Here is a 144,179-nt window from a genome sequence, read left to right as displayed (position 1 = left end):
AACATAAACTTTATGAAAATATGGAGTTAAGAAGGTAGTCACCAGTAAAAAAAAAAAAAAAAAAGAGTGAAAGCATGAATTTTCTTGTAGTAATTTTGTATGTTCCAGACAATTTTGACCCTTTTGTCACTTAGTCATTTTCAAAGTTATTGCTTATCTGAACCAGTAAACAAGGCTTACATAAGCAAACCTGACAATCAACCAAATTTTTATAGATTGGAAAACTTGAGATGGGTGTATCTCTTCATGAATACAGTAACAGCCTTCTGAACCCAACTGGATCATGTGTAAAGATACCTGCATTGCTTCTCTATCTTTCTTGTTGTTTAGATTCATTCTTTTATTTACCTCTAGTTTTCAAAACCAGAAATGTCTGCTTTTTCGAAATTAAAAATCTGAACCTAGGCTTGTGTCATCTCTCTTTTCATAAGGTGTTTGAATATTCAGGTTGGGTTGGCTGCTTCTTCATCTTTCATGGTTTAGCTCTTGTTATTAGATGTAGTTTGTGAAGAGTGTAAAATCAAATAACTCTAGTTTTGTGTGTTTCCAGGGGGCCTAGTGTTTTGAAATTAAGGAAGTCACATGTGCCAGTCCAGTAGTACAATTCTGCTCCAAAACATACTTGGGTCCAGTGTTCATGGTCACTCAGTTTGATATGCCCCTAAAAAGTTAGATATTTTTTAAAGAATTTCTCTTTTCCATAGAAAGGGAAATCCGGTGCTTCTGAAATCATTAGGAGACTGCAGTGACTGTTGGACTTTAGGCTTATTCTTCCGAGAAGAGTAGAACAATCCCAAAAGTTAATGGTAGTAGGGGCCTGGTTTCCACTAGGGAAAAGAATTGTAGCACTGATGCCCTTGTTGATTCAGGCCAGCTGGCTTTCCCTGCAGCAATAGCAGCACTGTTCACTCATTCTGAGCTGCTGGTCCACCAGGACTCCCAGGTCCCTTTCACAGAGCTTCTCTCCAGACAGGTAGATCCCAGCTTGCACTGTGCTCCTGGATTGTGTTTTCACAGGTGCAAGACCTTACACTTGTCCTTGTTGAACTTCGTAAGGTTCTTGTTAGCCCACTCTTCCCACTTATTCAGGTCTTCCTGCAGGGTGGCTCTTCCTTTCAAAATGTCTACTTCCCTATTCAGTTTGGTACCATCAGCAAATTTCATCAAGGTACACTTGATCCCATCATCAAGATAATTTATGAAGATATTAAAGAGCAATGTGCTAAATATCAGTCCCTGGGGGCCCCAACTTTAAATACAGGATGATGTAGAATGTAGATACAGATGTCGCTATAGATACAGATGTATACACACACATGAAAGAGAAAATAACTATCCCTTAAAAGGGTTTAAACTGGTGCCTATGCCTCTTTTAAAATTACATTTTAAATGTGGCAAACTGTATTTCAGCAAGAGTTGTTGCTGTGAAGGGAGAAGGCAGCAAGCACTGTGATACTTAGTGGGGAAAGGCCTGTTTAAATCTGGGGTGATATCTGAAGCACAGAATCATAAGCACAAAGGAAGTGTCATGCATAGTTCTGGTATTTGGATAAAAGCTACAGTTCTGGATCTAATCAGTTAAGCACAAGGTCTGACTTAATAGATGCGTGTGTATGAGTAACTGTTTGCCATCTTAGGCTATAACAACCAGCAGAGCTTATAATGAACCACGACTTGTAGAAATACACCATAGTAAATCATGCAGATCATATATTAGAAACTTTAAGATGCAGCAATACAGTTTGTTAGGCATACTGCAGGCTTTTATTCCATGTCTCAAAGTTAAATAGTATATGCCTGAGGGATGATTGGGGATGAGACGTCAGTGGAGTTAGACTGATTTACACCTGCTAAGAATCTGATATGGTGAATTATTTCCAATCACTCCTTGAGCAGTAACTATGTATTTTTATTTTTCTAAAATATTTTCCTCCAATTGCCTCTGTTGACCTAAGGTTGCTGACATTAAATATTTGAGAGCAATTTTGCCACAGGTAGGACCAGTTTCAGTGACAGCTGAAGTTTTCCCATAAACTTGTGTGGATTATGCAATTTAAGTGGACAGAATTCAATCTCAGCTGCCTGTCATGTTGATCATAATCACAGCTACTTTTTAGAGAGTATTTTTGAAGTCTTTGCACATATGATCTCTGCAACTCAGAGTGTTTGCATACCATGCAGCATCTGGCTCAGTTTTTAGAGAATCTTAACAGATGCAGTCAGGAACAATGTACAACTCCCTGAAGTCTAAAAATAATTATATTTCATTAATCTCTTACACTATAATCACTATCCCAAAAAAATGTAACAATCATATAGCATTAGAAATTACTCTGAAAAATCAGAGGAAATGCCCACAGCATGTAGCCACTAAATCTTTTCTTTAACAAAGAAGAATTAGAGATAGAGAATACTAAAGAAAATACTTACTTAAGATACTTACTTAAAGAAATATATGGAAATCTTTGCATCAAGGTAGTTTTAACTTAAATCGTATCATGAAGACTTTGAATATCAAATCAACCCTTCATATAAAAGATGTAAATGGCATATTTACTTAAACTATTACTAGTATAAGGCCTGCACAATTTTATGTTAAGGAACTTAAAAAATTGCTTCTATTTTCTTCATATCGAAAAGAAAGAAAACTGTGTTTCATTTATGTCTGGAATATAGATACACCATTGTATCAGAGGAGATGGAAGTGTTGGGCTCATACTTCTAGTTCTTCCACAGAAGTATCATTGACTGAAGTGAACGTTTTGCCTGAATAGAAAGTCAGAGAGAGAAGGATAAAATGCCTAATGAAACAGACTGATCACAGTAATTTTAAAATAATTAAAATGTCCCACAACTGTAAGGAACTCCAAGTACAAATCATGTGTACTCTTTCAGATCCATGCAGTAGATCTGAAGTTAAAACCCATCCTCAAGGTGATTGCTGAAAAGAAGAAATAATTAGGTGCTGAAAAGAAAAAAATAATTAGGCACTGAAAAATCTTCAGCCATTCATCAGTAAAAACACGTTTTGAGATCTTATTTTGTTGTAGAGAGAATCATAAAGCTACCATTTGTCTAGGTTTTCTCTTTCTTCTGTCCAAGTTTTCATTGGCAGGAAGAGAGGAGTATGGGTGTCTTTTGGGATTCCCAGGGTTCCAGCAGGACTCTTGGTTACAGCCTTTCGAACTAGTAACCACTACTATAGTAACCACTACTGAGATACACTCATTGGACTAGTAACCACTAAGTATGGGTTTTTTATTCAGGACATGTGTACTGAGATGGAAAATGAACAAATAAAGAACAACATTAGGTGTGACTCTTCAAGTCAATACAAAGGCTGACAGTTTCAAGCCAAGCATGAAACAGGTGTCTAAAGTGGTGTGCCATTGAGGAAGGATATAGTAATTCCAGCATACACATATAGGTAATTAAAGTGAGACCAGGCTCTGTGGACAGCGTATATGACAGCATTAAGCACGTCTCTCCTATTGCTTCAGACTTGTATGTCAAGGAAAAAGGAAATGAAATTTTTTTAGGCAGCTTACTCAAACCAGAATGATCTTTGAAATCTGAGGTCTCCATATATTACCAGGAAAGATGTCTCTAGATTTCCCTTGCAACACACAATAAAAAGTTCTAAAAATAAAATAATAAAAACCCCACCCCCAAACTCAGGAATTAGATCTCTGTCTAATGACTTAGAGATTCTAAAGGTAAATGATTTTCAGGTATGCTCACTTTTATGAAACACAGATCAACTAATTAACAGCTAAATAACATGTGACTTGAGTGATCTATCACATATAATTATGTGCAAATAACAACCTTACATTTGAGATAATCCATAGGCAGTAATTTATTTGGCCAAGTGTCAGTGAACAGTGATGAATAACAAGCAAATTGTGTAAGATTATTATTGGTTTGTGGTTCAGCTCTAATAGGAAAAATGACATTTGGTGCATCCAATTCTGCTAAAAGCCTTCTTGGGAAAAGATGACAATGTTTCAATTCTCATTTTCAGCAATTGATTTCTGTATTGCAAATAAGGCATAGATAGCAAGTGAAGAACATGCTCCTTATAACATGAGCAACTCTAGCTGTGCATACAATAAAACTTTCTTTGGTGACAGCATGAATCCAAAAATGCCAGATGTATATTTTTATATTTGCTTTTCTTGTCCATTTCACGTAGTTCTAATTTTCATCTCCTAAAAGCTTTGTTTTCATGAGTGAGGTACTCTGGAGAACACTCCAAATTATCTGACATCCTTTAAGTAGTGTCTTTCTGAAATTTCAGAAATTTAGAACTAAAATCATAGAATATGAGAGGTGTATGGTAACATAAATTATTTGTTAAAATTGTTTAATTATTGTGGGTACTGAATACAACATTTAGCCAATAACTAGTAATTTTTTTTGTCTTTTTTTCCATATTACACAAGCCTACCCTTTCATCTTTTGAATTGCAGTTCAGCTCTTCTTCAGACATCCTTGGCTTATAGTTTAATTGCATGACAAATCTTTGCTTAATCATTTTTATAATTTTGTGTTAGAGAAATAGCAGATGGTAGGGATATTTATCTGGTCCTTTTGTGGACCCTGTTCCAGGATGACCTGCCAAGATTGAGGGTGTTCTGATATCCATGTAGAATCATGTTTTCTTCATATAGGCACAGCTTTCAATGCTAGAAGTGTCAACTTCAACCCCAGAGAAATGGTATTTCTCTTATCTTTTTGTGAAAGAGGGGTGCTACACTCTGTTGCATCTCAGTTATCAGGATAGAACATGAAGGCGATTTACTGATTTTTATACGCTAGTGTAAATTTTGTGCAGATAAATTTTTAAGCTGAATGAATTTGGGAAAATTCCTCTGAAAGAAAAAGGCCCACTTCTGCTACTTAGTGGTTTTTTTGTCAAACCTTTTATCTGTTACTAAAACAGTCCTCAGTTTCAGGATCTACTTTCAATGCAGATTAGGAAGTTCTTGATGTGAAAGTACAGCATAAAATAAAAAAAAATAAGCAGGTTTTCACTTTATTATTTTCTATGATGTATGTTTTCCACTTCACTGCAAATTTATGTTTTTCCCTACTCACTGAAATACGTTGCAATTCTCTCATTCTCACAGCAAATAGCATAAAACAGCAACACCAAGAAGGCAAGGCATTTTGGATTTTTTTGTCAACCACAACAATAAGTAACATGAATATGAGAAATATGAAAGGACATGGTATCTTAATTCTGTACCTAGGCTTAGTCTCTTAGCTTTTGCGCTATCAAACTACAGAAGCAGGGGAGAAAGGAAAATGAACTTGTATCTTCTGTTTGTACAGTACAATAATTTTTTCATCTGTTGTCATGCAGAGTATATTTGAAGCAACAGAAACAAAGCTAGGCACTTACTGAATTAAGTTTGATTTCTAAACTTCAGCAAAACCAGATCCATCTGGAGGACATAATGCCCAAATATTCTTGCTTCTTTTAGTCTTCCTGAAAGTGATTAAAGCAAGAGAAATTTTGCTGTGGGGCATGTGGAAAAATAAAGCTTGCTCACTGCTAGGATTTTAGATTCTGGAGCTAATTTCATCTTCACTGGAGTTTCTGTAAAATGAATTTGGCAATATTTTAACCATCTCACAGGGTAATGAGGGGACAAATATATTCTCAGCAGCTAAAAGGAGCTATTCCTACTTGGATAAATCTTTCTGGCCTGCTCAAAACAGTGGCTTGACTTCATCTAGTTCCTCATGCTCAAATAAGCATAGCTTATGTTTCCAGTGATGTGGTAGAACAAAGGCTTCTATCTTGCAAACACTTCTTTCATGATGAGAGAACATTAAATGCTATATAAGGCACTAAGGAAGGTACAGGCAGAACAGCAGTTCAGCCTGGACAAAGCAGGGGAAATTGTGAAGCACCCAAAGTCAAAACTCATATTTGAGTATAGCAATACTTATGCAACAGAGTTTGCTGTTTTCAGAGAATACAACATATTTTCCCCTCTTCTTTAGAAAGTTTTAATTGAAAAAAATGAAGAGAATTCTATTTCCAGCTTTGGTGACATTTTCTTAGAGAAAAGAGTAGAAGGGAAGGAATGTCCTTTTTTTGGATTAGTTTTACTGATACTTCTCATTTCCTATTAGCATTTTTTTTGTTCCTACTGTCTTCTGACTTACCTTAAACTATACCCTGAGAGAATCTAAATTGTGCTGCCCTACAGTGTGCATAGCTGAGTGCTTCTTGAAAAGATCGACGAAAAGCCATTCCACTTTTCCACAAAGCCTGGGGATTTGGAAGACTAAGCATTTTTATTCCTATACACCTTGGGAGAGGGATAAAATTTTGTGAAGGAGCCTGGATGTATCAGAGAGACTTTAATTACATGAAACAACAATACATCTGAATGGTTTGTTACAGAATAAATACTTTCTCTAGATTTTAGTTTTCATTTTATATTCTCAGGAACATAAACTCAAAAGAACCTAGGAGCTGAAAAATGTACAAAATCCAGCTGCGTATCTTATTTTAGTTGACTTACCAAAATCACAAGAATATTTTAATTATAAAATCTATTTCATGTGAGCAGATAAATTCAAGATACTTCTTTCCTCTTTATTTTTTCCCACATATACTTGTTTATAGTCTTGGTTTCATGCAGCTGCAGAGCTCTTTCACAATCCAACAGCCACGCTTTGCACAAGACCTTTCCATAGAGATGCTGGTAACCAGAAGCTTGACGTAAACAAAGTCCAAACAGGAAAGAGCTTTGCAAGGGGCTCCATTTACATACATGCTTGCATCCTGACAGGTAAAGGAAGACTTCTGGGAAGGGTTAGGGCATTTCAGAAAAACCATTATGTTTATTACTAATATTACTTCATTTCTTATGACTTGAAAAATTCTGTTATGCTATATTCCCACATATAACAGCAATTAGTTTCTAGTTAATTGTATACAGTGGGATTTTCTAACTTTGTTTCAACACATCTATAGCTCTTGTGAACCTTTTGGAGATGCAGCCTAATATACCTTGAGTACTTTTGAAAATCTTGTGTGGTTAATTTAATATACTCTTGTCTATGTTTCTACTTACTAGCAAAACTTTTTTATAGCATGCAAACATAATATTTTGAAAAGTTTTACCAAGCATATCTGAAGGATTATTCTCTTATAAAATAAAATGTAATCAATACTCTTTTTACTGGTCTTGGATAAGACCAGTAACATTACATAAAAATACTTAATATAAAAATACTGAGAATTTTTCTTAATCAGTACCAAATTCATTTCTTGCTGACTATGGGAAAAAGAAGGCTTTAAATCCTTTAGATACTACTGAACAGAGGAAGTGCTTATAAATTAAAGTTATATATGAAGTCAATGAAGAACAGAGAGGCAATTATATGTAAGTGGTAAAGTCAACTGATTTCTGAAGGACACAATGAAATGTGTGGGAGAATGGGGCAGAGGAAGAAGTTCAGTATCTCTGGTATATAATATTTTTTCTGATGTGTTCAGAGGTTGTGTCAGAATTGTTGTTAGATACAACTATGGTTGCTATCAACAGAAATTAAGATGAAGTTACACGGTCTGAAGAAACAGGAACAGTTTTCTAACACAATTGTCTGGGCATGTCACACACACTCAAGTTAGAAATGGAACTAGGTGGAAGTAGTTAGAGATAAAGGCTTCAGCACCAGTACCTCTAAAATATGTGGAGACATCAGCTTTCATGAATATATGGAATAAATCTAAAACTGTGCAAGCCATTTTGGTTTTGAACTACAATAAAAGAACACAACTCCTTTATCCAAGAGATGTTCCCAGTTGCCTACACTGGTCCATTTCCTCTCTGAAGACAAGATATTATATAAGCAATAGTTTGAGGTATGTGCATTATTACACTGGTTTGGATTATCTACATGATAACTTTCTACCCTATATGAAAAATGTCCAGGTGACATCTGCTGTAAGTATGACTCCAGTACTGAATAGGAAACAGATACAGACAAAAATACCCCAGAAAATGTTGAGGCTGACACAGTATTTCCTCCATTATTGCTAGCAATTTTTTCTTACCTTAAATACAATACAGTAGAATAAGGTGGAAAAAGGAATGAAGGACACATAGGAATGTATTTCATCTGCAGATGAATTTTTATCTAGTCAGTAATGCTTGGCTTACTCACAGAAGAAAACCTTTAATAAAATGTTTAGTTTCTTGCTTGCTATAACAATTGTTTTATTATGTTAATGAACAGTTTTGCAATAACGAAACACTAATGAGAATGACCAGCATGAACATTTTTGTGAAGTTACTTAAGTATTTATAAAAACATAAAACTGCATAGCTACTGTATTAAATTAAATTATCACCATTTATGATAAATAGAACATATATTATGTAGTAATGTGATTTTAAGTTGTTTAAACAACTCACATAAATGATAGAGGCAAGACCCTAGAGCTTTTCCCATTGAATTTGAAAGAGACATGACTGTTGTTGAAAAAAACTCAATTTAGTAAATCAGTATCTGTGACATACATGTTGAAAAGAATGTGTCACATGGAAAAGCTATAGAAAATCTATCTCAGTCACAAGCAGAAATTACTGTATCTGTGCAGAAATTTTCTGTCCGAATCCTTTTCTGTTGCGAAATGCAGTTTTAGTTCGCTCAGACTGATTGAAATTTTTAATGTTCATTATTCTTTTCACTGGGGAAATAAAAAGGAAAGATGAGGTTCCTTGGATTTGTGAATGCTTGCCCAGTCACACAGCAGAGCCACTGCGAGCCAGAACTGCCTCAAAGACCTTGACCCTGGGAGAGGCCCGTCCCCCTGTGCCCTGGGGACTTCGGTCACTGCAGAGCTGCTGCCTTTCAGAGAGGGAGGGCTGGAAACCTCAGAGCTGGGTGACCTGCTGAGACAAAGGCCCACTCGATGAGGGCACCTCATCCTGAGATCTTTGCTCCACAGATTCCTGACAGTCCCTTTTAATCACCGTGCCAGCGAGCCGAATGGTTTAATAAGGCCTTTGATGGCTTTTCCTGACCATCCAACTTAGAAATCAATAAATTATGGAAAAATAATTCACCAGGCACACACCTCCTCAGGTCCAACCCCATGCAGAATTCTGAGCCAGTGGTTGGAGTACTATGTGTGAAAGTTTGGATGGATGTGGATATGTTGCATGTTGGAACAAGCGTTGTGCTCTCTTGAGTTGTGGGGCAAGGTCATGGCTGTTGTTTGTCTACAGGGACTCTGTGGGTGTCACGGAACAGAAGTCTTAGAACAGAAATCACCATGTACCTTCTGTAGACATTTTGTTTAGTAGACAAATTGGAGATTTTGTGCCACTGAGTGATGTGGTTCTGTTCCTCCTGCTGCTGCTTTCTTAATGCCCCACGACAGATTGAAATAACCTGACATTCATAAATTCAACTGAATGAACCTTCAAATGTCTTATTTTCATGTTCAAAGTTTCAGAGAGTTCAACTGCATAATATATTTATTCAGTATTAACAAGAGTATCTGTTAAAAAGAGAATTAAATAATTGATTAGTATTAAAATATTAAGAAAATGTAAAGCTTGGGCAACCCAGGAAAGAAATCATAATGCTGACATTATGATTGCTTTTGTTCTGAGCCAGAATTTTGCAACTCTGCTACCAATTTCTAATCTTTGGGTTTTTTTCCTATAATATACGAGCAGAAACAGATGTTTTCCGCTACCAACATCTGATCTATGTGTAAAGAATTAGGAACATTATATAATGTCGAAACAATGAGTGATATTTAACCATGCAGACTCCTGTTAACCCCAAACAGAATTACAGTGGTAAGCATCTGCATATTGTCCTCAAACGCTACAGTAACATATTATGACAGCCAAGTCTCCATAAATGATATAAAAGTACTTAAAGAAACAACAAAGCTAATTTAGATAATTCCAAACAAAGGCAAGTTTTAGTTTCCAGCAGTGTTAGAACCATGAAATAGTTTTGATTTGCATGATTCAATAACAATTTCAGGTATCAATGACACATTTTAAACTTAACCTTGAGTCCTCTTCTTAACTTCTGCAGCACGTTCAGGTTCTTTCAGTCATGCAGGCCTGCCCCAGGGTAGGCTTAAATGGCCACTTCTGTTTAAGAGGATCACTGTCTGATATACTATTCTTGTTGTTCCTAGTCTGTTTCCCTTCTTGACTTGGATCAAAGAAATTGGAAAGTCGTGAAGTCAGCATTTTACTTCAAGTTTCCTTACCTACGCTGGCTGGAATGCCCAAGGGGAAAAGGCATTTAGCATTGATAGCTATGTTATTGCTGTCTCAGTTCTGATCTTCTTGGCCATCAAGTTAGAATAAATTGTGACATGGACAGAGCCTGTGTAAATCAGCCTCAGGGTTATGACAGAGCAGAGCCATGCTACAGCTCTTATCCCTGCACAATGAGGTTTTAAGTAAAGTTCCCCTGGATCTAGCATCCTAAATAAATATCAGATCTGATGCTCTTACTTACACACATAAAGTGGCAATGGTTTGTTTTATATGGCCTTTGTGAAAGCTCATTTTTGCGCATCCAAGTATTTGCCCCAAGTTCCCTATAGTTTATGTAGTCAATATCATTACCAACAAGAGAAAATTCCCTAGAGCAGCCAAGTTGCTTGAATTGAAAAGAATGCTGGAAATTACTTTTCTAACCCGGCATTTTCCCAAGTCATCACCATAAATCTGCCAAATACATTCCAGACTAGTATTTTATGACAGAGTATTCCCCTTGTTATACCCAATGGGAAAGACTGTAATCGTGTCTTCTTTGCATTAACCAAAGGAGCATACTGAAGAATGTTAATTTAGAAAAGATGAACATGATACAACATTTCATATTAATTTTCAGTTTTAAGAGTACTCATGTAACAAAACAATCATGAAGAGCTGGATACATTGGTGAGGCCAGTCTTGTTAGCAGATGCAACACTGTTAATAAGTGATTTGTTATCAAAAGTTGCATGTCAGTCAATGAACTAAGTTAATTTTTAGTATGCATTAATTAAAAAAAATTTCTACTGTAAATGTTATAGCCTGCTGCTTTTGAAGAATCTTAATTATTTCATTTGTTGGAAGAACAGAAATCATAAAATCTGGAACTCCTGTAACTTTCAGGAAAATGTGTGGCAAAGAAGGAAGACTCTGTGAAAGTGTCTCCAAAGTCACCTGGATTGTGCTCTCAGGTGACACCCTGAGCAGTTATGCCAGAGACCCGAAGGGCAGGCACACTGCTAGCCCAACCTTGTAAATCACAGTGTGCCTAAGCTGGAAATGTTGGATCCATGTTTGCAGGGACAGGCTGTGCTCATGCCTTCAATAGTCTTGTGATCTGCTGAAACTCTTTTAACTTAAAAAAGAATGGGCTTCATTCTGCTGTTTGGAGCAATATCAGAGGAGTGAGATGAGTAGAACAACTATAAATAAAAACAGGCAAGGATTAGAAAATACATTACTGTGACCTTTGCTTTCAAAAGTGAAATTAAACGATCCAGGCATACTGAAAGTTGAAGTAGGGCTTTGTTGTGTGCCCTATGATGAAATTCAGAGTCCACTGATCTCTTGAGAATACGAGATGCTTGTGTCTAAGGATGATCCTGGATTCCCTACCTGCCCTTACTACTCACCAGGTAGGGCTGGGTATATAATCTCTGAAGAAGGAGAAGAAAAACCATGGGCCAGATAATGTACATGTGTTTGATACCTGATTTGCTATAAAGAAAATGATGCTACTTGCTTTTTCAGGGCTTGTGGAAAAGCCATCAACGAGGCACCACTCTGTGAGGAGATGTGAACAAATTCCTGTCACTGGAGAATATTATTTAAGAAAAGCAACATGAAGAACAGAGTAAGGTGATTTTATTTCATAAAGCTCTTGTCTAATAATTGCCTAGATATTGTCACTGATGACAGGAAGCAGATTTAACCACTCTTAGCTGATCCATAAGGGCATGTGGCTGCCTCTTCTTGTCTCCCTAGGGCTGACCCCCCATGCCCTCTGGGGCTAGTGCCCTGCTTCTTCAATATGTCACAGAAGGGATATTAGACTAATGGTTTTCATTGTTTTTCCTGGAAGAGAGGCAAGTTATGTTATGAGGGTAAGCTTTCCCTTGTCAAGGAAAAATAGTGCGAAATCTCCTTCAGGGTAAAGCTTTGATCATTATTCTTCCTCTTTTGGAGTTATTTTGATGCCTTTTGTGTCCTTGCAGAGGACAGGCAAGGCTATAATAGTCAGTTATAAACTCCTTTACATTGAGTAAATGTATTTTTTCCTATATGCTAAAAAAATTAATGACATCACCTCTTAATCATAGTTAATTGCCCACCCTATTATAGTTCAGCTGTTCTTGGACATTAAAGAAAAATCTGTCAGACATACTCTACTATTTTTATGGTGTCAACATTCTTTGCTACAGTTCATTTCCCTATGAAGTTAGCTTCAGTTGTTTTGAATTCATTTAGAGGAATGGCTTTTCTCAGTCTTCTACCCACCCACAGATTCATGCAAAAACTAGAAAAACTTAGTATATGATGTACTAGGAGATTGTGAACAGCAGGCTACATTCCTCCTTGTGATGCAAGGGAACAATAGTTGGGGGTCTATACTAACTGGGTTATTAGTAAGTACCTTCCCAATTGAGATTCCAATTTGTCTGTGTAAATATGGTTTACAAACTATCAGCAACTCTTTTTTGCTCTTTTCTGGGTTAGTTTTAGTGATAACCTCAGTTATGATTTTTAATTTTCTCATTTACAAATCTGCATAAGTGAGGTTGTCATAGTCAACTCAGTTTCCATGAGACAGTTTTAAATACAGTGCAATATCACGGCAATGCCTATCGCTGTCCTCAACTCCACACTCTTTCAAATGTACTGTTTCAGACAGCTCTCTGACACTTCACAGGTGTACTTAAAGGTGTCATAAGCTTAACCCTAAACTCAAGAGAAACTGAGCCTAAACCCATGAATTGGCCTGTAGCTAAGCAGAGCCACACATAAATCCCTAAGCAACGTGTTAAGTTAGAGATCTCTTGTTTATCCATTTCATGCTTTCTTTAACATTTAATGCTCCAATTAATTTTTCTCCATATTAATCCACATGTCCTTTTTGATTCCCTTGGATTATTTTTCTGGATTTATTCTTTCTTGAATTTTTTTTTTAATCTGTGAAGTATAAGATATTTTTTCATCCATGAACAGTAAGATCTCCACAGAATTATAACTGTCATAGTTATTTCATCCCCATAAGACTAGAGGAAAAAAAAATTGCCATTAGACACCTCTAATGGTTGTAGCATTATTTTTCTACCATATATTTCTTTATTTGCTAGACTATAGCAAATAGTTATTATGTAGCAATTCTAATAACAATTTTCAGCTTGTATTAAAATTTGTTGAACACCTTTAGCAGTACACAGAACATTACGACTAGCATATGCTATCCCATAATATTTCTTTTTGTACTCTGCCCATGGAAAAATTTGCATACTGTAAACATTCATTTATTAAATGTTAGTGAATGTTAGATGTGCGATGACATATTTCTTTCTAGCTCAGGGCCAAAGGCTAGTGCCCTATTTGCAAGATATTATTTATTTCACCTAGTGAGTTCCTAAGCCATGATCCATTTAAGCCAAATTGATATTATTTTAAAATGTTTTTCCATATCTATTAAAAATAAAGGATACAAAGGAAACTTTCAATTTTTGGAAGTGTGCAAGTGTTGATGCAATAGAATTCATGCCCTTAGAATAATTTTTTCATAGGTCATATATGTACAATTTAAGCAATTACAGGAACAATATTTACCATGAATTCAAAAGTTCTTAAATTTTTTATTCTGCATTAATGGTGCAAGGATATGTCTTTTTCTAAGTTTTACATTGCATATACAATGCACACCAGAGGCTTAAAGACATAAGATTAATATGAAAGGGTTTACTTCTTAAATGTAGCAGCAACCTTCATAGCTTCATGTCCTTTATTTGGTATTTTTGTATTACCAGAAGGAACTTGAGCAAATTCTAGTGCACGTTCAACCAGTCTTGCTTAATTCTACCTATAACATGTACAAAAATATAAGTGTAATCAAAAGATCGACCATGACATTTTTCAGCTTTAGGAAACTGATTTTTCAAAATATCTTTTTTTATTTAAAAATGAGATGACAAATTCATGTCACAAGTTTCTGGTCAGCAGTTTGATCTTACAAAGCATTTCATGACAAAACAAACGAGGCAAAAATCAAGTGGCGTGAACTTACACAGGCTGCAGTTACTGAGGGAAGGATTTGTGGGAGAATGAAAGGTACCGCATAGGAAACATCCTCGCTGATCAGATAGAAAGGCTTACCATATTACTCTAGTGTGTAATAAATGAAAACCCCACACATTTGACAAAACAAAGGTAAGCAGAAGGAAAATGTGTCCTAGGAGAGCGTGAGTGAGCCCAGACCCAGAGGCTATTCTAGATCTGTTAGCACAACTGCCTTTAGACCTCACCATGCAGCCAGATGTTGCTGCTAGAGCCTTCCCAAGCTTGACATCTGGGTCCTGGCATGCCCCGGGAACGGCCTGGGGTGCTACCCCCCTCACAAGGGTAGGTGCACAAACATAAAGGCTGGGTGAACTGCTTCTTTTCTCAGCTGAAAAAATCTAATTTACTTCACACTGCAGATCCTGTAGACCACAAATGTGAAATATTTGAGTAAAAGTGCCACAGATGAAATATTTCTCACTAAATACAACATTGTGTACATCTATTAAATATGATTTCCCTTTGTTCTATTGATAGAAGCTTTTTTTTTTCTCCCCAGGACTTCAGGCTCTGAGTAGTAGGTTTTTTTCTTTATTTCTAGTAATTTGTAGTGGCATTCGTGAGGTTTAAAAATTATGTAAGTTTTCAGGTTGAATCTTATGAGGCTCTCACAGCCTTTGCATGTGAGATATTTATCACTGTATGCACTATTCGTTCCTAGACAGATAGGATTTCACCCACACAATAGGGATACTGAGCAGTAACTGTAAGCCAGATCTTCAGCTGGCACAAGCTGCACTATGCTTAATCAACTTCAGTGTGAAGCTATGCCAGTTTGTACCAGCTGGGCATCTAGCCCTTTGTCTGCCCCCACATAAAAACTGTGTTTATCTGCTTTTATTGGAGCTTTACATTTTCCATGCGACCATAAGTAACATTTTCATTTTAGAGCCAAAACAGACTTTTTATTTCATTTTCCATTTCTGCTCCACCTCCATCCATCTTGAGAATTAAGTGCACACAGGGGAGGGTAACTAAACTGCTTAGGAACATCTGGGATGCATAGAGTCTCTGTTTCAATCTCCAGAGAGAGTAACCCATTTGCACAGCATGTCTGATGAACATAGAGCCATTACTGGAATCAGTGGCTACTTCACAGATTTAATGGGATATCCAAATCTTGCTGTGCTCACTTCCCTTTAACTTCAGCCCACCTTCAGTAGCTACTATCTGAGCCCAAAAAGGTCAGTGATGGACAGATGCTATATGAGGAAAACAGGCTTGATCTCTGTGGCAAGGTCCCGAAATAGCTGTGTGCTTTTAAGTTTCTGCATCTCCCTACTTTGGTCTGGGTGAGACTGCTACAAAGTCAAGTCTGCTTGTGCAAACCTGAATACATGAGCAATCATGTATCCACCACTGCTATTGATTCCAACTTCACTAAGTGCTCACCACATGAGTAAGGCTTGAACATAATAGGCTTCTGATAGTGTTCCAAGTTTGGGGGGATATATGAAGGTTAATTGAAGCTACAGACTTGGCAACTTGCCTCAGATGGCTGTGTGCCATGGTGTTTGGGGATTTTAGCTGTTATATGTATAAGTAATTGCTCTTTACCAAATGCTTTAGGGAGAAGAAAAATCACCAAATCTAACAATTTAGTGTATACAATTCTCTATGCAAAAAGCTAGAGCAAACCCAAACCTTCAATATATGTAAGGTATGCCTTGGCACTGGGACTGTTATCTAGCACTAAATACCATGTTCCTGCTTCTGAAAACATTTATCAGCAAATTGTTGACTGAGTAGATTTAATCTTGCTGCACAACAAAGGTATTTATGAGAAGAGCCAGGCTCATGTTGCATACCTGGAGACCTGGCACAAAAAAAGGCAGCAGACAGGCTGAGTCTTTTTAAGCCATTACTTTTCCCATCTGTCTGTCCTTCCCTAGCACTGAGGGTGACCGGCCCTGCACCACCTTAGCAGAACAAAATGTGTGCTTGTGCACCAGCCATTCTAGGGGAGGGTTTGATATCCAAAGACTAAGCAGATCAGAGACACTGAGTTAGGCGCTAACGAGTCAAGCTAAAATAGTGAATTATGAATTGTGAACTGTGAACTGAAGGAGCTGGGAAATGTTCATTTCTTCCATCTCTGCTATGCAGGGCATAACCTCCAGCAAAGGAATCAGATGGACAGTCAGAAAAACAGTGTTTAAGTGACTGATACTAAATCCAACAGAGTACATTTGTTAGGACCCTTAATGAATACTGCCAAAGAGGGAAAGTTTATGTTCACGTGGTAGGCTTTAGACTTAAGTAACTAAGGCAGTAGACCTTCTCTAGCCACTGCCTTGAAGCAGAGGGGCAAAATGGATTTTTTGACTAGGTTATTGTTGCTCGTGATTAAGCAGTTGAAATACTTTCAGTCAAAACCTGATCATCTGATAATATATATCAAGAATATGTTGAATGAAAGTATTCTTGTTACTGCAGTTGGAGATAAAAAAGAATCTGGTTTTGGACATAAAAAAGGGAGTTTTTGAGTTGAAACTTCGGAGTAAATACTAATTCAACATATTTCCAGGATTTAGGAATACCCTTTGGACTCTGGCATCAGTAGAACGCTATAAAATCAACTTCTGTCTCTTTCTGAGGATGGCAGCATTAGCTCAGCTGTGCCAGTCTGACTGCAGCAGTCAGCAGAAGTTGTGTATGCAGCCACAGAACTACAACAGAGTCTGATCATCATCCTGATGAAATTACACTGATCTAATTTGCACGCTGTGAAGACATTTGGCACTGGCTGGATCTGAGCCGTGACATCTTCATTGGAACTAAAAGTACACTAAGAAGTGACATTACATTTCATACTCTTTTGTGCCAGACTGGGGCATTTCTTCCTCTTTAAAGGCATTATTTCAAGAACATTTAATTTGGCTTTGATATGTCTGCCATTTTGCTATGCAGGAATGTACTGAGCCAGAAAAGCTCAGCTGTAATAAAGTTTGGCACCATCAGCCCACCATATACCTGCACCATCCTGTGCAATTTAATTGGCATTCAGTGGGTTGATAAATGGATTGGCTTAATGAGACAATATACGTGACATATGCAGGACTCTCCTGAGGAATAAGATTCATTTTTGCACTTCACACATCAACATGCTACAGATACCAATGCAGTCACCTCCAGCAGCTGTGCTATAACCAATGACATGCCTTCCACTGTGTTGACCAATATCTCTGCTATCTCTCAAACTAGCTTTACATAATTTTCCACTTAAGTGTTTTCCTTTCTTAATTTTTTTAATTATCTTTCTGATTGCAAAAATAAAGCAAGATACTGTAACTGCCTTTTAAAGTTTCTCTATGGTATAATATTGACTTTTTTTTTCTGGTATAAATCAACAGCCTATCTTCATAGCTTTCTGAGCATTTGCCTCCATGTTTAGAAGAAAGTTTTAGTTGTAGTTTGAGTATAGTATAAATAAAAATACTCAGCAAATATCAATGTTATGTAGTTTTAAATGACTGTGAGTAAGCATGACCCATTCTCCTCAAAGGCTAATTTGCAAGGATGAATTAAATTTATATTGGAGCCATCTATGGATCAAGTGTGGAGATGAGGATTCAATTTTGCCTTAGTGAAGAATGGAAAAAAGAATATCTGTAACATCAAGGATTTGGTTCAGTGTTTAAAAATCAGTAGTTTTATGGTAGATCTTGGAATTCTGCCTCTCACATGTAACTATGAATGTAATCAATGTTCTTTGATATTTTTTGCAGTCCTGTCTGTTGGGGTTATAGATCATTTAAGCAATCCAGAGAGCTAATCTGTCTTGCATGGACAAGAGAGATAGGCATCCAGCTTTCTGGTATTTTACAAAGACTTGGAAAACAGAGACAGAAAACATTAGCCCACTTACACAAGACACACAACAGACAGTTTCTTAGCTTAAAAGCATGCATATCTTCCCCTTATTCTAGAAAAAAGTTCAATATAATCAAATCCTCAGTCATCATTGCCATCAGGATAACAAAGATAAAATGCAAATAGTTTTACTGGTCTTTCTGCTCTGGTACAATTCTGAAGGCCAGATTGAGATGTTTTAAGTGAATAGGTTGTTTATCAAAATGTAGAAAGGAGTCACTACCAAAGAGCTGGAAAAATTTGTCAAAATCATGTTGGCAATTCTCTGTATCCATGAGGAAAACTGAGAGCCATAGCACTCTTCGCCTGTCTTGCCCCTGAGAAACTGGGTAAGGATTTTCAAAGGAACCTTAGGGAACGAGGAGCCAAACTCCTGCTGAACGTACATGCATATCAATATGTTAAATTCCTTATTTCGGTTGGAAACAAAGGCTAGTCCACATACCCAAGAATGTATAGAATACTGTATGGGAACTGTATGGAATACACACTATGGGAATGGCCCCTGCTTCAACTTGGAAAAGAAAATTTGGCAGAGGCAAAGAGGTGAGTGAGGCTGCAGCTGCTGCTGCTGAGCTGTGCTCTGGGCCGTCACAGTACCTGCCGCTGGCTTCTTGTCCATGAGGTGGAAGAAACCCACGTGTCACTGCCTCGGATTTCAACTGGGTGCCAGTTTGATGCTTGCAATTCTGCTCTAAGGAAAGCCTCATACATGCAAATAAGCCCAAGGAAACTAAAAAATGAAACGGTGTGTGACAGTTTCTAATTACTGCGTAAAAACAACATATGGAAACTTCATTGTCCATTTCATCCCTCAACATGTACTATCAAGTTAGATTTCTTTTGCTCAATCATTCTCTCTAGAGCATTTGGAGCTATTTCACTTGCATTATATGAAGAAAAACAGCACTTGATATGAGCAGTGTGATGGTTTTACTTTCTCTGTCCAGGCTCATTAATCTCATGGAGGGTTTAAAAACCTCAGCAACCTTACTGGGTTGGCAGAAATTGTGGTTTTCCAAAAAAGGAATAATTTCAAAATTTTTTTCAGAAATATTCCATTCATTGTAATGAATCATATTTGAAAGAGTATAAACATTGAGAAACAGGAGAATAACTTAGTATTTAAACATAGCCATGGTAGATGTTAACAAGTAGAGAAGTAGAGAACATCACTTATTGATTTGTGTTGACGGAGTGAATTATTGTAGATCAGTGAAGGAATCTTAAGTAAGACTTTTTGTTATGTACAATTGAGTAGCAGGATGTATTCTTCCAAGCTTTTAAGTGTTTCCTCCAGGATTTCTAAGTGAAATATTTGTAATGGAAGCATAAGAGAAAATTTAAAAGATATGGTTGGGTCAAAGAAACAAAGCATACTCTGAAGTTCCATTTACTATGAGCAAAAGTCTTGCAGCCTTCCCTATCAAGCCCTGTGGCCACAGAAGCAGAGTCAGTTAATGAATCAGAAAAAAGCTGGTTACCAGATGTCCTTACTTATTAACACACACATCGCATTCTGTAATGGCATTCACTAAACAATCTGTGTGGAGCAGACTCTGCTCTGTTTAAAGTCCTTTTTTCAAAAAAAGACACTTCTAACTTTTCTTCCTCTGTGATTGATTTCAGGATAGCTGTTGTTTAAGATGCTGCCAGGCATTTTGTCTAATTGAAATTTCTCCAACTTTCTGAAGGTTCCTGAGGTACCTAGCAAAAAACAAAACTGTTTTTAGCATTATTCTTTTACCCTTTCTTCTAAAATGATAATGAAATAAGATAAAATAAATTAAAAAAATATTAACTTAAAAGCAAAGCAGGAGAGAAACCAATTCTCTTTGATTGGTTTCCACTGCTGCTAATTTTAATGCCACCCATTGTTCAGCTCTGCAGTCTAATTTTATGTTAATATCCTGAAAGTTGTCAAATCTTGGCAAAACCTATGCATAAATTACACAGAAAGTAGCTCACAGGAGGGGGAAAGTAATGACTGTCATGGTTAGCCAAACCCATTAATAGTCTGACAAGCAATAACCCAAGAGCTCTGGTCAACTGCTGCAGACATCTGTGAAACTTTTGCAATTAATTTTTTTTGGAGGAGGTATCAGCTGTGAAATAGCATATAAGTGACTGATTATTATCAGCTCTGCTGGTGAGAGCAGAACTGATCAACTCCAAACATTCATCCTTCTACTACAGACTTACCGTTTTATGAATATAAAAGTTTTATTTTCCTAAATTTTTTGAGGCATGCTAATCTCCAGAAAGGGAAAAGGAGGGGTAGTTATACATGAGTAGCAGTTTACTTATACATAATCTTTCACATCAGCAGTTTCTAAAGAACTTTTCATAGGTCATTAGCGTTATCTCTGTCTATAAAGTGGAGAAACTGAGGCAGAGTTAATGTCTGTGTGTTCATGCACACGACAGAAGATGAGAGAAGCTGAGAAATAAACAGACAGATTTCCCCGAAGTCAGATATTAAGCCACAGATACCTCTGCCATGTCAGGCAGTGTTCTATGGTGACCTATTTAAAAGCTGGAAAGATCACACTGTGCTGAAGACAATGACCTATTTGGTCAATTTTTTATCAAATACATTCCCCTGAATTCTTGTTTTCAGACTGAAAGGTCAGCTGAGATCTGTTCTATGATTCTTCATGAATCCAACATTTTCAGTGGAACTAAGTCTTTGGGGGAAAGTGCTTTATAATTGGGTTGACCTGGTAGAGGTCTGTTGCATAAAAGTGCAGGCCTGTTAAAATTGAAAATGCAAGTATTTTAGTTTCTGCATTAATACCTAACATGACTGACACACTCCCAAGTAGCGCCTGGATCTGAAAAGAAGAGTGAATTTGCCCCGTTGCATTATTGTGCCTGTTTTTTTCTCCTTCTGTTTATACAGTCTAAAATCCTGATAAGCATTTGTCACTGGTAAACTGTATTTTCTTCTTTAGCAGGATACCATTCCTGGAAGCTTTGAGTGAATTAAATGCTATATACTCCCTTAAAAGCTTTTTCTTGTGTAAGAAAATTCTATTTTCCTCTAAGTAGATGGTCTGAAATATTGTCACTGAATTTCTCATTGTCACTACAGTACAAAATAATCCAGTAGATGCTAAAACCAAAAGCAAAACGTCTAGAAGTCCTCAGGCATCATGATTTATATAGAATGCTGTACCCCTAAAGAAAATAATTGCTCTCACCAGTATTAATGAACAGATAATTAACATGATAAATACATAGGGTATATAAAAGTGCAGCAATATCTTAGTTTTGACTATGGTACAGACCTTGTGTGCTACTGTAACACAACCATTACATTCCAGATCTTTCATTCTCATACTTAGCTTTTTTCATTCTCTATCTTGAATTGTGCTAAAGTTTAGTGGACAAAACAGAATAAGCAGACATTTTAGGATGTATTCTGAAAAAATCCAAATGTTATTCAAAGAATAGGATTTTTTAAACCAAACTTACCTTGGAAAACACAAGAAAAAGGGACATGCTAAATGTAGCACATAAACTGATGCCCACAGTCTGGAAAACAAGTTTGCTACTGCCTTGGGACACATAATTTTTAGAAATAATGGACCATTTGGCAGTTCTGCACATGTCACCAAGCATGCTTGGAAACACCATGGGCTTTGCTTTATTAATATACATGATTTGAAATAAATTCCCTCTGAAATGCTAGAGAAATCCTCAAAACAACTAATTCATGTGACCTTTCTTTGTTTAAGACAGCCTTAACGCTCAGGCTGTACTGTACTCTTGAAAAAGATAGATATTAACCAGTCTACTGTTTTTCATCCCCAAACTCTGGCGGAAAGCAGTTCTTTGGGATACATTGCAGTGCGTAGATGGGAAACTAGAAGTGGGGATTTACTTGGGGTGTTGCATCATTCCAGTAAGAAGAAAGATAAAAGGAAAACAAATCTTTGATCTTGATTCTGTAGCCACTTCAAACCGAGTTCAGCAGACCTTCCCACCTCAATGAGGCTGTTTCTAAGAGGATAGCACACACTGCCTTTTTTAGAAGGGTCCTTGAAAAGAATCTGACCAGCAGCAGTGGCAGTGGAGAGTTCAGACACTTTCCACAGTGCTGCAGTCAATGCAGTCCTGGGAGTCCTAAAGGTGAATGTAATGGGTACAGGCAAAAGAATTACTTCGGTGCCAGAAAACTCTGCTTTCTAATTCCAGCCATATCCATGGCGCAGTAAAGCGGATGAGAGGCCATACCCCTTCTCACACATAATTTCTAGGAGCTTTAGCCCTGTGGAGTCCTGTCATTCCATGAGTACAATCTCTGCAATTGTACTCGACCCTGCACAGAGACTGAATGCCTGAAGGTGCCCTTCTGCCCTTGTGTATCGCTGCAGACATGGACACAATTTAGCTTTTAGTTCCCCGACTGAGCTGATCCATGTAATTCAAAAGCATCTTTTCTCTTGGCCATGAGTTATTTGGAGGAGAAGGATTTGAAGAGCCCCCTTTTTTGCCCTTTGGCATGTAAAATTCAATAGAATGTTTAGATTGGACAAGGACCTGCTCAGAATGAATGCACTTTTTTGAGAAATTTATTAATAAGTTAAACCTATGCAGTTTTTTTTTCAGTTAATTTGTATGTAACTACAAAGCAAGAAAATGAAGAAATGAGATAAAAATAAACTAGCACGGACAAGGTCAGAAGGAATATCAGGTTTTCCTGGCATTAAGATGAGAGAAGGGGATATTATATTTTAAAAATTTGATTATTTAAATAGTTATTGTTTTCCCACTTTCCACATTTCTTCCCTTTCATGAAGAGAAAGTCAAAATTTTGACTTTCTTTTTTGATTCATACTGATTATTTCTACATCAGTAAATTAAACTTTCTTATGACTGTTCTTTGGCATATGGTGCAGACTGGCCCATATACATGCCATGAAACTGTCTCACTGTCCAAGGGGTGTTTGTGTTCATGCTACCTATGGGGAAAAGTCCCTGTGAATTGTTTGGAACTGCTGTAGCCAGGAAAAGCCAGGAGTGTGTCAGGGACTCTTCTAACAATTTAACAGTGTAGACAATCAAATTCCAGTGCCTGGAAGCATTTCCCTGGCTCTTTTAAATCTACTAGTCTAGACACAGCTACTGTGGTCAAAATCTGCTTCCCCTATTCACATAAATAGCTCCGGTGAAGTCAGCTGTGAGATTGGCTGTAAAACAAGAATTCTGTTTTGCAAATGATTTCGAGCATTTGGCCGTCATTCTACATTGGGGAAAAAGAAAACAACCCACAACCTTGAGCTTTCAAATTTTTAAAATTAAACAACATAACTGAGAACTATCCAAATAACCAAGTGGCCAATATGTTCATCTAGAATGTAGGGGCTCATGTTGAAATCTCTATCTTCTCTAAGTGAGAAAGCCCTGTCTTATTCCTGATGAGTTTGGGAATCCAACATATCAGGAATTCAGTACATCATCAATCCTGGCTCTCCAAATTATTTTCTTTCTTAAGCTTACCCTGAAGCTGAGGAAATTCCAATATTGAAATATTTTTACTACGGAAAAAGTGTTTTGTTAAAGATATCCTGGTAATTTACAGGATGTGATTCCAGAAGTTCAGAAAAGAGAAAAAAACAAACAGACAAACAAAAACCAAAAAAAACAAACAAAAAAAAAATGCACAAAACAATCCCCACTGCCAATCAGCTCAACTTAGTGGTAGCTAAGACACTTGCCTAAGTGATGTCTCATTCCAGAGCTCACAGGAGTTCAGGTGGGTCAGGAATTTTCTCAAACAAAAGTTTTGTCTTTTGTAACTAAATTAACTTGTATATGAATTTTGTGAAATAAAAATATGCAACAATATACGAACAGTATTATTTTAGAAAAATACTGTGGAGAATTTAATATTCTTGTCAAGTATAAAATGTTGAGCCCTTGTTTTGAAAATATTTTCATTTGACTTTCATCTCATAGAATAAAATTAGAAAATAAGTATACTATATATATTCATATGAAAAATCTAAACTAAGCAAAACATTTTGTGTCTTGGGTTTGAATATGTTATTTTGATTCTTGCTTGAAAAATCAGTATTTTTAGTTTACACCTTTTATCTCCAAATGAAAAACACAACCTATCCCAGCTTTAATAAAGTCCTTTTTAACTGTAGTATAGAGTTTGTGTATAAAGCTAATTTTCTGGAAAAATAATGAGTGAAAGAATATTTGTTATAATTCTCTGGAAGATATTTTTAGTTTAATTCAGCTCTTGTTGGACATGCATTTTCATTATGGTTTTCCATGTGTAATTTCAGATTCATATTTATTTACTTCAATTGTTTTCTATATCATCTCTCTATAGAAAGAAGAGATATGCCACAACCATAAGATTTTGAAAAAAAGACAATATTTAATTGAAGAAATACCTATAAATAGAATATTATTTGCTTCAAATTAGTTTAAACAGCACATCCTGGACACAACTGACCACACATTGACACTAATTGGAGACATTTTGACACAGAGGCTGTTGGACTCATGCAAAAGCCTCGTAGATGCAAACCACATACAATTAATACATAGTCACATATTAAATTCTGTTTGATCAATGACATTAGCCTTATCTTTTTGGATCTTTTGGGATTTTACAGTATTAACTGTAAGCTAATGCACATCCCCCTGCACCTTGCACCAAGCTGTTGCTGATCACACTGCTAAAGCAGTCAGAATATGACCTGTACAGCCCTACTGGTACTGAGGTATGTGCTGGGGCTGCATTCAGCAAAGACTTGCAGAGGGGCTGTGCATGACAGCTCACTCTCCATAGGCATGGGACTCCTCACCCCAGGGTAAAAGAAGGCAGTATGTCTACTAAATTTACTGGTTAGTTGAAGGACTTACAGCATGTGATGGAGGAAAAACAAGGTGAATCCCTTGAGCAGAGAGGACAGAAAAGGGACTGCTGTGTTTCAAGCTATTCAGTTGTCTGATTCACAGAGAAGAGGGGAAGGGGATCTTGCTCATCAGCATGATTGTGTGATATTCATTCCCCAGATAAAGAGCTGGCTGATGGGCACCCACAAATCCCCCCCCTTAATGCACAGGTCAGCTGATTCTCCAGAGCCCTTCTAGATTCAGTCATTTTATTGACACCTGCATCCAAAGAGAAAGGATGATGGCTGGATATGAAAGACTTGGAGAGCAACAACTCTCCAAGGGCTCCCCACAGCAACCCCCAGCACTAGAGAGGGTCAGGATGTTACAGTAGCCACACAGAGGCTGCCTCTTTGCAGACAGCTGGGGACAGAGCCAAAACCAAATCTAAAAGGAGAAATATCAGCAGCTTTTTCTACTTCGAGTCCTTTCCTTATGCATATGATTTTAAACTCATGTCCTTATTCTATAATATGATCCTGCTGTATTTCACATCATTCTATGCAAAGTTATGAATAATTCAGAGAAAAATACCCACTGAACCCTATGATGTTTGTCACTGGCAGCAGTGTAGACTAAATTCACGAGTTCTGACTTTCTTAACTCTAATGATCTCAGTTAACAAAATACATTAAACAAACTGGTAATCCATTTACATTCTAGTACAGGACTTTCAGAATAAAAATGCAGGTTGGATTGAAAAAATGTCAATCATCTTTGGAGAAGGCTTAAAGGCTTATGTTTTCTTTATTATTTTGTATAAAAATACTGAGAAATCCAAATAATACTGTGAAATGGAAATACTTTGGAAGGAAGTATCCATCATTAAAAACAAAACAGAAAAGCTGAAATATCAAGGTTACCTACATTACAGCTAGAATGAATGCACAGTGTCTTAACACAACAGTACCCTAACCTTTTGACTTTCTTATTTCACAAATGAAGATGTATTATAACTTCTGGAACTAGTATATTGATTGATCCATAGTCACCATCTGTAGGAATAACTGTATAAGTATCAGAACTATTTTTACATTTTCAAAATACAGCTGTGAGGTATATTTTAATATTTAAAATATTTGAGATCAGGTGCTCTCAAGTACCCAGCCTCAGTCTACTACAATTTAGTAATGTTTGATTGAACTTACACCACAACGATTGAAAACAGAATTAGATTGTTTTACTACACAATTATATACTTTTCCCTGAAACTTATGAATGACAAGCAAATCTAACTAAGGTCTATTTCAGGCTTTATTACTAAACAGTAGCTGCCTTGCTTGCTTTTAATCTTTCACTACAATTCTCATTTATTTCTTATATATATATATCTGTATTAATTATTGTTTCATTCATTAGATCAAAATGAATAATTTTTATCCTCAAGGTCACTAAAGGCATATTCAAATTTGGTGTTTGTGTTTTGGGTTCAACTGTAGGTTTTGGAATGTCTGAGAAGGATTATGTCTCTACAAGCTTGTTTATCAACAATTTTCAGACTGATATGTTTTTAATTATTAAAATTTAAAAGGGCCATGATTCAATACATATTTTATGGTATATGTGTTTCCAAGTAAAATATTATGATTTGGGGATGTGGATCTCAAGAACTTCAATCTGAAGTTAATCTTTGTAAATCAGGCTAGAATGGATTAAAATGCAAGAGAGGAAAAACCTTACTACAGGTTAATGAAATGGACTGAATCTAATCCAAAAGAAACTAAGTGATTATAAATTGAAGATTACTGCAGAATAAGTCCTCTGTAATCCTTCTATAGTTGACATTGGATGTGTGACTTTCTAAAGGCAGGTCTATTAGAGTTTAATTCCTTCGGCAATTTTTTTTTATTATTTTTTAGAGCACTGAATTGTCTTATATAACTAGTTCACTGCAGTTTTTATAGGATTTAAAAAATCCTTTTCCACTTTGGGTATAACTCATATAGAGAAATCTGCATCTTGATTATTTTTAAGAAGAGGATTGAATGTTTTTTAATTTTTTTATTTTTAAAAGTAAGAAATTTCTTTTCTGACATCTCTCCCCACATTTCTTACCTAAGCAAGTTAAAAGCATAAGTTATTAGAATGGAATCTTTTACATGTCTGGTTTCGATTCCAAAAACTCCCACCAGGTTGGGTGGGTTGGATGGGGTGCTGTTGGCCATGTTTGCAGCAGGACACACCACTGGCACATGCTCAGGTTGCTTCCTTTCAGGTCCCAGAGCTTCTTCCACAGACTTGCTCTCAAACCTGCTGAATTGCAGTAAATCTGATCCTTCACTCATACAAATTTCAGGGAAAATAAATAATGGATTTATTAATGGTATTCTCATTGAATGTTATTGGATGAAGAGAAACTTTTAATAATTCAAGAAAAATTGGCATTCATTAAAGAAGAAGATAAAGAGTAACAGTGGTTTTGTACGACACTAGACCAGCAGTGCCATATCTCATTCTTAACATATCAGTACAATTCAACTGATTGCATTGAAGCTAAAGTCAGAGTGGTTAACAGCCAAAAATATCTTTCAACTATAATCGTGTATTTTAAAAAAATCATGTAAATTAATGTAAATTGTTGTACTAACAGAAAAGTTAGCAACATAATTATTAGACAAAAATTTTTACTTTTGATATTAATGCACACACAAACAATGGAGAATTTAGAAAATTTCAACTGAGAAGAAACTTTAATGAATTAATGAATTCTCATTCTAGTTAAGACGTAGAATCACAACAAAGCATGTTGTGATCAAACATGTGACTAAGACTGAGATACTGATTTTGTCCTTATTTCTTTGACGGTCTGTAATATTCCAGGCAAGATCCTTGAGTATTTTATTGTCTAGCTTCTCCAACTAATAGTTAAGATTATGGTGCTTCATTATTTTTGCAAGCTGCTTTGTGATAGATCATATGTGTACATATAAAATGTGTCACATTTGTCTTTATTACTTTTAATTTCTGTTGCAGTACATGGTATTTTTAGCAAAGAGGTGGTTTTCTTATGAAGGTTAGATTTTAATCCACATAGAGCATTGCCTATGATCTGGACAGCATCAATTTCAACATAACATTGTTGGCACCATGTGTTAGTAGAAACGCAATTTGACCTGCACCAGCATACGTCAGCCTAAATATTTGTTTTCTCAACCATTTGGAGAATTTGCAGAATGTATCCTTCTGGATGTCCAGAAACTTTATGCCCCATGCTCCAGAAATTCTGTAGCTATTCTGAAAATGCAGGGAGGAAAAAAAAAGACACTGTTATAAAGGTAAGTTAAACTGCTCCTTTCTTTCATCTAAGTGAAGATTTTATAAACAAGGAATGCAGAATGGATTTATAAATAAGGATTTATAAACAAGGAATACATATTATAATAAAAAGTAATCCAGAGTCCACTAATATCCATGACACTCATAAGAGGAAACATTTCCTTGCTTAATCCAGTGAAATTTCTAAAACTGATGGCTCTTTCCAGACTGCTTAATGTAGACCAGTCCTCCACAGCAATCAAACGGGCTTTGTATCATCAGAATAAGTATTTCTTCCTGGTCTTAAGGTGTTGGGATTAGTCTGAAGGGCAGTCAGTAGGAATTTAATCCCCCCCCAGTATTCTCTATGTGGATTCTCAATGCAAAGACATAACTAACTTCCTGTACATCAGTAAGCTCATTGACACAATAAAGCAACAACACATTAAGCACTTTAAATCTCCAGGGCAACAGACGTGGTGATGGATGGCTCATACACAACTAGTTAGCCCCTGAGTAATCAAGGGAAATAAACTTTAAAGTGATAGTGGCTATATTCTACATTAGAAACTCTCACACCTGCAATTGACTTAATGACACTTAAGTTCAAGACATAATGATTTCTTGAAAGTAATCTGTATCACCCCAGAGTTTCAGTGTGTCACCCCTGATAACTGTCCCCAGTACATTGCATTGGTTAGTCATGGCCAGAAACCACACCACACCGAGTGCCTGGAGAAGAATGTTCTGCAGCAACATTAGCTTTGTTGTGTTTTATAGATCCCTCTCCCTCAGCAGCAGTACTGCTGTGGCATCCGTGGTCGTCTTAAGGCACAGAACAAAATTTTTTCGTCTGCATGACCAAAGTGAATGGGTATTACCGTACTACTTAGTTATCATGTGTCCTCCTTTACATCTTTCAATATTTTAAAAATGCCCCTGACATGATGTTCCTTCATTTGATATAATTTATTGCAATCTCTTGTGTATTTTGTGTGCTTTTACTCTGTTTTACGAAGTATAAGAACAAATCTCCTTGCCTCAAGTTTATACCAACATGACCCAAGAGAAGGCTTGTCCTATTTTATTGGTAATCCCTGTTATTTCTTTAGAAGCCCGAATCCCAAAGCTGCTGCACTGGAAGGGCAGAAAAGATGATTCCATCTGATCACATCATATACCCGATCTCTATTTAACCTACTACTTTATCCCAAGAACCGTAGGTTTGAAGAATTCTTTGAAATGGGTCAATCCATTTTGCACACTTATGTTTTCTGTTGTCACTCTACAGTCATCAACAACCTTAAGTAACCCTGAGCAAATTCCAGGAACTAGATTTTTTTTTCTCTGTTTTTCCTCTCTATCTTTTTTTTTAATTTTTAATTTTTTTTTATTTATGCAATTACCCCAAATATTTAACTTCTTCTCTTGAAGTATTTCTTAAATGATACTTCCTTGCACACAGAGAGGCACAAAAATATATATTTATGCACTGCCAAGGCACTATTGGGACTGAGTAAAATCATAAACGAGGTAACATCTACAGATTAAAACTGCTCTTAAGAATTACGGTCAAAAAAAAGGAACTGTTCCTCCTTTAGAAAAAGGCTATGAACTGTATTAATTGTTTGGGATGAATTTAACATAACTCAGAGGGTTGTGAAATGCATGGAAGCTCACTCTTTACCTACCAAGGATAATCTTAAAAGAATTGATAAAATGCCTCCATAACACTTTTTGCTGCATCAAGCATGGTATTTGAATCCTCCATCGTTTACAGACATGCTTGGCTACTCAGGACATAAAAGGTTTTTCTTGTTGTAGAGTCAGTGAGCAGTAGTTTACAAAACACAGGAAACCTACCTAATATTTTGTGTCTCAGAGTAGAAGATCATCCATGATCTGAGTTTTAAAAGAGAAGACAAATTAAGGGATATCAAGCTGTAGTGCTGAATTCCTGAGATGGATCTGACTTAATTTAGGCTGTACAGTTATGAATGCAAAGAAATTTTCAGTTTCCTGAACTTTTACGCTGTTTTTCTCAGTGAAAAAAAATGAAAATATAAGTTATATGACAAGAAATAAGAGTTCTGGTTAAGGCACTGTTTTAAAAATATCCAGAAAAACAATGAGTTTTGAAGATACATAAACCTTTATGAAAGTAAACGTGAATCTACAGTCCTCAGAAGTCCAGACATTTTTGTTTCTAATATATCTCATGACCTTGCCCACACAACATTTTTACATGCACTATCATTAATCATTAGCACTATTAGAGATACAGCACAATATAATTAAATTAATCTCAATTTACTAAAATATTAACATACAAACAGTTACCAAGTTTGTTAAATCACAATGCTATGACAAATTGACTAAAACTCATGATCAGTATAACAAACAACGTAACTGAAGTTTAAACATATTTCTATGCATTTCTTTTTTGGAAAAAATAGAACAGGTTATTGACTTTACTATGGTGACATTTTATTTTGTGATTAATTTTAAAATAACATTGTAAAAACTATAAACTCATTTTAATTTGACAAGCGTTTGGTAATTAATTTTCAAACAATGCTATGGGAATCTGAGAAGCACTCTTCATTTGACATGTATTTTATAATTTATTTTAAAACAATGCTGCACAAATCTGCAAAGGCATTATTCATTTGAGAGTTCATTAATTATGCAAATGAGTTGCAATTAACAAATCTGTTCTGAGGATGGCATTTGCATAATAATGAACTTCATGTTTGTGACATTATTTAATAAGATACCTTTGTGCATTTTTAAACAAAACACCCTTGTGAATACTTCAGTTAAAAATGGACAACAAGTCAGTAACATTAAAAGCCAAAATACTACCAAGAGCAGTATCACTAAAATAATTCAAATTGCCTAAGCTCTCAGTAATAAAAAGGGATATAAAAGCTGATTCTTTTATTAACCTCTCCCTTCCAAAACATAGACTTTCTTTTTCATTTATGGTGTTTTCAAATTGGTGCTTAAGAAATGACATTGGGAAAGAACCGGTATTTATCAAGACAGCTGGAAATAAACAAATGAATGCAAACCCCTATTTAGCATTGCTGCTCTGTGACATAGATTGAATCCATGACTATGCGATGATGGGTTTTATTACAATCTTATATGCAGCATGTGAGCCAAAACTCTAGTGATGATCTTTTGCTGGTTGTATGCTTAACAAATGGCAGCAGCATCAAAACCATACTTTGGGCTAAACATTCTTGCTAAAAGAGAAGGTTTAGTAAAGCCCTTTTGTTTCCACTAGTGCAGCAGTGAGTTGCAGCTCATTGCAGCCAGAGATCTGTTCCCACACATCCCATGCAGAGCTTAGGGCAGCAAAGTTTTTAGGGCAATGGAGACCTGCGTGGTAACTGGAGGCAAGATTGTCAGCATGAAGAAAAGGGACTTCAGTCAATCATGAAGCCTTTGTGGCACCTATTTTTGTGTTTAGCCCAAGACAGTGTTGCTTGGCAACGCTCTGGCAGAGTCTTGGTCCTCTGATGGGAGACGAGAGGCAATGAATCAGTGACGCGACTGATAAATTCACAGTGGCACCTTTGAGGTGCATTGCCTGCAAGCTCAGAAGGCTGGAAATCCTTAGATAGGGCTTCCAACCTTCCCTAGTGCCAGTGACTCTTCTCTGCCATTTCTTATACTTATTATTCTGCCGTCTGTGACTGGTGAGGAATTATTGTGGTGCAGAGCAGTGTGTGAATTCTCCAGGACTCAGTCAAGTGCTTTGAAATGCATGTGACAGCAGCTTTCATCTGAGAAAGTAAGTTAAATATTCAATAAAAGCAGGCAAAACCAGGATAAAGAGATACAGAAAAAGATGAAAAAAAAACCTGCAGAAAGTTGCATCTCCAAACTCGTCAGTGCTTGGAGAAAAATAACTTAATTAGCTATTTTTGACAGAAAAGTTAAAAGTAATGAACAGGAGGGGGAAAAGGAGAGTGTATAAGAAACTTTTTTATGAAAAGATTTGACTGATGTTATGTTCTTATTTATAGTTACACTCAGGGAAGTCCAAGATAATGATTTTATTAACATTAACATTTATAGTAGTGCCAAGGAATTTCAGCTGAGAATGACACTACTTGTGACAGACAATATATGGGAACTTCCCATCTGGGAGAACTTACAGTTGAATAGGCAAGGTAGAGAGACAACTTGGGCAGGAGGGGATAAAGCAGACAAAATAACTGCATTTTGAGATGTCACATCAAACCCACAACACTTCTGTTCATACCTTTAAAAAGCTCAAAGAGATGAGGTTTTATTAGGAGACAAAGAGGAATGGAGAAGGGAGACAAGAGAAAGAGGATGTGACTAGAAGGGTGAGGCAGAATAAAGTGATGATATTAAAGGGTTTCAAAAAAGGGACCACATATACTTGATAAGTGTGCAAAAGTCATTCTTCTTGGCAACATCAAAGGTACCTGCTGCAGCTGTTCCTTCTCAGCTCCATCTAGGTGGCCATTAGCTGATGCCAACAGCAAGTTCTGTGGTTTTTAGTTTTATTTCTGTTACCCAGAGGCCCAATGGCTAAGCTTTGGCATCTACAAAAGACCTCTGTACTAACATTTTCATTTCAGGGGGGAATGAGAGGAAGGATCTTACATCTCAGCCCCTTTTATCAGAGTGTTGCAGTAATTCCTTCAAGGATACTTCAAGGTATCCTCAACTAGTATGGGAAGAGAGAGCATATTGGCTCTTCTGTGTGAACAACTGAACAGAGGTTACCCCTTAGTACAAAGTTAGCAGGGGAAGAACTTCAGGTGGGATTTCCACTTTTTACTGGGACAATAAGTGGAGCAAGTATAAGGGTATTATTATATTAAGTGAACCATCTTTGGACATTTTAACACATTCACAGATGTCTTGGTTCATAAAACAGTTGGGAAGCCTTTGCTGTACTATGCAAATTTGAGATACTATTTCTACTATTAAATAATAACTAAGGATCCTCTCCTTTCTATTTTGAAATATCATTAACAGGGTAGCAACTGTTGTTCATATAATTTTGCCACACAGAGTGAAACCCCAGTCTTACATGTATATTCTTTTATTTGTATTGATCATCTATAAAATATTGCCCTCAGAAAATGTTTATATTTCTTTTTATCTTAGTTGCTTTTATGAATTCAACTTTTGCAGTTAACTCAGTCTACATCTATATAACTAGAACTCAGTAGAGATGTTCTTGATATGTGACACTTCTATTTTTGTTTTACCAAAGTAAAATTTTAGTGCTTTGAAAAAGAAATAGAATATAATCCAAGTTCAGTCCAAAATGCATGTTTATCATTAAAATGCTATTGCACCATTGGATCCAGTAGTGAGGTTTTGATATTTGCCCTAGAACAGAGTAAAACTGGAAGTGATTTCCAGATTTCTGTAATTGTTGATAAATGTGATTCTTCTTTCCACATAGAGAACATATTTCTTAAAATTAATTTGTAGACAGAAGGAAATAACATGCAATCAGATCATGTAAACATTCATTATTTCATGTAAAATAATTAATAGCTCAGCAATTGCTGTAGGAAAATAATGTATTAGCGCTAGTCAGTTCTTGTTCAATTTTCCTTTATATGAGTCAAACACTGGGTATGACCAGAAGCACTTGGGACAAATTGTACTTCCTAAAGTCTCTCCAGGTGAAAGCATGACAGGAGTAGCCAACTGATACAATATTGAACTGGAGATTAAAAGGAACTGCTATATCTCAAAATCCCAAACCAGTGAAGTTAATCTTTTGCTCTTATTTCATAACATTTATTATATCCATCTTATATGTCTCTATTGAAACTTTATTGTCAATTCTCAGTGTTTTGGGAGCTTCATTAACCTTGCAAACAGGTGCTTTTGTAACAGCCACTAATGTGAAAATCTGCAGCAAGAGACTAATGGTCTGAATACACACTGTTCTGGAGGTGCTTAGTTCTGGTATTCCTAAATAGGTACTCAGCAGCAGGTGTGCACAACATTTTTGGTGTTTCCTTATTGCCCACGATGGAGACTACTGAGAACTATGTTAGCACTGAATATTAATACAGATGGGCATAGCCTGTGCTACAAGAAAAAATGATCCACTCTTGTAAATTATGCAACATTGTTACTAGTAGATCTACTAGTAGTAGATCTACACAGTAGATTACTGTGATAACACCACAGTGGAAACACAGGTTTCAAGGAAGCTGCTGTGGAAACAAAGGCCATGGTTTCTGTAAGCTCCTGGGGGAAAGGAACTGAAAGGTTAAAGCTGAGGCTCTATAATGAGTTGACCATTTGACTGTAGCCTCTGGCGTATTTCTGCTGTGTCTCACTCCCAGTTATTGACCCTTCTGTTGTTAGATAGTGGAATCTCCTAGTTTTTCTATATTTAATAGCACTGCCAAGACCAGCCAGGTGTTTAGCACCAGAAAGTACTGTGAACTGGTTTTGTTTACTAGCTAGCAGTGTCCTAAATCTGAGGAAGTGATGCTTATAAAATATAAGATACAAATAACTGATTTTCACCTTCTACAGATAAAGAGACCCTTTTCACCGATTTATGCTATCCTTTCATTTGTGCTGAGACCGAAGGACAAATTCCCCTAGAATAATTGGATTTTATTTTGTACTCTCTTCCTCCTATGTATTGGCAATGTAATTAACATTTTCAAGGATTTGAAAGCAATAGATAAACATTTGGAAAGGCTTTGTTTTTCTCTTATGTACTCCTGAGCTCCTAGGTATTTCAAATACTTGCTACTGTGAAGTGAATGTATACCAGAGACTACAATGAATCTTACTGGTGAGTACATATAAGATCCCCTTGAAAACTAAATGTTGGATGAAGCAAACAATCCTGGTTACATTCCATTTTGACCTTTTAATAATTTCTAAATGCTGACTTGCTGTAGCACCAGGAGGTGCTATTTTTGACCAAACTGTATATAACCATGAGCTGAATAATTGACAAGGGAAGAAACAAACAGCGTGCTGTGTTTTTGTGAAAGGACGAACAGAGACTGAACCCAGGAGGGATAGGCCCAGCAGCAGCAGTGGTCTTGTTGGCAAGACAGTTTTCCTGCATTATTTTGTAAATTTCTCTACCATCCATTCACAAGTAGCCTCTGAGCCAATGGAAAATTCCTACAAACATGAAGGTTCAGAGTGAGGTATTGCTTGATTGAAATGATATCCTTGCTCCAGTTTACTCTCTGGCTATAATGTTCTCCAGTATTTACACAAGTTTCTGTTAAGTTAAAGCTCTCTCTTTTAGTTTTTTTACCAGATTTTTTTCTACTTGCTTGACCATCACACTGTGTTTTGTCCAACACATCATAAGTATAAGAGAGATTCTTCATGCACAGGTTGAGTTTCACTCTGCAGCGTTGCATAAATGATCCTCTGTGCCATATAGTGACTGTTTTAACTGGATCCTGCCAGAGCTTCTTTGTGGAGCAAAGGAGGTAGCAGAAGGAAATACCCCTTTCTTTTATACTCTCACAGTCTGTTCTTCTCAATCCAGATCTGTAATTATATAGGCTTGGCTGTGGGCAATAGTTAAATGGGAAAAGTACATTCTTTGGTCTTTCTAGTACGTGCATTCTTTATGTTGGGTAATTTCAAGTGCAAAAACTTGTCATCAGACTTGTTCATTTACAGAGTGTGTTATTTCCTTCTGGGATTTCAGTCACTATCTTCACATCTCTAGTGGTGTCAGTGCCATTGTTTTTATCACTCACATAGTACTTATCTTGCTTAAGTATTAGCTTTTATATAAAATATAAAATATATTAAACCTTCTTTTCCTTCTCTTTTCCATCTCTAATTATTCTTTCCTAATGTGACCATTTCCAGCCACATTCTCCTTTCTGCTTAGGATCATTGCACCCATGTAAACATTGAGAGATTGTTTGAAACCTGTCTTATCCAATCAGACAGTGTTCTTAGAGACTGTATAAATGTGTGTTTTGATTACAGTGAATTAAGCTGACCTATAAAATATCTCTTGCTGTTCATTCCCCCAGTTACATACTTGTTTGTCTCGTCAGGGTGTGCAAAGCTTTTGAAGAAAGACAGGACAACAAATTTTCTAGGTCAGAACAGGTGCTCTGAAGACATCATATGTCTGGTTTTTTATTTGCAAACATGAGAAAACACAGTGAGTAAGGAAAACCCTGTGTAATAGATTCATATAAGTTGGCTATGTTTAGCCTTCAACTTGAATACTGTTCTATTTGGCTAGTACTAAAAACCAGATAAAAGATAAGGAGACCTAACTACAACTGAAATTAAAGCACCTTTCTACATTTTATAAATGCCACACATTGAAACGCCAGAAGGAGGAGGGCTTTTAATCTTGTTTCCATTCTTTATTAAGATGCTTTGTGTAATTAGTTGCATTTCTATTGGAATAAATGGCAATTTGGAATTCATCCAAATTGAAAACCTAAATGAAAAAGGAGCATTAGTGGTGGATTGCATGCTAAAAGAGGCAAACTTCTCTAGGGCAGATCTGTTCATGCAACTTGGCCCTGCTTAAATAAAATCTATAGAATCCATGTGGAATTTAAGAGAGAATGTAGCACATAGGATGGATGGGAATGCAAAAGAAAACAGATTTTCAGCCAGAAGGGCAATTCACTTATAGTTTAATGAAAACTCCCTCAAACCAGACAGAATTATGTATGCCATGTAGAAAGTTTGTTTCGAAATAAAAAAAAAAAGGAAGCCTCAAAATAAATGCAAAAATATGACTGTGTATTTTACATTATTGAATTGAGTGTGATTCAACAGTGACTGATACTAGGACTTAGTTGCCAAATGAAATTATGGTGTATTCAGGTGACAGCATTATAAAAGTACTCTTGATGCTGCTGTAGGGTATAGTGTGTTACTGGTTCCAATTATAAATTCCACTTTGCAGCTGGTTTTTTGGCCCTTTTAAAGTATTTGAAAGGCATAAAATTTTCACCTATTTATTCAAGCAGTTATGAATTATAAATATTTTTCCTCCTGTCTTTTTTTTTTTTTTTACAGCTAAAGGTTTGAAGACACTAATCTGTGATGTACTCTCAGTGCTTTGGGGGAAAATGGGAAATGACTAACTTAGTTTTGTTTGGGGAAGTTGTTATTGATAATGCACATTACCTGTCTGGGGATAAATATTTCATAAAGAGTTTTAGTGCAGAGATTTGTGTGCATGAACAACAACCACACAGGACATGATGGACTGGAATGCCTCTGAAAGGGCTGTCACAGTCTATTGTGTCAATCTAAGAGCTGGAGTGTGCTTGAATAAAATTAAAAAGTCTCTGTGTTTGTTCTGGTGACATTTTGATTGTAGTATGAATAAGCCAGCTAAGGAAAGCAGAGATCATAGAGTCTTGATACTTGATCAGAAATACCTTACTGGTTGGTACTGGTTTTTGTAACGTCCACATAAACCATGAAATGCTTGCTCGACTTTCAATTACTAATATTCTCCTTAAAACTAAGGTAACTGGGCTTTTAAAATGTGACCCATGATGGTTTATATGATAGATGCAAGAGGTATCTAATTGCATATGGATTTAATAGTTCAAATATTTGTATTATAGCTAAAGACAAAATGAGATGAAATAGTGAAAGTGATTTAAATTTCTCTTTATAGGGAGAGGTGGGGGAAACATTTTCTCTGCTGTTAGAAGCCTGAATTATTTCTATGGATGCCTTATTTTGCTTTCTTCACTGTTTTAAGGAAGCACTTTTCCTGTGTTTGGCAGCAACAGTAAAGATGCTTTACAGCTCCACAGTTTCTTTTCAAGTTGATTGATCTAATAAGAGTTTTCTATCATTAAATTCTATAGGCAGACTACAGATCCCTCTTCTACTCATGCACCAGGTTTGAAAAGTTTCCTTCCTTCTAACACATACATGAAGGAATCAGCTACAATTTGCCTGAAAATTGAGTCAAGTTACAAATTTACAGGGTCTTCTAGAAAATGTTTTTGGAGGCTCATTGTTCAAGTACTCCACTTAATTTTACTTCTTGGAAAAAGGACATAAGGTCTACAGTGCTCTGTGATCTATACTAATAAGTTAATTTATTTCTAGTAATAAAATGGATATTAATGCATTTTTCTGGGTGACTGTTAAATGTCACTTACAAAAAATAAGCCAGTGAGGCAGGCAACTTTATGCTCTGCTCCTTGAGATTTCAAGATGCAGTTACTTTTACCAAAAGTTATAGCCAGCATTGGATTCTGGACCTAACTCTGCATTCTCTATCTTGTGATCAGCACTTCCTCGCTGCAAACAATAAAACCAGTGAACCTTGAAGACCCTTTTACTATATATCTTTGTAAAAAAGATGGCATTGCCACTATTTCCCTGTCAATATGCTGCTTTCTCAAAAAACTTTTCTTAGTACAAATGCATCACATTCATTTCAAAATGAATTATAGTCCGTACTCTCATATAAGCTTAAATTTAGGCTAAACGTGAGGAAAACCCAAACCTACAGTATTATCTGTGTCTATGATACATCAGGCTAAGTGTCATAGCTAACCATCAGCAATACAAATTGGAAGGCCTTCTTTAATGCATGAAAGGCCAGAGAGCAAAGCTTGGAAGTTCACAGAAGGCCAAATAACAGATGAACACTTACCCATCTTTTACTGCCTAGAGAAAAATCAAGTACTTTTTTAGAGAAAAATCAAGCACTTTATCTTACACTTTCCTCAGTCTGTAGCATGACTAAAATACCACAGAATAAGTGACAGCAAAAAAATATTCTAAGATATTCTTGAAGATAAGTTTGTCCTGCCCAATTACAGTAGAATATGTATAGATAATTAGATCAGTATTCTGATCACTGAACCCCAAGCTTTAATTAGAGGAGCTAGGAGATGCTTCATAAGGTCTTTTGTTCACCCTAAAGAAGATGATTAAACAGAAGAGACAATGACAAAATAAGTAATGCAACCTCTGATTATAAAATATTGTGGTCATTTCAACATGAAGTATCCTATGGGAAAATGTGTATGACTTAGTCTGTACCAGTGATTGGAAGAGGTGGGGAAATTCAGTTTTGGAGGATATATGAATGGAGAGTGCATCAGACCTTTGCATCAAAATATGAAGGCATCAATACATGAACACTACATTTTTGTTTCTTGTGACTGTGTTTGTAGCTGCCAAAATTATGTTACTGAAAGTTTCTCCTGTTACATTTCAGAAGTCATCTTTCTAGGACTATCACAAAGTACAGCTGTTTTTTCCTGGTTGGCGTTACGCTTTTTCACATTTCATGTCTGTTCTTCTGGGGCATGTGTTTAGATTAAGTAATACTGAAGGATTTATTTACCAATGATTTTGATCACAGACATTTTCCACAAACATGAACTGAGACAGAAATGCTTTCTATCCTTTTAAAAATGTAGTACTCTAACAACTCTAGGCCTGCTTATCTTTGGAGTCTGAAAATGTTGAATTTTCATTTTGTCAAAGGCATCTGTAAGACAAAATTGGCTAAAAACATGTTCTGTGTTACAGCAGAGTGAAGCCATGAATCACATGGTAACACATTAGAGTCACTAGTATCAAAGGAGCCCATGGGGAATAGAGGAAAAGGTAGTTAAGCAATTAATGAAGATATTTAAAATCCTAATATGGCAGAGACAGCTTTGAAGGCAGCAAGGGATTAATATTTATTTAATAGATCATCAGATTCTGTGCCAAAAAAGAAATATAACAGAAGTCACCCCACTCTGGATGCAAATATGCACAATTTGAAGAATATTTTGTGGCAAAAGTGACATCAGCACATCACACTTCATAATAGCTGGGAAAAATATCTTGCCTTAAAGAGAATATTACCTTTGCTGCTTTTGACTATTTTGACTGAAAGTAACTGCAATGATCCAAGCTCTGTCACAACACATTGAATGCAGTCTTCAAAGGGAAAGAAACATATTGGTACTTAGCAGAGGTGGCACAGGTTAGTTGTATGATTGACAGCAGATAAATGTAACTGCTCTGCAATATTTTAAGAGGTGGTTTGATGTGACTATCACCTGTATGTAAGAATGGAACTTTCCAGTTTCCAGAATTGCTGTTCAAATTGGATAGGCCAAATTTTATTTCTCAGCAAAGGTCAAATTTCTGTGTTTATTATAACTGTTTTCAGAAGCAGTTTATGACTGACTGTGCCTGGCATAGTCTCTGAGATGCAGTGTGTTAGGAGTGTGAAAGGTTGCTGTAAAGTTCCATTATTTCTTTTTGCAGAAAATCTGAAATTCATAAAGAGCTCCTCTTCCTTAGTGGTATTCCTTTGTGTTTCCAGAACACTGATATATTATTGTCTTTCCCAGTTAAACTTTTAATGTGGCTGCTGAGGAGGACCATGAACAAAACTACTATTAATGTATTTATTTCTTCAGACACAGTTGGTGGGGTTGTCTTATGTACCCTGCTCCAGGGAATAATAAAGTTGTGTCTAAAAGCTGGCTTGTCTTAAATTAGTTCAAATAGAAGAGAACTAACAGGTGACAACTGTTCTCTTGGTCAAAGTTCAGGGAGTTTCACATGCAGAGGTACAAAGCTGGAAAAAATACAGACAGTATTTACACTGCTATCAGATATCCACACATGGAGAAGATTGAGGGCAGCAGTACAGAGAGGCTGAATCTATCCCACAGGTGGCATTATTTATTTTATTCTTTTTCCATTAAAATTATACAAGTGTAATACAGAATTCATCTAAAAACATTAGGAGAGCTATTCTCTACAGTTGCTGTTGGTATCACAGAGGACTGAATTGAAATCAGTAGCAAATAAGAATGGAAGGCTGATAGTCAACAGTTCTCACTGGACATCAATCTTTGCAATAAAGAAAAGGCAAATGTGGTTTTTTTTTAAACTTCTGCTTAGTATCTAACAGGTTTTTTACTCTAGTTGATTTCTTTCAGACCTTCACTCTATTATACCCATTGCTTAAATCCCAAGCAGCCTTTGTTTTTGACGTCTTGATTTAAGGAGAATTTCTCAAAAAACAGTTAATGATGACACGTTTTATAAACTGACCTACTGCTGTGCATTACTGACAAAGTAGCTTTGTATGTATCATTCTATTTTAAGTGACAGTCTAAAATATATTGATAAAGTTAATGCATTTATAACAAGGTGAATTTAGCAACTACCACCATATATCCCTTCTAGAATCATATGCTAATGAAAAAGATGCTCTAATAATTAGGGCCTAAGACTGCTGAATACAACACCTTCCAATTAGCACTCCCCAGCTTGAATACTACCATTAACATTAAACAACAAAACCAAAAATGGGTATCAATTCACATAATAGAAACTAATTGATGAAGTTGGAGGGTGTGATTATTTGTGATTACTTTACAGTCATGCACAAAACGTAGGAGAACCCCAGTCAGTAGTTAATCTCTAGCTACCTCTTTGAAGATAATGAAATTGGCTTCCTACTGATGATTATTCATTAACAATTAATTCTTTCTTGGTGATCTGCTTCATTTTCAGCTTCTCACCACAAACATGCAATGGAATAATTACAAGTGGAAATGAAAAAGCAATTAGTGGTAGATAATGCCAACATCTGATTAAAAAACAGTAGAAGAGATTAGCCATTCGGTAACTGCAACTTTGCTGCCTTCAACAGGGAGATGTGAGTTACTCGGCAATATGACAGTTCAAGCTGCGTTTCCCTTTTATTGCTGCCTTACATCATGGTCTGCCACATTAAATGCTTTCTTTTATTGTCGGGGGCATTGACTTGTTGTAAGTAATTTCTAAAGACTAAGTATGATTTGAGATGATTTGTCATTCTTCACGTTGAGACTCTCTGTCAAGAAAGAAGGAAAAGAGTACTTAAGCCAAGTTGTTTATTGTAGTTACCAGCAAATGTAATGGATTTTTTTATTTGAGGGAGAATGATTGAAGGTTTGCTTAAGTGAAGTGTGTGGAGACAAAGATCCTGGAATTTAGGCTCCCCTCCTCTAGACAGTATTTTCTCTTAATCTAGAGACCACAATAACTATTTTATGTTGTAGCAAATGATAGTTGTGTTTACTGTCACAAGCTTAGCATGTTTTTGAAACATGTATTGTGACGCTGCTGGGTCTGCAGATCACCACCACAGAAATTGATAAATGTATACTATGATCTTTCAAAATTGTGAATGATTTACATCACGCGGTACCTACAATCCCATAATTACCAAACACTTGCTCAGCAAGAAATCCAACTAAACAAATAAATGCTTTGTAATAAATCTACAAAGTCTATGTGGGATCTGACACCCGAACGTAGACCTCCCCCTGCATACACTAACCACAGGAACTGAAAGGCAGAGTCTCAGCCCCGTCTGGAATACCAGGCTGCGTTCTCACATTGCAAAACCTTCAGCACGGCAAGTTCCCATTTCCCAAACAGAGACTGTGTGACTACTCCGGACTAAGTTTACAAAGAGCTGTTTTTCAAATGCTGATTAAGGAAATGACTTGCTATGACCTGATAATTTTTCAGTTCTGCTTTAGATGACAGAATTCACAAACAAGTGAATAAACAGAGCTGGCAGATGGGCACAACAATGTGTCAATGGCAGGGACCTCATTAACCCCTTGATCAGAAAATGATCAATAACATGGAACTACAGATTATTTTGGTTTTCAGTGTAGAGTTAACACAGTAGTCAGTGTTGTCATGGGCATATGGTCCACTGACTATTTTTCAAAACAACGAATTAGCAGAATATTAGTAGTTAATGTTGCTTACTTAGTTTGAGAGGCTGACTGTTTTGTTTTCAAAAAGTTGTTTCAAAAGGTTGAATGTTTTGATTGTCTATTGACTATAGACATTCAAAAATTTCTGTCAGAGGAACTAAAAATCACATCAAAATGCATGGCAAAGAGTGTATTTCATGATGTTTAAAGTTTTTATTTTTTACATTTTATTCCAAAAATGCATGATGCAGATGTGCTGAAATATTTGTCACAAACTCATGATTTGCAGTCTGAAAGCTCCTTCTCTTTCCTAAGGACAGTTAGAATGTGGTAAGAGGCCTTTCAGCCACTGCTACCATAGCAGGTTCTGCATTGTCTCTCATTTTGTAATTTTCCCTGCTTTTTTTAAAAAGTCAAGGCAAAATCTTTGAAAAGACATGCCTTCTGTCTTGACTTCCTCTCTGTCCCTTATTTATTTACTTTGCTTGCTCCCTGTAGAAGCTTTACTTTTACCATATCATTAGTTCTCACAAATTTTTCTCCATCTAACTTTTTCAGTTTTCTCCTCTGCTGTCTTATCCCTGCTCTTTTCATCATTGTTTCCTCTAGCAAGTGAAAGAATACTTTTATTTCACCTATTCTTGGTAAACCACTTATTTACAAAACGTTTATCCTCCTTTTCTACATCTCTAGGTTATAGTGTGAACTTTTCACATGCATTGCCTTATAATCTCTTGGGGACAATGGTTCTGAATTATTACAAAATTGCTCAGATTTTTTGAGGTACCTCTCCCAATCAGATCAGAGACAACATCCTATTATGGAGCTAATTTCTTGTCCTACACCTATTCCTGTGGAAAGTGGGCATCAGCATGAAAAACTTTCACAGCACTGAGCTTTTCTCTTTATCTGTCAGCAGCCACAATAACACAATCCTATCAGTTACACAGACTTTCATCTGTCTCTATTACCCATGTATATTTAGAGTGTTAAATATGTGAGATGAGTTAGAAAGAAGCAGCAACATATTTCCCTGCAAAACAGAAGTGTTTTCAGTCCAGAGAAAGCTTCCATTTTGCCTTCTGTTGATTCTAACAGCAAATACCGACCTGCAAAACCCACAGTGAAGTACTCTACCCACATGTTTGGTTGGAGTATGAACTAATCAGACTAATCAGCCAAATGTCTCATGAGAGTAACTAAGGGTGTTTCTGTGCTTCTCCTACTTGGTAAACTTCTCATTTTGAGAAGACTTTCCCAGTATAGCTGAAAGAGATTGACAAATTCCATGTAAAATGTCAGGGGAATCCTGGTGGCATTGCACTGATGTGTGAACATCTTTTTTAGCTCAACCTCCATTCAGTTATAGATGAATGTTTTGCACTAAGTTTATAAATGTAGGGGGGTTTTTGTAAGAAAAAAATAATTTATTTAGATTTCTTTTTTGCGTGAGATTTTTTTCTCAGTTGACTTACCTCTTGAAACAAGGTTCTTCACCCAGTGTTCAGAGACATATCAATCACATTCAGATGCAAAAAAAGAGAAAGAAATTAATAGAAGTTACAATGTTTGTTCCAGCTAGTTTTGATGGGCTGAATTTGTGTCCTAAGTACTAGAATTTTGTTATTGACACTGGAAAAGTACTTTCAGGCCAAAAGTTTCTTCCTCAGGAGATCTTGAATGTTTTGTATTTTTATTTAAGATTTCAAATATAACATTTTCACCACAGAAGTAAAGCATTAAGCTAAAAATATGCTGCAGTGGTGATGTTTCATTTGCAATTGCCAATAAGTCCTGAAGTACTAGATTACATTTGTTGATGCATTACCACATGTTGTATTGATTTCTCCTTCATTTGGTAATTAGCAATTCAAACTTGTATTAATGTAGAACATTTATGTTGTAATCCTATGGTACTCAAGGTACTAGGTAGTTTAATGAATTAATTAAAAATAATCTTAGTAGTTGGTAAAAACTCATTCACAGGCCTTTTCAAGTTTTGTGAGCTGAGTGCATGACCCTGCATAGTCCCTTGGCATCAGCAGAACCAGTAACATGGTGTTTGCAGTACCTGTATTGCAAGGCAGTATCAGATTCACTATGAGAATTCACTTTTCCTATACTAGCCTACCACCATAAATCTACTTTTTCTTTATAGTACCAAACACATGTAGGGATAATCCTAAGCATGGATAATCCTCCATACCACATGTGACTGGACATTTGATTGATCTGATCATCACCATACGAGTTTTATGGGTTGGGCTGCTGATCACTTGCAGGATTTGTAACCCATTTTAGATATGAAAGCCTTTACAGCAGACTCTTATCAGCCACCTCACAGGAAGTATGGTTAGGCCATAGGCAGATGACTGTCTCATTTCTGAAGTAACAGAAACACTACCTGACCTTTCTACTGCCTTGGGCAAGTAAAGATCTCTACCTAGCTGCTGAATTTCTCTTGTCTTTCCTAAAAGGTTTTAGAAAGGAAGACCTACAGTTTGTTGAAAATAGAAGACTACTGCATGGAGTCGGGGGGTAGATGGTACATGGTGCTGACAAGTCTGTGGTTATTTTAAAGTACAGCGTTTATATCACACAGATGAAATCTGGACTGCTACCCACCCACCAGTAGCAAGCTGTCAAATGTGAGAGTACCATCAATAAACATTGAAATATTCAGGAAAACAAGGGTTTTCTGTCTTGTTTCATTGGTAAAAGATTATCCATCACATTCCCCCAAGAGTTTTCTCATTATCTTCAGCCACTAGAGATTGTGCAACAAGTAATACCGATACTTTCCTTGTGTTCCCTTTTGCATCATGATCCGCAGATTTCATCTTCGGAAATCTTACAGATGACATCTTTTGGGTCTAGTTCGAAGTCTATCTACATCTGTAGTTTTTGTTATTCTCAGATTAAGGCCTTCTTACTTTGTGACACTCACAGCAGTCCGTTACTTTTACTTTTCTCCTACTGAGCACGGAGTGACATTTCAGAAAAGCAGAGTCAGACTGTCTGTTCCAATAAGTGCCTGCTGCTTTCTTCAGACTTCTCAGAGTGACTTCTCAGTCCATTGCTGTCACTAAAAAATAGGAAGGCATTGCCTCCCAGACAACCACTCACTTAATGTCCAAAGTCATATTTGACTCTCACCTCCTACTAATTCTTCTCTTTAAATTGTGGCTGTAATGGTCTTCCTCTCCCTATGACTACTTGAATTGTCAAACCACATCAGTCATCCTTCTGACTGCTCTGCTGACCTTTCCTTTACCTTCATGTTAGAAGTAAGCTTTTCTGTTTTGACTTCTAATCCTTAAAACTTGAATTACAACTTAGATATTTTTCAGCACACATAAGCAGAACAGGAAGAAATTCAGATTATTTAGAGAGAGATGATATGGTGAAGACTGGAAACAGCAGAAGAACAAAGTAAATGATTTGCGTGCCACCTTAAAGCCGCCATGACAAAGTACTGGTCCTAACACTTATGTGTCAAAATGTTGTCTAAGAAAATCTCTATAATCCATGATACAATCATTTTACTGCTTGAAAGACTGCTGCTGGCTTTGTGTGCTATATATTTTACTTATCTTGAAAGTTCATTCCAGATGTCTTTGGGCTAGAAAAGAAGCCCAGATAGAAAAATGTCTAAAATAATAAATAAAAATGCCAGCAAACAAAATGCATTTAGATCCATGTTGTATCAGAATCAGTTTGCTTTATCGGCATAGCACTGTGATTTTGACATAAAGGAATATATAAAGCCAGATAACCTTTTCTTTGTGTCTAATGTTAGGGACTCATTAATTCATTGTTCTTGTGGCTTACTGGTAGTTTAAGATGCATGTAATGTAACACAACTCAGTGGCAGCTCAAAGGACCAAGAAAGTGTCTGTATGAAAGAGTGTGAAGGAGCCCCTATCAGTGAGATGACACTCACTTACAAAGGACTGTGAAAATAAATTATACTATACCTGTACAGAGGCTGCACGTAAACTGAGTGGGAAGTGTTACAGAAATCAGTCACACATTTATAAAGGAATGGAACTGTTCATTACAGAAGTAATTTTACCTTGTGTAGAAAGTACAACTCAAAACACTGTACTGATAGAGAAGTGTACATGTAACTGCCACATTAAGAATGTTAATCTGAAATGTAAAATATCCTTAGATACTCTGGTTAAAGTAATTTGCTGTTACTATCTCACAGCCTACTTAAGCTCCACAGACCTTTTTCCTTTTCTCACAAGACCTCATCTCCACTGAAGTGATGATTACCTTTTCTTCTATTAAAGATTCACTGTAGTTTCAAGGTTGGAGATCTAGCAATCACCACCTGAAATCCTCAAATCCTCAGGTTAGTCTTGGAGTCGCATTTATGGTCAGTTTGACAAACCAAGACAGAAGAAAACAAACTTTTCTTGAAGCCTCAACTTTATTTCTCGTCTATAAAACGTTGCAGTAATAATGTAATATTTTTTATATTTTGAGAATTTGAACTAGTCCTTCAAAAAAAGAACCAGATTTCAGCATCTATCCAGTTTGCTAACTGCCCCTCACAAAAACAAACAAACAAAATCAAACACGAAAAAACAAACCACAAACCAACCCCACCCTAAACCACAGCTCACAGCTCTGCAGCTCTGCGGAAGGGTAGGATGTATGTACCTGTAGTACAAAAGGGAATGCAGTGCAGAGCTCTGTGTGCTGCATAGAGTTTCTTTGCTGTACTTCTCTTCCACCTCTCCCTCTGTACTTACTTCCACGGGATAGACACCTGCCTCTGCTTTTTTTACCACTGAGTTGTGGGTTATGCACAGCAAAACATGTTTTCTCATTTTTCTTCTTTACTGAATCCCAATCTGGACTTTTAGGGAAAGTTTTCTCAGATGCTGGGTGGCAATGGAGATTGCAATGGTGATGTCTGGTCAGTAAAGATTGAAACCTGTGTTGGTTCTGTGAGTGGATATTCAGGCCCTCATTGTTCTCCTGCAAGACAGAGAGAAAGGGTGTTGTTTTGGGGTCCTGAAAAAACTGAGCAAGTTTTTAAAAACAGGCACAAATGGTGAAAAAAAAATGAATTATTTCAATCTTTTGGTCCAGCATCTCCGGGCACTTCTGCTTGCATAGACTGATCTGCTGTATTTAGTTTACCAGCACTGAGCAGCACTGAGAGAGGCACTGACCTCAGAAGGGACAAATTTCTTGAATCCATACTTAAAAACATGAAAATGTTCCAAGTCTTGAAAAGTTCAAAGTCCCCACACTGCTCTTAAGTAAGACAGTGACAGAGCAAGTTCTTCTATATGATAAGATAGCAACATCTACATCAAACACTTTAAACTCAGGTCGTCTGTGGAAATTGGTGTCACACAATTGGTGCTCATTTAGAAGCTATGTGATCCATAGGCAATAACAAACCAAACCGAACTCCACCCAAACCCCCATCTATCACTCTAATATGCATGCCGGTAGAGAAGGTGACAAACCCAGTGTCTTTGATTTCTAAGCTTGTTTTGGTTAGCACCTACTTACTAATTGTTACAAGTAGCTTTTATATGCAGAGAAGATGGAAACAGGTAGTGAACTGCCTTGAAGTTAAATTGAAGGGGGAAGGGATGACATTCGTAGCTGAGATGTTTTCTAGATTTGCTGGTACAACAGTGTGAATGACAAGCAGGTAATACATAATGTTCCTTTTAGAAAATCTGAATTCTTCCAAAAGGGAAAACTTATCTTGTTTTATTGAAATAGTAGAAGAAGGACCATGTAGTTATCTTTATTTATATAGTGACAAGTGATTGCTATTAAGTGAAATGATTGCACTATATTGCTGACCAGGCATTTTTCCTAAGGGCTGAATTTTATTCTTCAGTACTTAAAGCACATGTTACAAACAGAAGTTGCTGTTCACAGGGCCTTTTCCACAGAGGTCTACCCTCGCCAGGCAGTCCCCAGCCGTTATGGTTGCAAGAGTTTCATACTTCTCTAGTGCAGTACTTGGCATTGTCCTTGAACTTCACAAGATTACTTTTGGCCATTTAGTCTCTCTGGGCCCCTCTGAATACATCTCTGCTCTCAAGTATATTGAGTAGTTCTCTCTAAATCAGTGTCAGCTGCAAAGAACTGAAGTATCTTTAATCAAAAATAGAAATTTGACTTCTGTCCCTCTGCCACTCCAGCTATGACTCAAGTGCACAACTCAAGGCCACAAATGTTTGTCCCTAGAAAGTTCTCAGTAGGCACTTGTGCCTCTGAAGATGTGCTGCTGTCTTCTCTGTGAGTCTCTCCTGCACATACAACTGGTCAGACAGTGGGAACAGCTGCCCCTGTGCCCACCAGCACAGGAGATGATGTTGGGTACAAGGCTTGAACAGGAGACTGCAGCTGAAGTGAACTGCCCCATTCACTTGAAAATGGCAGCAGTGTCTGAGAAGCAGCAGTTTCCATTTACGTAATAACTCAGACCTCAGTCAAAACGTGTTAAAAGATTTTGTTAGGGATTTGGATGATTTGCTTTCAAACTGTTTGGAATTTAGTTGATTTATTTTCATTTTCTTTCTGTCTAAGTTTAACTAGTCTTCCGATGCAGCTCCATAACTATGGAAGCTAGTAACTAGTTTATCACTAGTCAGGCTCTGATACCAGTGAAATCAGTGTGGAACTTTTGGCCATGAAAGGATTACTACTCACACCTAACAGGGGCTCTGTGTATTATCTAGTTTAGCATTTGAAAGGAACCCACTCGAAGAGTAGAGTTTCCACTGTTACAGTGTACTCAGTTTATACTCTGCAGATTCTAACTGTAAAAAAACAAACACAAAATTCCCTTACACAAGGAGGTGCCATGACATGGAATAATTCCTATGCTAGCATGCGGGTTTTTTTCTTTTGCCTCTGTACAGTCTCTGCGAGTCAGGACACAGTAAGATGATATATTTTAAATTTATTTATTGACTCAGAATCTTGGGGTGAGGAGTGAAGCAAACACCTCTTACTATACAGAAAGTGAGATCAAGAACCTCATTAGAGCATATCCATAATAGATTTGTTCATAGATTTGTCGTTTACCCTCAGAAGAAAGTGGTCAGCTTTTCCTGAGACTACAGAACAGTCTTCCAGCCTATCTGTTTCTCTGGTATTCAGCTCCTAGACTTGTTTCTGATGAATACAGCTGGACTGTGAGAAGCTCCTCATTAAAATCTAAAGTATCACACAAAGGTAGCATCTCAGCAGCTGACTGAGTCTAAAAAGAGTTGAAAATAAGCCAGGACAATAACAGGAAGCAGTTCTAAAGCTCTAAATATTGATCTACTGAAAGCTTACCTTAATTCTCCCTACACTTACAGGAGACTGTGGTCCCATTCCTTCTTACTGTTTATTTTAAAGAACTTTTGTAGCCTACAAAAAACTCTTTGGTCATGGCAAGACACACATTTTTCCTATTTCTGCAAGCAAATGTGAGATTTCACAGCTCTTTTATCACATTACAAAAGTCCCCCCATGCTGTTCATCATGATCATGCAAACACAAGGCAATGAAGCTTACCAGGTTACCCAAGCACAGCTGAAGGACCAGAGTGTACTAAAAATACATGTATATACTCTATGGTTACATATGTGCATACAGATATTTTGTTGTTTTGCAAGATGGAAAAGAAAAATCTTTCCACCAAATGAAAACACTGAAAATTAAATGACAACAGCAGCAGATGTTAAAGCAAATAATCTAATTAAGATGATTTCATCAACCGTTTTAAAAAACATTTAAAAAGGCAGTATAATATTAAGTCACCAGAAGAAACGTTGATTATACTTGCATATACAGGCACAATAATACTACAGCTGAAGCCGCCCTTTCAAGCGTGAAAACAAATGATACTTTCAAAACTGCTTATTTTTTTTATCCAGCTGTGTTTCACATCCTGCTAAGGAAAAGTATACACATTAAAAAACTCTTAAGAACTGCAACCCACAGCCAGGAAATTACAATTAAAACCAACAGAAGTTTTGCCTGGGTCAAGACTGCAGAATGACTTCCATGCAGCATGGAGAATAGCTTCATTCAGGCAGCAGGAAGAATTGTAATACCAATTTGCAAACATAGGGAACCTCATTTTCACTTCTATTCTTTGCTTGGGTGGGCCAAATTCTGTCTCAACGAAACCTGAATCAAAAGCCAGAATGAAGATAGAACAGTACGAGTCTGCATTTTAAGTCTGATGTTGACAGAAAATCAAAATCAAAAGGCAGAATTTTGTCCTGCTCCCTTAGAATGCTGTTACTATAAGCTATCTTTCCTTCCTCTTGTGTTTGCCCTTCCTTTCAGTTATACTGTAAAATGCAGAATTGAGTTTTTACTGCTTGTCATTCTTACCATAAAACATTGAGCGTGGGAGAGGTGCATGGGTTGCCTCCTTACCACGACATCATGTATTTTCAGCTTCCCCTTTCATTGAGATTTATAATGAGGAACACGCTTGACTTCATGTCACTTTTTGAATTTTTATTCCCAGCTCTGACATTTTTTTTTTATTTTAAAATGACTGTTGGATAGTAGATATTCATTTAAAAAAAGAAGTGTAATATATAACTAACTCTCTTCTTTCTATTCTTCATGAGATCTAGTTTATGCTGGAATTCATTCTGGGCAGTTTCGTTTCTGAAAGGTCTCTGGTTCCTCTTGTTTTCTTTGTTTGTAATAATTGTTTCTGTAGGAATGTATTTTTACTACCTCTGTAGCAGTCTGCAAAGGCACATTATGCTTTAGAAGAAAAGAAAGAAAATTTTTGTTGTGAATGTTACATTAGAGGGTAATAATTCTCTGTGTTGTCTATTTCTTTTAACCCATCTTCATGCCTGCTTGTTAGTTTTCCTTTTATTTAAATCCTCCTTCCTCAAAGCATTACAACTTCATCTCTTTGGGGGAACATGGGTCTTTCTATCTCTAGTGTCATTCCTAAAGATTTCAGAAGGAGGTTTTTCCTTCTCATCTTGGCTCCAGCGATAGACTACTGGTACAGAAGACTTTTTTTTTCCTTTGAAGAGCAGTGAGTCACAGCATGAGCAAGTAAACAGGCTCTTCCTAACAGCCTCAGTAGGTGGTAGATTACAAGCAGTGCTGGGGAAGAAGAGCAGGGACAGAATTAACCTAACTAGCTGGGACAATGAAAGAAGTGCAATGCTTAGTGCAATAAAGTGGGGCTTCAAGAACAGAACTTTTTTGCAGATTAAATCCTTGACTGTAAAATTTCTCTGTAAGAAGCTCAACTGAGCTTCACAACTGTTGTGCCACATGGTCAGGGCTCACTTTCATGTTTTTGAATGGATGTTTTCAAGATGGAAATACAACCATATTGGGAAAGTTTACATTTATCCCTCTTCCTTCCTGAATAATTTTGGAAGCAAATCCATTAAGCAGTAATAAACCTTGACTGGAAAGACTCTAAAATGGTGTTGCGACAGTGGATGCCATGAGTAGTGGATACTACTATCAATTATTTTCAGAGGTTACTTCAGCAACGATGTGGAAAAAACAAGCAGATTCTTACAACATTAATGCTCAAGTGAAATGTTTCCTCTTTTACTGAAAAATAGTTTCTTTGACACTCTCATGTTCACTGACACTACAGGAACTTTTTCTTAAGAACCTGAAGGTAATTGTTAGAATCACAAGGACAAGCAAACTTGAAAACCTACTGTAAATCAGAAAACCTTATAGAGGCAAATTCTCAGAGCCTTTTGGTGAGGTGATCAGATCTTTCCAGTGAAAGCAAATTGTAAAACTATTCTCATTTTCATCAACAGGGAAGTGGAACCTTCAGTAAACTCTTCTGGTGCTGAGAATGATAGGGATATTATAATTCTTATTAAATACTTGAATTGATGTTTAAGGCTGCCATTGTTCCAGTCACCACAAAAAAGTATCAATAAATAGTTGTTTTGTCATTACAAACCAACAGGTTGATAAAGATATATACTATTTTCTTCAAAATACATCAGAGGCAAGGAATACCTGAATATTCAAATAGTCTAAGTCAATTTATTTGAAACAGTGACATCAGAAGTACTAAATATTTATACCAGATGGAGGGAAAGAAATTGTGACTGGGGGTTTGAACACGATGGATGTGTCGTGGCAGACTGTCACAGCTGTAAGGCAGAGCTTCTTTTTTAACTAACTGCTCCCTTGCCTTTTTCAGTTGATTAATGAAAGCTAGTCTGCAGTAGAAAAATGTAAGAGCCAGGCACTGTGCCTGCCATCTATGGTGAGTGGATATTGTGGTATGTTGGTACACAGCAGTGCTGGATGGCTTCTTACAGAGAGGGAGAACCCTTGTCTAGAAGTGATTCTTGGTGGATGTTGATATGGGAATTTCCCAGCTTGGGAGGAAAGTTAAACTTTTTCTCTACTACCACATGAAAGTACGTTAGCAACTTCCCTAGCTGCAGTTGATTTGTTTCAGCAAAGAAAAATTCAGCTGCAACTATCGGAATTGAAATGTTGGTGAAACATTAATTTTCAGATAGGCAGAATTTTTCTTTCTTCTTCACATGGACATATAAACCAAGCCATGTCATTTATACTAAAACTCAAAATGTTCATTAGAAAACCCAATGTTTTCATCCAAAAACTATGTATGTATTTTTTAAACTAATCCCCACACCTCCTACAGAAAAAATGAATTAGTCCTATGTCTTCATTAGACAGACATTGTCCTGTTAATTTTGAGCTAGTGTCGTTAAGCTGGACTTTACTAACTCTTGTTTAAATGGATTATGAGGTCGCATCTCAAAAACGAAACTGGTTAAAATTACTAAAATCTTTGCATTATTAGCATATTTCTCACACAAAGTGGCCTATAAACCCCCAGATTGTCTCACAGCTAGTTGAAACAAGCCACCCTTGTACAGATTTGAATAACCCAGCAAAGCAGAACTGTTGTAGCATAACCTTTAGTGCTGGTCTGAAAGCTGAGAGGGTGAAACTTGTCCCCTGTGCTCGGTTCTTCACAAGTGTCTTCAGAAAGTGACTTTTCATAGACCTTTGATTGTATGTCAGCTTGATCACAGAACAAGTCTACTCACTAATTTACAGCCAGAAATAGGAATGTCACCATTAACTGCAGCGTCTCCATGACTAGGTTGGACAGTAGCTGGGCAGTGTCTTTGGTGGGTCCTACAGTACTTGGAGTTTATGCTCCATTGAAAACTTGAAGCTGAGCACAAAATGAGGGCAAGACATTGGAAAAGGAAAAGTTGATCTGGGAAGTGGAGAGATAATGTATTAAACCTCCTTTTTTATTTAGTGTTGAAGAAGGTGTTTGTGGTTTGTGGTGAGAAGTGTTTTAGGGTTGTGTGCAAATTTAGCAATGTTTTTTCTCTGTATGAACACATGTGACAGTTAAAGCCTTTTGTATTTGTTGCAACAGAGGTAGGAAGGCATAAGGCCTTACAATTTCCTCTCCTACAGAGCTTGCTTTTGTGTGTTTTTTCCTAATGGAGGCACTTGAGTGGGGATAGTCTGCAGTAAAGACACTCCAAGCATTACTGCAAAGGTCAAAAGAAAGTCTGTTTTCCTCTTTGGGTCTGGAGTTGCAGAATTAGAAAACCAAGACAATCTGCATTACATATTTAAGACAATTTAAGACAAAATATGCTTATTTGCATATTTTACCTTTTTCTCACTCCTTTCTTTCCTACCTATCCCTTTTGGCTTAAAGAAACCCATAAGCTGTGGAGTAAAAACTGCATGTCCATAGCCAGCTGCCATCCCAAGCACTCTAGGACCTAATGAGGGGTAACTAATGTGTGGGAGGCAGGGAAGAGATGCTGACCCTTTTTGCAGACTTTGGTATTCGTGGAGGTAGCAGATACTTTGCAATGGAGCCTTAGCAGGCTCAGAATTAGAACTGGATGAAAAAGGTTCAAAAGTTTCCCCAAATATCACTGGAATCAGCCATGTCCTTGTCCTTGAAATTGTAAGAATTTCCATAAGACCTGTATAAATATCAGCAGAAAGTCTGCTTCAGGTTGAATTTCACAGCATATACTCAAGTTCTCATCAACAGAGATAAAAAAAAATTTTAATATTTCTTAAACTGCACTATTCTCAAACTAAATCAAGAACCTTCATTCACTATTTTTGTGGACCACAGCAACTGGACAATAGTCTTTAAGACTTAACCAACTAGTAAACTTTCAATTAACTTAGATTCAGTCTCTGTCTTTGCAGTTTAACGTATTAAAACTCAAAACATTTTCACTAAAATTCTGAGATGAAAGTGATGTCTGGTAAATTGGCTTCTTGTGGGACAAGTAAAGCTTGAAATAAAAATTTCTATGGAATTCACCTGGAAATGAAATTATCTTCCCTGGGTATAAAGCTCTTGTTTACTGCTTCAAGTGCACACTTAATTTGTTATGTTGTCTCTAGCGCAAGAAATACATAGCAACAAAACAAAACAACCCATGCCTCTGTAAAGCTCAAGGAAAAACCATTTCATCAAACATAAATCTTTTCAAAACAAGTAGCTCTACAAAATATACACCTCCCTCTAGTGAGAATGTGGGAGAAGAAAGCAAAGTGAGAGGCATTATACACATCATTGAATGTTTTCCTACAGGTAACTTCTAAGGAAATAATTGAAGAACTTTTACAGACTATGGTTTTGGGGTCCACAATGTACTATTTGAAAGCATCTGTTTAATAGGTTTAAGTAATGAATTAGTTTGTGTAAACAATATGACAAAAAGTGGCTAAAATAGTCTATGTAAGTGAAAAACCATTCATTTAGCAACTTGTAGAAACTGGTCATACTTTGGATTCTTGTTGAATCTTCCTGGCCTATATGTGTGCATAAGAGCCTAACACAAATTGTCTTTATAGTGTTGAGCACAACTTACAATGGGTTCAGGAAATTCAAGCACATGAGAATAATATTAATCAAAACCAGTTTTAGTCATGTTCAGACTCAAAAGCCAGAGCTGCTTTGTTAAAATTGAGAAACTGATTCAAATGCACACTGAACCTTGTGTATTTTCCTTGAGTTTCAGTGGATGAGTAATTTCACTTTACCACAACTGCCCTGAAGAGGGAAGATTTCAGTCTTGCTCTTTATAATGCAATAGTAATGTAAACTAATCCTGCCACAAAAAATTAGCACTACTGAGAAGAGCTGTTTGACAGCTGCAGACCATTACATCCATTGATTCATTTTTGAGAGTTTGTGACGTCTCAGAGTGCTAAACTCCAGACATAGTACAGTGAGTCCTAACAAGAGTGTTAGTAGATCAACCACAATCTTAGCAAGATTCAGCTCACATGATTTTTTCAAAACTTTCCAAAACAAGAGAAAAAAGTCAGTTATGTCCAGCACTGAAATAATAGGCATAGTTTACACCTCAGAAGTTTCTTGAAGTTAGTGTTAAAAAATCCTATCTCTTCCAAGGTATTCTTGCTTTCCTTTTTCTTTGACCTCCAAATGCCCCTTTTCCCTCAGCAGAAAGTTACTCAATTTGTCTTTGCAATATCAGTATCAATTACCTCAACTTGAAACACTTGAAACACACTGTACTTATTCAGCAATGCAATCAAAAAAAAAAAATCAGATAAATAAAAAGCCTCAAGTTGTGGCTGGACATAAGTTCCGCTATCATAGGACACAAGCTGACTTTATTTATTACACTAAATCAAAAGCCATTTCCAAGGTGGCACTGTGATGTCCAAAGTGCAGTTGCAGAGTGGGAGATGATCACTGACTCGCGTGCTCTGCTCTGGAAAGAAGAGAAGCTGAGAGGGCTTCTTTGTCTTATCCTTTAGGTCACTGCCACAAGGTAGAATCAGATAAGTTTATGGTACAAGGCAGGCACCAAATACCAAGACAGTGACAGCACAGCATTAGAGACAGAAATAAAACTGTGGGTTGTCCTGAATCACTGTGAATATTTCATACCAGCTATTTCTTCCCCAGGAAGACATTACCTCTCTGTGTGGCTGAGACATCCAGCTAACTCAGCTTCACGCAGCTACTACCAGTAAGTCTTTTACATTAACATGAAATTCTGGCCACATTTTACACTTACATTCCACAGGGGCCTCAAGGCACAAACACATTAGATCTACAGAAGTTGTCCACAACCTCTTGACTCTCTTGACCCTTTTTCTGCCATTCCGATTGCCTAGCAGCTCTGATGTGCTTCTTCTTACCAGGATTTCAGGGAAGAAACAGGCAACTTCTAACCTTGATGGTCAGGGAATTTATCCCACCATACCAGCTACAGCAGATCGTGAGCTAAGGAGCTGCTCCTCATACCCCTTACACTATGTACTGTTCTGGTGGATATCACACACCCTCTTATTGTGATCCTTGCTGCAGCCATCAACGTGATTGCTCAGCACGTTTGAGGAAGTTGCTGGGGAGCTTATGAGTAATTTCCTTTACTGATATTTAGGGTTGTTTGTCAGCCTGAATTTATACTCTGCCGAATATCGTGGGCACAAAGCTGCCATAAACAGAAGAGCACGTATCTGCAGATGGTAGACACAACAGGTTTAGAACACACAGATCAACAAATTCCCAGCTGGACTGGGTCGCTGATTGTATGGAACTGCTGCAGAATCTCATGATGTGCACATTTAAGTATGTCCAGTCCTTGTTAGCACTACTCTATCTTGATTCCTTTGTGGGGTTCAAAAACCTCTAATTTTCCCCTTACTTACTTTGCCAAACTAGAAACATTTTATCGAACTGACAGCGTGAAAGGGTAGGTTTAAATCTTTGCATTAATTAAGAAGCCAAAGAGCAGAATTTGTGTCCACTTAACTTTGATAGAGCCCTGGTGTGAGCTTTGCATGGTATAAACAAAACCAATTACTGAGAATGTGGTAATGAGGCAATTATTTTTTGCCATAAACTTTGAACGGCAAAGAGTAAAATCCATTGGTCTTAACCAATCAATAGTTGTATGATAATCCATATACTACCTGCACATGAAAAAAAGGTTTTAAGATTTGTTTAAATACAAAAAACACTGGTTTTCATTTCATGTTACTTTTTGAAACAGACTTTACCAAACATGTACTTGCAGTACATTTTGTTTTCAACACAGTAGTAAGAGAAAAAACAACCATTGTAGCAGGACTTTTATCAAAAGTTGCTTTGGTTTTCATGGTCTATATTATTTTAGAACTATGTCTCTTTGCTGCCTTCTTAAAGCATCATTTTAGGAGTATTTAGTCTTTTTATAATTAGATATAAAATAGAAATCAAATTGAAGTGGAGCAGTGTTTCCCAGAAATAAGTGCCAAAGAAATAAGTGCAGTGGGATTGCTGTCTTATGCAGTTGAAATATGACAATGTGGTTCTTTCTTCCCCTTCACTGCACCACTCAGAGTCAAAGTTTATACTCCTTTAAGACTGGATTTTGTTTGCTCACCTTGATGAGAATTTATTTTCATAGGAATTTATTTGGAATTTAATTATTTATGGGAGGGAATATGTTAATTTGTTTTCCAAGAAGATATATTACAGACTTCAACTGGCTGCCTAGAGATATTTTACAATCCTTTCATCAATTTTTTTTTGGAGACAAAGCTTGCTTTATTCTCCAGGCAGTAGTGATTGCTTCATAATTTATTTTTGTAGGAGGGAAGGTGTTTGAGAGTTTCCTCCTTGGATGGTAGCATTAAAATTTTTAAGTTGTGTGACTTCATGACTTTTGGACCCACTTAAGATCAATTATGGTCACAGAGGGATCAAAGTGATACAGTGCCCCAGGACAAAAGAGGCAGATTCCAACTGGGGAGCTCTTGCGTTTACATGGCAGTTGTGGCAAACACAAGGAAAATCTGCTGATGTGCTGCAGTGACTGGCTTTTGTGAATTGTTTGCTAGGTCATCTGTCTGCTTCAGTCTGCAAACACTGAAGCTGCACAGGGAAGATAAAATTAGCAGCATCTCCATAAAACACCGTTCACTGCACCACAGAGGGTTTCATTTTGCTGCAACTCAACTTTCACAGGTGTTGATAACATTGACTGTTAGTGATCGACAGTGATATCACTCCTAATTTGGGGAAACTGAGAGCTGTGTCAGATGAGTGCCAAATCCTATGTGTCTCAGGGTGAAGAAATGAAGAATTTAACTATATTGCATCCAAGAAGAGCCACATTTGAGTTTTGGATTCTTCCCATCCCACTGTCTTTGTCTGCCAGGCTCCCATAGGTGGAGTTCACACCTAAAGACTATGTGTGTGCTTTCCAGTCTTCAAACAAGCAAACAAGAAGGCACAAATTATTGCTGAAGACCTCAGTCTGCTTGTTCTCCACTGTGTCTCCCACGTGAATGAAGACAGTCCTATCTCAAAACTACCAGATTTGCTGGGTGTGAAACAAGGGCGGGCAGCCTGTATGCAGTGCACTCTTGCTGCAGTGTCCTTTGCCTTGGGTTGGGGTTTGTGGATTCCCAGCAAGATTCCCATTTGAGAGGAGATCACAAGCCAGAGAGGAGCTTTCCCCACCTCTCTACATACTCTCCAGCCCTGTCTCAGGACAGGAAAGGATGCAATCTCCTCCCCAAACTGAAGGTAATCCCTTATGTGAAACTGAGATAGGAAAAGACTTGCCCTGGTATAAAATATAGCTGATCTCAGTGAGGCAGACATGTCAGTCATCTTTTCTCTTGCCCCTAGGTGCTCTGACAGCAGAGAATAGCAGTGGCTACTCAGGGGGATCCAATCCTTTGAGGTTTCTGAGGAATGCCCTGTGGCTGGGACTTGTGCTCAACGCTGTGAGCTTGTGTGTGTGCTGCTTGCAGCCTCAAGTGCTGACAATGGCACTGGGAGCACCCCACGTGCAGAGTCACTCTGAGCCCTTGCATGCTCTGGAGAGCTCACTGGCAGCACCCTGGGAGCGGGCAATGGGAGATGTACAACATGCCAGCAGCACCAGAAGAACCCTCAAAAGTGTCTCTGCGGATTTAATCATTGAGGATTTGGTCTGAGTCCTATAATGTGAGTCCACAAATGTCCTAGTACAAAACAGTCCCTTATGACTGTTGGACTCAGTGATCCTTGTGGATCCCTTCCAACTCAGCATATTCTGTGATTCTGTGACCACTGGATTCCCACAGAGCAAAGGGAAGTTCTGTGATGCAGCACAAGCCAGTGGCTGATTCCACTTTTAATCATACATTATACATAATATATAAAACAGATTTTTAAAATTAAGTAGAATATATTTATAAAGTTACAAATAATCTACACACGCATATATGTAGACATACTTTTAATTACATATATTGTATCTACTTAGAGAAATTAATTCAAGAAGTTACTGTAGAAAGCCATCCTATGGGAATCAGCCTGGCATTTTTCACTTTACCATTCAGAGGCAAATTCATATGAGCTTAACATCCCTTATCAGGCACTAACCCTTTTCACAGCTTGCTAACGGTTGAGGATATTGACAGAATAGTTTGATGCCCCACAAGAGGTCACAGAAAGTTTCTGATAATGACATTACACTGAGGTAAAGGGGGTTTAAGATTTTCTTTGAGGGACTGTAGTTCAGGGGACTAGAAATGTGCATCCTAGGCCAGAGGCACATGTGTATTAGCACGAAAGTGTGAAGCACTCAGAGGAAAGAACAAAGAGCTATTGTCATTTAACCTGATTACAAGTCAGGGGTATGCTATTCTTTAGCCTGTTTTTTAAAAGAGGCTAAAAATACAGACGGATGGATTATGCTCCCTACTCTCTGCTCCCCTCATCCTGCAGGAGAAGGGGTCTGAAGCCTCACTCTTTGCACAGCCCATGTGAGGGCTGTCCCCAGCATCTCCCCCCTGCTTGTGAGAGCACAGAGCCTGGGGGAGTTGTCCGTTTGTGCCAGCGGTGTGAAGGATCGGAGCAGATGGAAAGGGGTGATACAGTGGTTAGCAAGAAGGACATAACACCCCATCAGGCTTTCCAGCTGCTGATTGTACCCAGCCCAGTTAGACAAATAAAGTAACCTCTGAAGTTGAAAATATTGAGTTATCCCATGAGCTGTCAACCCTATTTGAACAAGCTACGCTATTTAAATTTAAGTGTGAACTATAGAATATCTCATGAAGTTAGAAGTGTTGCTTTAATATTAACATATATGTTAGAGGGGCATTTTTAGGATTTTTGGCAGGGGATGTTGTTTGGAGGTTAGTGTGAATACACATCTCATTTAAGAACTTCTCAATAGAGCTTCAGAATGCTCAGCTGCCAGCTCACCATTTCTGAAGCATCTAAAATTTTCATTTTAAAATGAAATCTTTAAGGTATTTCAATCCCACTCTCCCTCCATTCCGACTCCAGTCATTCAGATTTCACTGTTGATTCAAATGCTGAAAATCTTCTGCTAGATAAAATGCCGTCTAATCTGGCTAGTGCTATTTATAAGCTAAAATTCAGGCATGAAAACGGCTTTGAAAAAGATCAGCTTTTCAAGACATGGTAATGGTTTACATAGATAATATACACACTATTATATATAATAAAATAAAGATAGTTCAATATAAGGGTGATTCTTGTTCTTACATGCTAAAGGTCTAGGATTTATCTTTTTTGACTGTGATGAACATCTTCAGGTTGAAGTACCTGTAGTAAAAAATGCACACAAAAAACTGTGTAAAATTTTAAATCCTAAAACAGGCAGAAAGTTGAAAACAAACAATACATATATGACTTGGTTTCATTTGGGGAGCTGTAAAAGTCAGATATAAACCCCAATATTCCATGACATATCACAGGTTCAGAGTTTACAGCTGTGGCCCCAGCAGCACTTTTTGTTAATCCCACTCCAACTTTATCAATAATTCTGTCTGAACTACATGTACAAGTGCAAGATTCTTTGAAGTCTGGAGACAAAATTCAGCCAAATTGTCTCTGGGCAAATTTCTGTCAACACAAAGCCCTGTGGAACTGATTTAAAGTCAATAGGAGCTTTTAATGAACAAGAGAATTGGAGTGGCAGGGGGCACACAGGAGCAGTCTGCGCCCCCCTTGTTCCTCATTTCATGCTACACAATACTGGGTTTGTGCAGTGGGCAGGAAGGAAAAGAAATGGCTTACAAAGAACAACCACCATAGTGAGGGGTGACAAAAAAGGAAGAGTGAGAAAACTGCTTGTCCAACTCCTATTTTGGATAACACCAAAACACAACAGAATGCCGGGCTAGAGCAGCATCCATTGTATGTATCAGCAGCCTGACACATACTTCAATATTTGCCATTAGTGGATGTTAACGTAAGTGTATGAAAGAGGCATGTACTCAAGGCAGCTTCACAGAGGTGAAGTGAGAATAAGCAAATAGTCCACCAATTTCACTGCTAAATATATTGAGCAGAATATTGCAAATGCTGCTGACTTATTCAGGCAGGCTGAATCGTAATTACATCTTTGCTTTCTCTGAGCTTCTGTTTGTGTTTCTTTTCTGTCACAATTGATACTGAGCTAATAGTGCTGCTGCAGACTGGGGAGGACACTGTGTCTGCAATAGAAGGAGTGATGGTGATACAATAGCCTAGAATTCCTCATGCAAAGATGTGAGCATGTCATACGCTGTATATGGCAGGGAGACAACTTCATCTATCACACAGTTACCTCTAGGGTAGAAGAGCAGAGCCATTTAAAGGAATATAACACTACCCAATGACTCAGGACAAAAAGCAAATATTATTTACAAAACTGAAATTATGCAAGAACTTTTAGGTGTATAATGGTTTGTAATTTCATTCTGCTTCCACTTAAGTCAGTTTGACTATTTCAACATGGGCAGAATTAGGCCTGCTGTAATTTCTCAATGAAATTTTGATTAACATAATATCATACTGATAACAAAGACTGCTGCAGGAGCAGTAGAGACCAAAAGCTGAAAAGATCTTGGAATGGAAAGTTCTTCCTACCAGCCCTTGCTGAGAGGCAGCCATGGGGTGTGAGTCCAGTTTGTTGGATCACCACAACTCACTCTGTGACATGTTTCCTGGGAATTTGCCTATCCAAGTACTGATTAGGCCTGACCTTTCCTGACACCTGAAATCAATCAAGAAAGAAATTAAACAGTACTAGACTAAGACAACTGTTTAAGCATGCAAATTTGTAGAGATTTGATGTACCTCAGGAAAAAAGAACTACTCCTTGACAACTGGACTGAAGTTTTTAAGTTTTAAAGCTATTATTTCCTGGATGTACTTACGGAGTGATCAATAAACTCAGAATTACATCTAAAAATTCTGTGCTGAAGCCTTGATGAAAAAGATACATTTTCCTCCAAAGATGCTGAGTCATTGAAACTAAAATTTCTGCTAGACAGGGGTCATTTTCCATGGATTAGACAGAGTATATATTTGTTCAGAACAATTCAAGCTCAAGCCTCAAACAGAATCAGAAAAGGATTTCAACTTGGTATTTTCCCATAGGTATGTGTACAACTACTAATTACTTGCCTCTATATCTTATTAAGTCTTAAGCTGTTCCATTTAAGTAATTTTTCAGCACTCTGATTTGAAAACTTTTTGAGATATCTGTCAACCAATGCCACTTTTCAAAATTTTCCTTTAAATCTTCTTTTGTCTCAATGACTGCAAGAAAATTTGAGAGTAGGCACTCAGGTGGTTTCCTGTGCCCCTGGACTGGCACACTGACTAATGCTGTCAATTTGAAACGTCTTGTATACAAAAGGAGATATCTGGTTCCTTAGGGACAGATGGATTTGTTGCTAGCTGTTTGTGGATAGAGGTTTCTGGCCCATGTTGTCATGCAAACATATTAGCAGGACAACCACACTTTGGTAGGTAGGGCTTACTTCCATTTTAGCAGTTGCACCTACTCAAAGCAAATCAGTGTTTGTTCTGTCGGTGTTACTGCTCTTCAGTGTTTCATTTAAGACACAACATAGCTGAGATATATCAACACAACAGATCACAGTTTCTCATAATTGCAATTGTGTTCTTTGTGCCCCTCATTAAGGTAACCAAGACCTGCTGGAGAGGTCTTAAATGCTGCATCTCAAAAGAGATCCTGCTGAGAGGAAAAATTAAATAGCCATTTCTACTGCTTTAATAAGAAATCTCTGACTCAATTTCTTTGTCTTCTTTGAAGCAAGAGGTTGCAAGATTTGAGTTTGTTGTATGTTTCTGGTCGGGGAAAAGAAGAAAAATCTTAATACAGTTGTCCTTTGTCCTGGTTGTAAGTTGGATGAAAAGAGCACTTTCCTGAAGGTATTGGTTAAATATCAGACTACCACCTGAAAAATCAATAGCTAAGAAAACAGCCGAGATATTGCCAAGCTCACAAACAGAGAAAATAAACTCAGCAGAAGCCAGCTTTCCTAACACTTCCAGTTCATTTCTGAGGCTGAAAACTGCAGAATATATGTTGGCTTTTGGCTGCCTTGCTGAACTCACTAGTAAGTATCAACAGCTTGGAAAGTTTGGTTGAGAGTTTCAGTAGTGCCTGAGTGCCTGCAAGTTAATGCCAGGTGTGTACCCAGTTAAAGAAATTCTTCAGTTCGTTGTTTTCTATATAAGCTGTAAGAGTCATTTTTTTTTCTTATATTTTCTTCTAAAACCTTAAGTCATCAGGTTTCAGACCTACCTGGAACCAGGCTGTAGTAGTACAGCTATAACAGGTCATACTACTTACAGAAATATTATATTTGATGCAGCCCTTTTCTTATTTTCACAGCAACCTAGATATTGGGGTAGGTTTTTTTTGATTGGTTGGTTTGGGGTTTCTGGTTGTGGTTTTTTTGGGTTTCTTTTCAGTTTGGAGTGTCAAGTACTCATCTAGAGTACATTTCTACTGGTGTGGTATTCCTCAATTCTTAATTCCACTATATCTTTGCCTATTCACAACTCATTATATAAGATTAGTAACCTAAATCACATGGCACTGTTCCTAGTCTTTGAGTGGATGATGGTGAGTGCCCTACTGGGGCACCAATACCTTATTTGCAAATAAAATAAGTTGTCACTTAGTGAAAAGCCAAACATTTGTGTGGGCAGATGTCCATTAGCACAAATGTTCATGGATTAATCACCAAAAGGGGTGTGAACACTTTTGAATAGGAAAGCAATTTAGAATTCATGCAAACATTTGTGAATAATTTTCCTAGCTTTTCTTTAACTTGGAGAAGGCCTAATGTTTTGATGTGGGACTCACTGATTATTTCAGTGCAAAATGGGGTATTAGAATGGAGTATTAGAAGTGAAATCTGAATTTATTTCACTGTACTTTCAGCCTGTACTTTCTATTGTATTGATTGCGAGACGAAAGCATTTTACAAAGCTTAACTGCACTGTACAACACTGTAGCAGCCCAGAGCAGAAGTCAAGGACCATTCTGGGGCTCCTTAAACTGATCAAACAACTTCTGTCTTCAGATCAGCATGTGCTTTTAAATGCTGTTTGTTTTAGTGGTATATTCCCATTATTTATTATCTTCAGATGGATATATCCTCCACAGTGCTTTATAAAGTGATCTACCCGATTTTCAGCTACACTTAACTTGTTTATTGAGCCTGCACTAGCTCTGTATATCATTAAATGCAGCTTTGTGACAGAAGCTGAGACCTCTACCTGTGATTTACAGACTACAGAAAATGTTTCTTAAACAATATAACCTTAGTGAAACTTGCAAGACATGAAACATTAAAAGGACCCTGCATGTTAAAAGTGTTGCAGGAGTTCATTGCTGATTAGATATCTTGTTACAGGTGGTTCTCTCCCTACTGCAGCCAGAGTGAGTTAGAAAGACAGAACGTACTGCAGATAATTTTAATGAAAGCAGATAAGCAAAAAAGCTGCTTGATCAATTGTGAGCATCAAATAAAGGAGCTTTAGGAAAATTTAGATTTGTATTAGAGTCTGTGAATTGCAGAAAACCATTTACGTGACTCCTGACACTAATATTTTGAAAGGCAGTTTGTGAGTATTAAGTGCTTGATCTTTGAAATAGCAAAGATTTACTTAGAACTGAAGGTACAGAATTAGATCCTTAGTGCTGGATATGTGCTTTTAAGGAACAAATACTGCAGTTACATTTTAAGCACATATCTGACTACAATAACATGCCCATTAGTTACAAACACCAGCAGTTGTTCAAGCACAGCTGTTTACATTGATATGACCTGACATTCATAACAAATGCATGTAACTAAAGAAAGATCTAATACTATGAACACAAAATATAAATAAGAAAAGGAAGCACTAGGTCTGACCAATACGAGGAACAGCCCTTTTTAGCGTATTACTCTCTCATTCTTTCCTCTCCCCCTGCTCTGCCCCCATGATTTTAATGACTAGAAGAAAGAATATGAATTTTTATACAATCTCTGAAGTCTTGTGGTACATGCTTGTCTTTCCCTTGCCCATGGATATTATCAGCATGAACTTACTTAAATTTTCTCAACAATAAAGCAGTATTATAACCTGGCAGTACCATTTTGTAAGCTGATAATTTGCCCTGCAGTGTATAAATCCAGTCTTTTTTAAGGAAAAAATGACACCCACTAAAACATAGGCAGGAAACCACCAGTGAGCAAAACCAATAGCCCAAGATGCACTTCTGAGTTCACATAGCTGAGTTGAACATCCTGGACAATGATCAGAATCTAGGCAAAACTGTGCTGTGGAGAAAACACAGGGAACAGCTACATGACAAAAACCTTTGTCAATGATGTGAAAACAGGGAAACAAACAGCCTCTCTGCCTCCTGAAGGTGCAGTTTATGGGTAGAAATGAATGAGAGAGTGAGATAATGCATACCAGAATTGCCTTGTGAGGTGCAACCGCGACAGCTGGCCAAAAACACATTAAAGAAGAAATAGGGGTTGTGGGATGTGACAGACATCACCATCTTCCACCCTCATGTTACTTTTGGCATAATGATTTTGTTTCTTACTGATGAAGCCCAGTTGTGATAAGATACCTAACAGCTATCATTCCCCCCTCATCCACCCCACCAAATCCCACTGTGAGCAAAGAAATAACCACAAGCTTCTTCTCATCTGACCTTCTCTGTGAGACCCTTATACCTGGTAGGAAAAAAAAAAACTATAGGAAGAAAACCAATGTACACTCAGGAAACAAAATATGCAAAACCACCTCGGGCTGGACAAAACAACTTTCTATTGCTACAGATAGTAATGAGAACAGGAAAAATTTAGATTATCAAGTATGGTCGTAAGATATATTTTTAAACACTGACGTGCATGGGAATGAGGGACGGGAGAGAATAGATGGTAAAAGAGGTTAAGTATATATAGCCTTTTAAATATCACACACTAGTTTATCTAATTAGTTAGTCAGACTCATTTTAGTAACAACAGAAAGCAATGCAGTGCTCTCTCTCTCCCTGTAATAACAGATAGCTTATCCGATACTAGCAAGAGTTTATCTGTTATCAGTTGCCAGGTAAGAGCAGGGCAGCAGTGCTGCGGTGCCTGCAGAAAGTGCTGGGGGTACTTTTCCCTCCTGAGGCTTGGAGCAGTGTGACTCCCCGAGCCGTGCTCTGCAAACCAACAGCTGCAGTGTATCATGCAGGGCTGCAGCACATGCAGCCCATCAGCTCCTGTAGGCAGCGTGTTCCTCCAAGGGTCCCCAGCACAAGCCAGCTGGAACCAGTTGATATATTAAGAGGGGAGCTTGTGCTTAGCAGTGCTGTTGGGTGAGGGCACAGGCGCTGAATGAAACATAATCTGACTCTGACCGATTACTGAACACACATGGTACTGAGAGTAAAATGAGCTAAGGAAATATTCTGAGAGGAAAATCAGAGGAGATAAAAGCAGATAAAATGTCATAGTTGAAACTGTTGAAAAATGTGGAGGACAACTGGGGATGTTTTAAACCATCCTGCTTTCTGAATCTGCTTGCAATGAATAGAGTCTGTGTAACTTATTATCTGATGAGAATGGCTTCTGTACACTTTATTTTTTTCTATAGTTTTCAGGCCACAAATGAGAACAACTTTTCAAGTGAGAAATTGTCCTCATTTACTTACATCAATGAATAGTACGAGTACATAATTTTGCAGAATTGGATATGGGAAGCAAAATTTAGCACATTTCCAGGATGTCACAGTAGTTCCTTTCACTAGACGTAGACAAAGAACAGAATCACATTGTTCAAGGCAGCTCCTTCATTCTTTCTATTTTAAGACAATTATTTGTATTTACTAAGTCTTATTCTAACCACAGAAGAGCAGAAGGATACATTAGGGCTGCAGACAGCTGGGAAGAGCATGGCAAAGCTGTGCTCTGATGGTATATACATTTCATTGTATCCAGCCTGTGCATCTCTTTGAAATGAACTGCACAGAGTAGTATGCAAAAGAATTGGTTGTAGGTCTTCAGAGAGCTACACAGAACACCACATAAGTAGGTTAATCTGCCAGCTGGATTCCTTCTAGAGGAAATTATTTTAGAGACTTGCAAGTGAGCTTTTCTGTTCCAAACCAGGAGACAAAATATTGATCCCTTCTCTATCTGTGGGAGAAGATTTCCCCCTAGAAGCTGGGCAGGGAATAACGAGACAACTCTTTGGCATTAGCTGTGAGGGATGCTGTGTGGACTCAGCCAAAGCCCAGAACCTGAAAGGAAAGTCTATAACTAACATCCAAGCTGGTCTGTGCATTCCTCTAACCTGTCATTTTATAAAAATTTGAGATTTTGAGAAGCATCGACTAAGAATTGAGTGATATTCTAGTAGTGAAAATGGTTTACTCTATTAACTTTTTTTTTTTTGTATTTTATTGTTGCTCTATTTATCCTCCTAAAGAAACTGTTTACAGTTTTTTTTCAACTTGCTAAATACTATAATAATGCTTCATAAACTCTTCCATTTGGGTATAAAATTTGTGTATACAATGAATTATCGTGTAATGCAAGTAGCGTGTCACAAGCAAATCCTCTGGTAGACATGGATGCTTAAGAAGTCCCGAGTAGCAGTTCACTATTTCAGCTCTGAAATGGGTTCTGCTTTATCTCTGCCTGCAACATAACAGGCAAATTTTGAATCTTCAGATGCCTAATTGCTCTAATACTACTGAGATTTAGGTGTCTAACTACCTTTACAGAGCTGACGCTAAGCAATCAGACTTTTGCCATACCACAGAAATTCTTGACTCAGTATTTCTCCAACTGTATGAAAAATAGTAGTTGCTTTCCTAAAGAGATACTATCCCTGTCAGGCTCTGAGAATGTGGAGGCGAGAAGTATATTTAATATTTCACTCACTGTGCTTTTCTAGGGGAAGGAAAAAAAACAACAGTGGTTCTCAGGATCTTTTGTGCAAGAAGATGGTGGTTAAGGTTACACTCCCACAGCTTCTAGGAAGCCAGTGGGCGTAAATCATACAACTGGTTTCTGGCTTACTGCCACAGTCAGACAGGTGGTTCTTTGCAGCCCTAAAAGACATGAGGAAGTTGCCTTACAATGATAAGTATAGCTCATAGCTTCATTAACATTTCTTTACAAAAAGTTCTAGGTAAGGACCTGCATAAAAGTTTAAGATTTTATATGTACATAAATTTTGTGTTTGATTTTCTAATGACACAGCTGTGAAAGTAGTATTGAGGATTCTAACACTTCTAAGTGATACAGAAAATGAGATAATTTTACCTATTTAGATCTTGCAAGGAAAGAAGAATTTAATTTGGGAGATGTAGTTCAGATCCTGATGTATCATGATCTAAAATCTCAGCCTTAAATGAAGGATTATCAAAGGGTTAAATGAAAGCCAGCCAAATTTTGCCTCTCCAGTATTTCTGGGATTATATTCTGCTCCATTCATTCTTGTTTTCCCCAGGGGAATTATCTGTCCTTCTGCTGCTTCAGCTAAAGATTTTCCCCAAGCTGTTTTCTCACTGTGGTAATAGTAGAAGGCATGATTGTCACTTTGTCCAAAATATTCCCTCTTGGCTGTGAATTCCCATCCTCAGGCCCCCCTGTGCTGCCCCCTCAAATGCTGTAAAAGTCCCTCACTTCCTGGGGTCTTACACACACGGGAAAATATGTGCTGGCAGCTTTTCCAGTAACCATATGAATATTTTAACCACAATTTGAAGCTTCTCAATTATTTCTGCCTAGGTATATTGCCTTTCACTTGTTCCTGTAGATTATATATCTATTCTGTGTATTTACAGTGATGAACATACGAAAGTAAAAACTAGTATGTGTGCAATTAGCTGAATGAGTCAAGACTGTTACAGTACTGAAAGGCCAATGTCCCACTGAGATCTATTTTTCACAAGTTACAATTCTGATGACTCCAGATTTACCTTTTACTGGTCAATTTGGTGAGACAGATGATATCATGATTTGATAGCAATTACACCACTTGACAGAATACTGAACCTTCGTAAGAGATAAACCTTATTCTCCCACACAAATTATTCTGTTGACTACAAATATTAAATTTCAATCAATACCAGGGAATAACACTGCTTAAATAATCAATTATTATCTTCCCTCTTGGTGAATCAGAAGGGAGGAAAAAATAGTTCTTTAAAAAATACACATGGTTTGCCACTAATAGCAACAATTCTAGGTGGAAGCAAGCTAACTACTGTGTTTCTGTCTCAAAATTTAGCATTTTCTGTTGATATTTCATTATTTAAGATCTTCAGATTGTTACCCATGTACAAATACATTCACACACTATTTACACCACAAGATATTCCTTGGCTTTAGCATATGTTTTTTGACTGATCAACTGACTCAAACCCTGTAGCTTGATTTAGATATGGTATGCCCAAGTCAATTCTTCAGTTTCTTAGTGCACCGAAGTGGGAAGCAGTGATTATTTAATACTTTACTTGAGTGTTTGCTGGCAAGGAGTTACTTTTCTGCTCTTAACCTGCAGGATAGTAACAGCAATGATGTCAAGCTAATCAGTTGTAAAGTCTTGATATTTATTACATGAAAGGATCCAATACTCCTTTATGTGAAGAAAAGCGTATTTGTCTAAGAGAGAAAGAGAAGCAGATTTTACAGGGAATTAGATCTATATGGTTCACATCTGACTTGCCACTGAGGCTCTTCAAATAATCACTAACTACACTGGAATCAGAAGTTTAACATTAATCCACAGTCATCAGCACTGGCTGACTCTGTGGCCTTGCCAAAATGCCTGAACATCTCATGTGTGGAAACTGCTTTCCAGCTTTAGAGGGCAGGACCTACTCCTTGTCCATGCTTCTCTTAACCACTCTTCAGAGTCATTGTCAGGATAGTTTCAATGGAAGAAGAAATATTGCTTCTGATTAAGCTTGTGATGCTTACACCTAAACCTTTGAGCAATGAATAATACCTAGTAAGTTGCATAGCATGAGAATATAAATATAGAACAAATATTAATAATGAACCAGACAAGAACTATTTCAAACCTTTTTTCATAATCTTCTTTTTTTTGAGCATGCTGTTTACTTTTTTTCCATTTCCATTAAATATTTTTTAAACTCTCAAGGAACTGTTCTTAATTCTCTAACAATCACCTCTTAGCATCACATGGAAACACTGAAACAGAGAAAGCAGGATCCCACTCTCACTAAAGCCAAGGATAAATTCCAAGGTGCTATCCACTGACAGTGGATAGTCCCGTTGATGCCAACGCAGGTGTTTCAGTGTGAGCATTGCACTTCAAAAGGGATTCCTTCAACTGTTAAAAATGTGCAAAGCAAGGCTTGCCTTTTCTTGACTCACTTATACTTGAAGGAAAAGTGGCTGATTAACAGAAGATGAACTATAAGCAGTGATGTCCCTTTGGTGCAAGTTATTAAATGTCAGGTGAGAAGACCAGGTGGCCTTGGAAAAATTGTTCCTCCTTTTTTTTTAAAAAAAATTATTTTATTTTATTTTCCACATTTGCTCATTACTGCACAGACAATTGTCTGGAAAAGTTTTAATACAGGAGTTTCACTACTTTCTGTCATTGCTGTTTTGAGCTCTGTCTCACCTAACTCTACTACACATGTAGTGAATCAGCTTGTCCTGCAGACAAGATAAGAAATGCTTGTAGTGGTGGTGTTTATGGGCTACTAGGAAATGGTACAACAGACCATAGAATTCCACCATTGTAGAGAGTTAAATAATGGTTAAAATAACAGGAAAAATATTATAAGTGTGTTTTTTAATAGTAACTGTGTGAAGAAAAATGATTAGTGAATTAGTCCTTTTACATGTGAGATTCCATAAAAATATATGTAGAAAAATGTATTCAGACATATTGAGAAATGATCAAATCTATTAATACGCTGAGAACTTTCATCACATTTTGTTATTGTCAGTGTTGCATGAGTCAATGCTGCTTCTTGGTTAAAATATTCTTAGCAAGTTAAAATCTGGCAGGTTTTCATGATATTTCAGCAATGATAAAAAAATCTGTGACTTGATGCAGAATCTTTCTGTGATTTTTCTCACAGTCGAAAGGGGACACAAAAAACTCCTTTCCATCCAGAAGTCTTTCCCCGAAAATGTAGGACCAATTACCTGCTTTATTTCATTGTCCAGAAGTTAGCCAAGACAGAGTATTGTTAGACAGGGTGTTAGTCAAAGAGCATGACAGCAGAGACACTTTTACAGAGCTCACAGCCTGGGCAAAAGGCAGAGCAGAGGGCTGGATGTGGAGCTATGGAAAGTCCAAGGAAAGAGTGGAACCAGCTGAACTGTGTAAGGAACAGAGGTCTCACCATCAGCTGTTTCTTGTCATTCTAAGACCCTGGTCTTAAATTAGGAACTCCTTGCTGCCAATGGGATACATGACTCTAATTGTGAGCCATCAGTTAGGCTTCCAAAGTTTTTTTTAACATCAGTACTATTATATTATTCACAATATAAGGAGGTAAATATTAAACAAGAGGAGGGGAGAGATTGGCTACTTTAAACATTCTTAAATAGTAACTATTTTTGTAATGAAGAGGGTATTAAAATGTCATGCATAATAAATAAAATAATTTGATTTGTTAAATATCAAGTTCGTTGCATTAGCAAGTACAAAACCTTGTTTGCATGCCAGTTAAAGATGATATAGGAATACTTACTCTTCTGTTTGACATTGGAGATTCCCAAAAAATGCAAAACGCTGTATCAAATTTTATCAGTGTTTTGCAGAGTGGCCAGAAATTTTCCATCTTTCACTGTACTTAGTGAACGCTACTAGTTATAAACTACACATTTGTTAATATTTTACCAAAATCTTACATTAAAAGTAAATAGTTATGTGAAGAAAGCCAATTTCAGTGGTATAAAACACTTCTCCCCCATTCTTTGAGAAGTTCTCTTAAAACAAAATATGACTTGATTGAATTGTTACAAAATAATTCTCAAAGTAATTTTTGCAGTTAATTTCTCTTCTTGATCACTGCAAATGGTGCAAACAGGTATTTAAAAATGTTTGGGGGCTTGGTGGAGTTTTTTTTTGGGGGGGTAATATTTCTCTTTAACTGGTATACATTCTTCTATGGCATGATGGCTATTAATTAAATTTCAAAATCAAAATTGCATTTAATGTGCATATCCATCAATATACGGAATTGCAGAGTCCTCTATTTATTGCTTCTGTTACAGTGCTGAAATAGAGGACTGCTGGTAAACTTGTATGCTGAAATAATTGCATAATAATATTGGACAACCTGAAATTATTTCTTGCCTTGTACTTCAGGGGAAAGGCTGACAATCTCCTGTTGAATAGCCCCGGGACATGTATTCTCAGAGGGTTTTATTAAGACTTCTATTCACGGTTTTACACCGTCTCTCTTTATTGTAAAATGAGCAATCCTCAGAGAGCCTCAATTGTGTTTAGGATTTATAAACTATACCTTCAACAATGTCGAATGTTGGTATTCAAGGAACTGAGAGTGCATAACACTCGGACAATAGTTTCCCAGAGTCTGCAAAATGCAGAATTGCAATAGAGAATGTATTTTTCTCATTTATAAACATCTGGACAAACCAGTACACTGTCTAGATCCCACAGCAAATTAGGGCCTGATTTTTAATTAAGTTTGGCATGCGTCAGGGGGGTGCATATGTTCAGCACATGTTTTTACCTTATACATCTTTTGCTCCATTAGCTAAGTATTGTTCAAAATGAGTTCTGCTGCTGAATACAAACTGTCCAATTTGCTTTACTTGAAAAAAATTCACAAAATGAAAAATAGTTCACATCTTTGACAAAATGGAGCCAAGAAAATCAAAGGTTTGGAAAAAAAAAATCACTGAACTTGTAAAATTATTATAATTAGTTGCCACATACACACACTTTCCAGATTTTGAAACCTCATAGACAAACTGATATCACCAAAAAGGTGTTAATTTCTCCCTAATGTTTGAGGATCCACGCACCTCTTCTCCAGTGAAACTGGAGTAATTTTATTGTTCTGAATTAAAAAGAACTAAGTTATGTTTTCATATAGTTCTGGTGTGGGAAGGACTTAGAAATTAAATGCTGGAGCTCATCAGCTTTGAGAATTATTATTGTAGATACAATTAGATGATACACTCTACAGGAGAATTTTGGAAACGACCTTTATGATCTTGAGCTACAAAACACTGGGGATTCTTCACACATCCTTACAACTCAGCCTAAAGTTACTGCTGCACAGTTCCTGGCCTGGCTTTGCTTCCCAAGCACACCTGGATCTGCAGGACAGGACATCCCAGAGGATTGCGTCAAGGCAGATGAGGCAACATTTCCAGGAGTGCTAAATCTCATATCCTTACAGGAGTAAATGCTGATTTGTCTGTAACCATGTGAGTCCCAAAAGGCAAAACCGTACCTGTTGTTGGTACCGTGTGAGCTGTCCTTGCCACTCACAATAAGAAAAGGAAACTATGACATTGAAGACAAGCACTTGCTGGCACCTTTCACTTAAAAAATGTAGTCTTGCAAAAGTCTCATCAGAAATAAGATTTAAATGCCCTGGGGAAGAAAATACAAAGTAATTTATCTACTTAGTAAGGCCTCTCACAATAATACTTCATGAGTGAAGGAGAAGCCAGTTTGGCAGGGTTGCCATGGAGACTGGAGGTAGCCCCAAAAGTAGATGTTTTATTTTTGCCCTCCTCAGCTCTGCTGGTCTTCAACATAAGATAACATTCACAACACAGCTATGTTTGGTAGCTGGAGGAGCCCCATTTTACAGAGGGCAGCACCCAGTTATAGCTCTTGACCACCCTTCTTGCCCACTGAAGCCTCAAGGAAAGTGAAAACAGTGGATTTTGTGGATTCTCAGCCCCAATGACATCCTATAACCTGAAGTTCCTGTTTTTTCTATGGGAAACAGCCAATGAGACACCTCATAACTACATGCTTTTGATTGGCACAGTACAAACATAAAACTGGCCAGCACTTAAAAACATACATGCTGTGTGCTTATGTAATTAATAATTACATTTTTTTACATTAATTATTTATTTATAGAATTAAATTCTTATTAAATTTTGTTGAGATGAAGGCTTGAAAGATCTATGTAGTAACAGTTAAGTGAAATTCACTTAAGTTTTTCAAGCTGCTTTGGATGACTCCATTTATACCCTCTTTCCATCAGTGAAACACCAGGATATATGTTCCAGAAAGTTCAGTGAACTTACTTTCCTGACACTTTCTACCTGTTTGGGTTAGGAATTTTCTGCTTGTCAGAAAGACTTAAAAGGTCTTTGTGTTTCAGGATAGTGGAGTGAGTAAGTCTCTTTGTATGGCACTGAAAAATTACAAGACTATATATATTTGCATTACATGTACTATGATAGATACTAAGTGCATATATTGTACATATATGGATGTACTGCAATACATACTAAATATATGTGTTGTCAGGTGGTCGAATGGGTTTTATCACAGACAGAGCATCTAAAAGAAGCTGAGCTGCTAAGAAAGCTCTGGTTTAGGGGAGCTCTGTCCCCTATGATCTCTACTTTCTGTCTCAATCAGATTGCCACAGGATACAGGGGTTTAATTGGCCATTCAGCTTGTACTCCAGTGATTTCTAATCAGCTTCTGGCAATGTGCAACACAAAATAGTCCAGAATGTCTCCTGAGAAAAACAGAGCACCCTGTGAAATTGTATCATGGGGAATTCTTATCTGTGACACCTGGTTGTCATTGTGTACCACCTCCCTGTAAAACACTCCAACACCACAAATGAGCCAGAAAAAGTATATACTTTTGGAATTGGAAGGGAGTGGGTAAGAACTGGAGGCAGATACAATGGTGAGGCCACAGAGCAGTGAACAATTTAGAGGTTTGAACCTAACCTGGGAGAAGGGGTCACTTGCAGAACTCAGCAGATTATGAAGCTTTCTGATTTCTGGGAAAGGTCAGTCAACAAAAAGGATTAGATATTTCTGAAGATATTTAACATTCAATTCAGAATGTTGGTAGCCTTTCTACCAATATTGCCCCAGACGATATGTCTCCAACACAACCTGAACTGATGCAACTATTTAGGGAATAACTCTTCATTTTGTAGCCTTACTTTATAGTAATTTGTAATTTGAAAACTATTAGTTTGAATAGTGCATGAAGAGCCTCTGTAGAAACAAAAAAACAAGAAAATACATTATTTCACCCTGTTTCCTAAGATCAAGGTTATTACTTTTTGGCATTCACCACAAGCAAAGAAAGTTTTTTAACCTGCTAAATGAAACTATTTTCCCCTAAGGTAACAGTAATTTCTTTCGTGTGAATCCTGAAGAAATACAAGGAGACTCTCTCTTCTGAAAAAATTAGAAGCTACTTGTTTAACTCTCCTCTTCTATCAATGGGTAAAGCGAAAATCTGAGAAAGAACCACAGAGCAAAACTAGATTTTCTTTGATTTCCAGAGCTTGTTCTTTTTCCTTTGGAAAAGCACAGAGTTGTCTGTTGGGGAGACTGAGACAAAGAGGGTCTATAAACCACAAAGGCACACTGCATTTTTGCCTGATGTGAATCAGCTGAGACCCATCTCCTTCAGTGGTTCTATTCCAATTTACTCACACGATAGGGAGAAGGGAGTCATGAGCAGTTGTAGTTCTCTGCAGTTCCTTATCCTTTACTTTAACTGCTTCTCCACATTGCATACTAACCAGAAAGATTTGAAGGTACCATGTGTTTCTGAGTAACCTGCATTATGGGGTAGGGATAGAATTCATTAACATTTCCTCCTTTTCCCATTAGCGGCTTCTTTTTACACAGAATGAACATAAAACCGGATGTGAAAGACACTACAAGCAATATTTTGTGTGTCTTTTTAACTGCTCTGAGAAACACAGCTGCTTTAGAGTCTCTTAGGACCACTGCATTTATACTCCCAGCACTCATCTGACAAATGGATAGTTAACAGATACTTTCAAAGATTCTCTTGATATTTTGGGAACCTATAATAGGAAAACACAATTGATGATCACAGTAGCTGGTAAAAGAATAAATAATTGTGTAATTGTTTCAAAATTAATATATTTAATATTTTTAGGATGACAAAGACTTAAAATAATAGGATTTATTTTACCTTATGTTTAATTCATGAGGTTATGATACATACCTATTTACTTTTTAGAGAATGCAAGAATTACTGGGACAGAAGTGTTCCCAAGACACACCATGTTTTCTCCTGTACTGGTTGGCAGTAAACATTCATATAGTCAGGGAGGGGGTAATTTGCTGCCTATTTTTTTATTTACTTTGTAGATTTTTGAGTCCTTAATGAATACTGAAAATCCCTAACTCACAAGACTGTTGTGAGGATTAATTAGTGAATATTTGTAAGATGCTTTGAAGCTGAAAGGTGTGATGTAAATGCTAATTATTTATTATTACTATCTTCCTAATCTTGGACAAATTTGGTTGATGTGGAAGTGAGTGATTGATCTTGCTAAACAGAGGTATGCACAGGGGGAGGAGGGCCTTTGCAAGCTTCACATTAATAATTCTACCTATGAATCTCAGCTCTGTTCTAAATCTCTCCATCTACCGCAGCCCACTGCCTCCTCATGGCTTTGACAGAGCCCTTCACACTGCTGCAGTCTCTGGGCCTGATCCAACAACCCATGGAATCAGAGAAGATTTTTCCATCAGTTTCAGTGAACTGGGCAAAAGGTCAAAAAATAGTCTTTTATGCAGTATTTTGGAAAACAAATAAAAAACAAAAGCCTGTTTTCTGAAAACTACCCGTACTTGCTCTGCATGATTAGCTTGATACATACTGTCAGGTTTTGTCAGTTGTGTCAGATCATATTCATATCACACAGCTTCCTTTGTGCACAATAATATGATTCTTTGCAGGTCTGTTCAGCTGTGAATCTGTAGCTGTCTGCTGCATTAAATTATGTGCAACTTTAGCATCAGTATCCTATATCACATAGGGCAAGACATTTTGGTGCTCAGGGCATGAGAGCTTTTTGGTTCCCACTCCTAGAGCACATCAAAAAGTAATCTTTCCTCTCCAAGGTGAAGGGTCTCAGCTTCCATTGCCTTCACAATTCAGAAGAAGTTGCAAGCTATGGCCAGCTACCTCTTATATGCTTATCTTTGTGAGCTGTACCTCAGAAATTTCCCCATGCTGAAAGCTGCTTCCTCCACCTTTCTCATTGTGAGGACACACGGTTGGTAGTCACCACCATAATGGTCATGAAATCAGAGGTATATTCAGAATTGGGCTCACTTCGACTTTACAGATCATTCCACCATACCAAGATGTGTTATCACCTTAAATCTCATTGAAGATATGATTGCTTGAAAAAGAGTGAATGGGTGTATGACAACATTTGTCACATACAGCAGAATAGGAAAGATTAAGCAAGAGGAAACCTATAGGAATTTTTACTTGCAAGTAGCTGTTTACATCCATACATACTGTCAGTGTGTTATAGACAAGTACCAAGTAGGAGGTAGCAGATTCAGATAGCCAACATTAGAGTTAGAACAGCTCAGACTAAAATAAAACCTGTGCTGTTATTGGCAATGGCAGTTATCCAAGGACTGTGATATATTCTTTGTCACTTGCCATTTTAAAATGCTGTTTAGATACTCTGTGTGTTCATCCAAATGAAAGAATGAATCCCAGGAATTCCTATAGCTGGTGTGAAATGGGAACTCAGGCTCCCTTCACCATCCCATCATCCAGGAGTGCACACAGTGAGGTGTAATGCATCAGGTACATTCATTACTCATGTTGCCTGTCAAGCAGAGGCAACATTTATCGGGACAAGCTCAATAAATACCAGTCCTCATGGATTATCACAACATGTCATACTACTGAAAACTGAGGTACAAACAAAATCCTTTCTGTGGCAGTTTGTGAATTGGCTCAGCTGCAAACCAAAGTTGTCTTCCTCCCAGTTCAGCATGGGTTACCCAGCTCTGTTGTGTAAGGGAATAGCACTAGGAGCTGCAAAAGACAGAAATAAACCAACAGAGAAACTGTGCTGCACCCACAGGTATGACATATTGCATCTATCTGGATCTGTACTGATGCTATGGGAAGCACAGAACATGCAGATACAGATACAAAAAAGGTTACTGTGTCCCCAAAGCAAGCGTGGTTTTTTTGTTTGTGACTCCCATCTGTCACAGTAAATCATTTGGGATGTTCTAGAGCTTTGTTTCTCAGAATGTGGAGTATTAACAACTAAAAATCAAGCAGTAGGGAGCCTTGTTTGCTTACACTGGGAGTTCTGACTTTACTTTTTCTTTACAGATCTTGTTGGCCCCTTTGTAAATCAATTGTGAGCTATGGGGGTTTTACATCATCACACCAGGAAGTAATATAATTACTTTCAGTTAGTTTTGTGTTGCTTATTTGTTTTTGATGCTTCTGTCATTAAAGATACATAACTAGATCACAAAAAGCTATTGAGATGTTTTAAAATACTGTGTGATGAATACACTGGTAATGTAAGACTTGATGCTGCACTTAGTGAAGTTAATACACAGAGAAGATGCTTGAAAACTTCCATCTATCTCAGTGAAGCCCTGAGTGCTGAAATGGAGGTAGAAAGCACTTAAAACACCTCTATATCTCCACAGATCTGGCCCTTAATTTATAACTACATTACACAGTAAAATAGGATTAGCCTTCTTATGAGTTTCCTTTAGTCTGTTACTGGTCTACAGTTCAGTGTCCTCTCAGAATAGATACAAGAAAGCTATTTGCAGGATCTCCAAATTCTCAGTGGTTGGTGTCATGGCCAGGTTGTCTCCACTGCATATTAGGTTTTAAATGTAGCCCTTATTCATCTGATCAGCAAGATTAATAGAAGTGCCATTGCCCTTGTTAGGCAAGTTTGTCATCAAGTTATAAGCATTAACTATCACCACTGTATTTTTAGTTTAATGATACAATAACCAAGGAAAATAACACTACAAGGACAGAAATGTTTGTCTTCAATGATTCTTAACCTGGTTAATACATTATCCTGAAGTGCTGAGGAGCTACATGAGTATCAAAAGTTGATCTTCTGTGTACTCAGTGTTGAATTTCTGGGAAAGATTAATTATTGATGATAGGATAAGTATAGCCTGATAGACCAAACAAGCTCTTCAGGCCAAAAAAATTATGCCTTTCTAATCTTGTAACTGTCCTTAGAAAAATTAGTAAGTACTTTCTGATGATTTAGTGAATGCAATTACTGAAATTAGTAGAAGTCTCAGTATAGATAATACAAGATGCTTTAAAGGAAAGTATAATACGTGAGAAGCTATATTGTGCTGCAGATTAAAAACTACTTTCAGTCCATGCATATGGACATACTGTGCAAGGGAAAGGCTCTGTATAGGAGGAGTTTAGAGGAAGGGAAAAACAAAAAACTGAGGAGGCATATGCAAAAAGGGACTGTTTCTATTTTTCTGTGTAAGCATGCAACCACTTCACCTCAGAGACTGAGAGCCTGCAAAACAGTCTCTAAATCTTTTGCAGAACATCTGTGCTGGAGATGGGCGGACACAGTCACTCTGAATCAGTTCTGCATTTACTAATTTATTGCCACCTGCAGCAAGTTTATCACATATTACTTTTCCCAGAAGGCAAATTATAAGGGCAAAGCACATAGGACATGGCAACTGTATGTGAGGAAGTGTCACTATATTTTATTGTATTGCTGGCACATCTTCTGGTGAATTCAACTCTTGTTTATTCAGGTTGTGTTTTACGTGGGTTTGGATGATGGATAGATCCTCCCACAGGGTCCTACAGAAAACAAACAAAATACTCCACTAAGTATGGAACTGAATTTTACAGGGATAAAATTAAGAAAAGGGCATAAGATGCTATTTCCCATCTCCTGATTTAATACTATAGAACAAACTCATCAAATCTCTGTTTTTCTTCAGTGCCTGACTGGCTTTATCCCAGGTACTGTAGATAAGTACTGCAAAACAGGACATATGAAGGTATAAAGAGGTATAGGCCATGAGTTTACAACCTTAATATGCATCAATATACACGTGAAACAAAAATGTAAACAACCAGTAAATGCTGTGATAATAATCGGAAAAAAAATTAGAAGACTCCATAAACCTTCAAATTGGACTACTAATTATAGTTGTAAGTTTATATGTTTATTCTAGCACTTTTGTTAAAAGGTAACACTGTTCCAAAAGACATTGCCTTGTCCAGTCCTCCCTAGTTCCCAGAGTAAAAGCATTTCCTGAAGAAGCAGATGGATTCATGAAATAATATTTGTCACACTTTCTTTTCACTGCTTTATTTTTGTCATGTGTTTTTACCTTTCATATTTGCTTCTATTCTATATCCATCGACTGATAAATGACTATTATATTCTGTATTTTAAGACAAGAGTCAGCTACATACCACAGAGAAATTTTCTTATGAAGACAGAAGATTAAAATGAAAAAGAAAAGAGAAAATAACAGTTTGATCAAAGAACATTCCTCTGTTTATCTCTTTTACTCTGAGCTGTGTTCAGAAAGGAGTTCACAGCATTCAGCTGATAATAAACAAAAGTTCAAAAAATAATAATTTCATTATTGTCTTGAAGTAGTATATTTTCAGAAAGTTTTTTTCACAAGTTTTTATTATAGTCATCACAGAAATAATTCCTGGACAAGCTCCCATATAGTAAGTTATGTCCACCAGGATATTGATGGAAGTCCCGCTGAGGGTCACTCAGAAAAAAAGGATGTTTACTTGACTCTTTTCTCACAGGGATCTATTTTAGGCAGAGTCTTGATTTAATTTTTTTTTTATTGCTTTTTTTCCTTACTAGATTCACCCTCTAGAATAATGTGAACAATTCTTGTTTATATGTTTCAACTAAAGAAATTTGAAGTATCTGGTCTGTTTCTGCTTCTGCTGATGGAAACAAGCAAAGTTGCATTAATGTGAATATAAACATGGTTATGGATTGATGTTAAACATATTATTTTATTCTTGTGAAGGGTACATTATGGATTTGTGTTATGCATAAATTTAAACTGTTCATACAGCTACCAACTGACTTCAGTGATTGCTTGCAGGCTTGTTTAACAGAAAGTCACTCTGTGACTTTTGCCCAGGCCAAAGTCTGCTTCTCTTCTCTGTGCTTTGGCAGTGCCTACAATTGAAATTATATATTGTATATTTTTCTATGCAACTGATTCTTTTTTTCACTGAAAGGCTACTGTAAAGACAGTTTTACTGAAAGTTCATGCACTATAGGCACATTTTAAGAACAGCTATAATTTGTGTCTGCCATTAACATTACAACATACTTTAAGGAGTGTAAACCTAAAAATAATAACAAAACAGAAATTCAGTATGATTTTGATGACATAAGACTATTAAATGTAAACGAGGCATTTTTATTTAGGAAAATTTTCAGTGGACAGAACAGTTTCTTCCCAGGCCAAAGAAGGAGAGAGCACAAAACGCAGCATAATGCACAGAGTGCCTTTAAGTGAGGTATCTGGAAACTGCAGCTATAGGTACTCTGGTAGAAGTAAATATTCTGGCCAGTAAATGTGTTGCATCCTTCTGATTGCTCATAAAATGATGTAGATTACATTATATGTTTCATAATTCATAGGTGAAATTTGACATTTTGACATCCCCAGTCACACATGAGGTTTTTGATAGCATGTTTCTTCAAGTATTTTTCTTTATATTTTCATAGAAATAATTTCTTTATTTTCACCCTGTAAAATTCCTTTTGAACATGTCTGCCTATCCCTTTACCAATGAAATAAATTGCAGCAGTCAGGGTGCTTGGTAAACTTTCACCAAACCTAACATTTTCTGCTTGCACTTACAAGAAGACCCTAACACTAGGATGTTCAGAAGAGAGTTTTTTTCCCAGGCATTAGCAATACTTTTAATTTATAAACATTCTGAGGTTTTGTGGCAATCAGATCTTGCTGCTTCTGTTGCTGTGGACAAAAACAGTTAAAAAAATAAAGGAAACATCTAATTATAAAGAAGGGAAACAACTGAAACAAAGTAAAGACCAAGTACTGTCAAGTGCATAATGCAGGGAAAATTCTTCTTTCTTATTAGCATGATATAAAATTATGCTTGGGAAAATGAAAGATAAAACAAAAATAAACTGAAAAAAAAGATGGTTTAGTTGGTATCCCTTGAAGTTACTCTATTACAAATAATACCACCTGAACCCTGGGAAGGACCTTAGAATTTGCAGTTTGAACTCAAGCTTTCATAAACTGCAGAGATCCACTGAAAAACAGTGAACATCCACATTGACTTCATATAATCCATTTCTTCTTTTGAGAAGGCAAGTGGTGATTATAACCATAACATTCTGATCCACAGCTCTTCCTAAAAGCCTAAGGGAAACTATTTAAAAGAGCCCAGCTCAGGCCCTGCAGTTCTTGGCTTGGGTGAGAATAGCAAACCTGCTCTTGGTGCTTATGTCACACGAAGTAACGTGTTACAGATGACAAACTCTCAATCCACTTATAAAAAAAAATCAGTCTATTTTTATGCATTGTTATCACATACAATGGCACTACAAATTGGAACAATAAACTACCAAAGAACTGGAGCATTTAATACCTTATTCAAATAAATTTATAGGTATTTCTTATCTTCTAAAATGTGTCCCTGATCATGGGAATATATTTACTTTAAATATACTTTTTTATATATATTTTTTAATAATAACTCTTGCTTTCTAGTCTAAATTTCCTACAAAAATTATGATAATAAATGCTAGTTGTTACAGAAATTATACGATTTGCTCTTTTTTTAGTATAAGGCTGAGATGCCGAGAACAAAAACAGGGAACTGTCTCTTGACATCAACAGTGAGATCACATCTTTTTCATGTGGAAATATTTGATTTAGTGATTTACTGGATGGAAGAAAGCACACAGACGTTTGAAATAATTCTATAAGTTCCCTATTTTTAAAATGATATCAAAAGCTCCCTCAGAATTGTTGCCTAAGATACAGTTCTACTAAGAAGTGTAATTCTGTATGCCACCAAACAGTGCAGACTATTTTTATGCTATAGATGTCTGAATTTTTTCCCATGTGACTGTGTGGGAGTCCTATAAAAGAGGAATTCTGCAGTGTGTTAAGGCATATTAAAGTTATGAATGATACGAAGAGGAATCCTTAAAATAATTTTCCTTGTTTCTTAAGGCATAAAGTACCCAATGGAAGCTACCAGTAAAGCAATGTAAACCCTATTCAGCTAGCTCTTTTTTTAAACTGAATGCTTTATTGCAATTTTTTTCATTAAAATGCACATCCTTACCTTACGAAGTATTAATTAAATCACCATGTATTTCAAAAAGTTTCTAGACTTCATGAATTCTTAATTAAACACAGATCAGGCTTTGATTATGTATCCTGTTAGGACTTCCCTTTCCCCTGAGTTTAGAGGTCAGAACCCATTCAACCATGGTCCCTCATGCAACAATGAAGAGTCATGATATTTTCAGTTCCCATTCAGATCCCATTTCAGATACCATTCCTCTGTAAGCTTTCTGGAGATGAAACTTGCGTGATAGAAATATAAAATAATATTTAAATAGCATTGCATACTTTCTGGAAATATTATCTTCTGATATTTAAGTACATTACTTTTAGACGGATAGCCAAAATAAATTTGCAAAATCTATTTAAGAAGCAGTAAGTGACATAGAACATTAGAATGACTTTGCAAACCATCAACACAGTGATGGTAAACTTGTATCTGTAATACCTTGAGGAATAAATCTTACCTATTTCTAAAAATAGGCAGGATACTTTTTACTTCATTAATTTTATCACTTTTTCATCTGCCCTCAGGCTTTCAGGCGAACAGCCAAGTGAGTCAAAGGGCAGCGTTACATGTACAGTTATAATTCATGGCTTGCTTTCACACAAAAAGATTCATCTGAAGCAGCTAAAGGTGAAATTTGGAGTAACTTAGTTGTGTTACCTTAAATCCCAATGTGTGAATACTCCATTCAGAACAAGTGATTTTAAACAGCATAGAAAGGGATTCATGTGGTTTACTTATTCATGTTCAAAAGATTATTTGAATTCTAGCTTTCCAAATGTTCTTGTGTAAACATTTGATCTTGGCCAGCGTAGGGTCTGTAGTAGCATTGGCACAGGTCTCAAAATCGCTATGTTTGGGGAGGTGGGAATGGTTTGAAATCGTTCATGAGCCTTGAATAGCCTTGCAGGATCCATGTGATGTCCACTGGTTTTTATAACAGTTTTCACTCCCAAATTTAGTTTCATCCTATTTGTTGTACACTGCAATCAGCTGCCACTGAAGTTAACCCAGCCTGGAAGCCAACAGAGGCATTCATATTTATCTAAAACAACATTTCTGAGGTGTATCTCAAGGGAACCTGTCAGGAGTTACAGATCTGGGTCATATGATTCCATAGATAGGAAAAACACAAACAAATACACAAAAACCTAAACCAAAACTGCCAGTTTTATGTTTCCTACTTGCACGGGATGGTTCATGATCTTTCTTTTGAAGGAGATGCTTGGATTTTTCACAAACAATGTATGGAACCACACTGTTCCTCTGTGATATAACTGTTCTGTATAATTTTGGCTATGCTGAACATCTTTGCTTATGAGAAGTCTCTTATGCCAAGGACAATGGAGTGTACAAAAGTCTTCCCTGGGAAGCTGTGAAGGTCACAGCAGGCATACTATTTCTGACATAAATCAAAGACAGGCCATGGAAACTTAAATTGATACAACTTTCACCTTCCCACTGGCACATCTTGCTAGTACGACACTATCTTCACCCCAGTGTAACACAAATTGCTTCCTTTTTGCCTCTCTGCATACAATCCTTTGTTAAAAATCCCTGTACTATTATGTTCATTTTTTTCTTATTCTTTTTTTGTGTGTCTGCTTCATAGCAGGGATTGACTTTCTAGGTTTATTTAAACTCTTAATTAACAAGGTGGAAAAGAACACAGTCAAAGCGAAACGAACTAGCTGTTTGTGATGGCACGGGGTCCTTCTGTGTCAGCAGAGTTCCTCTACTTTTTTCTGTATGAGAAAAAGTTATTTTTTTATTAAGAAAGGTGTTATATTCCTGCTGATAGCCAGGTATAGTATACAAAATATATTCTCTTCAGAGTCGGTAAATACACCCCTCTCCCCTCTATTTTGTAATCTCGGTACCACCTTGGTTCAGCTTCAGTCTGAGCGGTCTATATTCAGAGTAATTGATCTACTTCAGGACAGTTAATCCTAGCTTCCTATTAGGATACAAAGGAGAACACAGAGGTGATTATTTCCTGCCAGCACACTTATGTGAGTGCCTATTGCTAGCCACCATATCAATTATATACTGGAGAAATGTTAATTAATGTTAATGTTTTTACCCTATTTAAATATTATTCAGTCTTTATAGTCCATACCATTCTTCTAGAAGTTAGGAAAGAAAAGAAGTGCTATGTTTTTCTGCATTTTTCTACAGGTAGCAAGAGTTTTCTTCAAACATTATTTTTTTTTAAACAAGATTGTTTTCATATAAAGGCATCTAGATGCTAATGGAAAGGAGACTAAACAGAATTTAATGCAAAAGGATCAAATTAGGGGAGGGTAGGGACTCCTAGAAGCAAAACATCAAAACATCATCCCAGGCCTTCCTCTAATTTGGTGGCAGATTTTAATACATTTTTCTCTGGAGTCTCACAAGGGCTTCCAATAAATAATTTCTTCACAGTAAAGCACAGAAAATTTCAATAAACGCAAAACAAACTCAGTGTCTCATGTTTATTTGTGCCGGTACTGTCAAGAAAGAAAAATACATGGCTGTGAAGTCCCTCGTGCATTTCTGTTGAAACTGGAAACAGTGGCAGCTATGTTACTCTGAAAGAACTTTTGTTTTTATCTGGGACTCTCACATTTACTGCCTCCTCTTCCTGTTCAGTTAAACCACACCCAGTCAATTCATTTCTTTTCAGTTTCTATAACACTCTTTAGCTTTTAAATATTCAGGGGGAGGTTGCTTTTTGTTTTCACCATGGCTTACTATCCTGAAATACTTCTCTCTTTTTCTCCCTGTAATGAATATGTGACAGGGACCGTGTTTGTTCGGATTTAAAATGACAGGCAAGGAATCATGTTTCATGACGCTAAAATACACTTACCCCTTTCCACTTCTCAATTTTTTACAGGAGTGGGATCATGGCAAAAGTTTAGTGGCTAAATAAGGGGCAGATACAAACTTCCTATCTCTGCCCGTATATCAATCACTGGGTAAATCAGATTATTTCTTATGTGGAGAAGTCATCTGTTTATTTCTAACAGATATGATGCCTATGCTCTCGCACCCTAAGCTTCAGAGCTGACCAAGGGAGACTGCCTCCAAGGAGAGGGCAGCTACAGTCAGTTAGCCAGGTGCCAACTGGTAAAATTGTCTTTTAAAAAGTAATTGACTCTGACATTAGACAGCAACTAACCTCTTCAAGTTTCTGGATGTCAGATAGATAAGCAGGGGGGTATTTTGCAAGAGATAATTCAGTGTAGCGTTCGGCTAAGCCAAAACAACTCCACTGAGAAAATAAAATCACAGAAAATATTAATTTTCTGTATTAAGTTGTAAGACACTCAGGAGTTTAGCTGTGGAAGTGGCTCCCACAGCACCCATTTGTCCCTCATGACTGTGTGATACAAGTTAGTACAAGGGAAAAGACAGTTTTTGTGCCAAAATGAGAGAAACTCAGCCCCTGAACATTTATCATCACATAGCACTGACATTCCCTTATTGTACTGTGGAGATTAGAAAGCAGTTCCTCAAGACTCACATTTAAACATTCACATAGTGGTTCCTGTCTATTTTTGTGGAGGTTGCAAGGCAAATAAACATGGAGCTATGGGAAAGGTCCTCAAGGAGCCCCATCAGTGGAAAAATGCTATGTGGTTTTAGCTGGGTTACATGAGTATAGAGGGAGCACTTCACTTTACCTCAGTAACAAGAATTAGCTGCTAGAAAAAACATTCCTTTAAGCAATCTGGAGGGAATTTTTTCTTTTCTCTGTTTCAGAGTCTCCAAATCTTACAAAAGTACCCAGAGAGGCATGTATGTTTCTGATACACATGTGAACTTGAGCTATCCTGATTTGCTGGGCTGAAATACTGTCAACCCAAGCATCGTGCTTTAGTCCTCCAGCCTAAGCAGTCTTAAAACCCATTTGAATTGCACTGAAACAACTTTGTAATCTCTGGAAGTGTGTCTTTAAAAGCCTGCTAAGAGCTGGCAAAGATGCAAACTTGCTGACTCTCTAGAGAATATTAATAGCACATCTCAAGCACGATTGTGTCTGTGTTTCCTCAGTTTACTTTTCACAGTTAAAGGTCAATAACTGAAATTAGGGCAAAAGTGTGCTTGCAAGCAGCAAAACATAGTATATATATAAATTCTTCTTAAAATCAGTTTCAAGTACATTGAAGTCCTAATTAATGCCGAGTGTAAGTGCATTATGTTTCTTTCTCTTGGTCAAAATGTGTTGCTTCATTGCTGTAACCAAGGAAAAGAAAATTGATGGCATCAGGAACATGATTTTAAAACAAAATGGATATCCTCTTATGTTTATTTTTCTTAGCACTGTTCTGAGGACACTACCTGTCCTCAGAAAGTTCTGGGCAGGAAAATATGTGTGTTTGGGGTGGGGCAGATGGGACATGTCCCCCAGCAGTGTTTTAGCTGCAGTTTGTCACCTGCATTCTGTACAGCTCATCACACTGGGAGGTGTAGTTGTGCCTTCCACAGACGCAGCAGCCTGCCTTCCTTGCAAAAGAGTGCTCCAATAGTCTTTGTAAGCATGAGGACTTGACTGGTGGTAACTTCAAAGCCAAAGAGACAATGAGGAGTCTGACACAGATCCTACACCGCTACTCATGATACCATACCCCGGCACAAGAAGAGGCGCAGTGCTAGCTTAAGTGGACAGCAAATTCAACTTCCAAAAGTGAAAATGGCATACAGTATTTCTGTTACAAACAAACTAGTGACAAGTTGTTTTTTAAAAGAATTCCATTCAAATGAAATTTTCAGGAATACTGAATTTTGAATAACATTAACAGTGACCAACCTCACAGCCTCTGCAGAGATTCCCAAAACTCTTTCTTGATTTAATAATTAAGCTGAACTAACATTACTAGGACTGAATCCTTGCCACAAGTGTGGTGGAAAGTGTCCTTAAAAGTCTGTATCAGTAATTACATGTCTCAATATAATATCTTTCAAAAAAAGACTTAAGTACAAGACCATCTTACATAAATTGTTCCATGTATTGTGACTTGTTCCTTCTCATTTAAAGTCATACACCTGTTTAAGTGTTTCATGAGCATGATTGAAATGCCCATAAAAATTCTGCAATGAATTTTACTTTTTGCAATAATTGAATTATTTGCATCTAATCAAAGTATTCTTTCATTTTATATAAACATTAATTAAGTAATATTTGTCTTGTGCTGACATATGTTATTGGCTTCTGGTAGTTGACACAACAGGTGGGTATGTCATTTTATGTCAGTCTTCTCTATTAATAACCTAGAAACTCATCATTCATATTGAAAAATGCACATACTTAAAAACAGTTGCTATTTCAACCCTACAGAAGATTCCACGAATACCCTACATTTAGAAGTCAGCTAATAGAATCAGTGTCTCAGTTAATGGCTATGGATAAGTGAGAATGTCAGGTCATGAATTAGTGTTGATCTGGATTCACTTTGTCAAACACAATTATCTTATGGTAACGTGAAACTGCCGATGGGATAATCAAGTTCTTACCTTCAAACCAAACTATTTAAATTGGAAATGTAAAGAGTGTCTGTAAAATAAATATTTTAAAAGTATCACGGATCATCCAAATTGCTGCATTTCATACAGTTCAGCAGAGATTTTTAGCTTTCTTTTTCCTCTCTCTTTTATGTGTTTACCAAACTGTTACAAAACATATGCACTATTTTTGAGGAAAAAAACCACAAGCCAAGCAGACGGATCTATTCATGATCAGAATGCAATGGCCTTCATTATATTCCAGTTTGCTTATAAGTGACTGATAGAGAGTTAGCAGATGGTGTTTTCTTTCACCCCTTCGCCTTCCTCTTATTTAATTACTCCAACTTAGTTTATGTGCTGGCTCTATAGTGCCTAATAAGCATATATTTTTGTAAGATCATCGCTTCTACGATCTCCAAATTCATCAGTGCTTAATCTACCCTCGTTCAAATGTTTTAGACCAGGTATTTAAGCTGTACATTTAAGACCAGCCCAGCCTGACCTCTTACAGTTTATGTTGCTCTGGGATGTTCTTCCATCAAATGAATAAACTAGCATCCACCTAGGAAGCTGTGGGACCTGTAGAAAATGAGTCTGGTAAGTCACGTGTTATACTTAAGTGTCCTTCCAAGCAGCAGTAGCTGTGGTTAGTGGTGTCACAGAGGGGCTCTGTAGTTTGCCTCACTAGGCTGTGATGGGCCTTCTTAGTCTGGGAGGGCTGTTTTCTCAGGGTTGATACATGGCCAGGCAGGAAGAAAGCTTGCAGACACAATGCTCTGGAGCTGTACAGAGAGAACGCTACCTCCATTTGACATGGTAATTAAAATACATGCTGTTATTTGTAAATCAAAACAATTACATTGCTATTCACATAACAATCTTCTCTTCTTCCTCAGTCTCTAATTTTGCCCTAACTCCAACCATTCAAAACATATCTAGACAAGATTTATAAGGGCCCTGACTCTTGTCTGATGATGCTTCTTTCCCTCCAAAGTCAGTTCTGTTTCAAAACCAAATATTTCTCATACCTAGTACCTCATCAGCAACTCTTTCTACCAGAAATTTTAGTTCCAGTCTTGGTGGATTTACATCAAGTTGTGACTTCTGAAAGTCCTCTCTGGTCCAGAGCCTTATGGAGCATAGCTCAAGGGGCATCCCAGAGTGGAGGTCCCTCTTTAGCAGAAAACCACAACATAACAATTTACTCATGGTTGAGAAGACTGAGATTGGGAAGGTATGAAAGGTATGGGACAAACAGAGTCCCTTTTCATCTGCTTTTTCCTCTGTAAAAACTCAAGAAAGGAAAATTCTTCAGACAGGAACATATATAACTCCTAGGCCTGTCTCCCCAGTCTGCTGCCTCCATTGCAGTCTGGCAGATCTGGGTGTGCAGTAGTTAAATGAAGAGGTTTTGTGTCCCTGGATTGCTTTAACTTTACCATTCTGTCCTTTTAACATAATTTCCCCGAGATCAGAAATTTGATGATACTAACATAACTGCTTTTCCCTATTACCACGAAGAATTCAGAACTAGCACACCCACAGCACATAAATTCTGAAGAATTGATATTTGCTGAGTGATCTACTAGAGGGCATCAAAGACATAACTAAACCATGCCTTTGTATTGAATTAAAATCAAGAGATCATTTTATTTTCTTCTTTGATCTGTTGTAGCACTCATCTATGTAGCACAAGTGAATTTAGTGATATAGAAACTATGAAAAGATTTAATTGGATGAAATGAATAACAGCATTTGTCTCTATGTGGCATGCATTATTTATGTCCACTACAAATGTCCACCAGATAAATTCTGCTTGTTTCCATTTAAGGTTCAGATTTCTGGAACTAACCAAGTCCTTTCAGCAGCAATATTCTGTTCCAGGACATCTGAACTTCTGGAATATTTGGAAGTTTATTCTTCTGATTTTCAATTTAGAAGGCTGAGAGAGAATGACATTGGTTTATTTTTCTCTTAGGTGCACTTTAGGCATCTGGAGATTACCAGACAGAAAAAACAGTGTGGGGTTTTTTTTCCTTTCTCCTGACTTCATGTTACTTCTGAGATAAAGAAAAGAACTATAAAGACAGTGGTTTAGAAATGGTTACAAGATGTGACTCCAATCCCTTTGAGAACCCCAGATGTTCCAGTAAGTTGGATTTCTGGGTTGTTTCCACCTCAACAGGGATATCATGGCCCCACATAGTATCCATGATCTGGTTCATCATGGTTAAAGACAGAGTTTTAGGTTTCTTGCCCAGTTTATTCATGACTCAGTCACTACAGGCCCTTTGGATAAGCATTTCACACAGTGTGTGTGAGGTTCAGCTCTAAGGACAGCGTTACACTGCATTAATCCAATGACTTTAATACCTCTACTCCTACTATCTTACAGCGATGTAGCTGAGAGTGAATCAGGCTGAAGATTTTGCTTATAGGTGATTCCACTATTTTTATGAGGCCCTGCAGGCTCTAATTCTTTGCACCATGTGGGAGCCTTCCATGAATACAGAGTACCATCTGTGCTTGGGTCTCATTCCTTAAAGAAACATTTAGCTTTCTATTCATCCTTTCTGCATTCCTGGGGCTGAGCAGTGTGCGAGTGTGTTACCCCTTCCTCCCTTGTGTCACCAGAGTTTATTGATCAGCCTCAGGACTAAAAACACAGCAGAGAGCCCTGCTGTTTCCAGTAGCTGTTGCCTATCTTTTGAAGCAGAGATGAATGTTTGAGCCAGAATGTATTCTTTCAACACAAGAGTATTAACCTATTGTGAAAAATAAATGCAAGTGATTCTCAAACTGGGAGGAGAAAAGGCATTGGAGCATCAGAAAGCTTGCACACCGAGCCTTTTGCTTCAGCTCTTGCAGCCTGAGCCTGTTGTATCTCTGACTAATTCTCTCCCTGTTCACCATAGGAATACTAATTGCCAGATGAAGCTCTTTGTTCAGCTAATGCTCTAATTGTTGCTTAGAAGAGGACTTGTCTTTTGCACTCATTTATTCCTAAGCAAACTTGAAACTTTATTTCTATGGTTGAGTCCGAAGAGCTCAGAGTTATAAAGTTACTGAAATTACAAGACCAGAGTCATGGGGTCAAAAAAAAAAACAACCAACAAACCACCACGTTCTTTCTGTAGCAGGTTGTTCAAATTCAGATACGTAACATTTTGCCTTACGTCATAGGTGAGCTGTGACAATACCAAGTACCTTGCATCATTCTACTGTGACACCAAAACCACAAGACATCTGGAGTTTCACTATGAACGAGAATCCATGAAGTTCAGGCACACATCACAGTCACATTTGACCTACCAGCACTAAACCACAGGAGTGTATAAAAGCTACCTGAAAACAAGAAACACTAAAACAGAAAAACACAATCTAAATATAGGTCAACTTGTGAATGGAATAGGTTTTTGAGTTGCCTATGTTTTGATTTATATCTGTCTAGCCTGTACTTGAACAGAAAAATTTAAAAGAGTTCTTTGATGTTCATGGCAGCATACCTATTCTGCAGCACACTAAGAACAAAAGCAACTATTTGGACATAAGTTAAACTTCAGCTTTTTCAGTGATTGGATTTGTGATATTCTACATGAACCCAAGAACACACAGTAGCACAACACACACACACAAAAGTACACCTGGGCTAATCAATAAATTAATTAATTTTTAAAATGTCCTAGTTTCTCATGTGAAAAAACACACATAGCTATGTAAGACAGAACAGAAGTAGAGGAGATATGTACCACTACAAACAGGTCAATAAACTGCTGCCATATTATATGTAAGGATAAATCCAACCCAGGAGAGAGCCATACAAATAACTAAGAATTCAGAGGTTTCTTGTACCTTAAGGCACTTCCTGGATATTTTTGATATGTTAGAGAGGACTCCTCAGTTCATGCTCTGCTGACTGCAGTCCCAGGCATGGTAGCTACCAGGTGTCATCCATTCATGAAGACTAAAATGTTCTAATGAAAAGCAAAGGTTTTTTTAAAGACTGTTGATAGCATAAAATAAAACAAGACAAATATGCTAATATACTGAGTAGTTCATCTTAGAACTAGTTACAGTGCATAATAAAAATCATACAAATTTCTTATACACAAATGTTTCTTCCTCTCTGACCTACCAAACCTTTGAGCATTAGACTGATCTGATTTCCCTTTTCATGACTTTTCAAACCTTGACAGTACCTTTAAGTTTCTTTTATGTGGTCAGGCTTCTTATGATATCATGTAACTCCTGTGGTGTTATCCCAGATTTGCTCAGGGTGTGACTCAGTTTGTGGCTGTATCAGCTTTGCTTCTGAACAGCCCTGTGTGAATGTTGGCTACTGCAACCACTCATTTCCAAACATAATACTGCATGTCCTCACTCTACTGTGGGAACAAAGGAGGTGGCTGTGGAAGAAGCCCTGTAAGGACAGCAATCATTATGCTTCCAAGTGCTTGCTGTGCCTGACCAAAAATGTTAGATAATTTGTTACTTTTACCACTACTTCTGCTCTTTATGAAGTATGAATTACTGATTAATGAACATCAATCTGTTCCAGCTACATCCTACACCCCATATGGCATATAAAAAAGCCTCTTTAAATAAAGTTATAAAAAGAGATCTACCTAATCATAGCCCAACCCATGACTAAAGCAGGGGTTTTATCCGTAATCTCATGACTTATTACATTATTCAAAATAGTTTTATAAGTGACTAACAAGGATTCAGATGCTTCTTTGGGATACTGCCACATTCCCCAAAATATGTTAGCAAATTTTCAAAGCATTTATTCAAAGCATTTATTCCTTTATAGTAGACATTGGTATTGAGTCCAGAAAGAACAATAATAGGTAAGATCTACAAAACATGTTCTACATAAGCCAAAAATTCCCTGTTCTGAAAATAATTTAACAAATAAGGAGAATGATGCTCTCTAAATTTATCAGTGATGATGGGATCACATTAGATCATAGAATACTAGAATGGTTTGGGTTGGAGGGGACCTTAAAAGATGACCTAGTTTTGACTCCACCACCCTGGGCAGGGACACCTTTCACTAGACCACGTTGCTGAAAGCCCCATCCAGCCTGGCCTTAAAGATGGGCTTCCTTTCAGTAATGCAGTTATGTCTCTGGTAGCTTACAGGACACTTCTTTTGTCACTTAATGCCTTATTTCTCAACAATGCCCAGAGCCATGTTACTGACAGTCTTTGGCATATGACAAAGTAACAGCTGTTAACAAGAGCATTTCTACCTCAGCTATGCATAAGGGAGGAATGGAAATAAAGTAGCTGGGAGCTGTTTGAAGACCTAGAGCACACTACTAGGCACATATGGAATGAGATATGGCTCTCCTGAGCTTGGGACCAATTGTCCTAGGCTCCTGATTGTCCAGACTGGGACTACCACTTCCTTCTCTTCTGCTTTCCAGGTCCGTGCCAAAGAAGCCAGGGCATGGTGAGAGGTGGGTTGACCGTCACAAACATCTCCTTACCTGTGCACAGTGGAATCCAAATAAAGCATGAACCTGGCTGTAGGAACTCAAAGCTTTGCCAGTTCAGACACAGCCTCGATATCTTGCCTGCGTTGTTGTGCTTCTGTCCTTAAGTTTATGGGAGTGGGATTTTAAAACACTCAGGCAAAGAAATCTAGCACCAAATATAACCAAAAGCCAGGGATTCATTCAATAATTCAAACCCCATATAAAAATTGTTTTCAAAGAATGGAAACAAATGTGACTATTAGCAGAGGCTGTCAGTTTTGCATAGGATACATCTAAAGCAGGTTAAATCAGCATGTAAACACATACAGAGCATAAACCTAGATACACTCAGTCTTGTTCGTGCCAAACTCCAGTCCAAAAAAAAAAAAAGGTTATTATAAGCTGAATAAAGGGTAGAGTTTTTTGGGTAGTGTTCACTTACCTATATACTACAACTTTGATTGTAGTTTATGGACTGGTTGGTTTTTGTTTGATTTTTTATTTTTTTTTTGTTTCTGACTTTTTAAAAAAATACAGGCTCACTAAACTTAAGTGTTTTCTGTCCTCCACAAAGATCCCTTAAAATTATAGATTATTTTATCTCTTTTAAGTATTAATTTGATTTTCAAAATTATATATACATACACATATTCCATAATCGTTACTTTTTCTATAGGATTGGAAAGACCTTCAGGTGGTATATAGATCATGTATACTTACCCTGGACAGGGGACATAAGGTACTTATCAAAATTCAGCCCTGCTATTGCCTCTCCTTTTATTCCTGTCCACTATAGCGAAAAGCTTTGTATGCCCTTCCAGTAAAGGACGTAAGGCTGGCTAGCAGTCAGTGTGACAGAAGGAAAGCAGTGCAGCAGAAAATTGGATAACAGGATAAAAAACACGAGGACCACAGGAAGCCCATCAAAACTGCCTCCTCTTGTCAAAAACCAGACAAGTGACAAGTACAAATATAAAGTATTATCCACAATTCAGTATTTCTAATGATATCACAATTACAATCCTGCTTCCTATAGGCAACCACTTAACTTTTTAGGCTTGACCTTACAATCGCAAACCAAATGTGGTGTGACAAAACAAATCTGTGGAAGAATTGTTTGCAGTCAGACATCTGACTATACAGTTCCAAGCTAACTTTTTTTTTGCTATTTTCACTGAGAAAAAAAAGTGTTTAGGGAGTGTCATTCAGTCACTGATCCAAAAAACATGTTGACTTAAGACCATGTACATATTTAGTGATTCCAGATCGTGCATCGGAGTCAGGCAATTTAAATTGTCTGCCAACAGTTCAAGACTGTGGCTAATTCATTACTCACACATCTCTAGTTGGAGTACTAATTTAAACTCATGTGTGTCATATTAATTGTAATCTTGTTTCAAAGTGACAAGATAAATTTCTCAAGGTACATAATATATTATGGACATAGGTCAAAACAAATGAGTGTCTAAAACAGATTAACACTAAATACATACAATATGTCATGTTTGTAAATTAAGAAAGGATAAATTACATTAACATTTAACAGATTGTTCATTATACTTCATCTATGCTTAGGCTTAAGTATACTAACAGGTACTTTTCCTGTATATAAGGTCTCTTTAAGCAACTCATACAGAATACTTAGAATCACATACTTGAAATACAGAAGCAGTGGTTCACAGATCCTACAAAGAAAAGTACACAGTGCTACAGGATAAACAAAACTGGCATCCTGGTTGTAGTTTTCTTGATTTATTCTTATCATTAGTAGAAGTGTTACAGAAAAATTCAAACATATTCCCTGCTTTTCTGCTTCCTTCCTGTCACAAGATTGCTCAAACATGCTGGAGACAAGTGGTTTAATTCAAAAGTAGTCCTCAAGCTTTTCCCAACAAGGAAAGCTTTGAGCTGCTTCATCAGTTCAAGCACCTGAGCAATACAGTGTCATTGCTCTCCCGGAGTTCTGTGTCCTGCATCCACAACAGCCACTGTCACGTGGGAACAACCAGCTTCCAGGACATGCACTGTCTCTAGTTCCCTTTGCCAGGTTCACAAACTCATGGGAACAGCTTTAAGAGTTCTCCTAGATAAAAACCCATGAAGGTGTACAAGGAATGAGATGTAACTGCTCCTGTGACAGCAGAATTTGATCTACCAAGAATGTTGATTAATATTCCTATTGTCACAAACATACCGAAATGAAAGAACAAATTTCTATATTCAGTAATGCTTAGAAATGGGACCTTTTGTAAAAAGCTGTATGTATGTTACCTGTATCCAAAATATGGGTTCATTATTCATTATAGGAAGATGTTTTACACTTCAGCTGCTCTCCAGTTTTCTGGTTTGATACTATCATTTAAATAAACTTTAAAATACATTTTCCTTTTCTGGGGACTGTTCTCCCAAATGCATTATTCAGTTACAAAATTAATTCCAAAGAAAACTGGATTAGGAGTCCAGTTCACACAGAATTTATCAGACAAAAAAGAAAGAAAACCAGTTATTATATCACATAAATAAGTATTACATATTATTGTAACTACATCTGCACTAAAATTTCTAGTCACTTAGTTGTATTTCTCACCAAAATTTACATCTAGACCATCTCCCCTAAACTTTCAAAAGCAGTTATAACCCTATTGATTCAATGAATCTGTCTATATAGCTAAAAATAAGTAAGTATGAAGCCTTAATACAACTCACATTTCAATAGATTTAGTGAAAACAGTAAATATTTCAGGTTGAAATCACTGATCATGCTGATTTTCTCAGACATACTGTGGTTTTTTTTCCCCTTGTTGTGTAAGGATTCCATTGATAGACTGGACAATAATAAAATTAGACTTAATTCCAGATGACATTTTAATTCATTTAATTTTAGTCACTCTGATGATAACACTGTAACACTGCTTTCAGATAAGGAAAGTCTGCTGAGAATTATGTACTGAATGGAGGTTTTTCTATCAGTAACTCTTGATATCATATATCTATTTATTTCTACAGAAGACTGCTGTAGCCTCATGCACTTTAATTACTGCCATTTAAAGACAATAATTTAAATTTCATTGCTTTTGCCATGTAAATGTCATTCCTTATCTAAATAAGGTCAGACATTTAGATATATTTGTTTTGATATACATGTCATCTATATTCCATTTCACTGTATTTCATCTCTCTCTTAAGGTATCGTGATGCTTCTCATCCTGCTTTGCTATCCACCCTGACATTTGTCAGTAGGATAGCAGCACTGTCAACATGTATCAGTCACTGGTCACTCTCATCTCCTGCTATTTCCAAGCCCCTTTTTTAAAAAAGCTACAAATTTTCATGGAAATGTACAAATGATGATAAGAATCAGCAACAACTCTGGCTGTGGAACAAAGGAATGAAGGAACAGAAGTGGGTGGGATAAATCAGACTACATTGCTTACTAATGCAGAAGTCAGTACACACGGGTGAACAACTGTTCCTTACTTGCAGACCTTGTTTTTACCTGGTGGAAAAACAGAAGCAAAATTGAAGCCTTTGCTGCTGCTGTGTGCTCAACATGGGCCACTGGCATTCAATAAAATGGGCAGTTACCTCAGTGTTTCCAAGGCCAATGGAATATTGTCTCATTCCTCAAGTCTGAATCCTATGGGTAACACAGCTGCGGGGATCACTATGATTAGAAATACATTTGCTACATGTTTTGACTGTAAGTAGTCTTTTGTAGACATATTATTTTCTGGTTCATGGGGAATCTCATCTGGCTCCCACAGGGAAAAGAGCCTCCAGTTCTTTTGATAGTTCATGGTCAGATTACCTCATGTTAGTACTGCCTGTCAGACATTGAGTGATTTTCTTGGGAAGCTGTGCCTACATCACTCTTCCTCATTCAAGAAGGTAATATCAGGCTGACAGAATGGCAGAAACACAAGCTGGAAGACCACATTTGGAATCAATAATGTGCAAGGCAGAAGAAGAGCCAGCGCATATAGGAAGAAGAGTATGGAATATAAGATGCAATGATTATAAAACTGTCTAAAAGTCAGTACATAGTTAAGCAACCAGCAAAAGTGAAAAAAAGACATCCAAATCTAGAGTAATTTTGTTTCTCAATGTATTCTTTTCCAATTCTCTTTTGCCTGAAATGAAATCTTGTGGCATTATTTTTTTGTCATATCAAGACTTACATATAAATTCAATCAGATAAAACAGCCTAAAATGTGCATGGAAAAAAAAGAAATTAATTTAATACTTTGGGGGTTTAGGTAGGTTTTTTCATTTTTTCCCCCCATGTTCTCTGGTTGCATAGTAAGTGTGGAAACAACACCTGTGCAGATTGTTTCATTCCTTAAAAAAACCCTTCTATCAAATATTTCATGTTATAAGAGATACTTCAAGGACATAATCTGATCCATCATTATTAGTGTAAGGACCCTGAAGAAAGGGCAACAAAAGGCTAATGCCTTTAAGAGCAGGGTAAATTTTTGCACTTTTAAAAAATAATTTGTCTTTCCAGGCATCGAAATTTTCAGTCAAGTACCTTTCTCAAACCTATAAATGGAGATTGCATACTGTATTTAAACAAACAGAGAAAACAGGGGTCAAAAATTGCAGCAATAATGACAACACATGCAACTTTTTTTCCCCAAGAAATTCTTAGATCTTGACATTTTGAAGGCAGTGAAGCCATTTCTCTTGTTTGTTGGTTTTAGGAGGATTTTGAACTACACTGAGCAGATGCTAAAACAGATGGACACTGTCTTTTGGAAAAGTGGGAAAAATATCTGATTAGAAAATGTCATGCTATTGTTTCTTCTTATTTTTTCCAGCCGAATAAGCTATGAAAGGACTTTTCTTTATGCCATAATTGAAAGAAAATATAAATGCTGACACTCCCTTAGTCGATACTACATAAGCAGCCAGGTCCTGGCCTTTCTCCACTATTCCTCTTCTAAACAACGATGTCATGTTGTGCAGCCCCAGTCTCCTCTCCCCCTGGGGAAGAGCATTTCAGGGTGGTAAGAGTCACAGAGGACTGTAGCTGGAGTCAGAGCCATCTCAAACAGGCAGGAAGCCCTATGGAGACTGTGAACCCTGCTCTGTCTGGAGACAGTGGCAACAACCTGCCAAGCTGACGTGTTTGCTATATTTTGTTCTTTCACCACCTGGGCTAAATGTCCTTGTGGGAACCCGGCAGGAGTGGGAGACGAAAAAAAGAAGAGGTGCTACTCATCTCTTGATGGTATGTTTCCTGACTACTGCTTGCCCAGGAGCTGGAGGTGCTGTTGCTCTTCATAAATGCCTCCCTAAAGATCCTACATGCCCTCCCTCCTGGCTCTGCATCAGTCAAACTGCTTGCCATTCAAAATAGGTGCATTGCATACATCTGCTTCATCTGCAAATTCAATCTGCTTGGAAGCAAATTTATGTTGGTCGCTAGTCTAACTTGCATTGTAGCCAAAAGATTCTCCTAACACTGGAATCTTCTGGTAGGGATCTGCCCATGGAGGGGTTACACATTGTGAATAGAGTACATAAGGAAAAAGGGGGATTTGGTCTGATTTGAGTTCTGATCTTTCCTCTTCTGTAGATGACTCATCTCTCCCTGTTTTACCTGTAAATTAGATAATGGGCTTTTCAATAAACCAGGCAATTTCTCTCAGGCTGTCCAGTAGCATTGGCTGGTGTATCAGGTGATGGGAGAATTCTCTGATCTGTTTCCTCCATTACACTTCTTCCTTTTAATGACTGTTCTTCCTATTGTATTCTATTCCTCTGAGGTTTGATTTCTACCTCTTGCTTCCAAATAACATGAGAAACAATTGCAAACTGTTAGAATCAGAGCCCTATGAATAATTGAATATGTGCTTGATTGTCTGAATAGGAAAAAGATTAATATTAAGACAGGATGGAATAAAAACCTGAAAACTCAATTTTATATACAGCAAAATTCTTCCCTCATGTCTAAATGGGATGCTTTGTTTCATATTTTTATGCTTTTAAAAGCTAACAGGAGATAGCTACTTATACAAAGAAATTCAATTCCTACAAGAAAAGCTGTTCTGATGTAGAGACACTTTGATTTTGAATTTTGCAGCAAGTCCTTTTAAGATTATGTGATTTTGGAGTTCTGCTTTTCTTTATTGAAAACGATCAAAATTCATTCAGAAAATGCTATGTTTAACTCCAGTCGGTAATTTGGGTTAAAAAATATTTCATCTCTTGTTTTTCTTTGTGATGATTTAATGTGAAAAATTTAGGTCCAAATTTTTCCTTTGGTAATGTGGAACCATGCTGTGGATGGACTCCTCTGATGATCTTTTCTGAGGCAACCCTGAAACACGTTGTGGTGGCCTTTTAATTACATGAAGTGCATGAACTAGTAGAAATGTGAAATTTTAGTCTGACTGAAACTGCATCTATTGCAATATAGGCTGGATTTTAAGCTGCTCAGAAAGTTGCTGCATGAACTGTTGAACAGTTAATCAAAAAAAAAGAACAACACTCTTTGCTATACAGTTTACTAAATCCATTTAAAACAATGGTGAACTGACAATAAAGAGTCCACACATGATAATACTGATGCAACTATGTTGTGGTTTTTTTAATATTTTATTTTATATATGCTATGTGTTTGGTTATTATTATTACTACTACTGCTATTATTTTACAACAGTATGGTCATGTTGTGCTGTAGAGTGCCAGCTGAAGGATGAGAAGAAGTTCTAGCCTCTTTAGAGTAATGACTTTTTATAGCAGTTTGGAAATATCAAAGAAATTAAGTAATGGTAAGCACATAACACTATGCAATGGAATGAGAGACAACCCGAGAAGTTATGAGTTTTTCTTCTTACATTTAATTCTGCACAGAAATATGAAAAAAACACTTCTTCTTTTCCACCGTGATGTCTATCCATAAGTCTTAATATTTTTCTGCTGTCGTAAGTCTTATTCTCCATGGTCTTATTCTTGCATAAAACTTACATTGAAAGATTACTGTGTACCTCCAAACACATTTTTATGATGTAACAAAGAAATCTAAGTTTTCAACATCTCTTAAACTGAAAATACTCCAATATCTTTATCCTTTGCCTCAGTATGCTCCTTGTCACCCCTTTTTTAGGCGTATATGCTCCTGCTAAATCCCTAATTTGATTTAAGAATAATATCAGTGGCCTCATTCCACTAATTTTGTACTCTGCATAAATTAAGAAGTGTAATAGTCTGTTAAACAGTTGTTCCATCTTGGAAGTGAGGCAGATAAGGAGGTCAATAGCTAATGGATTTCACAACGCTTATCTTTGTCGCAGTATATTTGTATCCTTCTGAAATAGTGCCCCCACCTCCCTTCTTTCTTTCTTTCATGTCAGTAACTGAAAAAATGCACAGTCAAGAACTGAGAAGAAACCAGGAATAACTACCATGGCTAACACTGGCTAACAAAGAGAAGTTCTCCAAGGAAAGCACAGAAGGTCATTCAATGGCATTTGAGCTCCCTCAGCACAGCTCCCAGCAACTCCCACACACATCTTTCTTCAAACAGCTTGGGTTGTTAGAAGGGATCTTGAACTGAACCAAAGAGCCCTTCTTAGCTTTATTTCTTATCACAGTACTGTTAATGTAGATCTGGTGTTGCTGGAGAAACACTTATGACAAAGAAATGGTATTTCAGTGCTACTGGGTGAGTGACATAAACTACCAAGCTTTCTGTCTCTTATCTGTGTGCTATTGAAAAGTTAACTTTATGTCTCCATCCCTTGAGACTAACAAACAAGAGTCTTTGCACAGAATTATCGGGTTTATGACATCTTTTAAAACACAATTAGAGTAAAGAAGATAAACCAAAATTTATTCACCTTTTAAAAATTTAAGACTTTCATGAATAGTTAAAAATACGAATATTAATTATCTCAAAAAAACCCCAACATAGCTTGAGCAATTCTGGAATGATACTGTTAAATCATCAAATACTGTTAAATTAGATGAATAAATGTCTAAATTAATTTTAAGCATCCTGAAAATCTTCATTTGCCAGAGGACTAAAGTTCTGTGTTCAACAGCATAATAAGCAAAAAGTAAAAAGTTAATGAATTTTAAAATTTTACACAAAATCAGTGTGAGTCCTGCAGCAGTGAAAAAATGAAAATATGGGACTTCAATCTGTGAATATAGCACATTCCCTTTGGTCAGTGCCTTCAGATGCATTAAGGAAGTCTTCTGGAACTAGGCACTGGTAAAGACATATGCTCCAAGACAGCAATGAAGGAAATAAGAGTGGAGTGGAGAAAACTGCTTGCCACAGAAAACATACGGTGCCAAGTATTGATAAAAACAAGAAAAACTCTCTAGCTGATTCCAAACAACATCATTCTACTCTAGCATTAGGAAGCTATATAGAGAAAATAAAAAAAAAAGTATATTTTTGCTCCCAATGTACAATGTCCAATTCTATTGCACAGAGCAAAAAAATTTAGCACTTTTTGATAGCTTGTGGTGCTGAGTTGAAAGAATTCATATAAATATTTATACATGTTAGTCATTACTAGACAATAGATACTTTCAGTGAGATATATCCCCGCTGGAACAGAAAGAGCATTGGATATTAATGTTCAAATCTTATGTTTTACATTAAAACTCAACAAAAGAGCAAAAATATAATAGGTCTATACCAGAAAAAAGATACAGTTATTTTTTCAAGTTGCAGCATCAACTTATCTTTGAAAGTTTGTCTGGACCAATTCTTGAGGAAATACTAGAGAGCATATGAGTGGTATAGAACAGGATCACATTTTCTGTGAAGTTTTATTAAAAAGGAAGAGATTCAACTACAAAATAAAAGGGTTGTGGGAAACAAAAAACCAAAACAGATGTAAATATGCATCCTTGTCAGGAAAAGGAGAGGCTCTAACCCTCATTCATTGTAGAACATAACCACAAGGACTTCTATTACTGTATCTTTATTTATAAAAGAAAGTAAAAGTCATGAAGTGCTTTAAAAGTTGGGATTCTCACCCCGAGGAATATCAGAGTGTGACAAGCTACAAACAGATCTCAGTGCTATGTTATGTGGTGCAGAGAAAAAAAAAAAAAAAGCTCTACAATTTTGTCAAACCAGGACACTGTGGGGGTTGTACTCCAGCCTTTGCATGATCAGAGGAGAATTAAGAAACTGTGAAGCCAAATAGAGACCCAGAAGTTCATGAACTGATGTTTACTTATGCAAACTGGCACTAAAAAAAAAAATAGATGAACTAGGGTGTGTAGAGAAGTAGCTTGGCACAATTTGCATTCTGCAAAACTGGGATTTAAAATTAATGGACTACTTTAAATCCTGGACTGCAGCAACTGAGTTTCAGAGGCTGAAGTACAGTGGGGCAATTGAAAATTTCCACAGAGCACAGTAAAATTAGTTCAAGGCTACAATGCATTTTTTGCAATCTTGTAAATACCTCCTTGCTGTTATCATTAATGTTTATATTGTTATCTCACTGAAAGTGCTCACAATTTCACAATTTTCTTAGCTTCAAGAAGTTGGAGAGTTGTGGGCTTTGAATGGTAGAAAAATAACATTTGTAAAATCCTCTGTTTTATTACACAGGATCTATTTTACTGGAACAAACAGAGTATGTCAAATGTCATCAGTGGAAGATTTTAAGCTTTGTCTGGGACAAATTTTTCCGAGCAGGAATAGTTGGCTTTAGCACTACATTTGTGCCAATGTAGTTAGTATCTGATCCAATTTGGATGCAAAATATCTGTTCCAAATGTTCAGCAGATGGAAGGGTGGTGAGTAGTCACAAGAAACAGGTTATTTCTATTACAGTAAATTGCTTGGAAAACCAGGTATTCCTCCACTGCCACTGACAGATATCATTATAGCACAGAGTGTCTGTAATCAGGTAGAGTACTGTCAACACAAATGCAAGGTCTCTCACTCCGTGCAGTGCTGCTTTGTAAAAACCAGTTGCTTTCCAAATGGTCTGCTCATTGCTCAAGGCTACGGTTACACTATAAGGAGTTTGCCTGGCACGTTCTGCCATCCCTTCAGAGCAGGGTAAAGCTCATGAATTGAAAATGGGAGTTTGCCACCATGAGGACTTTATGTTCAGGCCCCTCTGTGTTTCACTGCTACTTTGAAAATTTCTTATATTAAGGAAGTATTTCATAGTACCGTTGCTGCTGCTTTTACTGTTAAAAATGAAAGGTACCAACAGGAAAGGAACAGAATTAGTATCTCTTTCTTTTCCATACAGCCACTTGTCATTCTCTCGGCATGAGAGCTGCCACTTTGACTCATGCAGTCAGAGCTAATATACCACTGTAAAAATAAGAGATAACTGAGACAGCAGGAAGTGTTCCAGAAAAGCAGTCTGATCTTCACACAGCTTCTTTTCTGCTGTTTCTACTTGGCATGCTGTATTGTGCAGCTCATTAGTTATCATATGTTCACTTTGCTCTCTGATTATCATGATAAATACCTCTGGTAAAGAAGAGCACAGCTCAGAGAATCTGCCTACACATTTTGGGTACACTGAATAAACCACTTTTAACCCCACCATCCTCAGTTCCTGACAGCAATTGTGTCTTTGGGATTCTCATCTCATACTCCATTTGCTGTTGCTTTCTTATTAAAAACAAAAAAAAACACCTCCGAAACAAAAACAAAACAAACAAACCAAAAAAACCAACAACAAAACTACAGCAATAATATAATCAGTTTTAAGCTGATAATTGACACTACTATTCTTGGGTCTAGGCAATATCCCTCACATTGTTTTGTGCATGCAGTGACAAATGCAGCAAATTCTATAAGGTAGGAATATTCATTTAACCCTGAACTACTTCACTGGCTGCTCAGTTTCATGGGTCTTTGGCCAGATGTATATAGAGAAAATTCTAAGGTTTTTTCAGAAATATCAAACCCAAGTTTCTGATTTCTTCTTGTCTGAATAGGGATGAGTTTTGTGTTTTACAATTTCATTTTTAGAATACTTCAGTACTTTCTTATGTGGTATTTGAGTGGAACTCTGTATTAGCTTTCTGTAATTCTAGCATGGTTTTCTCTATGACAGCAGGAAGATTTTTACTCTAGCACATATTAGCTATTTAAAGTTTTTTGATACTGAAAGTACTGTTGCCACAGTGATTCCACCCAAATAAAGCCAAACAGGGGTGAAAGCACAACTTGGAGTGTAGCTGAAGGTGCAGTGTGGTCATTACAAAGCATTTTTCCTGCTTCTGTTTCCAGAAAATCATCACTGGATGACAGAAATATACTACAGGCTTAAACCATACCAAGAACGTATTTTGAAGGGCAAAATGTGCCCTGTTACCATTTCTCTGTCCCCTGGCTCTCTTATGGACAGATCCTCATCTCATTAGTTTTGCTTACTCCTCAAGTTTAGGTAGGGAGTTTCTCAGTGTTCACATAAAGCTACAGTAATGTCCTACATTGTCTTTCCATAGATCCTGCATGTGTAGAGCAGCTGCAGAAGAACAAGTTTTAAAAAAACCTCTAAGATTTATATTCTGATCTCAAGAAGGCACAGACTGGGTTTTGATCTCCCGTGGGTCACCTTTTTTTCTGTGTGTGCATGTTCCTCTTAACACACAGCCACAAATATATCTGTATTTAAGCCAGTTCTTTAAATGCCATGAGAATTGGATTGGGACCAGTTCCCACAGACTTGATAGAAATAGAAAATTAGGAACTGGGAAGGAATCCAATGTATATGAATTATGCTTCTTAACTTCCGCTGGTTTCCATTTACAAAGAGCCAGAGTTGATAATGCCACTCTGAAGATTAAAGAGTCTAGCACTCCAGTGGAACTATAGTATACTCTGTCTCTATATAATTATTACTGCTAGTTCTTAAAAAAAATTACAATAATAATGCAATATGAATAATAAAACAAATAAATGTTAAATTCATAAAGTAAATATTACAATAATAATTACTTTAGGAAAATGCACAGCAAAACTTGAAGTCCTCATCAAAAAACATTTTCCCTCTTGCTGTTGTTCAGCAGCTTTTTTGTAACTTTAAGTGCAAGAATGAGGATTTATATCCCTGCCAAATATTTTGAATATTATGGTTCTTTACATTGCAATTTTAGATACCCATAGAAATAACCCAAAACTTGTCCAGCTCCTCAGCTTCATGATATCATATGTAAACAAAAACCATTAACTAATGCTGTCCTGTGAGAACATTCCTCAAACATTAAATGGTTTACAGTCTGCCAGAGAACTTTGTACTTTCAAAACTAAATGACTAAGTAAATTGTTCAAATGTGTGAAAAGTCTTTTGAAACTTCTTAAGGAATTAACTTAATCCCTTAATTACAAATTCAGCAGAAGGTACAGTTACTTCTTTTGAATCTGAAATACAGCATGTGTAAATGTCTAGCAACTGCTTTTACCCAGAAATCTGGTTTATCTCATTCTTTTTAGAAACAGTGTTCTGACATTATGATGATATTTTAAATAGATGGTATATCATAATGACTAAATGAAAGAAAACACACATATTGTCTGTCAGAGCAAAACATCCAGAATCTAGTTATTCATCTTTTGGTTGTCCTTGTGGTTCTCCAGATGTTAATGTTTAAGTTTAAATGTCCACCAGCATCTGTGACACCCCAAGGCTCATATTTTGGTGTGAAGCTCAATGTTTTGAAGGGAACATCAGAGATCTCTTATCACTGAATCTGACACTATGCAAACTCCCTATGATACGGCTCATTTTTATCTGAACCCAGTATAAAAATAATCTTTCATATGTTTTCTTAGTAACTTACTGGGTTCTTGTACAAACGCCAAATATTTCAATGAGTCTCCCCACTTTTATGAGTATTTTTACTTCTTATTCTGAAGCTTTGTTGAGACAAACCTCGGAAAAATGAAAGAATCCCTTGTCTCAAAAATCTTAATGTAAAATGAATGACTGGTGTTACAGCTTTTGTAACTACAGATTCTATGAAGAATAATTTTTCCAAGATCTGATGGTGAAATAGAATCCATGGGGCCTGTATTCCAAGCGCAGTGAGCTATCAGCAGTGCAGTACTGGAGATGTAATATCTGCACATAACTATTGACAGCCTCTTATCTGAAACTTGCCTGATGTCAGAATTCCACTGTGCTCTCCTATTTTTAGTTTCTTTGTTTACATTAAATAAATTAAAACACATCATCGAAATATCCAGGGGTTGTATGTTTTTCTAATAACATATAACTGTTATAAAAAATTTGTCATCATTGTCTGGAAGTCTTCCTAGAATTTATTCTAGGATTTCCCTAGAATCCCTCATACCTTCAGAAAAAACATCTTGGCAGTATATACAGATCTCTAGCATTTAGCCAAAATTTAACTGTCTCTTTGTTAAAGCTGCTATTGTGCCAGTATTTTGGAAGATACCAATCTCTATATAGGAACATATTAGATCATTGTTCAACTTTTAACTTGTCTGGAAACATTGTGAAATGCCTTACAAATAATAGAACATAGTCTTAATGTATTTCCTGCATACCTTAGGAGCAAGTAAACACAGCAGTGTATAGAAGAACAAGTTTTTTAATACTGTGCCTTTACAGCACAAGCAGAGTCTAGGAATTTACATTCATGCTTACAGAAGTCTAGCATAAGATCTCTAGCTGAGAAGATAACAGGGAGCTTCCAGCACAGATCAAAATAGCTACCATAAGATGGATTTCAGACAGTAGTCAAGGGTTCAACAGGATCCTGTGTAACAGGGTAGAGGCGTTCTCCCGTACTCCTCTCTTGATATTTGTGACTGGGCTGAATTGTTGACTAGTTCAGAGGCACTACATAGCAACCCAAGGAATCTCTGGGAAAAAGGTAGAAGGAGAGAAAAGGTAGAGAAATCCCAATTCTCTTCTGCCACTGAAATTTCCAGAGCAGGCTGGAAAATTTATTTTATTTCTCATAATTCATTTGATGTGACAAAAAGGCCTCTTTCCTTCATGCACCTGTTTTTATAAACTCCAGGGGGAAAAAAATAAAAAGAAAAAAGCAGGGGAGGAGGAATGTCCTGTAGGAAGAAAAAGAGGAGTCTATTTGGGGATCCTGGAAACAGAAAGTAATGCATTCATAAAAAAAAAAGATAATTCAATTTGAGAAGACAAAACTGTAGACAGGCAACAGCAACATGAAATGACTGTAGAAAGAGTCTATTAAGGTTTTTATGGTAATCTTTGGAAAGTGGCCATAACAGCAGGCTCCAAGATGGGCTTTTAAACATTTTGGAAGGTTTTTTTAATCACTAGTCATAAGAGAATCCCAATATTTACTTTGTGAAATTCTTCCTTATAGTTGTAGGGGAGAATTGGTCAGAAATGCTTCTGAATTTAACTATGATAGTGGCAGATCAAAATTTCTCATACTGTGAAAGCAAACCTTCCTGCTCAGGCAAAAAGATATGATGATTCAAGTTCCAAAGACTGGTCAAATAAGGAGTAAAACATGTTTTAGACAAGTCTCTTTGTATAAATTAAAAATTCTGCTCATGTCTCTGCCAATGCATCCTTTTCCAGGAATATGAAACTGAGATCTTCCAAATTTGGCTTTGCATGTTTTTAGCAGCTTTTTACAACTGGATCTGACATCCAAACTGATACCATAGCTCTATTTCTCTTAACTGGGTTACTGCAGATTGATGACAGATTGAAAAACAGCTTTATATGGAAAGAGTTTCAAAAAGCCTCACAAACTGTTAGCGATTTATTTATTTTTCTTCTTACTGTGGAAATGTTTTGGCTCTGTATTGCAAGGTAGCATCTTTAACTGGCATCACTCAGCCAGTTCCAGGCCATGTGGTTCTATAGCGAAGCTCCAGCAGCCCTCTGAGCAACCTCCAGGAAGGGGCCCCTTGAACACATAAATATTCACATTCATATCTTCATAGAGTCTTTGTTATTTTCTCAGTAGAATCAAGACTTAGACACCTCCAATCACCTGACAGTAGTCAGACGTGAAAGAAATATATAGTAGGGAAATTATATATAGATTTATGCAATCTATACCCATACTGTAATCAAAACCCAGTCATTGCACGTGCTCTTGGTGAACCAGAGCCCACTCCTGCTCTGTCTGCAATGTAGCCTTTTTTCCCCACTGTTTTCCATTGGATTTGTTCCCGTGGCACCTGAACAAAGCACTGGCCCTGAGCAAGGGTGAGAGCTGTGGAGGGGAGGAGCATTTGGATGGGAGAGTTCCCCAGTATGAGTTGCTTAACGTGACAGCCATGCAGCTGATGGATGCACAGCTCCTGCCCTGGAGCCAGACTGGGGTGGGAAAGAACAGTTACTGTTTCTCATGACAAAACAAGAAGCAAGACAAGTTGCTGTGCAAACAGAACACTGCTTCTAACTCTAATAGCAAGGTACCATATATAACGACATTCTAAGGAGAAGTAGTAGCATTTTCTAGATCTTTATATGACAGTGTGAGAGGTTTTACCCTCAGTTGCTCAAAAGAGAGATACTGAAGAAGAAGGAATTAAATAAATGGGCATATGCACAGTTAATTTTTACCCATAGAGCTAAAACTGACCACGGGACCAAGGCCTCAGTGACTTAGGTAACCTCAGAATTAAATTAGTAGGCTGTATCTCAGATCTAATCTCTGTCAAGACAGGTGGTTAATGGGCTGGTGTTTTCTGACATTGACCTCATGCCTATGCTGAGGTTTCTGCTTGCAGATGTAAAGACACTCTTGGCCTTTGTGTTTAACCTCTTAGGTGTGGCTAAGAAATAGCCACTGTTCTTTTTTCTTAGCATTATCTATATGTATATATGCATATCTAGTCTAATTAACTTTTCTATTCTACCATCAGTATGTTTAGTATAGTACCTTTAAAGTCGGGTATTTGAAAAAAATGTTTCTCTGGAGCTTGATTCTTTGACATTCATCTCTTTCTCTAGGGAACAACACATAATGCTTCCAAATACGTTAATTAATTTTTAAGCTCTTCACTTTATTTAAATACTTTCATTTTGCATTTGCATAAAAATGAACAGTTTCAACACCAGACAGGCTAACTCAGGAGCATCTTCCCAAAGAAGTGGCAGTTCCAGTGCAGTGGTCCTGTTTGACAACTCCAACCCCAGAGAGCCGTTCAAAATTCCCTGAGAGTTGGCGGGGCCTATCCCAGAATCACAGAATCATTTAGGTTGGAAAAGACCTTCAAGATCATTGTGTCCAACCATAAATGCTTGGTACGTGGCATGGTGGCGGTGGTAAAAGAATGTTGTGTCTGAACTGAGCTTCCTCTGGATGAAAACGGCTGTTTGTCCTAGGAAAAATATAGCTTTGGCTGGTGTCAGGACAAGCAACTACCATTAAAATGTAAATAAAAATGAAGTATGTAACTGTTGATTGGTAAACATGTTAAAGGTCACATGTCAGAGCTGTGTAGACAGAAGATGCACAAATGTAACTTTCTGAACTCCTTTAAAACTGGAAATAATCATAAATAAATGTCTCCATACATACTGTTCCTTCTACATGACTTTCCAGTTAGCCAGTCACTCATTGCATGCAGCAGTCAGTTCAGTCACTGAATAATTGCCTTGCCACATTTTTTTGGGTTGTTTGTCTCATGTGTCTCACTTCCCCTGAAAATTCTCACCCTTGCTGCTGGGTGGCCCCACAGCCTACTGAAATCTGGGATGCATCACTGCATATTGAATTCCCTGGATTTAACACCAAAATTTAGCAACCAACGTTCGCAAAATTGTTTGTGATCCACGTGCAGAAACTTAAAGAAATACAAGCTTCTGAAGAAAAGGCAATAAATGGTAGGGAAGGAGCTTGATCCTGCAGGGTACCAATGAGGATTATTGTGTACATTTCACTAAGGCATATGTAATCAATGATGTAAGAAGGCACAGACTAACTTATTCTTGCATGATTGCCTCTCCTAGCTCCCTAAGGATGCATAACCATGATTGTCAGAGGCAGATGAAAGAAAGCACAGACAAGCATTCATCTGCACAAAGAGAATCATGGTTCAGCTCATAGTTCCCTAAATGTGCTCGTTCACTGCCCACAACTTGAACTTCTTTTAACCTGCACACTGGTAAACAGGCAGGTGGAGCTGAGATGAACTTCTCCCTAGGGCACAGGGATCTACTTCATCCACATGTGACATGAAGTGCAAATCATCATGTCCCCTGGGATGTATCACACAAGGGGCTGCTGGCTCAGAGAAGACAGGTTGTGCCATCAGTCATATTCCAGCCTCAGAAAACACTGATTACACACCAGATTTGCAACTAAACAAGACCAGTGTAACTCATTCTTCAGATGAGCTGTACTTATGTGCAGGCACATACTGAAGTACCCTTCTAAATGAGATAGAGTCCAGCACGTGCCTTTTCATAAGAGGTATTTTCAATAATTTCAAGTGCAGAATGATTACAGAAAAAAATTAATTTTGAGATATTTTACCATCCAATATACATTTTAACCTACTTTTTACTGCATAATTCCTAAAAATTCATGTATGCTCTTGAAAGTTTTTTTCAATGTACTGGCTCACCTAATAGGGCTTAAAAACTTTGAGACAAAACTGCTCCTTTTCAGTAAGTCCTCAGCTTGCTCTGTTTCCTCAATAGCACTGAACACTGACTTGGAAGGTAGATATAAGAAAGAGAAAAATACTTCCATGCTGAAACACTGCTTTCATTTATGTAAAAATTTGGAAATTAAGCAGATTGCCAGAAGGTAGCAATAGATTTGAAAGCTAAATGCTTTCCAGTACTTTCAAACATAAATATCTGTTAGATGAAAGCACAAGACAAGAAAAAGGAAAGAGCATATGGTTTCAATGCTGTCTGTGAAAAAAATGCCACTGATGATCCTTCTGAATTAGATCAGACATCTTCCTGCCACTGAGAGGAAGAAGATGTGATAGTGCATGCCACATAGTGTGTGTTACAGGAAAAAAATCCTTGGATGAAACAACTTATATGTGTAAATAAATTATTTTACTAATTCCAACAGCTATCTTTATAGGCATTTTTGTGTTTTATTGGTTGCTCAGGAAGAGGAAGAAATGAGATAAAAGAACTATAGAAAGAGACAGCTAATGTTCCCAAAATGGATTTCCTGTAAGCTGGGTAAACTTTTTATACTTAAAAGAAATGGATTTTAAAAGTTTTAGATATTGGTTTTTCAATGGATAATTTACAAGAAGCTTTTTTCTGGTTTTTGTTCTCATATCTATCAGAGTTCATGAATCTCTGTAGCCCATCTCTGAGTTTGACATGTTAAAAAACATTGGTAGATCTCAGATTCCTTGCCTACTGCAAATATTCTCAAATGGAAATGTCAACTAGATTACAGATAGAAAAGCAATGGACAAGGTTTCTGGGAGAACTAGCAAGATTGCACTAGATCAGGATTTTTCAAATTTTAGAAATTGATGGTGACCCACTTTTGGGTCACCATTGGGACCCAAATGTGACATCTCTGGATGAGTTGACTTTCTCTGGCAGAAGGGAAGAAAACCCGTGCCTGATTTTGACTGTTTTCTCTCAATCCCCTGCAACCTTACAGCTGTCTGCAGAAACTGCTCAGCCTACAGTGGTTATGGCATTGGCTTGTCTACGGGTATAGGATTCACTTGAAGTCACTATTTAGGGCCTGTTTTCACACTTCTGCCTTGAGAAAACTGGTCTGCTGCTAAATCACCCTGGTCTAAAACACTGTATGCACCTCTATGAAGCCTTTTCTTATCACAATCCACAGTATGAGAACCTCTCATCTTATCAAACATATTGATATGATCTTCCTAAGCTCTACACTATGTACAGGATTGTGTCAGAAGATTGGAGCTTCATTTTCCAGCCACAATGAACATACATGTTAACAGGGGTGAAATCACTTGTAGATTTTTGGTTTGTACCTGAGGGCAGCGCAAGGGCTCAGGCATACACTGCTGCATGACAGGGTAGTTTGGCAGAGAATTTCTGTCAGCCTGCTCAGCCCATGTGTTCTCCAGTGTCATTCACAATGTTTTTTCTGTGATACTGAAGGGCAAATAAAACTTCATCCATCAAACATTAGCACTGAGGTTTTGTTTTGCATAGGCCTCCACCAAAACTTTTGACTACCTTCAGTTATTGTAAAGAAAAGATGGAATTCTCACATGTGGTGTTCAAAAAGATTCCACCACACTTTTTGACAGGGAAGCAACCGGCCCAACAATCGACAAAACTGAAAAAAAACTCTGGAAGCCCAGTATAGTGTCTGGGCCAGATTTCTAGGTAGAGTGTTTCCTTGAGGAACTAGGTTTAAATGTTATCTGTGTTTGTGCTATTTACATTGTCAACTTGTAACACACGTCCATAATTATAGCAGTGTGTGAAGCCCTGTGCTGGTATAGAGGGGATAGAGGTAAAGGGGTTGAAAACACAACATAAATCCTAGCTATTTATTGTGTTAGAATAACATGGGAAGGCTGGGAAGTGGAGAGGAATGTAAAAGTTGTTATCTTTATTTCCACATGCAACTCAATGTTTACCTTATGCAGATATAACTATTGTTGTTTTTCATTTCTTATGGATTAGTCAATAATCTCCCAAGGGATGGTAAACTTCAGCAAAATCAACTTAGTTCTACAAACTGCACTCCTAATGAGCTGAACATTTACTTTGGTGTTTCCTTATACAAGTCATTCTTTTGTAACAGGAAGTCTCACATTAGACAAGAAAAATGTTAACTGGAAAAATATAAGCTACACTCTGTTTTGACAAAGACCTTGAAGTCCTTGTAGAGTAGCAAAAGGATGTGGCTTAAGTTTCTTCCCATATCTGAATGTGGGAACTATAAATAGCGAGTAAACTGAAGCACCCAAAAAAAACAGAAAAGAAAAGGTGTGTAAGAATAGCACATAATCAAAGAATGAAAAGGGACTTTACATCTCAACACACTCGGTCCTGTCCAAGGGGGGTAGCTCGATCACTGGGCAAAGATCAGAGATAAGATATACAGAAGGCTGAATTGCTCTCATGATTACCATAACACATTCTTCTTTTTCTCAGAGTTACTTTTACTTACTCCTTGAACATAAATTCATTACTTTAACATTACTTTATGAAAAAGCTAATATAAGTTTTTTATCAATAATCTGAAGTTTTCAACTCACAGAGTCTCCATGGGTCCTTTTTGCTGGACTTAACAGAAAAATGTCCTCTGATCAAAACATAGCTGCAGCAAGAGTGAAACTATCCCAAACAACTCACACGAGGTGAAAACATAAACTATATTTTCAGCCTCTATTTCTGTCTTAAACACAGCAGCTAGGTGAACTCAATCTCTTCTCTCCGTGATATGAAAACTGAGATGTTGGATACTTTAAGGAAGTGGTCATTAACTTGGATTCTGAAAAAAATTTTCCGTGTTCTCTGGCTATGCAATGTGAAAGCAATCTCTTGCATTTCTGGGGGTTGTCTGTGTTTTTTTCTGAAATTAGCTTCTCTTGTTCACCTTATTTTGAAATGTTGTTGATTTCTTAATGTTGAATTCTTAAAGTTCTGCTTTTTTTTGTTCCCCTTTTATCCCTTAAGATATAACCCCAAAATATTATACTTCAGGCATCTAAACCCAAAGCCTTTAATAAGTGTTATGGGGATTTAAATAATGCTATGGGTTTGCTTTTTGTTTTAATTTTCTCTTATCCTCTTAAGTGCACCATACTGATTACCTTTGAATTCCTAAAAGACCCATCACAGAGGAAGTTCTGAGTCAAAGGACAGAAGCCCTCTCCTTTTTATAGACCATTAACTGAATGAAGACAGGAAAGGGATTGATATCCATGGTCTCATATTGAAAAGATGGTGCAAATGCTGCCATTAAAAATGTTAATCCTTTCTAGCAGCTGCATTTATATAAGGAAACAGCCCCTGTGGTAGCAGGATCTCTTACACAGCTTAGTCTTCAGTGAAGAATGATGACAGGGAATTTCATTCTGCACTTCAGTGACTCTGCAGTGAAAGACCACAGTGTCTATTCCACTATATTCAGAGTAAGTTAGATTTCCTCCTCTTTCTTCTGGACTATCTGGATATTGAGGTGGAAAAAGACAGGTTCATTCTAACTAGCTCTTAGTCCAAGAAGTCAACATTTCTTGATGACTTGAGGAGAAGCAAGGAAAATTCCAGTGTAAGAAAAAAATTCACTCATATAATGCAAAATCAGTTTGATTTGGGTACATACATTTATCTGACTCCTTCGAAAACCTTGCTTAAATCTCATGGAGTGATCAGCAATGTAAGAATATATAAAAGAAATTAAACAAACTAGAGAAGTGAGCAACAAACTGAAACTCTGACAGTAAGAATGAGGCTCTCCTTTGGAGGACAGTTGTTCTGTGTTGACTAGTAAGTCACAGCCTATGATGTTCATTCCCATTTAACCAGAATTTCTCACTGATGTGGCCTTTTTTTTTTTTTTTTTTGTATTTATAGGCAACAAACAGAACACCTGAATCGGGGATGCATTACATTAAGACACTGGATAAATACTATAACATATTGGTCAATTATCAACCTTATTTTCACTCCAATGGAGCAGTAGAAAATCTACACTGTTATAATAACAGCTATTTGCTCAGCAGGATATGGAATGATAAGAATTAAGAGAGAAAGCCCCGCTGCCTTAGCACAGCAAGAAATAATTCCCATGGCTTGAAAAAGAATCTGAGAAGATAAGACTGCTAAATATGGCAATTTACTTGAGTAAAGTTCCTAGGAAATCCATATATTATCGGCTGAAAGCATTGAAGGCACAGTTACTAATTTATATTACATATAGTCATATGTTTATAAGCTAACTTCCAGGAGAGCACTTGTAGAATGACACAAAAATAAAAACTATATTTCTTTCCGCTGTTCATACACAGTTCCCTTTTATTTTCAAGAAGCCAACAGCTAAATATAGTTGTATATATAATTAGTAATTTGCAGTTTTGAATATATTTACACAAGTATAAACTTATGAATATTGTAATACTTCTAATTAAAGTCATAAGGAATGCCGTGTTGTCTGTATTTCAGATGTCATGCAGATTAGATTTACCATCATTTTTTAATTTTGCAATAGGACAACAATAGCAGTGACTTAATGAGATTTTTCTTTCCTGAGGTCCCCTGTTCCCTCAGTAACTCCGATCTGCACTGAAAAATCTGATACTTTATAGGCATTGAGTACAGTTTATGATTCTTTAATATAAATGTTTCGTTGTGTATACAACTGCCACCCTACAGGATAATTTTGGAGTGTATAGTTCAGAGCCTTCAACTACCTGCCAAAATGAAACTTCATTTCAACAAACAGTATGTCCATGATTTCTGAGCACTTCCACTGAAAATTTATTGCACTAGATATTAGGCTGCATTCTGGTTTATGACAGGAAGCATTGTGCCCCAGAAAAAAAACTCCAAACCTGTAAAAAATATTCAAAATATTTGCATATTGTTAATGCAACTCACAGGAACACACTTGAGTGTCTAGGGAAAATTATGCTAATTTTGAAGCCAGTGCATTTGAACTAGGGAAATGTGAAAGCCAAAGAAGATGCCAGCAGGGAAGTCCACAGCTCGGGCATGGACCCACAAGCACAAATCATCATCTAAATCACAAATCAATGCCACGTGGGAGCTGAGCTGTTGATTTCCTTCATGACACAATAGGGATTATTTGGCCAGAATACCCTGGCAGTTCCTGTTACAGACCTGGCACAAGGACCAGAACCGTCATCACTCAGTCAAAGGAACGCTCCTCGGGAACTGCAGAGAAGCTGAAATTTTGCATTAAAAAATGGATGTTAATGTCCAAGTCTGCCTAGGAACACAAGAATTCATTTCACCATTTGCCTACAGAACCCAAGACTTCCTAATCTTTTCCCCGAAATCCTTATAGTGAGCACAAAGGTAACTAAGAAGTTAGTGTAGGCAGAAAGCACTCTGCAATGTATCAGTAGAGTATACCATAGAAACAGATTAGCAGCAGTTCTAGAAAACCAAACAAGCCCTTAAATTAAAAGCAGCTTCACTTTGAAGCTGGTGAATAAAGCTCTTTTGGTGCCCTTGAGATGCCTTTCTCTAAACAGAGGTTCCCATTGTGACATTCCTGTACAGAGCAGTAACAACATGGGTTTATTTTCTGTTTGATAAGTTGCGTGCTTTGAGTCTGACAACATTCACGATACCTTACTGCCTATCAGTACTTTGAACAAAGATCTTTTTTTCACTAGAAAAGAGTGCTGATGCGTTATTAATTAGGAATTAAAACTGCGGGTTATCAAATGGTATTTTAGAAATTGCTCCCAAACACTGTTTTACAACCCAAAGCTGAGATTTTATAACAGTTTCTAGTTAAGCATTAAACATCATTTGCACAGTGACATTTCTGCAGTCAGTCATGATGTAATCTAAATAATATCTAAATGAAAATTCTATTATTTCTCTTAGGTGTATCCCATTGTTATTCTTACTAATCCCCTTCAATTTGAGGACCAAGAGTTCAGCAACTTTACATAATGAACATTAGCTAACAACACAAGGTTTTGTATTCGAGAGAGTGAAAGAAAGACTGACAGGGAATATAATAATGGAATAATTATCTGTTGAATAGTCCATTTAAAATAGTTATCAAATTATTAATAGACATTAACTGAGTCTTCTTATGGAAAACTTTCACTGTTATCCTTAGCTGATAAAAGACATCACATGTAAACCATTGACTTCAATAAGAATTTGTAAAAAACCTGGGAAAAAATGTTGAAAAGATATTTAGGAACCTTATTTTACATATTTTTAGTCCTGGCTTCTTTGTGAACTACATGAATGCAATTTTACTGAACATGCGAGTTACTTGCATTTGGATTAACTAATTTGCTGGAATACCTAAATCACTTTCTGGACATGCCTCCATCATCTATTAGTTGTACAGAGGGCCTAGAGAAATGCAAATCCTAATTTAAGCACTTTCTGGTACTTAAGCAAATCTCGGCACTGAGTGTGATTGATTTGTGCCTCCGTTCATGGTGGGGTGGTCCCTCCAGGCGAAGCCCAACCAGATGAAAGATAATTTTGATGTAACTGTGCTGCTGACTTCCCAGCAAACAACCTCTGCCTCCCCTCTCAATTTCACAGTACTCATCCCTACAGCAAAGAAAAAGAAACCTTGGTAAGGTCCTGACTGACCCCAGTGGGACCAGCAGGCAGGTTAATAGCAGCAACCAACAAGATCCAGTTTTCCTTTTAGCAGCAAATACAACTTTTGCAGTACTTCAAAGACTACAACATAGAAAAACAAATGCAGTTCTATGTAAATGAATGACAGTACTGACTGCAGGCTTCTCCAAGTCAGCATTTCATCTACATCTATAACCTGGTTTTCCTGCTACTTGAGGTACTACTATGAATTGCTCGATGTAGATACATCTTGCTTCAGATCCTTGCCTTGAACCAGCCCCAGCACTTATCTCAGCTGCTGTCTTTGCTCCAGGAAACAGTGGGGAACTGGGGCTCTGATGCAGATCCAGTTGTGGTAAAAAACATTTCTTTACCTTAGTTTGAACTTTTAATGCCCCACTGGAGCACACTCCCAGACTAACACATTTCATTTGGCCCTGAACAAATGCTACAGTGCTTCGTCTTGTGTGGTTAGGCTTGTGGGAAGTCAGTGTTGTCTTCTGACTGTGTCACTCGGTGGACTGAGTAATAGCTGCTCAATTGACTACAAACGTAGTCATTACATACTATCATATATTTCAGGTTTTGTTATGTACTTTTTTATAGGAAGTGCCAAAAACATAGAAATCAGGTCACTTGAAATTTCAGCATTTCTTTCCTTCTCCTAAAGCACTTACCTAGCAAAATTAATGGTCTACCGCTGGTGGTTAAATGAAGCCCTCATTATATTATCTATCACCTCTACAGACTTCTTTCAATAAACACAAGACCCCATCCTTCTCCTAAAATTTGCTGCCTATATTTTTGTTCTTGGTAAATTTGGACACTTTTATAATCTATTAAGCAAAGTTCCAGATGTGTTTGCTGACACTTAAAAACTCATAAGTAGAAAATGTTTTGCTCATGACAGTGTTTACTTGATTAGATACATTTTTACTTATAAGTAGTAGTAGACATTAGGTCATAGAAATTAAATAACTGCCTCATTGAGTGATTTATTGGAAAGATTTAACAAGAATATTTTACTCCAATGATGGTGATAGTACCATTTTCTTGTTTAATATATGTTTTCAGAGATATTTATCCCACAAATATTTCAGAACTGTCTCAAGCATAATATCAAGTTTTTATGGAGGAGTTGTACAGAAATAATCAGAAATATCAAAATTAAATTACAAATACATCTTTTTCCCTTCTAAATCTATGTTGGCAAAGTTAAAAAAAAAAGCCTTCATTTTATTAAAAATAAAACATACGTTGGAAAATGCAAACACCAAACAAATCATTTTGAGGCAATGGTCTTATAAATGCCATCACAATTTTTCAGGTAAAGATATATTTGAAGTGATAAGTTACCAGATTCTGAGAAGAAAGCTTTTCAGTAAATATTGAGAATAAATCACTATTTCACAATTGATTTTTGCATCTGTTCTCTGCATGTATTTTAATCAGGCAAATTATTTCAGTAGCAAAATATAATATGCAAAATCAAGTTTCCGTTGTGATCAAAAGAGCACTAATGCATTACTTGAGTTGATGAGTTTTATTTCTGAAGGTTTTATCTTTGTGAAATCGTCCTTGCCAAATGAAGAAAAAGCTACCTTAAGCTCATGAAGGGTGAATCCTTCAGCAGTTACAAGCAGATTGTCCCCAGATGCCATGTATCCATTAGATTTATCTCAGTTTGTTTTGTTTAACTTGCCTCACACATCATCTGATCATTGGTATGAAAAAGAAAAAAAAAGTCCAAAATAGTGAAACCTTTTGCACTAATTTTGAAACACAAACATCTGAAACATAAAATTTAAGGTGTTTTGTCACATTTCTCAGCAGACCCTAAAAGCAATGATGATCTTAATGCCAAATGGTTCTGTAAGCAGCAGGAACATTGTAAAGTCAGTGAATGAAATCACTTGGGCATTACTCATGCTTGTATTACCAGGACCGTTATCTCTTTGCAAGCTTTCATTACCACAGTGATTCAAAAATAAAACTGACTTCACAGCCAACTTTTAATTTAAAAGAGAATAAATAACTATCTGTATGAGGAACATACCCTAGTTCCATAGTTATTTGTGCATACAAAACCAATTTAAAAGCAATAGAGCAAGCTGGTGGTGGTACAATATAATAGCTCCTCATTTTGTAATACTATCCAGAATCTTGTTCAAGCAGGATAAACATTCTTCAGTGCTCGTCAGGTATCTGAGTTCACCTGAACTATGAGAAATTTTGATTCAACATCTGCAGTAGAGACTGCAGATAAAATGGAATAGTTTATGGTGCATGACAGCTCCATCCTGAGCCAATTCTTTTGACATTTCTACAGTTCCAGTGTGGACCTGACAAATTAATACCCCAGGCAGGTTGTAACTTTGAAGTTAAATGTGCAATTATTCCAGTTGAATGTAAAATGTTTTCATAACATGAAGTGCCTGTGAGGCAGTAATTCATTTACAAGACTGCAAGATAGAAGGTTTAACATCAGTCATGCAAATGGCATTTTAATCTTTTCCCATCCCAGACAGAAATAATTGTAGGGCCTCCTGGAAATCAGTAATACAACCATCCTCAAATGCTTTCCTTTTTTACAATTTGAATATCTGATTCTCCTACATGATTAGGAATCCCCTAGTACCAATTTTCCCAGTACTCATGAAGAGAAGAAATCTATCTTTTAGAGGATGTGTAGGATAAATGAAATGAATGTCAATTGTAGAAAGAAAACTCTGTGTGAACGTCGTGTGAAACCAATAGGGTTCAAGTCCTGCACAGAGAACCCTGACTGTTCTATGCTGCATGCAATGTTAAATTTATACAGTTATAGAAAACAACAGAAAAGCCCAGCAAACACAGATATCTCTCAGTGATTCTCAAGAAACAGAGCAGATCTCAGGAAAAAAGCTAATGATTGAGACTGAGATTGTGTAGCAGGAATTTTTGGCACAAGTATGAGGCTGATCACCTCTTATTTTTATAACTCAGTACCTGCATGTTTGTTTACACAGAGCATATAATTATATATCAATATATGAAAACATGAGCAGAGAGATAACCCATCTACCATTAGAGTCACACACATGGTATGCAGACCCAACCCAAAAAGTCTGTCATCCTTTCTGGTGAAGAACAGTCCAAAATCTTTTCTTCAAAGGAAAGGGATAAAGACAGATTCTACTAAGAGAGGTTACTTTCTCCACTGGGAGCCAGAACTATCTTATTCTCCATAATTTTTTTCATGTCAGCATATCTAAATAAATGTTTTGTTTGTTTTGTGTTTTCTAAATTTATGCACTCAGTAAAAATGAATTTGTTATGCCGTTCTGCATATACTGAGGTGTTCTTTCTAAATAATCCATTACACTATATTTCCTTGCACAATGTGAAGTAGAGTTCATCGAAATGAGAGGGAAATTCCCAATAAATACAGAATTTCACTAATAGTGAACAGTGTGCAAGATATCTCATTGAAGAACAGCATCACATGTAAGGAATAAACAAAAATGAAGCAAAAGCTCTTCTATTTCCTACTATCAACAACATTGTGGTTTTGCAAGTAAATTTGGGAGTAATAGAATTCAAGTTCCCTGACACCGTTGCATGTAAATTCTGACATGTGTGTGCATATGGCTTATGAATAATACTATCACCTCACTTATTAGCTACCTGTTTTATTTATTACCTTGCTGTTCTAATTTTGAAGCGACAAGGAAAGGGAACTCATGAAATTCAGTTCTTGGTTCACAAACTGCACATAGCCACAGATTTGTTCTCCAGTCAAGCAATGTGTAGCACTGCCTTGAAAACTCACAGAATATGCCAAGTTGGAAGGGTCCCACAAGATCATCAAGTCCAACTCCTGGTCCTGCACAGGACCATCCCCAAGAGTCACACCAAGTGCCTGAGACTATCATCCAAATGCTTCTTGAACTGTCAGACTTGGTGCTGTGACCACTTCCTTGGGGAGCCTGTTGCAATGCCCAAACACCCTCTGGGTGAAGAATTTTTTCCTAATATCCAATCTAAACCTTCCCTGACACAACTTCAGGACATTTGCCTGTGTCCTGTCACTGGTCACCCCAGAGAAGAGATCAGTGCCTGCCCCTCCTCTTCCCCTGACAAGGAAGTTGTGAGGTGAGGCTGCCCCAGTGCAGAGCAGAGTGGGACAATCCCCTCCCTCAACTGGTTGGTGAGGCTTTGCCTGATGCCCCCCAGGACACAGTTGGCCCTCCTGGCTGCCAGGGCACTACTGACTCATATTCCACTTGCCCTGGACCAAGACCCCCAGATCCCTTTCCGTGGCACTGCTTTCTAGTATCTCATTCCCCAGTCTGTACATACATCCGGGGTTGCCCCAAACCAGGTGCAGAACCCTTGTTGAATTTCATTTGGTTGGTGATTGCCCACTCCTCTAATTTGTCAAGATATCTCTGCAGGGTCTACCTGTCTTCAAGGGAGTCAACAGCTCCTCCCAGTTTTGTGTCACCTGCAAGCTTGCTTAGTGTCCCTTCCAGTCCTCCATCCAAGTCATTTATGAAGAGGTTGAAGAGCACACGGCCTAAGATGGAGCCCTGTGGAACCCCACTGGTGACAGGTCTCCAGTCCTGGCTGCTGGCACCAGAGCCTGCCCCAGTCTGTCAAGAAATGAGAGGACAGGGAAACCTCCACATCAGCAACCAGTAATGCCAGATGTGAAGCTGTCATTAACAGAGTGAGATCCTGGCCCTGAGGAAACCAATGACTCCGAACAGGTGCACCCCCCAAGACATGCTTATAACACAAGTATGCTGCTAACCATGTTAACACTGATGTACATCTGGGGAACAGAAAACCTAGACAAAGCATAGCCAGTATAGTATAGCAAGGCAGTAAGCTGCATTTTAAAATATATTTTAATCAATTGCTATCAATTAATATGTCAGTTCATATTCTATTGCCAGCTGATGTTAAGGTGCTGTCCCGAAAATGGTTGGTTGGATACAGTAAATCAGAGTGGCCCTAAATTTCTACTTTAATATGTTATGATCAATCATATAGAATAATGTTTGGGCAATCTCTCTTTTCACATTAGAGTTATTTTTAGAGTTATTTTTTCTCTTTCATATTTGTGAAGCAGAAGAAAGTAATATTGAAGCAGATGGTCATGGCAGAACACTGATTTCAAATAGGAAAGTGTGAGTCAACATGTATTGAAAAGCAGACAGAATAAATCAGGAAATAGCAATGACCCTATGATCAGGAATTCAAAACTCATGTAAGAGGGGAGCCTGTGAATCCTTGTGGATATTCCAGACAAAGTGAGAACAGGTGAGGTTGGGGGCTGTGCAGAGCTGAAAGACAGGAGCAGAGTCAGAGAAGGAGAGCACCAGGGTAGGAAGAGCAGGAGTGGGATCTCCCTCAATGGCCACCAGGTCTCAGAGATATCCTATGCTTTCAGGCTATGCTTCTGAGTCCTCCTGAGCCAGAATGAGCAGCTCCTGCCCATCAGCCACATTGGACATGTGGGCAGCTAAACACCTGCTTGGAAAAAACTGTTTCCCAGAGGTTCTTTAGACTAGCTGGTTTCAAAATATTTGTGTCTAACATTGCCCTTATCTAAAGAAGAACTGTATCTGCCTGTTTCCTAATACAGAACAGAATGATTTGTCAAGCTCTGCCTTTCCTGAATTATTGTCACTAGGTTTTTCTGGCTACTTTGAGTAATGTTGCGAGATGTTATTTTTGTTTCTACCACTTCCAACATTTTCCAGCTTACTAGCTTTCTAGCTTCTTATGTCATGTTTTCATAATCCATAATTATTTTTTTTTAAATTGCCTTTTTTAAACACATTTTTAATTCTCACAGTAAAGCAAATGTTCTCTTTTCTTTTTCTTGGAATAAATATTTCTCCTTTCTTGTTTCCCTCAGATGTAAAACAGTAAATATACACATGCATGTAGACCTCAGTGTCCCTCAGCTCAGGACATGAAGGAAACACAACATGATCATTTGTTCACATATTGCTTATATTCTTGGAAAATTTCAGTTCTAGCCACAAATAGTAAAAGACTGACATTAAAAATATCTTTTGAAATAAATAGGCAGACCTCATAAACATTCACTTTTGAATGACAATATAATAAACTCCTAAGCTGGTTAAATAATAAAACCTTTTAAAGAGAGTATTTGTTTAACAGAAGTCAAGTAGTATCACTTGCTTTATAATGCACAATAACTAAATCAGTCAGTATAGTGTTTTTACTCTGTACTGGAAACTGTGTTTGCAGCGTACAAACAAGGTAAGCCCAAGTAGCTGTACACCAAACCAGTCAGTACTACTCTCTTTACCAGAAATTTCCTAAGGTTTTTCTCCTCTGTATTAAAGTTCTAGCCTTTGGACATTCAATTTAAGAAGGAAATGAAGGGACATTCATCATGGGATTAGACACAGAATGATTTTATAAGTGAACATAAAGTCCATGCCTCATAATTTGCAAGGTTTCATAGTGTGCTCTACTATGCTTTTGTTGGAGTTTTCATTTTGATTTAGGCGTTTGTTGCTTTAATTTGCAAAATTTCTTATTCTGACAATTAGTAATATCGTGTGGGTGGAGAACAAGACCCTGTTTCTCAATTCCCACAGAAAAACTACAAGGATTAAAAGACATCTGTGTAGGGAAAACAATGTCCTGTCTCCTGGGGTTCTTTTAAACTGACACCCACTTAAATTTTCTTTAGGCGGCCAGAGAGCAAATAAATATTAAAACTTCTGGGGTTCTTTTAATTTATTCTCTGCAAGTTAAGTATCTTCCACAGATACTTTGGTTGAAACACTGAGTATTCACTTAATAATAGCTCTTTTATAGCCCACTGTGGATGATAATAATGTAATTACAGTCCTTTTAAGGCTACATTGCCTACATGACAAATTAACAATTGCCTTATGTGCCTATATTCTCCAGTCTGTCTTCAGTCAAAGATTTGTTGGACATGCAATCATTCCCATCATGTGATTGTAACCTGCAATAAGGGTTTCAGGGAGGAAAGTTAGAAATTTGCAAGCTGGAAATAAAATCTGACCCTCATAGTATGAGTAAAGCATTATAACTACTGTATTTGGGGAAAATATTCAATTGGTAATAATAGGGAAACCAGGGGAACCAGGGAAACTGAAGGACTGCCTTTGTGAATTCTCAGGTCACTGATTATTACACACAAGTGATCACAGTATTCAAAAGGCAGTGTATGTAAACATTTGGAAGGGCAGTTATTTTAATTCCGACTTCATTTTCTGTACTTGAATCATAATGACAAGGATGATAGTTGTATAATCCAACTGACTTTTTTAAGAAACCCTGTCACAGACATTTTGGTGGTGTGTTTATGAGAAGCTGGCATTTACACGTACATTTTTGTAAACGCAAATCGTACCAGCTTCCATGTCAATGAAAATATATGATCCTATTTCTTTGGATTTGCCTGTGTTCTGGGAAGTGCACCTAGAACCGTTCTGCTGTAAAACAATTTTAGGCCTGCATCTCAAGCTGTGTTTGATGGCCATGCTTCCCTTTTGAGATAGAAACAGGCTACTTTCCACCATACACATTTGTGAGTTCATGAACTATCAGAGGAAGTTTTCATATTGTGAACATCTGTTTTTTCCCCATTCAGCTGCACAGTTACAGCTGGGAAAGACATGAACTGAGCTGTTAGTCTTTTCTGAAGTAAAAACAGATATAGTCTATGACTTAGACTTTGGCTATGAGCCTGAGACCATCCTTTAAGGCTTTTTATTCCACTGCATTGTATTACATTAACTTACCTAATTCCAGGATTCATATTTAAGAACATATTTGAAAAGAATAGAGGAAAAAGCACAATCTTCTTTTGATGAACTAAAGTGCTTTTTCACTGGGCTATCTTTCAAAGGCATCTAGTTTTTGTAGAACTAGTCTTCCATCGTTGACAAGCCAAAACATCACAGACAACATGCATGGATTCAAACAGTTGAAAAACTGTCACACTAGTTAATCTCTTTACTGGAGCACTGATTTCTGCAAGTCATTTCATGTAATGGTGTAGCAGTTCAGATGTGCTCTCTCCTGTAGATTTAGTGCTAAGAAGTACAACAATACATAAGAAAAAAATCTAAGAATTACTTATTATGATCAATTTTTTTTGAGAGCTAATTTCAACATGGTAAATAGAAGAATTTTACACATTCCTATGAGGAAATGGTATCTGGCAAGTTTATCCAGCAGAGACACACATGGAAAAAGTGTTTTCCAACCCATCCACCTCTACTGTATTACTGGTTCCCTGTCTGCAGGGATCTCCCAAGTGAAACCAGAATGAGCCAGGAGCAGGAACAAGGAAAATAAAATTATTTTCTCTGTGAATACTTCACAGTTAATAGTTTTCCAAGGCTATTTTCTATACTCCATTTCATTTTCAATAATCCTTTAACTAAATCTAGTCTATAAGCAAACCAATTTCAGGTGATTGCAGGTGACTTAAGAGTTGTTTTGTTCAGTATACTGCTCAACCACCGCTAACTCTAGTGGTATGAGTATTTTTACAAAGTTTTACTATGATAGGTGTGCTTTCCAGTTCAAATCAACATCTTCAAGCAGCCACAAGACAGTTCATGAGGTGCTATGACAGCAAGCACTGGTAATATTCCTGTAAATGCAATTTGACTTTACATATACCAATATTCACAGTCAGTCTCAGTGTTGGGACAAGATCAGATAATGAAGAAAATAATGGCTTCTTGAAAATGAGCCTCAGAAAGAGAGGTGATGCTGAACTATGAAGGAAATACTCGAAGATCTTTTTGCAGACATGGTGCAATCCTTTTAGTGGTACATTTGTATGACTAAGTGGTTAAATCCATCATTGTAGAAGTCATTCAGGTAAGATATTCTGCTGTCTCTGACTGGTAGGGGAAATGTATCTCATGCTGGCAGATGATGGCTTCATCTTAGATATGTGTCTTCTTAAGCTGCATGGAAAATAACAACACATCTGGCCACAAAACTGTCTTTAAAAAACATTCATAAAAAGTAGAGGAGTGTAGTCCTCTAACCACTCATCTCCCAATAAGCCCTTCCCTGTCTCTCCACCTTCTCTTCTGCTTTGTAAAACTCAGGAAAAAGTTTAAGGCTGGCAGCAGACATTCTTACTATAGGGCAAAAGTTCATCTTTGCAGAAGACAGAGCTGTGCTGGAGTAATCCCAGATTAGAGAACAAATCTGCACCAAACAGAACAGCCACTACAGACAACCCTGCTCCGTGACCTGTCTTGTCTCATATAAATGTAGTAGGACAGACTTGCATTATTTAAAAAGAAAAAGAAGAACCCAAAACCTCAGAAGTACTAATTTTTTACATTAGAGAGAGAATAAAAAAAAATGAGCATCATGTGGTGGATGTGTTACCTAGTACACTAGTTACTCTGACTTTTCTATATGCTGTGGTGGCAGGCATTGGTGTTAAAACTTGCGTCATCTGTTTTGCAAATTCACCTCATAAAAGAAAATGCACATTGGAATTTTTTCTTTAACTTTTTCACATAAATGTGTTAAACGCTGTTTCTATTTACAAAATGTGTGAGTAAGACACAGAGTGTGTGGGAAATTATCACAGGACAGAAATGGGAACTTGGACCAAGAGGAGAGTGTGGCAATCACTTCTATCTACTGGCAAGGATCAGCTGTCCTCTCCTCCTGATCTTCCTCCTGCTCTTCCTACTCCGCTTCCTACTATCCTACTGTTCTCTTGTTGTGAATTCCTCCATACACTTCTTGGTTTTACAATTCATCCTTCTGCTGGAAATTGGAGTTAACTTAGACCCCATCTTCAAACATCTTCTCTCAAAATACACTTTTTCTGAGATGTGTTCTCATGGAAATCATAAGAGGTTGTATCAGCATAAGAGGGCAGAATATGTTTGATTATAGGTAAATTTCATGAGTTATTAGTTACTGTAGATAAGGAAAAATTTAATTGAGTGTTGATGCAACAGGGAATTACATTTTACTGATTGTTTAGTTGCCTCCTGTCTACTTACAGGAAGATAATAGTACACCTATTAACTTCTTATGTTAGAGAAATTAATAGTCATTCATATGCACATTCCAGAACACACCACCATTTGGAGGTTCTTCATATTGATACCTCTGTCCAGATCTCTGAGAGAAATACCATCTATGTAAATCTGAGGAGATTCTTTTTCTTTCAGTTTCAGCAGGCTGCTTCTGTCCTGCTTGCTCTGGCAAACCACAACAAACACATGCAACCTATTCACTTAGCTGAGATATGAACCTAGTACAGAAGATAAGGGAACTGCTGGTGTCCTATTCACCAGAATAAAGCAAAATTGACTTTTTGGAAAGATGTGTATGTATTTAAACAGTGCTACTTTACTGTACTGTGTTGTCAGCTAATAGAAAGGAGAAGTTGGGTGGTGTTAACTCACTACAGGAAACAGTGGTGAAAGAAAAGGATGATGGACAGAAAATTGGTGCTACTGCAGCTGTAATTAGTGAGAAGAAAATATGCAAAACCATGTACTGGTATTTCCTCTGATACATCTGCCTCTATGAGTCCCAAGACAGGAGCATCTGCACAAACTCTCCAGCTTTTACTACGAAGATTACAACAGCTGCTGTGAGAATTGCTTTATTTTTCTGTGGTACAAATAATTATTCAGCCCAGAACTTCTACCAAGTATTACAGAAGGTTTGAATGCTCACACAGATTAAACAGACAGCATTTCTCTGCATATTTATCAGCAGAGTGCACAATGGTATAATGAATGTATTGAGCTGCTTTTTGAACAGCAACCTCAGCGTTGCAACTCAAAGCCTAATAAAAAAAGTCAAACAAATATTTCCTGGCATTTTGAAGAAGTCCAGCTGTTTTTTCTAAAGTTGAACTGTTCCTTTGCTTTAGCCTTTACCACATTCTTGATGAAGATTAAGACTCTGGAACTGCAGAGGTACCACTAGCTACTGCAGGTAAGCCCTAAGTACCCTAACTCTTCTGCATAGAACAGTTTGGACAGGGCATATCACATATCTGAACAAAGGGAATCACAAAGAATTTGAACATGAACCTGGCTTAACTTTCCCTGTTGATGTCATCTCTTTCATGTGCAAAATGTGCCTGTACTGTCTTTGGCCTCAGTGGGCTAGCTCCTGAATTCCTGTTAAGAGGAATACAACTATAGCCTTTAGTTTATGCATTTATTTTGCAAAATAGATTTCATGAAGGCAAATTGAACCATGTCTTCTTTTCCAAAGTGTTTAAATTTTTCAGAATCTGAGATACACTAACAGAAATTTTAACTGGGAACCTAAAGTAGTCCAAAGAACCATCTGCAGCTCAATCAGACAACAGGCCCAACAGCAGCTCCAGGGCCACCAACAGAACTGCCTCAGGAATCTGTGGAGAAACAAGATATTTCCATGTACAAGACAAACCTTTGCCTTTATGACCCTGCGGTTTCTCTGTGCTTGGAGAGGAATCTGCTTCAGGGTCAATACACTTGTAGCAACTCTCTTTTAAAAAGCCCTGTTACTAAAAGACATATCAAGTTCAAAAGTAAAAAAATAAATGAATAAACGGATCAGTGACTGAAAAATGAAATTGGTTTTGGGCTTGCTGCTCTCATTTCCTAAATTATTAGCTAAATCAAAAGGCATTGGATATGACAGGTTCCCCTCAAACTACATAAGAGCATATAGAGCAGGCAAAGGTTCCTGGAAGCATTTGGATGTGCTCTGATTCCTTCTAAAAGAGCATGGATTGGTGAAAAGGTCACTCCTTGTTTAGTGAAGAATTTTATCATGGTTTGGTTTCAATGTCCATTTCATTATTAGGTTTTGTGGTGATTTCTTTATGGCTGTGAATGTCTTACTACATGAGGATGATTCTTAGATTCTTGAAAAGAGCCCTGGTGAAAGTAAGAGATTGCTCCAGACTTCAGGATTGAAAAACTCCTATACTGTGTAACTGTATAATGCTAATTCTTGTCTTGGAGTTTGCTTTAATTTTGGATGTTCAAAATTCAAATTCATCTTTTTACTCTATGTTCCAGCCACTAGGCTTCCACAGCTGCCTAATGGGAAATTGTGATCACAACAATCATTCATCTCCATTTGTTTAAATGTCACTTTTCCCCAGTTTTCTCTGCTGACTCATTCTCTCATATGACTATAAAGACGTCTCAGATTAAGATGATGGCACATATCCTAAGAATGTTTGACCTCTATCCTATTTTTCTGGTTCCCATTGGACAAACACTCAAAGCTTGGTCTGAAAGATTTTTATTTTTTATCTCAACAGTTTGTTCATTAGTGTTTTTGCAGGTTTGTTTAAAATAATTTTGAACAAATTTGCCAATTTATATTAGATCTATAGATCAAGTACAATGAATTACGGACTTAATTTAAAATTTGGCAGGTGTTGGTTTCTTTTAAAATCTTATGAAGATCATCTTCCATTGTAGAAGATTGTAGCATTGGTGTTCATTTTTTGTCATTCAAAACATAGTTTTATACAAAAATGTTCTAAGATTATTTAAGTTAATAAATTTCCTGCCAAAGTCCTAGAGGTTGACATACTTTTGAAAGTACACATTTCATAAAATTTCATTTATGACTTTGAAACGGTTTCTTGAGTAATGTAGGAAAGATTTTAGTCCAGAAAGAAGTTGGTACACTAAATTAAATGGAAACACTTTGAGAGCAAAGGAATACATTTAAATTTTTAGATAAAAGTTTGCTTGAAGCATTTCACAAGACAGAAATGTATAAACATCCTATCTAATATTTGACTGTGTTTTATCTGATATCCTGGATTGCTACAGGATCAGAGGCTGAGGAATTATCTCAGGACATATGGAAATTAAAATGTCTTCGGATCCATATGGGAAACATCTCTAAGAGCAGAGAAGGGATTTACAGGCTGATGCTACTTCCTGTATAAAAAAAGAAAATTTTTTTCTACAGGAACTGTTCTTATCCTGTGTTTTTCCAAAATTTGTTTTCAAAGTTTTACATGTAGTTTGGTGCCTACTGGTCATTCATTAGGCTTTCATACTGATTATAGCATTTCTATTGACTATATTTCTTCAGTGGAGCTAATTGGGCTGGTTTGAATCTATTACAAAAACTGTCTTCAAAGCATGTAATAAAATGGCTGGACTCAGTCTTAGAGGTCTTTTCCAACCTTAATGATTCTATGAATTTTTCTTCCTTCCTGAGCAGTGTCTTTGAAATGTTTAATCACATAGAACAAAACTGTTTACCTGGCTCAAACCAGTAGCAGACTGGAGACAGGAGAATATGGAAATGACTGACACAGACTCCCTATGCCTCTTGCTAGAGTTTATCCTAACGACATTAGGGTTTATTTTGCAAATACATACAAGTGTGTGTATGCAAAACTGCCAACACTGAGAAATTCGGAAGTGGCTGTTTCATATCCTCACTGTGCCCAGACAGATGAGTTTATGTGTATGGATGATCTCGGCACCACAAACCAGCAGGAGTGGCGAGCAAGTGACTCAGTTATCTGAGCTCTCAAGGTGGGCATCACATCTCTCAGATACCCACAGTGGAGCTGATAACATCTAAGGGAAGGATGGAGAGTCCATTAACCTCATGGCAATGTCCTTTGTTCAGGAACAAGCAAACACGTGGCACAGTGTTTACTTACCTGATGCACATGCAAATATGCACATGAACTCCTTTCTTTTTTTATCAAATGTACAAAGGCCAACAAGATCAAGTGATTTATGTTTCTGATAAAAATATCAAAACCTGTTTGAGGGTAGTGGTTAGAATAACTAGCTATTTTCTGTTCTGAATCACTGTGGTTTAGCATCTTTACCATACTTGCTTAAAAGCACGTGTTAAAATCAAATTTAGCTGAAAGGCAGTCACCCAGGCAGCTCCCAGAAAAATAGAGTTTTTAAAAAGTAATTAAAACAAGTAACACAATTCTATGTATAGAATGGAGGAGAGAAGAAAAGACTTCAAGAAAACTTCTAAAATCCCTGAGCTATTTGGTATGAAGTAATGTACAACCATCAGCTCTCAGCCTGGAATCACAACATCTCAGCATCTCAATCCCAGCAAAACTTGTATCCTTGCTCTCCAGACTGACTGAATTATTGCTGAAGGATAAACTGCAAAATTTAACGAAAAATGGACCTGGGGTACAATGTTGAAGTATCACTTATTACAATGAAAAAAATCCTCATGACATTTGCACAGTTGAGCCAATGTCATTCATTGTGTAGCAACTAATAAGTTTGCATTTTTCTACCTTTAAAACAAAATGAACACCAACACCTAAAAAAGTAATTTCCGTATGATTCAGGCATGGTGTCAATCTCATGAATGAAACTGTCTTGGAGTCTGTCCATGCAGCACTGCCTGCTTGCACTGGCAGCAGGAAGCTGTAGGATGGCATTGCCTAGGCAACATTAACAGGCAGACCTTCAATCTGAAAAAAGCAACAGTCTGTTATTGCATCTATACATATTTCAGTTCAAAGTGTGACACTTGACTTGCATGGAAGGGGACTGCTGACATTACTGGAGAGGACAGGAGGAGGCACTGTGGCAGGGGTTGCTTTGCCCTTGTGTTCTGCCTCAGTGCAGCTGTCTGACTAAGAACAAAAATTGCCAACCTCAGTTGCTGATAAATTCAACTCAGTATGCAGATGGGGAAAGGAGAGTGGGGTAAAGCCTTTGGCTGTTGGTCAGGCTGTCAATTGTGCTATCCACCTGCAAAGCTAAAGTTCCCCTCCCGCCTCCTCCTCTCCCAAAATACTGGTGTGTTCCATAAGAAACAAGTATAGCTAATTCATCTGTTACAGAACAGATGAATTTTACATGAATTTATTTTACATTGCCAGTACTTGTAAAGGCGGTAACTAGTTTCAGATGCTGACAAAGGTTTATTTTGCCTCCTATTTTGTACTAATGAGAAGAATGCTGTGGTGTACCTATCTGACAGTTCTCACCTCTGGCTCTTAGCTTTAAGTAATACTTGGAACCTGAAGGAAAAAAAAGTGCTTAGAGGTCTTTTCATCTTAACGCACTCCTGTTGCTTTTGCTACATGTCAGGAAGTGACACACAGTGCTGAGATTACATCTTTATTGCTTCAAGCAACATAAGCAGGAGAGCAGCTGAATTGTGCCTGCCCCATGTCTCCCTCCCTCCATTCCAACAACCCTCAGGACACCTCCAGTGGAGCCACAGGCGTGCCCAAAGGCGATATTGCACCCAGCAAGGGCAGCAGCAACTTGTCTGCCAGGTGTTGGCTGTAGCAGCACCTACTTTGCCTTACTACAGTCACGGCTGTCTACAGAGGGGAGCTTAAAATCAGTGTGGACGTGGCTTGTGTGCCTTCTCTGTCAGGTGTACAAAGGAGGAAAGCTCATCTGACGCCACCTTGGTCTAACACAAAGCTGTGTAGCACCCAGTTAAATATGTGTGACAGGGCCTGCTGGGCTGTACAAATGTTATCACTGTAAAAACACAGCAGCCACTCAGGATGTCCTACAGCCTGCTGCTGCTCAGGGCTGTCCTCAGCTACTCTATTCCTTTAGCAAGAATATGGGCATACATGAGGAAAAACTCAACCACCTGTGGATACTACAAGTCCATTGAGGAGAAGAAAAATTAAATGCCTCTGCTTTGCTTTATTTCTTGTGGCATGTGCACCACGTTACATCTGGATGTGTCAAAACGCATTATGTCACGTGATGCTCTGTAACCTGGTGTCACTGAAAGTGTGTTTCAGGCTACAGAAGTAGCTTATTCAAGACAGACTTAAAATGAACAGAAGAGAAAAATTCAGCAACAGTTTCCAAGACAAGAGACCTGGCAGAATTTGGTCTCTTGCCTATGAAAATGTGCCAGCTGGGACTTCTCACAGAAATGCATCCTTAGCAAAACCACTAACTATTTTGCCCCCTATTTTGTATCTAATCTCTATGAAGTGATAAGCTGAAGTTTATTAAGCAAGGGAGGGAAAAGAAAAACAATCAGAAGTAATCCTTCATTAATGCAAAAGATTTGGGGTATTTGAGGCTTTCAACTGCAAACTGTTCAGTTGGATGCCTCGCTGAATGAATGCTTCTGCAGAGGGAGTTATTCTTTCATGCTTCACTTCTACTACAATAATGTTAAATAAATGTTAAATCAAATATACAGTGTTAAAATGCTAACTTTTAATTTAATTTACTTTACATTACTTGTGTTTTAAAACTTGAATTTAAAATGGAGCTTGTTTTTCTACTCAGGAATTTCAAAAAGAGAAAGAAGTGTGAATCTTAAAAATATCTAAAAGATCCAGTCAACCACTGAGGCTCATATCTCACTGAAATAATTGGATGTGGGAATATGCAGAACTGTTGCAAATGGTTGAATTAAATGACGGAAGTAAATAGTAATATATTACGGCTGAGTTATATTTCTGACTGTAAATGGTAAAAACATATCCTTCTTTTAAAAGAAAGCCTAATATATCTTGTATATCATGTATATACTAGAAATCGGAAGGAACTCTTAAAATACACCATGTGGATTTTTTTTCTCCACTCACAGCTTTATTTTGCTAAGCTTCAAGCAGCAGCAGCTTCGGCTTGCGAAGGCTCTGCTCTGTGGTTACACTGGAAGCTTAGCAGTCTCCTGCATACAATTAGTGCAGCCAAAGCCCTCTGGGCTTCCCACTCTGTGTAGGAATAAAGGACACCCTGGTGCCACAGAAAGGACTTTATAACCCTGTAATAAAACTCCTGTAGTAGTAATGGTATCAACCATGACAGTTGCTAATTCAGGAGAAGGAGGGATTGTTTGCAGGCAGAGACAGCGTCTTTTGTTAGACCAACCAAAATTAGAAAGTGAAAACGGATCTATGTTCAAGCCTACAAGAATGAGGTTAAACTAAACCAAAAGAAGGGTTCATGTGCCTGCAATTTTGCCTATTTTCATACAGCTTTTGCTGTTCTTTCAGGAGTTCTAATAAGATGCTAAACTTTAAAAAAAAAAAAAATCGAAGTAAAACATACTCCAGTGATTTGAAAAACAAAAAAATTGGTTGATTAAGCTTCCTTTTCAACCATACTCCCTTTAGCTCTGCCAGCAGGTACATGACAAAAAGGCTCTCGTTTTTCAACATGTGGGTGAAGTAGACCTTTTTAACTCTGTAGCAAAAGAAACTTTTGCTGTTCTTGGTGTGGAATTGAAAAAGAAGGTGGTCCTTTCCGTCCAAAACAAATGTTCCTTTTCACTTGCAGCTAAACATCAAGAATTTTACCCTGAAGGGTGTTTTTTTCTATCACCATGTAAGGGAAAATAGCCTGTACAGCATGTGACTGAATATATTGTGTTGGACTGTTTGTGTCTAAATAAATGCAGATCAGAAAATATGTGTTCTTGTTGAATTCTAACCAGTATTGATTTAGTTTTGAAAATGTGAAGATACAGAAACAAAGTCACACAAACACAGATTTCATTTAACCTATTTCCATGAATAGAAAGGAAATATAAAAGAAAATGTGTTTCTTCTTCTTCTCATTTTCTGCCTTTAACACCAAGAGGTTGCCATGCAGTAATGATAGCTTTATGTGCCCTTGTGATAAACAACTAGTGATAAGTTGTGGTCGAGGAAGTGGTTTTCTGTTCCCTGTAACAGCAGGTACAAGTGGTGCTGCTTGAGTTGGGCATAGAATTTCTGTAATACTAAGAATGAGAAGTCAATGTAAGTTCAGAAGCAAGTAATGAGAGTTATACTTTTTACTCTGCAAGGAGCCAAACTAAACAGGGACACAAACATTATTTGCTTGTAGTAATTGCCACCAAAGCTGTTTTTTTCCCAGAATTTAACCATTATTAGGTTGCCTGTGCCTTCCCCATCCTTAGTATTACTAAGTTCCCAAGCTGTGCAAATACAGAACTTCACACTACCTAAAGAAATTCACAAGTATATTCCCCCAATTTAGCCCCAGCTCATCAATATATACATATTAGCCTTCACCAGGATTCAGCTCTGCTATTTTACTTCTTCAAGACTGTCCCAGTTTGGCTATGTTGTGCTTATTTGCACCTCTAACAGGCCACAGTAAAACCATAATTTGCACCTTTCAAGGAAGAAAATTCAGAGGCAAAAAGAGAAAGGTGTTACTGTTCAAAAGCTGTCAAAACAGAAACTTAATCAGGGAAATACATGTAAAAGGGAATGTGGGACAGTATGTGATGACAGCCTCTTGTTACAATGCCTGTGCACAGCATGGGGCTTCTGGATCACACTTCTGAACAACTGAGACACACACTCTTCTTTTCAGGTGTCTGAGCTAGGTAAAGCAATCTCTTCATCATCCCACTTTCTCTGTAATGCGATCGAATCCATCATTCCTTTTGTTATCTCCTTTTGTGTTTGCTTTGCCTCGCAGTAATTTGCTAACTGCAAAGCAGGCAAGTGCTTTAAAAACATACAAGCCTGCTACAAGTTAAGTCATACTTATCAGATGTGCTGGTAATGAATCATGCTGACAGATTGGCTCTGTTTACCTCAAACAAACTGTCAGAAATATTCAGTTCCCGAACTAAAGCATGGAAAAGGCTTTCAAATACACACACAGATCAGATCATAGCCCAGCATATCATATTTTGCATATTTCATAAAGGTGTCACATGTACGTTTGCAAGTAACAATCTGAACATGCTGTTTACAAAGATATTTGGTATCTCTACAAGAGAAAGCAATTAAGACTCATGTAGCTAATGGGGCAGGAATGGATTTTCTCTCACTTGTTCTGCCCAGAAAGGCTGTCTGGGGGCTGCAGGAGCTGCTGAGCTGCAAACACTGCTGTAGTTTTTCTAGTGCTCTGTCCCTCTGCTTCATACAAGGCTCCCAATGGTTTTGTGTCACTCTGTGCTGTGCTGGTACTCCAGATGAACTGTGGGACCACGTGGCAGTGAGAAGTACAGGAGTACAGACAGCACAGTCTGCTGGAGTGGCCGGAGCACTCACTTGCCACAAGCAACAAGCAGCATTAAAACGTGTTTGCTTTACATTGCTTAGGAAATTCCCCCTCCATAGCAGGGTGTATAGAACAATCTTGTTTTTCTTTCTCTGCTTCAGCTTCACAATTTTGGTTCTAAGGTTAGTTTTCTTAGTAATTTTAGAAATATTTTTAGAGTATCTTGAAGAGTCACAATCCCTTGACATGGTCATGTCTCCTAAGCCTTAAACACACAAGCATATAGCTATGTTTATGTGGCTGTGAGGCATCACAACTAACTTCCCTGAGCAAGGACCAACACAAGATGCTCCACACTTGCACTTAACCAGAGGGGCTGGCAAGTGTTTAAAAGGTGAGTAAGGTTCCTTACTGGAAATAACTACAACTACAGTTCAGGATTGAGAATGTCCTGGTGAGAGAGATAGCACTGGTTAGAGCTTATTTATGTGTACAGGAATTAATTTAGAATCAACTGAGGAACCCACCAACATTGTTGGGATAGGGTGCCTTTCGAGAAAAGGACTTTCCAGGGCTGTGCTTTGCTATAAAAAGTGGCTTAGAGCTGAGTGCCTGTCCAGTTACCAAGTCTGCATGTTCGCTGGGAAACCACAGCAACAGTTTTTTCCCTCTAGGTGAACAGAGCTCCTGACTTCTTATCCAATGTGTAGTGTTACAATCATGTTTATGAAAGGGATTGAGAAGACCACTGTGTCATTACTTTTTGTACTTGACATTCAGAAGTTTTGCTTCTACCTTAGTTTTGCGATTTTTAGCCATCACCACTTGCAGAGTGAGAGAGGAAATGGTGCATTGTTCTAGCCAAAACACCGGCAGTACTCTGGCTGCTAGTAACTTCCTGTGCCTGCATTTATGATTGTCTGTTACTTAGGATGAGACTAGCCTTTGTAGAGGACAAGAAGAAGAAAGTCTACATCTATTCTTGTGGGTCATTCAGATCCTTTTACAACTGTGATTTTAAAAGGATCTATGACCCGCAGAAATCCATCAGGAAGACAGAAATACAGGCAGACAAAAAAGCTACCTGAAAGATTTCTTTACGTAGGTATTTCCTTCAGTTTGTTTTCAAGGCATTCAGCAATATCATTTTAGTTTTTAAACATGGCAGACAGATTTTTTTTCTATTTTTATACAGCATTTCACCTTCATAAATCTGGAAATGATGTGCCACTTGTCAGCTCCAAAAGAAAATGCAACCTTCTGTTCTCTCTTGAATAGTATTATTACATCTATAATACACAGGGTACAGTAATGGGTAAAGCAAGCTAATTAAGACATTCTTCTCATTCTGTAATACTAAAGCAAACTGCAGATACATTAAAAATATCCCCTTCACAGTACTTTGGATGTTATGTAAAGTCCTGGAAGTGAATTGTCCTCAGATGGCTGATATTTTTAAACAACAAGCTAAAATGAAAAAAGTTTCCAATGGAATTCACATAGTTCTGTGAAGCAGACTCTGCTCAGGCTTCAGCTTTGGGCTCAGCATTTAAGTGACTGAATCTGTCAATCACCAAAGGGCCGTGGGCTCTTTCTTGTCTCCTTGGGTTTGTTGACAGCAGCTTCTCAAGTCCTCAGCCCCTGACGAACCACCTACATAAACAGATGTACACAAAATATTTAAAGTAAAATACTTAAACTGTGTTTTGGAAATAAACACAGCTTTTTCCTATGGGTTGAGAACAAAATTTTTAAGGAGTATTTTTAGTGTTGTTACAAGGATATTTCTTTAGTAATTCCTTCTTAGTTTTCCTTTTTCTTACTGAAACAATTTTTGTTCAGTTCACTGATGAAACTACTGAAAACCTTGCCTTTTGGGACACAATAATGTGACACCTTTTACTTCACCAGAGAAGACACAAGCAAAAAAAAAGGCTTCTCCATCAAAGGGTCTTGTGTGAGATAGATGTGCTAACATCTACCCTCCTGGATCTACTTATAATATCTAATAGCTGGCAGTTTCAGTGGAAACTTTCAAATCTTCAAGAGGGTCTAGGATGTCACAAGCTGCTATGAAAATGAAAAATCCTGTTAGTCATCAGTCTCTTTTTCCAATAATAGACCTGGGTAAGGTCTGTCTGACCCCTCAATATTCTGGTTTTTTGTCACATAATACATAGAAAGTGAAAAAATTCTGATTTCTTTAGATGTGTTACCTGGCACGCTGGAGCTGCTTATGTTTCAGACACGAACAAACTTTTCTGCAAGTAGCAGTACATGTCACAAGGCAAATTTCTGACCACTTACTCATCCTAGAATTGTAATTTTTTGTGTGTTCTGTAAGCCCCTAATTCTCCTTCCCTTTATCCCTTCCTCATTTCCCCACCACCACCTTTAAAAAGTAGCATTCTGCTTTCCTTTGTTGCTATGACAACATTTACACTTGCCTTTTGAAGGCAAAATATTTGGCTTCCTTCCATAATTTTGTCAGCTCTTGTGTTAGAGGGACACACAGGGGAAGGAAGGCAATTGCAGATAAAGCTTTAAGCAGAGGACTGCAACTTTATTTCTCAACAGAACAGGAATTTAAGCGGTTCTAGCATGATCTAATTCCTATATTCCCCTAAGGCTAATTTATTCGGTTTAGTCTTCTGAATCTTCTTCAGTGCAACAGAAAATTGAAAGAGGAACAGTGAAGACTTTAAATCTGCATCTCTGTCCTACCTCCTCTCATACAGGCAGAAAGAACAGCAGCAACATTCACAACAGCTTTTACTTTTAGTACTTGTCAACTATTTACAGAGACAGAGAGCAGCTGAAAAGAACTAATGGTTCAAAAAGGTTGTAAGTTACTTTTCAAATCAGAAGGCAGACACAAAGAGAAAAAGTCCTTTCCTTTGCCCTCCACTAGCTCAGAGAAAGGCCTTTGCAAATGCTGCACGCTGCAGTTCAAAATGTAGGAACTAACGCTTGCACCTGATAAGAGTGACGGTTGGTTATATGGGCAGAGAGGGTGCTCTGCTCCGGCTCCCAGCAGAGTCCTCAGTGCCACTACTTTGCCAGTGACTTTCCATATTGTGAGCAGACTGACTGAACTCTGCCTCTTCACAGGCCTAGAAGCTTGCTGGCAGCTGATCTACAGCAGAAGTAAAGAAAAAAATCTCTCCAGAGATAGAGGTTTGAAACAATTGGGTTCTTATTAGAAATACCAGGAGCTAAAAAAAACCTCCCTACCCCAAGGGACTGGCTCTCCTATTAAAGTCACAGGACCTTACTTAGTCACATAAGTCTTATGTGCTGCAGCATTGTGTTTGGGGTTTGGAACATAAAAACAGATGGAGATATCACATTCCCTCCAAGCAATAGAGATAGGCTGGCTTAGATGATGCTTATTTCAGACGTCTTTAAAATTGTACAGAAGATATGCAGCAGATATATCTCTGTATTTCTGGCCCTGCCAGCAATCTGAACTGTCTCTCCTTACTCAGGCTGTGGGAACACTGTCCTTTTTTAACAGAAAGTATGTCTGAAACACCTTAGCTAAAGAAGAAACTCCCATGCTGAGCATGGGAAAATACTGAACTCTGAACACTGCTTACAAGATGCTGGGCCTCTCTTGCTCCATCACCGACTCCTGGACTGTCCAGTAAGTCCCTGTCACGCACATACCCAGAGATATCTCTCAACAAAATGCAATCTACACAGACTTTCAAAGGCAGATAAATACACTGAAAATTATCAACGTAGAACAAACATGATTTAGCATGCTCAAAGGCCATATCAAGTTTGCACAATGCTGGTGACAGTTCCACTTTTGGCAGAGAGGCTGGATACTGGTGATGTCTCTTCAGCACCCACCTCCAACTGTGGAGAAGCAACTTAGCAAAACAAGAAACAGTGGGTGACTGCAGCTGCCCTGCAGAGAACCTGATGATCTCCATCCCCAAAGGCTGAAGGCTAAATCACATCTCAGTTTCTCAGCTCCATTATTATCGGCCTGTGCTATTCTGTCAGTGACAGCCACTACACTCTGAATCTGCTTTGTAGTGTCCAAATGGACCACTGTCATCTTTTTCATGTTGGGGAGGGGGGGGACTTAGTCTAAATATATATGTTAGAACTGAATCCTGCCATCATGAAGGACAATGATCTGAAGAACTCAGCTTTGCTAGAAAATTGCAGGACCCAGGAGTTACAAAGACATTACAGAAAGGGGCAAGTTTTGGCACAAATCATTAGCATGTACTATGTAAATGATGGGAAGAATTGTTCGTGTGTAACGTGAGAACTCAAGGGAAAAGGGAGATGAAATAGGAGCCTCTCAGTTTCCAGACCTTTGTTCTTTCAGGAGGCCATTCCCTCACATGGTCATTTCTGTGCCCACTGGAGAGCAGAGGGCAGCTCCAGGTGGGATGTGTTTTGGCACGGTCCCACACACATGGGCAGTGGAAATACCCTGGTGCCCACACAGCAGTGTAAACAGGGTGCAGCACAATTTCACTGTGCCTCAGTCCTGCTCCCTCTTTTCCAACATGCTTTTATGTCTCTGCACAGATTGACTGTGGCACATTTATATCCAGCAGCGCTCCTCTACAGCAGGGAATTCATGTTGTGAATTTATGGCTGGATTACGTCCCTCTTTAAGCTACCTCATAGGACAAAGCAGATGTAACACATGGTCCTCACAGCACTCCTGCACTGGAAGCAGGCGTGAGTAATGGGTAGTCTCACCCAGCCTCAGTCATGTTTTGTCACAACAAACCCCTCTAATGTGGTAAGAAAATTTAGACAACACCCTTTTCCCTAAGGTAAGCAGTTTTAAAGTTTGTATTTCAGCCAAGCCATTTAAGAAAAATAGGAAATGAAATATGACTATTTTTGAAAGCATATTTTCAAAATTTGAGCTGCATGCTGTATTTTTGTTTATGTTACATCATTCTGGTCTAAAACTCTGTTTTAAAAAATCCACAAAATAAGTATACAACAGCCAAGCTTTTTATTGTTGGGTTTTTTTCCTGGCTCCTCAATGCCTCCGAGATACTACTGCATGTATGAAAATAAGGGTATATTTATTTGTCAAAAGTGCACTCTCTCAACACATTTTTT

Source organism: Manacus candei, unplaced genomic scaffold (genome assembly GCF_025592945.1).
Source record: "Manacus candei isolate 608988 ecotype Guabito, Panama unplaced genomic scaffold, ASM2559294v1 h1tg000023l, whole genome shotgun sequence".
Lineage (NCBI taxonomy): Eukaryota > Metazoa > Chordata > Aves > Passeriformes > Pipridae > Manacus > Manacus candei.
The sequence above is the reverse complement of the archived record's forward strand: the minus strand, read 5'-3'. Positions refer to the sequence as shown.